Source organism: Rana temporaria, chromosome 1, assembly GCF_905171775.1.
Source record: "Rana temporaria chromosome 1, aRanTem1.1, whole genome shotgun sequence".
Taxonomy (NCBI): Eukaryota; Metazoa; Chordata; class Amphibia; order Anura; family Ranidae; genus Rana; species Rana temporaria.
The window spans coordinates 637,573,678-637,717,856 of NC_053489.1; the positions used below are offsets into that span (position 1 = coordinate 637,573,678).

Sequence of the window (144,179 nt, forward strand, 5' to 3'; positions counted from 1 at the left end):
GTACAGGTAGTCCCCAAGATTTTGTAGGTTTGCTCTTAAAGCAGAACTATAGGCGCAGAACTATTGATACGCCGCGTAACTTCTAGTTTGCTCCGGCGTATCTTTGTTTTGTATCCACAAAACAAGATACACCTGAAGCTGGGCTAGATCCGACTGGCGTACGTCTTAGTACGCCGTTGGATCTAAGGTGCACATTTACGCTGTCCGCTAGGAGGCATTTCCGTCGATTTCCCCGTCAAGTATGCAAATTAGCTGGATACGGCGATCCACGAACGTACATCCGGCCGGCGCATTTTTTTACGTCGTTTCCGTAAGGCTTTTTTTGGCGTATAGTTTCCCCTGCTATATGAGGCGTATCCTATGTTAAGTATGGGCGTCGTTCCCGCGTCGAATTTTTAATTTTTTACGTCGTTTGCATAAGTCGTTCGCGAATAGGGCTTTGCGTAGAATGACGTTCATGTCGTAAGCATTGGCTTGTTGCGGGTTAATTTCGAGCATGCGCACTGGGATACCCCCACGGACGACGCATGCGCCGTTAAAAAAAACGTCATTTACGTCGGGTTAGGACGTATTAACATAAAACACGCCCCCATCACATCCATTTGAATTGCGCGCCCTTACGCCGCCAAAGTTACACTACGCCGCCATAACTTACGGCGCAAATTATTTCAGGATACAGAAAATACACTGTAAGTTACGGCGGCGTAGTGTATCAGAGATACGCTACGCCGGACGGAAATATGCTCCAGGGTACGTGGATCTGGCCCAAAATGTCTTCCTGGTGCCTCCATGGCAGCATATATGTGATAGTTGCCCCACTGATGTCCCTTTTTTCCCCACAAATAGAGCTTTTTCTTTTGGTGGTATTTGATCACCTCTGCGTTTTTTTTTTTTTGTGCTATTAACAAAAAAAAGAGCGATAATTAAAAAAAAAAAAACAACAACATGTTTTGCTTTCTGCTATAAAACATACCCAATAAACTGTAAAAAATATCGAATTTCTTCATCAATTTAGGCCAATATGTATTCGGCTACATATTTTTTGTAAAAAAAATCCCAATAAGCGTGTATTGATTGGTTTGCGCAAAAGTTAGTGGGCCAGATTCTCGTACATCCGCGTAAAATTGTGCGGGCGTAACGTATCTGATTTACGTTACGCCTCCGCAATTTACACGGGCAAGTGCTGTATTCTCAAAGCACTTGCTCCGTAAGTTGCGGCGGTGTAGCGTAAATCGGCCGGCGTAAGCCCGCCTAATTCAAATTTGGATCAGGGGGGCGTGTTTTATGTAAATGTACTGTGACCCGACGTGATTGACGTTTTTCCTGAACGGCGCATGTGCCGTCCGTGGAATTTCCCAGTGTGCATTGCTCCAAAGTACGCCGCAAGGTTACTTTGGTTGGTTTTGACGTGAACGTAAATGACGTCCAGCCCCATTCACGGACGACTTACGCAAACGACGTAACTTTTTCAAATTTCGACGCGCGAACGACGGCCATACAAAGGCACGGCAGGAGAATATGCAAGTATGCAGTAATTGAACGGATCAATAATGAGCCATCAATAACAGTATTACATGTTTCATGGTCAATAGAAACCTTTAGTGGTAGGTAGGTTTTAGTGGTAGGTAGATTATTAAAAGCAACAAAATTGCCAAGTGAATGTCAAGAATATGCAAAGATGTTCCTTTTAGATCTTTTGTAAGCAGTTTGTGTTATACTAGTTTGACATTTTTTTTATTTTACTCATTTCCAGCACCTCTATGAACAAACACCAAAGGAAGTTTTCTATAAGGTAAGTCATGAATGTGTAAATAAATTATAGAAACCTGCTTTTCCTTTAATGCCCTGTACACACGATCGGTTCGTCTGATGAAAACGGTCTAATGGACCGCTATCATCGGACGAACCGATTGTGTGTGGGCCCGTTTTTAAATTATCTGATGGTTAAAAAAACGATAGAAAAAAACGATCGTCTGTGGGGAAATCCATCGGTCAAAAATCCACGCATGCTCAGAATCAAGTGGACGCATGCTCGGAAGCATTGAACTTCATTTTTCTCTGCACGTTGTTGTGTTTTACGTCACCGCGTTCTGACACGATCGGATTTTTAACCGATGGTGTGTAGGCAAGACTGAAGAAAGTCAGCTTCATCGGATATCTGATGAAAAAATTCATCGGTCCGTTTTCATCGGATGAACCGATCGTGTGTACAGGGCATAAGAACACACAAATGTGTCAGAAGATATAGCTTTAGTACTCAGGTTTCCCCTAAAGAACACAAGATTTTAACCCTAGTGATTGCTCTCTTCTGATTGGCTAGTTGTATTCTTTGGCAACTGCTATAGAGGAAAAAAGAATACATTAGGTCAGATGAGATTTGACTGCTCAGTTGTTGGATCACTTCCAACATCAAATAAGCAACCTTCATGGTTGGAAGGACGATATGTTATTGTTAGAGCTGTGAAAATATTTAAAGGGCCAGAAGTGGTTTCAGGAGATGTCGTAGATTGCGTCCAAATAATGTTACTTACAAAATTGCAACATGTGTTGCAAAATTATAATAAACATAACATGCCAAATGACCGTGCCGTGAACATTAAATATTGAAGCCCCTATTACACCAATTGCTGCTTTAACCACTTCAGCCCCGGAAGATTTGGCTGCTCAATGACCGGGCCATTTTTTGCGATAGGGCACTGCATCGCTTTAACTGACAATTGCGCGGTCGTGCGACGCTGTACACAAACAAAATTGACGTCCTTTTTCCCCACAAAGAGAGCTTTCTTTTGGTGGTACTTGATTATCTCTGCGTTTTTTTTTTTTTTGCGCTATAAACAAAAAAAAGAGACAATTTTGAAAAAAACAATATTGTATTCTTTTTGCTATAATATCCCAATTTTTTTTTTAAAAAAGCTAATTTTTTTTCAGTTTAGGCCGATATGTATTCTTTTACATACTGTATTTGCTGGCGTATAAGACTACCTTTTACACAAAAAAAAAAATAGCCAAAAAGCAGGGGTCGTCTTATACGCCGGGTCAGCTGCTCGGATGCCTGCTGGATGTGCGGTAATACTGTATGTAGCTTCGGCTACACACAGTATATACCGCTTAGTCAATCCCGGTGAGCGATGTATTCAAATGAATACAGAGCCTGCTCGGATTGGAGTAACAACCTCTGCCAATCCGAGCAGGCTACATACAGTAGCCTGCTCAGATTGGCTTTGAGAGTCAGAAAGGCACAGGCTGATGATGTTACAGCCTCTGCCAATCCAAGCAGGCTTTGTATTCATTAATAGAATACATTGCTTGCTGTGATTGGCTCCAGCTCCAGCAAGAAGGAAGAAGAATATGGCTCCAGAAGGAAGAAATATGAAGCGTCGGAAGCCTCGGAAGAGGGGATCGTCTTCTACAGTGAGTACAGGCAAAACATCTTAAACTGTAAAATTAGGGGGTCGTCTTATACGCCCGGTCGCCTTATACACCGGCAAATACGGTATTTTTGGTAATAAACATCGCAATAACATATATTAATTGGTTTGCGCAAAAGTTATAGCATCTACAAAATAGGGGATAGATTTATGGCATTTTTATTATTAGTTTTTTTTACTAGTAATGGCGGCGATCTGCAATTTTTATCGGAACTGCGACATTATGGCGGGCACATAGGACACCTTTGACACAGTTTTGGGAACATTGGCATTTATACAGCAATCAGTGCTATAAAAATGCACTGATTACTGTATAAATGTCACTGGCAGGGAAGGGATTAACACTGGGGGGCAATCAAGGCGTTAATTGTGTTCCCTTAGGGTGTGTTCTAACTGTAGGGGGAGGGGACTCACTATAGGAGATGACAGATCGTGGTTCCTAGTTATTAGGAACTCATGATCTGCATCTCCTCTAGTCACAGAACAGGGATGTGTGTGTTTACACACAAACACACACGTCTCTGTTCTGCCTTTCATGCCCACGATCTCGCGTGGCCAGCGGTCATCGCGACTGCCGGCCATGAGCATCGGCACCCCCACAGTGCAGCGGGCGAACCTGCTATCCTACTTAAAGGAGCCGACGTACAGCTACGACGGCTCATGGGCTCGTGACGGCGGCTGATCGGCAAGTGGTTAATCATGAGACATTGTACATCAAAGTCTTCTAAAACCAACATGGAACCACAAACAACACCCAGATAATCACACAAATAACCCTGTACAACATTTTGATAGATCATCACACCAGACACAAACTTGGTATAAGAATTGGCTGCGGCATTATTTATTGGTTTAAATTTTACAAAATGTTATATATTTACAGTATTACATCAAATCGAAAAATTTATTTTATAATAAAACCACCAACCATCCATCACTAATGCTTGGCTAGTCAGCGTGGACTACACAAGCGGGGCTTCCACCAATACTGAGGTCTTTTCTATGCAGTTCTGCATCCCAAGGGTAAAGATATCAAGGTCCACATTGGATAGATGACTTGCATTGTGTCTGTAGAGACTTCGAACTCTGTATTCTAGAAATAGCAACATGTTAATGGAACATCAACACAACTCATTCAAAAGTTTACAACAGCTGATTATACTGATTTTGTCTCATCTCTATGAATAGCACACTATAGGACATGTTCTGGTATAGTTCTATTAATCAAATGTTGAAATAATTGACGTTTTAGGTACCAATTGTAAGAAAATTATATTATTATTATTATTATACAGGATTTATATAGCGCCAACAGTTTGCGCAGCGCTTTACAAAATCAGGGAAGACAGTACAGTTACAATACAATTCAATACAGGAGGGATCAGAGGGCCCTGCTCATTAGAGCTTACAATCTAGAAGGGAGGGTCAAGTGGAACAGAGGGTAGTAGATGTGAGGGATGATCAGATGGAACAAAATTACAATACAGTTGTTAGATGTGGGTAGGATAGGATTATCTGAAGAGGAGGGTTTTCAGGGATCCTCAGTCTAAAAGCTAATAGAGAAGGAGATAGACGGACACATTGGGGTAAGGAGTTCCGTAGGCTTGGAGATTCTCTGGAAAAGTCCTGTAGACGAGCATGGGAGGAGGTGATGAGAGAGCTAGAGAGCAGGAGATCTTGAGAAGAAGGAAGAGAACGATTAGGTTGGTATTTAGAGACTGAGTCAGTGATGTAGCTGGGGGCAGAGTTGTGGATGGCTTTGTAGGTAGTAGTTAGTATTTTGAATTAAATTTGTTGGGCGAGCGGAAGCCAGTGGAGGGATTGACAGAGAGGAGCAGCAGAGAAATAAGCAATAATTGTATTAATAATTTAATACATACAGTAATATATTCTATAGAAAAAAGAAAAACATATAAAAAAAACTGCAGTGTTACTACAGTAGCGACTAAAACTCTCCATAAATGGTCATCCGTGTCAAAACATGTCACATTGAACACATATGACTAGACTATAATATAGCAATAACTTAAGCTCAACATGTTTCGCAAAGCTTCTTCAGGAGCTTGTGTATTTTCTAGGGAGAGAAAGACCATTAATACGCTTTTTTAGAAACAATGTAACTATAAATACTATAATACATATAATACAGCTTATCAGGATGTGCAGATGACACCAAGACTGCATACACCAACGAACAGGGAATACACAGCATGCAACGTGTGCAATGAGCCATATGTGGGGACGTGCCAGGTAGACAGCAGTAAATTGTAACTACTAACTACTTGTAACTATTTCTCTACTGTTGTCTACCTGGCACGTCCCCACATATGGCTCATTGCACACCCTGCATGCTGTGTATTCCCTGTTCGTTGGTGTATGCAGTCTTGGTGTCATCTGCACATCCTGATAAGCTGTATTATATGTATTATAGTATTTATAGTTACTAGACATGTGCACAACAACATTTTTTTAATTTTTTTTGTTTCGTCTCGTTCCGTAGATTCGTAATTTCGTATTAAGCAAGTTTTCCTATTCGGACCCGTTCGTATTTTCGTAACAGTTTTATTTTCGTTGATACTGAATGATTCGTAATTCTGTCCAATTTATTTTCGTGGATTTGAAATTCGTAATTTTGTTAGATAATAATTTTCGTTTAATGGATTCGTAATTTTGTACTTTCGTAAATACATCGCGGAGCGGTCATTCGCAATCTCGTATTTTAGTTTCATTTTCAACACGCGGCTAATCCATATTAAGATAGACTTTCTCTTAAGCCCCGTACACACGGTCAGACTTTTTGCCGACAAACTTCAAAATAAGCAAGTTTTCCAAAAAATCGAGGCTTTACACTGTACAATGTGACTCAGCACAAAAGAGATAAGCTGATTGGCTAAGATATTAAGTAAGATACATCACTAACTAACTACACTGCCCAGTGCCCATTGGAAAGAACGATTCGAGTACACAAATTTACAAACAGACAAGAAAACGGATTTGCAAAAGACACAAATGAAAATATGAACATACGAATGAAAATACAAATATTCAAAATTATGAACAGACAAAGGATTTAAAATACGGAATGCAAATCGTTCGTTATACATTTTTGTTCATTTGCTGTTTCGGTGTTTCATTTTCTAGTAAGTTTGTCCAATCGTACGTTCGTATTTTTGCTTGTTCGTTATTTTGCTTATTCGTAATTCCGTAATTTTCGTATTTTAGTTCTTTCAGCTATTTGGATGTTCGAATTGATCCGAATGTACGATTACTAACAAATTCATACGAAAATCTGTTTGTTACGAACCGAATCGCACATGTCTAATAATTGCATTGTTTCTAAAAAAGCGTACTAATGGTCTTTCTCTCCCTAGAAAATACACAATCTCCTGAAGAAGCAATCTTTGCTAAACATGTAGAGCTTAAAGGGGTTGTAAAGGTTAAAAAAAACATGTTTTAAATAAAAAAACATACCATACTTACCTCCACTGTGCAGTTTGTTTTGCACACAGTGGCCCCCGATTCTTGTCTTCTGGGGTCCATCGGCAGCTGTCTTGGCTCCTCCCCGCATCAGCTAACCCCCTTGGGAAGCGCTTTCCCAAGGGGGTTACCTTTCAGGCGCGCTCCAGAGTCCTGTATTCAATGTCCATAGCCGCCAACTACAGGACTTGGCCCCGCACCCTGGCCCTTTAGTCATTGGAGTTGATTGACAGCAGCGTGAGCCAATGGCTGCGCTTCCATCAATCTATCCAATGAAGAGCCGAAAAGCCCGGGCCGAGAAGCCAGCGTGTTCACGACACAGGACTTTCGAGGGCTCAGGTAAGTAAATGGAGGGGCTGGGGGGCCGGTAAGCATCGGATGTTTTTTCACCTTAATGCATAGGATGCATTAAGGTGAAAAAACGCGAAGCTTTACAACCCCTTTAAGTTATTACTATATTATAGTCTGGTCATACATGTTCAATGTGACATGTTTTGACATGCATGACCATTTTTGGAGAGTTTTAGTCGCTACTGTAGTAACACTGCAGTTTTTTTATATGTTTTTTCTCTTTTTTTTTATAGAATATATTATGTATCAAATTGTTAATAAAATTATTGTTTACAGTAAAACCTTGGTTTACAAGCATAATTCGTTCCAGAAACATGCTTGCAATCCAAAGCACTTGTATATCAAAGCATTTTTTTTACGGGGTATAAAAGAGAAGAGAGGCACCTCTAAGTGTAGCAATATGTTGCTAAATGTTTTACCTTCATTAAATGTAACCATATTGCTACACTTGGAGGCTCCTCTCTTCTTTTTTATACTTGGTTGTGACATGACGCTACTCTTATATCAAGACATCGTTTGTATATCAAGGCAAAATGTATTAAAACATTTAGCTTGTCTTGCAAAACGCTCTCAAATCAAGTTACTCTCAAACCAAGGTTTTACTGTATTTTCTTACAATTGGTGCCTAAAAAGTCAACTTTTTCACTTCCAACATTTGATTAATTGACGCCTAGGACGCGGCACTGCGCTACCATAAGCTTCCACAGTTCCATCTTGTGTTGATGCTTTGACAACCTTTAGACTGGTATGGTTCTAACACTCTCACATCTGTGTTTTGTATTTATAGGTTTAAAGTGAGCGAGGACAAACCGGGCTGAAGTATTCGTCTACAAAGATTTTTAAAGCACTTTGAGGATCTCACTTCTTGATGCATAAAGACAGCAATAATATGGGTGGGAACCTCCTTCACAATGATACCTTCTGAGTGGAGCTGGTATTCAGCAGGACACTTCTGACCACTGTACTAAAAACAAAAATGGCTGCTGGGTTTGAAGTTTCATTCCTCAGGAATCCCCCAGTTTCTAGTGCTTGGTGGTCATTTGGGAACATATTTATGATGTATATATGAAGTCGGAAGGAAAACATGATTGCCTTATAACCCCATATGTGAATATTCTCATCCAGCTTCTTATGGCTACTTGAAGCGGTGTGGGAAAGACCAATAGTAGAAATGTCCTATCAGAAACGGTTACAGAGCCCAATGAGCAAATAAGCTGAACTATGGAGAGCTCTTCATGTCGCCTGAACTCTGTATATATCAGACTGTGACTGAAGCACTGTGGTGTATCCTCCAGTGGTTTCTCCATAGGAATATATGAATGGATGGAGAAGTCGCGTCAAAAGTAGCTCAACTGAAAAAAGTTAAACCAATAAACCACGGAGTGAAGGAGGCCTATCCAAGCATAAATGAAAAGCCAGCAAGACACAAAAACCTGCCACACTCTACCCAATAGTGGAGAAATTATTTTTGGATGTGTTCATGGTGAATTATAACAATTTTACTGCAATTATATTAGGCAGTAAAGAGGACTTAAAGTATACTTACCATCGGATACATATTTGCATATTAAGCGCATGCATACATGTGTACAGGGGCGGACTGACCATTCGGGCACTGCCCAAGGGCCCCATGCCACTAGGGGGCCCCATCAAGGTTGCCAGCCTCAGTATAACCAGGGACAGTATGTAAAAATCTGTGTTTTCTTTTACATCTGTACCTGTAATGTCCCTTACTGACATCCTTTTGGTCTAAAAATCCCAAGATTATAGCTGCCCCGCCTCTCCAGTGCCTTTTCAGTGTGTGTATATATATTCTGTTTGTATGTGTACTGTGTGTGTATACCGTGTGTGCGTGTATGTATACTGTGTGTGTGTGTGTGTGTATGTATACTGTGTGTGTGTGTATGTATACTGTGTGTGTGTGTGTATGTATGTATACTGTGTGTGTGTGTATGTATACTGTGTGTGTGTGTATGTATACTGTGTGTGTGTGTGTGTATGTATGTATACTGTGTGTGTGTGTGTATGTATACTGTGTGTGTGTGTATGTATACTGTGTGTATGTATGTATACTGTGTGTGTGTGTATGTATGTATACTGTGTGTGTGTATGTATACTGTGTGTGTGTGTATGTATACTGTGTGGCCCCATAATCTATCGCCTGGGGGCCCCATAATCTCCTTTTGCCTGGGGGCCCCATAATCTTCTTTTGCCCGGGGGCCCCATAATCTCCTATTGTCCGGGGGGCCCATGAGTTGTCAGTCCGTCCCTGCATGTGTATCACTTCCAGGAATGTATTGATTCTCTGGAAGATCACATTATTCCACCTAACAATACTTTCACCTGCTTTTCTCTCTAAAAGAATTGAGCCATCTGTGCTCAGGCACCATGAAGGGTCAGTTTCTGGTTCAAAGGTGACCCATTTGTGTAAAATCCTGATGCCTGTGCAGTTCTAGGTTATATTCACAAATGTCTAAAGCCTTGTACACACGATCGGACTTCCAAACAACTTTTCTGTGGATTTTGGTCCAAAGGGCGTTGGCCGTGAAATTGTTCTGCATACAGACGGCACAAGATTTTCAGCCAACATTCACCGAACAATGTGTTTTTTCAGCTCTTTACCGCCACCCTATGGGCAACTTCTGCTATTGTTGGCTGATGTTTAACATTTCTGAGCATGCGTGTTTGTACATCGGATTTTAGTTGGACCAACTTGCGTATACACAATCGGATAAACTGGCGTAACAGATTTATTGCCCAACAATTGGTGAGCATGAAGAGCCAACTTTTGTTGTCATTAATTTAGCCCAAAATTGTCTGATGGAGCATACACACGGTCGGATTATCCGACACAACTCATCATTAAGACTAGGGTTGTCCCGATACCACTTTTTTAGGACCGAGTACAAGTACCGATACTTTTTTTCAAGTACTCGCCGATACCGAATACCGATACGTATTTGTGTCCCCAAATGCTGCCATGTCCCCCACAAATGCAGCGATGTCCCCCCACAAATGCAGCCATGTCCCCCCACAAATGCAGTCATGTCCCCCCACAAATGCAGCCATGTCCCCCCACAAATGCAGTCATGTCCCCCCACAAATGCAGCCATGTCCCCCCACAAATGCAGTCATGTCCCCCCACAAATGCAGCCATGTCCCCCCACATATGCAGCCATGTCCCCCCACATATGCAGCCATGTCCCCCACATATGCAGCCATGTCCCCCATATATGCAGCCATGTCCCCCCCCATATGCAGCAATGTCCCCCATAAATCCAGCAATGTCCCCCACATATGCAGCCATGTCCCCCCTATATCCAGCCATGTCCCCTCCATACCTAGATGCCGTCGCCGCCGCATGGTTAATCAGCGTGCGGGGAACATCACAGCTTTCATTTGAATAGCTGTAGTGTTCCCCGCTGCGCCGCGTATAGACACTCCCCCTTGCTCGGGATTGGACAGATCACACGTCCAATCCCGAGCAAGGGGGAGTGTCTATACGTGGTGCGGCGGGAAACACTACAGCTATTCAAATGAAAGCTGTGATGTGTCCCCGCACGCTGTTTAACCATGCGGCGGCGTTGTTGCGGTATGCAACGGCAGCGTTATTCGTTGCGGCGGCGGGGGCAGGGCCGGCGCTACCACTAGGCGGATTAGGCAGCCGCCTAGAGCGCACTGCCACCTAGAGCGCAAATGTGGCTGTTGTGTTTAAACAGCTCTCTGTTGTGGAGATGACACAGCCTCGAGCCGGGTGTCAGCATAACAGGACAGACGAGCGCGAGGAGGGGAGGAGTGCGGTGACGGCGCTGTTCAGTGACTTGGGTAAAGAGAAGAATTTTGGAGCCGCTCTGCAGTACAAGTGTATGGAGCGATCTGCGCTCCCCTCCTAAGGCTGCATTCACACCTAAGCGACAGCCGCGTACGCGTGTAGCGGCAGATTTGCCGCGATTACAAATGTTTCTTTTTTTTTTTCTAAAGTATTCCCATTGCTGTCTATGGGAAAACGCGCCTGTCGCGTGAAAAAAAGGGTCCGGGACTTTTTTTTCAGGCGACAGGCGTTGCGCGTCTATGAGATGTGAACCATCTCCATAGACGGCAATGGGAATTCTCCCCTCTAGCGACAGAAGCGTCCCGCGTCGGGCGTTTTGTCGCTTAGGTGTGAATGCAGCCTAAAGTCCTAGCTGGGGGGGAGCCGCCCACAGATCCAGTGTATAGGTAAACACACAAGTGGAGGAAAATGCAGAGACTGGTGTTTACAAATGCCGTTCTATTACACTCCACCGAGCCCCCCAACCTTCACATTGCAGCACATGCACATCCACCCCTCAGCCCGCCCATTACATGGCACAGTAAATAGTTCCTTCGCTTACTGCAACTTTTCAGGACAGGATGATTTGATTGATCAGCCCAGCGTTCAGTTCAGCTCTTCCTGATAACCCCCGAGCTCCCTGGAATGTCCCCCTCCCTCCCCCCCCTGGTCACAGCGCAGCAGGTTGAAAGCAGAGGATGTGGGTGAGTGTCCAGCTACACAATATTATTACTGTTATCAGTGCTGTGCAGGGTGGTCAGTGTGTCGGCTCTCTTTATGTTTCCTTTTTCTGCTGGTGACCAGGCTGCTGCTCACTACTAGTTCATATGGATTCTTCTGGTTACTGCTGATACTAGTGCAGTATTTGCTACTGTAGAACTGGGCTGTATTTTCCTCCACTTGCAGCATCTGAAAACAGTATTTTTCTCCTCTCCCTTCTACCAGCAGTCCGCAGCTGCAGAAAGAAAATATAACCAATCAGTTCTAGTAAATCCTGCCCCCCTCCAGAGGTCTGTACACCTGCTGTGTCCATTATGAGGGGTTCCCACCATCCCTGTGCTGAGTTCCCGGGTCTGTACACCCGCTGTGCCCATTATGAGAGGTTCCCACCATCCCTGTGCAGAGTTCCCAGGTCTGTACACCCGCTGTGCCCATTATGAGGAGTTTCCACCATCCCTGTGCTGAGTTCCCGGGTCTGTACACCCGCTGTGCCCCATTATGAGGAGTTCCCACCATCCCTGTGCTGAGTTCCTGGGTCTGTACACCTCCTGTTACCATTATGAGGAGTTCCCACTGATAGGCTGCACTGATGAAGGTGGCACTCCATATAGGTGTCACTCAGTGCCCATGGGCACTTATAGGTGGCACCGTTGGGCCTGCACTGATCACTAGTGCCTTAAATTAGCTGTGTGTATATATATCCCCTGTACAGGGGCAGCGGTACCTATAGACAAGGTAGGCGCTGGCCTAGAACACATATCAATCCGGGGGGGGGGGGGGGGGGCGGCAAAATGAGGTTTCGCCTAGGGTGTCAAAAATTCTTGCACCAGCCCTGGGCGGGGGGTGGTTATGTCGGGGGCGAGTATCGGATGAGGCATCGGGGGCATTTGCAGGAGTACGAGTACTCCCGCAAATACTCGGTATCGGTCCCGATACTGATACTGGTATCGGTATCGGGACAACCCTAAATCAGACAATTATGGCCATAAAGTTGGATCGTGTGTACGAGCCTTTAAATTCACTGCAGGTTGTCAAGTTGTGACTTGCTACAAGTTACAATGCTGCATTCTTATCACTAGAGGACAGGAGAATGAGGAAACTATTCCTCTTACATGCAGCAGACTAATGACATCATCTCAGCCTAGGCAAAGTCACTAACTGGAACTCAAGAATGGCTTTTTATGGCCCATTTGCATCTATATAATCTTGTTATTTTTATAGCCTGATGCTGATGGAAAAACATTGAAATGCATGTCCACACATTTTAAGGCACGTCGTCATGCACTGCACATCAATGCGTGTCATAAAGCACATCAGTGCAAGTTGACGAATGTTAACCACTTCCGGACCACCCGCTGTCGCTACTTTGAATAGAAATACTATTGTTATGGTAGTAGCTAGCTACCATAACCCTGGTATCCTCTGCAAGAGCAGGCGGTCCTCTTCAAGATAAAAGTAGTCTCTGCGGCGGATTCACTGCAAGATCACTTTTATCGGTGGCAGGATCGGGTGTGTTTCCTTGTTGGGTATGGAGACGAGTGAGGGGAAGATGGCCCCCACCCTTCTCCATATCACTGCAGGGCGATAGCGACGTCAAAACGTTGCTTGCGTCCAATGTTCTTAAAGGGACATTTTTTTTTTTATGAAATACATTTTTTTTATTGCATTTTAGTGTTAATATAAGATCTGAGGTCTTTTTGACCCCAGATCTCATATTTAAGAGGACCTGTCATGCTTTTTTTTTAGATTACAAGGGATGTTAACATTCTTTGTAATAGGAAAAAAAGTGACCCAATATATATATTTTAAAAGAACAGTGTAAAAAAAAAAAAAAAAAAAAGTAAAATAAATAGTAAAAAAAAATTAACGCCCCCTGTCCTGCCAAGCGCGCGCGCAGAAGCGAACGCATACGTGGGCGGTGCCCGCATATGAAAATGGTGTTTAAACCACACATGTGAGGTATCGCCACGATCGTTGGAGCAAAAGCAATAATTCCATTTCTCTGTAACTCAAAACATGCAACCTGTAGATTATTTTTAAACGTCGCCTATAGAGATTTTTAAGGGTAAAAGTTTGTCACCATTCCACGAGTGGGCACAACTTTGAAACGTGACATATTGGGTATCAATCTACTGGGCATAATATTATCTTTCAAAATTGGGCTAACTTTACTGTTGTCTTATTTTTCAAATAAAAAACGTGATTTTTTTTTTAAAAGTGAGCTTGTAAGACCACTGCGCAAATACGATGTGACAAAAAGTATTGCAACGACCGCCATTTTATTCTCTAGGGTGTTAGAATATATATATATATATATATATATATATATATATATATATATATATATATATATATATATACATAATGTTTGGGGGTTCTACGTAATTTTCTACCAAAAAAAAATTGTAAAAAACAAATTTCAGAAACAGGCTCGGTCCTTAAGTGGTTAAGGTGCCTCATGACACATGCATTCCCATTTATTTCAAGGGAAAACATATCAAACAAAAAGCAAAGTTGAGAATCTAAAATTAGTAATAAAAGCTTTTTCTATGGCCCCTTTCACACAGTCGGACCGTTCAGTCGGCGGACCTGAACGGCCACTCCATACATCTCTATGGAGCGTCGGATGTCAGTGGAGACATGTCCGCTGACATCCGACCCGATCCAATCAAATCAGACATATGGTGATACGTCCCCATTCGTCCATGGCGGATCGGGTGAGATCTGATGAAAACAGACATGCTGTTCGTTTTCACCAGATCTCTCCATAGGAGACAACGGCGTTTGGACAAGCCCCTCCCCGCTCAGTGAGCAGAGAGGGACTTGTCATTCACCGGCTCAGCGGAGATCCACAGAGAGATCTCCCGCTGAGCTGGAGGACTCCGCTGAGACAGATCCGTCCAATGTGAAAGGGACCTATTGCTGCGCTAACAAAATAGTGGTGGATACAATATATAAAAAAAAATCGAAATAAAGTCCTTAAAGAAAAAGTTCCATGAGTGACGACAGTTCAATTATAAAGCTTATAAGTCACTCCAAATTATAAGAGTCATAAAGGCAATATGGAAAGATGTCCGTTCAGGCAGAAGTCTTCAGCACCCTTCCTTCTGTGGCCAGTGTAAATGCGTAAGCTCTTTTTACACTATGGGAATATTTTGATTGTATGACCTGTTGGTGAACCTACTACCATTCCCCATGTGAGTGTTCCCATTGAAAAGGAGGAAGGGAAATCTTTCCAGATTTCCTTTACGACTCTTATAATTTAGAGTCCACTTTATCTGGTAAGCAGCTATTACTTATCATATGGTGTGATTCACATTTTTCGTTTGGTATTCACATCATTGGTGTATATTGAACACTGGATTTCCCTAATCCCTTTAAGGCCCGTACACACGGTCAGACTTTCGGCCAACAAACTTCAAAATCAAGTTTTCACATTTGTCCGATCGTGTGTACGCTCCATCGGACCAACTTTTTCGTGTTTCGTCGGACAAAAAGTTCGGTCTGCAAACGGACAAACTTTTCGACAACGAAGTCCGATGGTGCCTAGTCCGATCGTGTGTACAGCAAGCCATCGGACTTTTGTCCGAAGTACAAACACGCATTCCCAGAACCAATGTTAAAATCAATCAACAATAGCAGAAGTTAACCAAAGGGTGGCGATAAAGAGCAGAAAAGGGCAGAAAAAAATGTGATGTTGGGAAGGTTTTAGAAAAGTTTTCAGAAAAGTCAGAGCGTGTGTATGCTATGGGTGTGACCGGACAAATCACTTCGGACAAAAATCCAAGGGAAAGTTTGTCGGATGTCTGACCGTGTGTACGAGGCTTTAGAGTGATTTATAAGCTTCATCATTGGACTGTCATCACTCATGGGACTTTTTGTTTCTTTAAGGACTTTATTTAGATTTTTTATATATTGTAGCCATCGCTATTTTGTGTTAGCGCTGCAATTTTGTATTTTATTAGTTGATCACAATTGTATCCGGATTGTTGTTGGCAAGTGTTATTGTCCTCATTTACCAGCGCAATAACATATGGAACTTTGTGAGGCCGTGTACACACGGGCAAACATGTACAATGAAAGCGGTCCGCCGGACCATTTTCACCGTACATGTCTGCCTGGGGCTTTCTGTACGATGGCTGTACTAACCATCGTACAGAAATCCGCGCGTAAACAATACGCGGGGCGTGTCCGCGGTGTCGCCGCGTCGATGACGCGGCGACGTGGGCGGGCCTGCCAGTTAAATGCTTCCACGCATGCGTCGAAGTCATTCGACGCATGCGAGGGCTGGCGGGTGCTCGGACATGTACGGTAGGTCTGTACAGACGACCGAACATGTCCGAGCGGGCAGGATTCCAGCGGACTGTTTTAAAACAAGTCCAGGAATATTTGCCCGCTGGGAAAAGGCCCGGCGGGCAAATGTTTGCTGGAATCCTGCACGCTCGGGCCTACACACGACCGAACATGTCTGCTGAAACTGGCCCGCGGACCAGTTTCAGCAGACATGTTTGGTCGTGTGTACAGGGCCTGAGCCTTTACTATTGCTGTATTATGTGACAAATGTGTATCTGTGCAGGACCAATGCAGAGGTAGCTGTAGGGATCATTCTTGAGCTAGGGCAGGAAATTTTATATATTTGAAGGTAAACTTTATTTTAGTTTGGTATAGAGTATGAAAGGTTTACAAGGTGTGTCTAAAAAGTTTGTGAATGGTCCGATATCTCAACTGCAACACGGGCCAGGTGCACGCGCAGCGGGCAGTCGAACATAGTCCGTTTGAGAGGTAGGGTCACAGTGCAATTGGAGGGAGTAACGAATGAACATCAGGTCCTGCTACAAATTGGGGAAACTGGTGATGGAGACGCATGAAACGTTGGTGCAAGTGTACAGGATGGAGCGCACCATCATCCGTAAAGATTTGCGGAAGATCTGTTCCTCGATTGCTGCCACGTCTGCAAAACACGTGCCTTTCATGACACATGGTAATGAAATCTACAGAGTTTTTCATCCATTTTGCTTTCTGTTCGTCTCAGCTTGTGGGGCACAAACAGTGCCCCACAAGCTGAGACGAACAGAAAGCAAAATGGATGAAAAACTGTAGATTTCATTACCATGTGTGACCAGGATCCATCCTTTGTTTCCCCGCCTGAGGAGCGTCATGAAAGGCACGTGTTTTGCAGACGTGGCAGCAATCGAGGAATGTGCGACAGCGGTTCTGCGATCGATTCCTAAAGAGGTCTTTGCCCACAGTTTCCAGAAGCTTTATGAAGGTTGCCAAAAGTGTGTTGTGAAGGATGGTGATTATTTTGAAGGCCAATAAGGGTAACTTGTTTGTATCTTAGGTTTTGTTTGTTTTCCGATACCATTTACCAAACTTTTTAGACACACATTAGAGCAGGAATCCTCAAACCACGGCCCTCCAGCTGTTGTAGAACTACACATCCCATGATGCATTGTAACACACTGACATTCACAGACATGACTAGGCATGATGGGAATTGTAGTTCCTGAACAACTGGAGGGACATAGTTTGAAGACCCATGCCTTATGCCGCGTACACACGATCATTTTTCAGCATGAAAGAAAATGTCGTTTTTCAGCATGTCTAAAAAACAAAGTTTTCCCAACTTCATCATTAAAACGATGTTGCCTACACACCATCGTTTTTAAAAAATGATCTAGCAAAGCGTGGTGACGTACAACACGTACGACGGCACTTTAAAGGGGAAGTTCCATTCGCCTTTGGGCTGCTTTAAAGCGGGGGTTCACCCAAAAATACATTTTTAACATTACATTCAGCCGAGTTGTCCTAATGAGAATCGGCTGTTTTTTTTTTCGTACATACCTTATTTCACCGCCACTTCCAGGTATGTCTTCTGCGGGACTGGGCGTTCCTATCTGATTGACAGGCTTCCGACCATCGCATACAGCGCGTCACGAGTTGCCGAAAGAAGCCGAACGTCATTGCCGCTCTATACGGCGCCTGCACACTGACGTTCGGCTTCTTTCGGCAACTCGTGACGCGTAGTATGCGCCGGTCCGAAGCCTGTCAATCAGATAGGAACGCCCAGTCCTGCAGAAGACATAACCGGAAGCGGCGGTGAAAATATAGTATGTACGGGAAAAAAAACAAAAAAAAAAACAGCCGATTGTCATTAGTACAATGCGGCTGAATGTAATGTTAAAAATAAATTTTTTGGGTGAACCTCCACTTTAACTGATTCCGTGTTAGTAAGACAATTCGCCCTTTTTTTGTCTGTTACAGCGTGATGAATGTGCTTACTCCATTATGAACGGTAGTTTTACCAGAACGAGCGATCCAGACGAATAACTTGCTTCTGAGCATGCGCAGGTTTTTTATGTCGTTTTAGCCCACACGTGATAATTTTTTACAACCCGAAAAACTTTATTTTTTAAAACGACGTTAAAAAATGCAGCATGTTCGAAAAAAAATTGTTGTTTTTCAGAAACTGAAAAACGATGTGCAGCCCACACACGATCATTTTAAAGGAAGTTTTTTTAAAACAACGTTTTTTTCATGCTGAAAAATGATCGTGTGTACGCGGCATCAGTCTTTACTTTACCTTTTTACTGTCCCAAAGACAAAACAAAAATTAAAAGGAAATCCCACCACTGATAAACGTCACCAGAACCAGTGGGCCAAATCCTCAAAAAACGGCCCTAACTTAACTTTTCCGAGTTAAGTTACACTGCCGCAAATCTCCCAAGTTAGGTGCCGATCCTCAAAGCACTTACCTGGAAATTTTCGGCAGTGCAACTTAACTCCGTCTGGCGCAAGGCGTTCCTAATACAAATGGGCGATTCCCATTTAAATTAGGCGCGCTCCCGCGCCGGACGTACTGCGCCTGCCCGTGACGTCATTTTTCCCGACGTGCATCGCGTGTTTTTACGATACACCGAGTTTTGAGCATCGCGCCGGGTTAAAAAATTGCGACGGGTTAAAAAAAAGATACGGCGAAAAAAAAAAATCAAATTTAAAAAAAAATCGCGGCGATCGAAAAAAAGGTCTGTTTTTACAAGGTGTAAACAGTTTACACCTTGTAAAAGCAGCCCTAATTTTACACATGCAAACGTAAACTTACGCAGAAAAAACAAAGCTGAAAAGCTTTGTGGATCTCCGTAAGTCCTCATTTGCATACGCAAAGCGGAATTTCGACGCGAAATGCCCCCAGCGGCGGATGCGGTACTGCATCCTAAGATCCGACAGTGTAAGTCTCTTACAGATGTCGGATCTTCTGCCTATCTTTGGAAAACTGCTTCTGAGGATCAGTTCCAAAGATAGGCACAGGGATACGCAGGCGGAACAGCAGATCCGCCTGCGTATCCCTTTTGAGGATTTGGCCCAGTATGCTTATTCAATAATTCCCCCTATTCCTATTTTGGTGATTACTGTGGAATTTTGGATTTACTCTCCTGTCTTTTCTGGCCCAGGGATAGTGGCCATCATCAGGACACATATTGATGGTTATTCTCTCCTAAAGAGCACAGACAGCATTAAAATCTTTCTCACACTTTCTAAATCTATTGAAAAAAAAAAATGTCTTGTTAGTTTTTGTTTTTGGCTGCATTTCTCATTTAACATGATGTATAGAATATAGATGTAAGAGTTCACGAATGCACTTTAACACTACATTTGTAGTTAAACTTGATCCTATGTTTATTTATCCACGATTTATTCTCTATATTTCCGTTTAGTTCTTTATGTACAAATTTGTGTGGCTTTTTTTCTAAAGGACTTGTTACATCTTTGCACTATGACCATAGAAGCCAAATGTATGTTATGTGAAACTTAATTTGTTACATACATCTCGACTTGCTGGTCCTCTCTTCTCCGTCTTCCTGTCTTCTATCCCTATTGACTTTGTTTTGAAAGAAATGTCCATACATCTACAATCTTAGAGCCAGATTCACATAGAATTTCCCAGGCGCAGCGTATCGGAGATACGCTACGCAGCCGTATCTTACCTGGCTCTAAGTCGAATCCAGGAAGATTTTGCGCCGTAAGTTACGGCGGCGTAGTGTATCTCTCGGCGCCTATTTCAAATTGGGCGGGTAGGGGGCGTGATTCATTTAAACAAAGCGTGTCCCCGCGCCGATTGAACTGCGCATGCTCCGTTTCTAAATTTCCCGCCGTGCTTTGCGCGAAATGACGTTGCAACAACGTCATTTTTAGATCTTCAACGTGACTTACGTCCATCCCTATTCACGGACGACTTACGCAAAAAAAAAAAATTCTAATTTCGACGCGGGAACGACGGCCATACTTTAACATGGCAAGTCTATCTATACGCCACAAAATAGCAGCTTTAACTATACGCCGGGAAAAGCCGACTAGCGACGACGTAAGAGAATGCGACGGCCGCGCGTACCTTCGTGGATCGACGGAAAAAGCTAATTAGCATACCCAACGCGGAAAACGACGCAAACTCCACCCAGCGGGCGCCGAAGTATTGCACCTACGATCCGAAGGCGTACGAAGCCGTACGCCTGTCGGATCGAAGGCAGAGGCCGTCGTATCTTGGTTTGAGGATTCAAACTAAAGATACGACGCGGGAAATTTGAAAGTACGCCGATGCTCTGTGAATCTGGCCTTTAGTTTTGGGAGGTGGGAGGAAAAATGCATAAAGCATAAAGCCCAACTCCAGACTATCAAACAAAAAAAAATGTACCCACCCTCCCACATATCCATGAAGGGGAATGTAATGGCAAGGAATACCTTGATTCAAGGTCTCACAGGCTTTCCCCCCACCAGTTCCCCAGCAATCAATAACCTTCCCTGTTGCTGAAATCTTCATATACAGTACAATGCAGATCCAGAAGGAAGAGAGAGAGGGAAAAAAAAGGGGGGGGGGGGGGGGGGGTTTGTAATGTGGGCACACACGTTTAATATTTATGCCCACATTGGAGCTCAGCTTTGACATATTTATAAGCTACTAGAACAATAAGGGATATGTACAGTATTTCAGAGGCTTTTGGAAAAGGGGTTATAAGGAGTTGTGAATTCAATTTGATTATAATTTTAAAAAGTGGTGTCGATTTAGGTTTGGCTTGCCATCAAGATACATTTTTAAAAATACAGGCCTATGCTGATTGCCACTATATAAAGGGGATTTATTTAATTTTTTTGTATGTTTGCTTGTCCCCAGTCTGTTTATCTGTTCCTTTCTCTTTTTTTTTTTTCTAGTGTAAAAAGTTCATTATCTGCACTGGTTACACTATCAGTTATGGATGCTACTTCACAAATGTATATAATACAATGTACTGTGAATTGAAAGTTTTGACTATATATTTTGACTATATGACTGTATATTTTGGTTTCTTTTTTTGTAGTAGAAATAAAATGTTAATAAAAAATTATACTTAAAAAAAATTAACCGCCCTTTCTGATCATTAGTACTGCATCTGTTTTTTTCCTGTATTGTAGTCATGGGAAGCATATAGGGCCAGATTCTCAAAGGCGTTACGACGGCGCAACACCATTAGCGCCGTCGTAACTCCTCATCTGGCCCTGGGTATCTATGCGACTGATTCTTAGAATCAGTTGCGCATAGATAACCATTAGATCTGACATGCGTAAGGCTGTTACGCTGTCAGATCTTAAAAGTAATTTTTTTTTCCCGCCGCTAGGTGTCGCATCGTCGTTTTCCCCGTCGTCTATGCAAATGAGGTAAGTACGCGAGATTCCCGAACCTACGCGCGTCCGACGCTGATAATTTACGTCGTTTCCGTAGCGTATGCGACGCGTAAGGTTGCCCCTGCTATTAGCAGGGGCAACCAATGTTAACTATGGCCGTCGTTCCCGCGTCGAAGTTTTAAAAAATACGTCGTTTGCGTAAGACGTCCGTGAATGGCGCTGGACGCCATTTACGTAAACGTCTAAGCAAATGATGTTGGGGCGACGTCATTTAGCGCAATGCACGTCGGGTAATTTACCCGATGGAGCATGCGCAGTACGCTCGGCGCGGGAGCGCGCCTAATTTAAATGGTGCCCGCCCCATTTGAATTGGGCGGGCTTGCGCCGAGCGAATTAACGATACACCGCCGCAAGTTTACAGGTAAGTGTTCTGAGAATCAGGATGTAAACCTGCGGCGGTGTAGCATACAGCACATACATTACGCTGCCCAGGAGCAACGTTAATGTATGAGAATCTGGCCCTCGGTGTACGACAGGGGTGTCCAAACTTTTTTCAAAGAGGGCCAGATTTGATGACGTGAACATGCAAGAGGATTGACCGTTTTGCCTGACATTCTTTGAACCATTAAAATTTGGTCTAAGTGTGTTAATCCGAGCACTAATACATTATCCAACAATAATTCTCTTGCCTTTGTAGCTGTGTGTGGTGAAGAGATGAGCTTGGCCTTGTATTTTTTATATCTATCTCTATCCCCCCCCCCCCCTCCCTCCCCAACGAATTCCTGAGCGCCACTCAGGACTAAGGATGAGCTTGAGCGTGTTATTTGGATATATTGGGCCAGATCCACAAAGAAGTTACGTTGGCGTAACTTCTAGGATGCTCCGGCGTATCTTTGTTTTGTATCCTCACAACAAGATACGCCAGAATGGGGGCTAGATCCGACTGACGTATGTCTTAGTATGCCATCGGATCTTAGGTGCATATTTAGGCTGGTCGCTAGGTGGCGCTTCCGTTGATTTCCGCGTAGAGTATGCAAATTAGCTAGATACGCCGATTCTCAGAACGTACGTCCGCCGCATTTTTTTACGTCGTTTACGTAAGGCTTTTCTCGGCGTAACGTTACCCCTGAGTCTATGAGGCGTACGCAATGTTAAGAATGGACGTTGGGCCAACGTCGAATTTTCCGTTGTTTGTGTAAAACTTTCGCGAATAGGGCTTTGTGTAAATTACGTTCACGTCGTCTAGGCATTGAGCGGGCGTAATTTAATTTGAAAATTTTACGTGATACTGAGCTTGCGCGCGTATGTGCCGTACGAAAAAAGCGTCATTTACGTGGGGTCATGCTTAGTTTACATAAAACACGCCCCCCTGTTCCTCATTTGATTTAGGCGCGCTTACGCCAGCAGATTTACGCTACACCGCCGTAAATTTAGAGGCAAGTGCTTTGTGAATACAGCACTTGCCTCTCAAAGTTGCGGCGGCGTAGCGTTACTACGATACGCCCATTTAAAGTTACGCCTATCTACGTGGATCTGGCCCAAAGTATTTATCTGCGTATAGCACGCACCTTCACTTTAAAGGAACACTAAAGGTAAGTTTTTTTATTAGATCAATTGATTGCTGTAAGCAAGAGCATTTAAATATCACTTACCTCGTTTTTCCTTTTGACCTCCAAAATACAGTAATCCAGGTTTGAAAATGCCATTTCCTGTCACTCCTCTTCTTGCTTTCCACCAGCATCTGAGCCGTTTTGCATGGTGGAAAGCAGAATGTGCTCACCCCCTCCCTATGACTACAGCCCTGCGTGAAGATGCTCCCTTATCCCTCACAGGCATGGAGGCTAAGCCTAATGGGTAGTTCCCATTAGGCCATGATGTAGCAAGAATGAATGCGCACCGCAAACCAGAAAGTCAGTGAGAATAATGATTCAGGAGTGACGGAGGTGAATAAAAATGCTTGAATTCAACAGGTATCAAACTAGTTATAATGCAAAACATTACTTTTTACTTTATCAGCTACTGTCAGACTTTAATTTAAGAGAAAAATATTTTTGTCTTTACAACCCCTTTAAGAGGGAAGTTTCAGGAAGAAAATTACATTTTAAATAAAAAAGCTGTGAAGCAAAATAAGGGTTAGCGCCCATCAATGCAGCCTGTTCAATGCTGCAGCCATCAGAGGGGACAGGGAGTGGGGCGGGAAGAGCAGCAATATATTACATACAGGAGAATCTCCTGTTTACTTGGCAGCCTCTTTAATACAAAGTCCTGCCTCTTATGATAGACAGAGCAGTCACCCAATGGCAGCCCAGGAGATGGGACTTCCTATTACAGATACCGGCAAGTAAACAGGAGGTTCTCGTGTATGGACTCTATACACACACACACACCTCTCCAAATCACCGGGGGGGCACATTAAACCGTAACGCGGATTGCCTGCGGGCCAGACTTTGGACATGCATGGTGTACGACAATGCATTTGCTTCTACCACAATGATCTTGCAAAAAATAAAAAAATAAACTTCCTTTAGGAGAAACAAAACAAGGAGAGGGGCGCCTCCGAGTATCTATCAATAAAACATTTAATAAACAACAGTAACCATTCACATGGGAGAATGTAGAGTCGTATTCATGTATCACAGCTGGGCTGAAGAGGTGGAATAGGACTGCAAAGTCTATCTGACGTTCAAAAGCAGTCCACCTGATGGATTGGCAACATGGAAAATAAACACCAACAGACCCATTTAGGGATCATAGGCATAGGGACCTTAGAATGTAAGCTCCTTGAGGGCAGGGATGTGAATGTACCAATGTGAAGGAAAACGCTTCAGAAAAATTACAGCATTTTAAAAATGCTGGTCTTTCTATGTATGGGCAGGCAGTTACCTGAGCAGGAAGAACGAACGGACTACCAGAGCGCTCACCAGCACACTGGAAGCTCATTGAGAACTACAAGCCATCAGCCGAACTAGGTGATGGAACTTGTAGGCATTCATTTACAGGAAAGTGCGCATGAATGACGTGGCTGTGTGGGCAGAACCCCACACTTCAAATTGTGACAGTGGGCGCAGGAAGAAGAACCCCCACCCACTGTCACAGGGAGAGCTACAGGAGAATGTTTTGAAAGTGAACTTGTCCTTCAAATTTGCATTTAGAGAAAGCTTAGTTGGTGCCCAAATGCCCAAGCCTCTAAATAAACATGATGGCTGAAGGCTTATATAACCATTGTCATTCAACTGGGATCTATAGCTATATCTATGTAAACAAGGGGGGGAAAAAAAAGAAGGAAATTACAAAGCAGTGTTTTTCAAATGGTTTTTATCATTTATGTAGAAAAGGTCAGTAAGAAATGAAGGTTTCACAAAATAGCAACTGTGCAAAAAAAAAGAAAATTAAAAAAGGCAACAATCTCAACATATATGTTATAAATAAAAGCAAAAGGCAATGAAAACAAATACTTTCCACAATGAAAATGACATTTGGCAACATGCCTGTATCATTAAGAGAAACAATACTGAATCCAAGCATTAGCTTCTAAAAATAATCTCATTTGCAGGAAACAGGCAAAATGTACATGGAGCGCAATATAAGAACACAGACTATACAAGTGTTGATCGAAGAGTGGAAGAAAAAAACCACTGTAAACATATTTACAAATGAAAGGTAGGCTGTGATCATACAGGCATAACTACTCCTTGGTCACACTAGATGATCATAAAGCAAAATAAAAAATGGATAATGAACTATGGTTCTCCGTGTGAAGCTGGATACACACTATACAACTTTAGATTTTTTTCCTTTAGATTTACCAAAACCATATAATAGGAGGTCAAACCTAAACACTTTCAAGCTAAAGGCATTTAGGTTTGACCTCATATTATATGGTTTTGTTAAATGTAAAGAAAAAAAAGAAAATAATAATTTAAAAAAAGTTGTATAGTATGTATCCAGCTTCTGGATGGGTCTTAAAGAGCACACAGCTGAACTGGATGCAAAATCATTGTAACATGGGGCATAATTTTTCTCCACCTCCCACATACACAACCAGTCTTGGCCGGGAAAGATTGTGTTCAAGTTGAGACAATTTCTTCAATCTCCATATAGGGCTCCTATGTATTCCACTAGAGGCAGCAACATGGATGCAGTGAAAGCATGCATTAGCATTTCTTGCAACCAGTAAAGTATGGGGAATGCACTTTAGAAAACATGGGAGAGCCCCTGCTGTCACCTCGTTCCAAGGACTGGATGACAATAGTATACACATCTAGTGGGACTGAAATGAGCCTCACTACACGGACTGTAAAAAATAAAATTTGGGTGGAATTCTGCTTTTCGTGAAACTTTCCTGCACTTGAAACAAGAAAATCCATGGACACATGAAATGGCTTTTCTATCTTTAATATATTTGTATACTGAACCGAGGCAACTCGCAAACCTCAATGGCTACCTGCATCACAACCCTTTCAAAAACCAGTGGACAAACGGTTGTGCATCATTAATGAAGTGTTGACTATCAGAACCTTTAGCAGTGTAGGTGTGATTACAACTGGCCAGCTACCTGGGACCAGTACACTACACTGGGGTAGAGATCTAGCAAAATCTATGCAGTTATTTTGCAGTGTGTATAAAAGCATTAGGCGTTAAAAGCATTGCTATGCTTTTGGGGCTTCAGGACATGATCTGTTGGTATGCAGCAGATTACCAAGACCATTTCAGGCGTCTAGTTGGGACCAACATCACCTATTTGGGAACTTTGGCAGAGTGCGCGTCTCATGCAGTTATTTGCTGAGTGCAGAAATGTTGCCTTTCTATATTTCTAAGGTAGTCAGAAAAGCAGAATTATCCTTGCAGTCAAAACAAAAGTGGAACTTGCGCTCATTTGTCTCACCCCCCCCCCCCCTCCGGTGCCACAATTTGCACCTTTGACAGGTATTCTATTCCCACCTCCGAGAGTCTATGCCACGGCCCATGTCGTCACTGCAGGGCTCCCTCCTCCCAGTCGCCGGACCAGTAGGAGAGAGGAGCGGGGCCTGACGAATGCACAGTAGGGTTCCCGGCGTGAATCTGTAAGGCTACACTGCTGGGTTCCCTTACCCGCAATGACGGTGGCAGCACCCGACAGCCAATGGAAACATAAGCTGTGGTGCCGACATGGCTTGACTCCAGTACAGGCAAGTGTCCCGTTAAAAGCAAGCAGCTACAGTATGTAGTCCAAGTCATTTATTTTTTGGCGCTCACTGAAGGACAAAGTCTTTCGCCTTCTGCTTATACTGTTTCCTACAAAAGGAATGACACTGGCACAACAAAAACTGCAGCCCAGGATAACTTACCACGCTTCAGTTTGGGTAAAAAAAACAGTACAGAGAGCGTGATCATAAACAAAGATGGGCGGGACCTGTCCCTCAACGGATTTCAAGAAAAGTTTTATGGTGAACACAAAACATTTTCTTCCATCTATAGAGGAAGTCCTTCAGGCTTAGGGCATCCAAAAGCAGTCTAACGGGGGTAATGGGCAACGAGCAAATGCCAAACAAGCCCAAGGAAAAAAAAACAAAACTGAGGACTACCTGCAGTTTTAAAAGACTACTTAAGGAACATGATTAATATGCAACAGCAAAGTGACTCAGTCTTTATGAAAACAAAACAGTGGCCGAGAGAGGCTTACAGATTAAGACACAAGGAAGGGGATTTTACTTTTGGTAAACTGCAGCCAGAGAGGACAGAATGATGTCCTAGTTGAGATGAAAGACATGAACAACCTTAGGTTCTTGCCTATGCAATACCAGGAGAGGTTCCTTGCAGGATAAGGCCACTAGTTCAGACACTTGCAACAACCATACCTTTAAAGCCAGTAAACATGAAACAGGCTTGTAAAATTAGTTTTAGAGGCTGAAGATCTGGGCAATCCTGTAAAAGGCCATAGAGCTTTTTGTTCAGTTTGTGAAATGAATGAAGGAGGAGTAAAACCCCCGAAAACGCTCTGCCACAGGAACTGGGGCAATGACACCTTAATCTAGAAGACCCAATGAAGATCTGCTAAACTGCATAGTGACAAGAAAGTTTGCAGGTGAGAAGCAAGAAGGGGACTGGGAGTGAAATTCCAGCTTGTAGCCCTTGAGACCACCTCCTGTATATTAGGTGTCTGAGCTGCAAACTGTTGAAGCATCTGCAAAGGTTAACAAATGTATCCTACTCTTGAAAGTGGGGGGCATGCCTTCATGCGGAGGAAGGATGGTCTTAAAATGACATTTTAAGGCCCAGAACTTGTAGAGTAGGAACCAAGTTTGCAGAGTCTCAATGTAAATGGTGTGGACATTTAACCAATAGAGAGGGTGAAGACTTTGCAGTCTTTTTCTTGGGTTTCTTCTCTACTGAGAAATATAGGCGGTCTTGCCACCAGTAGGATCCTTGACAACGGTATCCAGAGTAGACCATAATGTGACATCCTTCGAAGGCCTCGGACGCTTCCTAGACGCCCGTTTCAGTCCAGCACTTTTAACAAATGTCCTTTATATTTGTGCGATAGAAGAGGAGATGGGAAACCTCCAGCAGACCATCACAGTGTTAGCTTAAGGTTACAGCCATTTTTCTATGACAAAAGAATCTACTACAGCACTAGATAAAGCTTTTTTATTTGGGATGTTGACCAGTCAGCTATGGTTTGGCAAACATTAAAGCCAAGCTGGGGTGTGGAGCAGGGCAGAGGGCAACAATTTATTGGTTGAGTCCTCAGACTGGTCCACTCTTCACTGGCATGGTGGTCACTTTGCTATGGTGGGGAAGACCACTTTTTCAAATTGATACAAAGCTTATAAGCACTTGGTGAGAGCAAAACATCCTGTCTGGTTGCATCCAATCTCTTTAGAGTTTGGAGGATGCCTTGGAACAGCAGGTTCATTGCAAAAGTCTCTGCAATCTTAGGAACACTAAAATACCTGGTATAGCTGCATGCACTGCATTAGTAGGATCCCAAAACAATCTCCTACAGAGTAATGGCAGAACATAGACTTCTCTTAATGGCCGATAGCTCAGAGGCCGCAATTAGATCAATACACAGAACTTGCAGATGAAGGAGCAGGCGCACACTTGTGTGGTGAGAGTAAGTGTTTTTTTACTGCAGTCATGCAAGATTTTATCATCCAGATCACCAACCAGAAAGGGTAAATAAGACAGCCACACCAAACAGAGCAAGAGAAACTCTGGGATAAACAAGGGAAGCAGAGGTCAACAGCATTCCAAGATACAGAGGCTGGCTTCAACAGTAGATGTGCACCAGAACTGTTAAGTGTACGAGCTGGGGGTACCTGGTACAGCAGGACTGCCCCCCCCCCTTTAGAAACAGAAATGTGACCAGGAGATATTAAGTCAATGTAAAGCTCAGGGTACGAGGCAAGAGACATTCACAAAACCATTTCGAAGCCGGCAAGGTTGGGATGGCTGGAAGTGCCAAGTCACTGCAGGCATGCAGCGGAATAGATTGAAGTTTCTTGTGGCACAAGCACGCAGCACTCCACCCAGCAGATTACATCACTGCTCAGATCCTACAGTAGCAACTCTTTCCAGTTGAAATTGCCATTAAACTGTGCATTTTACAGTGCCCAGCCACCTATGCCATTGACATTTTAAACAGCAGAGCTCTTAGGACACTAGCAAACAACTGAGGCGTGCTGGTAGTAGGAGGGGTTATCCTGGGCTGACCTACATTTATGTTTGCCAGTGTGTAATCCACTTGTAGGCAGCAGTATAACCTGAAGGAACTTCCTGTGTCCCTCAATTAACAAAAAAATAATATTCTTACTGTTCTCTTCGGTGCATTACCCTTGCCTACCCATTTTTAATTTTCTCCTAGTTACATGTGCGCACAAGCCCTACAAACCTACATACAGTTTTTCAGTAGAAACAGGCCACATTTCCTTGGTGGCTTCAGAGAAGGAAAAAAAAAAAAAAAAAAAACTCCTTGAACAATGTATATTTACAGTGTTTTATAGTTAAAGGACGTGAACATTTCAGCAAATTGTGAAAATAAATAAATACCTGCCATCTATATACAGCAGTGGCTTCGATTTTGCTTTATAATTTGCATTATTTATGAGAAAAGAGTCTAATTGATTCTACAAGAGCGATAGAAGTAAAAAGTAAAAGGCGAAAAAAATTCAAAAAAATTACCAAGAAATTAATAAGCCAATTTCTTGTAAAGGCAAGAAGTCAAGGCAAATTTCATAGGACAATGTATAAATGTCTTAAGTCCTTGCAACCAGTCAGGTTATCAACCTGATCACACTGTACTGGAACACCTGGGGCAGGTACTGTATACAAAAACAATTCATGTAGGTAAAATTGTCTGCACACCAGAATTAAGTTTAATGCATATTGGTCTTCATTGTGTTATAATCACTTATTTATGAAAGCAAGTACGATTTAAACTTTACTCTGGTGTACAGAAGACACATCTTCACAGGTTAGCACTTTGTTCTTTCTGTGGCATTTTGAGGAAAAGTGAATATTTGATGGGCTGGTGGTAAACACAGCACATTAGTACTCTTGGCCATGCCCTATTAAATCAAAAACTAGAGCAAACTGCAATTTTCTCAGATAAATCAAACACTAAATGGGAATCTAACACATAGTAAGACAGACCTAAGATGAAAATAGATTTTCTCTGGTGTCCAGGGCTGCATGCTAAATTGTAGGACGGTGATGTTATTCACAATAAATACTTCAGTTCACCTTTACTCTAGGCCTGGAATGTGGCCCAAGAGTCCAAAAAAATGTAGAGGCTTCTCACAGTTATTTTTTATTCCCATTAACAAAAATATAGAAACTTGCGGTGCCCATAATTCTATAAGTGATGGCATGAAAGCTTTCACAAAATATACATTCTTGCCAATGAAACATGTAAATTAGGCAAAAGGGAAATGCACTACATGGGTTTCAGTAGCGGGAGAAAGGGAGTCTGGTTTGCATCCTTCACCTCTGAGCAATACATTTTTGAAAAACACAGCTTGGGCACCTCCAGGACAAAAAAATAAAAATAGACTAGGCACCAATTTTGCTTTAAAAATACAATGCAAAATCTGGTGTAGCTCTGCATAGAAACCAATCAGCTTTCGGGCTTTTTTGTCAAAGCTTTATTTAACAAGCTGAAGTTAGGAGCAGATTGGTTACTATGCACAGCTGCACGAGGTTCCGAGTGCTCCAGTTGAGTAAATCCTAATGTCTTAAGAAAAAAAAGAAAAAAACACCACATTTGAAGTGAACATATAGCAAATCAAGTCTTTAATTTCAGTGAATTTTGAGTCACTGGCATTTCTGACTAACTACACCCAACATGAAGGCACTTTTCTTTAATGCATCCGTTTCTCTAAACTTTCTACAGCTACTTCTAGCTGTATTTAAAGAGTTAGTTCCCATTCAGCATAGAGTGACAGTGCCTCTCTTTCTCCCTTCCAGCAAGGTAATCCCATGAAATGCAAGCTTTCTCGTCACTTCCCCACCTCAGTTCACTCTGGGCAAACCCCGATGTCAGAGCTTACCTAGGGGAATAGCATCATAGCCGCCTCCACATGACAGTGTTCCAGCCTGGTGACTGACCACTTATGAACACCGTCACATGGGGGGAGACCACATGCTCCCCATCTTTAAAAGCCCAACAGAATGCGGTGAGGGGGTATGAATGGGCCAAGTTTACCTTGCTGAGAGATGGAAGAAGCCAGCAGGAAGATCTTTCACTGTACATTGAATGGGCAACTTGGCAGTGTCTCCAAGCAGACCATGGAGGCCTACTAGATCTACAGAAGTCTTCAGAATCTCCAACACTTTGGCAGAAGTGGCTGGAGGAAGATCAGATCTAATGTGCACAGTACAGAGATGAATGACATTTAAACACCACACCTACTTTCTCAACCAACCCCTGAAACCCCTTTAGTGAGCATTACCTTTAAAAGTTTATACATTCCTTAAATACATGTACTATTGAGAATGATGGTCCATGAAAAAAAAAAAAAATGAAAAAAAAGTGAGAATTTATAAACCCAAGAGGTTTAGAAATACTGCCCAATGCCTTCCGTTTATAATTCTTCAAACTATATCTTACATATTTATACATATATATTGCAGCTACACTACAGACCTCAGAAAAACTAGTGGAAAGGATTTAAGTGGTTGTCTATAGCAACCAGGTGCTTCGCTTTCTAACTTGCATGAGAAAAATCACAGATGGGAACTGATTGGCTTCTACAGGCTATGACTTTTCTTTGCTGCTCTTCAGTTTTTATATCTGAGACCTAAGTGAATCTTCTGTACATTTAATAAATCCGGAGTTACGATGAAGTGGGGGGAGGGGCTCCTACATACAGCTAAACAAAATATGAAACATTTCCCCCATAGAATGGCATTAATATTGTATAGTAATTTACATTTCTAAGCACCTTTTTTGACACCAAACTTTTTACAGTGTATTAAATTAGAATACTACAAAAGAGACCTATGAAATTTATACAATCATTGGCGCTTCATTTTTTTCCCTGCCGTTTCTCCTGAACTGTGCCGCCCTCTAGTCCTTGGTGTTGGCGGGCTGGCTTCTCTCCTCCTCTTTGTTCCACTTGCTTGCGGTGTCTGATGTGGGCTTGACCTGAACAGAGAATAAATTATAAGACTATGAAACATAATACTTATATGATCACCGGTATAGAATATGTAAATTCTAAAGTACTTTGTCATGTATTTACATGGAGAGCAAAGCCAAAATACCCAAATATTTAAAGTGTCGTAATTTGTTTTTACTGTATTCTGCAAAAAACCCTGGTTGGTCCATCTGTTCTCCATCACTCCCCTCCTGTCCATGTCCCCACTGCAGTTGAGGATTCTGCCGAGCAGCCATTGTCGGCTCAGTTTTCAGTGAGTTTCTAGGCGGAACATTTCCTCCTTGATCACATCTGAGCAGCCCATGTGACTATACAGTCGCACATGTGGGCGTATACACAGTGGTAAATGACAGCCCACTCCCCCTCCATGCCCAATAACCAGCTACAACACAATAGGAGATGGGATATTACAGGTTCACCTCCCTCTTATTCCAAGCACATACAGACACAGGTTGGAGGGGGTGTGACACAGCCCGTCATTGGCAGAAATACACTTACACCATGTCATTGCCAAAAATAATGAAGATTTGATTTTGAAAATATATTTGTCAATTTTTTTTTTTTATTCTGTAATCAAAAGGCCGTTTTTGTGTCCCTGCGAAGCAGGGAATAAAAGAACCTCACAGTACACAAAAACATTGTCTAGACCGTTAACCCTTTGGTCACCCTAGATCACTCCTACTCGACCGAAGACAGGAAGACACCATCAAGTCCATGTCCTGCCGGCCCACAAGTGCTTTTCCTCCCGCATGGCGAACAGCGCAGAGACGCGTTCAAACTTGGAAGCATAGGCAGGGGCATTCCCAGCACCACAGCATGCCCCATTAATGTGTGGGGTGGGAAATGCCACTGCCTAGCAGCAAGCTCGGGCTCATGTCCCACTGAAAGCAGTGTGCTGATCCACGACGGCTCCTCTCCATTTCATTCAAGTGGGTGAAATCATGTGCCGAGAGAAGACTGGCATGGTCAGCACACCAGAACAGGCATCTGTGCCACAGCAGCTTTGCATCAGGAAAAAATACTTATTGTACCGCCCTAACCCCAGTATGATGGCCTCCATTTGCAAAAATATATTTTATGTGATCTGTACTTTCAATGCATACTTTGTTTTTCTAGAGATACTGCACCTAATGATTTACTCCTGAAGATGCGAGAAGAGGCTTCCTGAAACGCGTCAGCTTATAGATGCCAGTACAACGCTAACATTGTATACATGTGCATGTTTTCAAGCAATTTGTCATCATGCTTGGCTTTTATGTCTAAGCATTTACTCAGGTTTTAATAAACCAAGTTACCATGTTTTACTCTACTTTGTTGGCCCCCATGCTTGCCTCATTCAAAGTCCCATAGGCTATTTCCAATTTGCAGTGTTTAGGGATGGAGGCATGTCATGGGTAGACCTGTCTTTAAACCAAACCGTACAGCAGAAATTTTGTTTCCCCATTTCGAGATGCACTGCTTGGCCACAGGGACGGAGGTGGCATACGTCTGATCTGGGATCTGCTATTTTCATGACAATTTTAGAACCTTGGGGCACATTAGGCTGCATTGTGCACATATCTTTTACTTACCCAATGACCCTCCCCTACCAAAACTACTTGGTCATAAAATTTCACTTGACTAATTTACTGTATTTCTGCAAAAGACAGGGTAATAAGAGTGTCTAGACTTCAGGGCTATATTATTTATATCACTTTACTTTGAAGCACAATTTCATGAAAATTTCTGATAAATTGGGATGAATTACTGCCGATGATGACTTTACATAGAGATAAGAAGCCCAGCGACTTTCATGATAAGGTTGGGAGGATGGATTTGTGTAGTAGTTCCCATCAGCAGCTATACTGTATACAGAAAGCATTTTTAGATTTTATTACTGTGACAGAGTTTATAAGGAAGAGAGCCTAAACAATTTCTCTCCAGAACAATTTTGATTGCATTCAAGGCCAGTGTGTGTTGGTTATTCCAGAACGCATTGACCTTTTATTGAATGCAAACATACAATTGTGCCTCCACTGCCGAGCCAATCAAAGCGCAGCGCGCTTTGCGTATGCGCAGTAGGAAACCTAGGTGTGAAGCTGAAAAGCTTCACTGCAGGGTTCCCTTATCTGGAATGGCGGATTAAAGAACAGGCTTCTTTCATCAGAGACTTGGAAACAAAAAGGCACTTAAAGCGCCACCTGCTGGCTCAAAAGTAGAAAGCAATAAACATGGTATAATTCCCATTTACCTGTAAAAAAAAAAAAATTATATATATATAGAATATCTTTTTTTTTTTTTTTTTTAAAGGCCACATGTAATACACTCACATTTTCAAAAACTAGGCAAGAGATTGTCTTTTTCACCGAAAGTTAAAGTAACTCACCGCTTTGCTGTTTTTCCAGTCTTGGACTCAGGAGACTTAATTTTACGCCGTCTATTAGCAAAGGAAGATGGTTCAGGGTTTAATTTTGCAGCTGCTCGGGTTGTTGGCTTTTTACTAAAAGAAAACACAGATATTACAATCCGTTAGTTACAGATCCTAAACATACAGATGGACGTTTATTAGTTCCAACCATTTAAAATACCCAAATGTAGCATCACATGTTCACAATGATAAATTAAACCATTTTATTTTGGATGGATTCAGAAGGGCCAGAACCACTGCCATTTTTTTTACTGCTCTGTAGGGCATTGCCCACCTGACCTTAAGGCTAAATTAGACCCCTTTCATACTGAGGCACTTTGCAGGCGCTATAGCGCCTGTAAAGCGCCCTGAAAGAGTGGCTCCATTTACTCCAGTGTGAACGCCTGAGTGCTTTCACACTATCGGTGCGCTGGCAGGACGTTAAAAAATGTCCTGCAAGCAGCATCTTTGGAGCGGTGTGTATATTGCTCCTCCACCGCTCTTGCCCATTGAAATGATTTGCAGCGTGGCTGCACCACTGCCCGCGCCCCAGAGTGAAAGGGGCCTTATCGGCTGCCAGCATTATTTCAAGAGATGCCTGGCACCTGAGCTTGGGGAAATTATATGGTTGTTTTGGCTAGAGAGGCTGTAGGAAAAACAATCTTATATAGCCGCTGCAAATACTGTAGCTGCTGACTTATTAGGACACTTACCTGTCCTGGGGTCCCACAATGTCAGGCGATTTTTCAATCAGCTCTCGGGTGCTGCCGCTCACCATTCCTTGCAAGGGAAACCAGCAGTGAAGCCGTGTGGCTTCACAGCCGGTTACCTACCGCGCATGCGCCAAGCCAAATTTCTTGCGGCAAGGTCCCTCGGAAGTGGGGACAGGTGCCTGTCAAAAACAGTTACCTGCATGCCGCTCCACCCAAAAGGTGCCGAATGTAGCACCAGAGAGGGAGGAAGCAAACAAGCCGAGATTGCCCTTTTGGGTCGAGCTCTGCTTTAACAACCATGTTCAAATGGTTTTATGTGAAATTAGATGTTAAATTAACAGCCTAGAAATTGTCAATGAGCGCATTAAATAAAGAAAATGTTGCATTGCTTAATCAGTTATACATGTTAAGCCAGAATGTCAGCTGCTCTGTCAATTATCAATGTACCACATATTAAAAGTTGTTCATATGCTAGTCAATCATTCTGCCAAATCATATTGTACTAGATAGTGTATTGGTTTAGTGGCAGACTAACTACTTGCAGCATCCCATGATGTACAGTGGCTGGCCATTGAACCATGACAGTTACTGCCCAAATCAGTCATTGTAATCACACGCCTGACACTGTGCCAAGGATGTGCTTACCATTTTTATATGCATGTAGCCCCACCATTTGTTCCCCACGGAAACCAACTTTCAAAAGCCACCACATATGCTGTATGTCCCTGAGCTGAACACTTGGCAGGGAGGAAGGATCACCAGTTTCAAACACATTAAACGGACACAGATGTACACGGGAAAGCATATCTAATCTGAAAGAAACGAATTCTGCACCCGCTGACTTATCATTATGACCCTCTTTGACAAGTATGCTGATAAAGACTTGGTTTTGATTTTTATGTACACTTTGTTCCTGGTCAGTGACTAACTGAATTGAAGGGTCAGTATAACCAGGCTACCATTTTCAGAAGGTGGTTCACAATGAATTTATCTGGAGATTTGGTTTATTTTCAAAGATGTGGTAAGAGACGAAAAGACAAAAAACTCCAGCAAAATGCTCTGGTGGCCTGCAAGCTCTATGCCATCATCCACGTGTTGTGTACCTCTGGGCTTCCAGTCGGGATGCAGCTCTTGTAGTTGCCCTTCTAGGCGTTTCTTCATCATCTTCGCTCTCACTATCCTCCTGATCTTCATCCTCTTTATCATCCTCTTCAGCACTTTCTGTTTTCTTACGCTTTTTCTCTGGATCAGAGCCTTCTGTTATGATAAATCAAACAATAGTATATTATATACATATTGCTCTATACAGTGATGCTGAGTGACTCAACTAATAAAATCAGGCCAAATGACATCGAAAATATCAGCCCGATTTGAGGAGAACTTTACAAGTCGTAAAACATAAGGCCTCCTTCACACGGCCATTTAGGAATCCAGTGGCTGCAGCTAAACGGCCGTGTGAAGGAGGCCAAATTGAATGGATTCCAGAGCGGTGAGATTTTCTGCAGATAAGATCAGTATGCAGATATTCCGGTAATGAAAAGTTAACACATTAATGAATCTCCCGATTTGATCATTACTACATGGTTTTAATATGTTCATGCAAATCACTACTAAAAAGAAACAAGAAAAGGTTTCCTGGAATATTTAATGTAATATTAGAAAAAGGGGTAAAAAGCAGGGGGATCTGCAGCAAACATAGGAAAAAAAAAATGCATATAGAAATAAAATATTTTTGTGTGGAAGCGGTTTTATCTGCTTAAAGGATCTTTCATTCTAGCCTATTTTAAGATTTAAGTCCTGCCAGACTGCACCAACAGGCTAGCAACCTTTGTATAATCTACTGTAGTTAGGCAACACAGCTAGGACAGCTCCCTATCTGCCTTTATTCTGAAATTCGCCAGTGATGGAGCCAATCACTGGCTCCATCCCTCCGCTTACTGCCCCTGTGTACATATGCAGCACACCTGGCATACAGCACTGACCCTCCTTCTCCCAGCTGTAGTTTAAACTAAAGAGAATTTCAAGAGGCTGATGCCAAATCAAGTTCAGCATTTAAATTTTGGTAAGAATTTCAACAAGAGAGTCTAAACGTGTTTTTCTGGAGTGCAGATTCCAGAAAGTGGACTTCCTATAGCAGGGATATGCAATTAGTGTTATGCTTGTGGCTGTCAGAGTCTTGCTATGCCTCATGGGATTTGTAGTTCTGCAACATCTGGAGGTCCGCTAATTGCATATCCCCGTCCTATAGGAATGAATAGCGCTACGATGTATGCAAGTATGTGCATCTTAATGTCCCAGAGGATGTCAAAGAAAAATTAATTATCTCTGAAAAAATAAAAAAATGACTGTTAGAATGCACGTTCGGAAGTGCATCAAAAACAAAATTCAGTGCATTATAAAATTCCAAAAACGCTTTATAAAAATACATGTATTTTTAAAGTGGTTGTAAAGCCTTACAGACCACTTTCACCTACAGGTAAGCCTAGATTTAAGGCATACATGTAGGTGCTTGAAATGTCTCAAACCTACAGGGTTTAGGAGATAATTTACAATTCCCTGTACAATCATTTCTATGGACTCTAGAAAGGGCATGCTGTGCCCTTTCTAGCTGGGGTAGTGCAGTAACTGGCGGCTCCCGCTCGCATGCGCGGGAGTGACGTCACGCAACTCCAGCCAGTCACAGAGCCGGAGTTCGCGGCCCCAGAAGGAAGAGGGGTGAAGAATGGACGCTTGCAGCCAGCGAGGAAACCTGGGACATCGCAGGCTTCGGTTTCAGGTAAGTGACACATATTGGGCTACCATGCAATGCATACTAGCCCATTATGCTTTAACTTTGCAGGGAAACAATGAGGAAGTAAAACCCATCAGGTTTTACTTCCCCTTTAAGAGCAGATTTTGGAAATGGCCCTTTTGCAGTAAAGAAGAAAATGCCCCAGATGGAAGCATTTTCTAATTCCCAGGCTATACCATGGTCTCAGAGCACCATTACAAAATACGTTTGGCTTCATTGTCAGATCATTGTCCCAGAACTAGTATCCAAGAGTCAAAAAGACATCTTCTATCTGCGATTTTTCAGGTGTTTTGCTTTAAAATAGGGGCACTTTTAAAAAGGTAAACTCTGCTTACGTGGACTATAAGAAAAGCCTATTTTAGTTCAAAGACTTGGCAGTTTGGGGACCTTCCCATAGTTTTTAGTCACAGCAACATGCCAAAAGTTTTATTAGTTTCCACATTTTGAACGACTAATAATCAAAGCATTGAAGTTTACAGGATATGCATGATTAGAGTTGTTTCGGTCAATTTCTAACATCATTTATTCCTTTAAGACAGGGAAACGAATGAAGTCTTGGGTTTCAGATTTATGTGCCTGAAAGGCGATAGAATAGTTGCAGCGTCTGGCCAGCAGAATAGAACGTAGAGCTAACTGTTGGTAAAGTTGGTGGAGCGCGGTGGAAATTGTGATAAGCATTAATAAAAACACACAGCAGTGGAGAGTGCTTGTGATCAAATATTAGTTAATGAATACCATTATCAGAAGAACTTTGTGAACGTCTCTTTTTTCTTCCTCTTCGCGGTACAGTTCCAGGACTTCTTTCAGAATCTGCAACCTAGAAAATATCAAGATGTTTCATTGTTTGACTGTCCCCAAAACTTGTTTGAGAATGTTTTACAGTTTCTAAAAACTGGACCCCTGAATCAGACCACCCCATTCAACAACAATCTTTAGTGGTTAGATGTTCTACAGCTTAAAGGGGTTGTAAAGGTACAATCTTTTTCCCTAAATAGCTTCCTTTACCTCAGTGCAGTCCTCCTTCACTTACCTCATCCTTCCATTTTGCATTTAAATGTCCTTATTTCTTCTGAGAAATCCTCACTTCCTGTTCTTCTGTCTGAAACTCCACACAGTAATGCAAGGCTTTCTCCCTGGTATGGAGTGTCGTGCTCGCCCCCTCCCTTGAAGGGGGGGGGGGGCGAGCAGGAGATTCAAGATGCCCACAAACACAGCTTTTCTTTATCTGCAACGTAGAGAGCGTCCTGACTCTCCTGCTCACCCCCTCAAGGGAGGGGGCGTGCACGACACTCCACACCAGGGAGAAAGCCTTGCAATTACTGTGTGTAGTTACAGACAGAAGAACAGGAAGTGAGGATTTCTCAGAAGAAATAAGGACATTTAAAAGCAAAATGGAAGGATGAGGTAAGTGAAGGAGGACTGCACTAAGGTAAAGGAAGCTATTTATGGAAACAAAATTGTACCTTTACAACCCCTTTAACTGCTCTGACTGTAAAAAGAGGCCCTTCTTTATAAATGGTAAAAATCGAATATCCTTCTTACAGTATGGCACTGTATATTTCACACCCCAGATAGATCCTTACAAAAATGTATTTATTACATATCCCAAGATTGTATCTGCTTTTGCATCTGCCAGTGGTGCTGCCCAACATATTGTTCTCATTCAATCTTTGGATAACAAAAAAAAAAAAAAAAAAAAAAAAAAGAACACCGCAAATTCTCCAATACAAGGTGTACTGAACAATGTACAAATTCGTTAAGTGGTACAAAGAAGAATCATTAGTACAAAGCGTTCAGAAGGAGTATAAAACATAAATCATTAAACTGGAGACACAAGGCCTCTGGGGTATATAGAAAACACATGGTGGTAAAGTCAACAAAAACAAGTTATGCAGATTGTCACTAGTGAACAGGAGGTAAGACAGGAACAGCTTCCCGAAGTACCACTGTACTGGTGGTGTAAAGTTGGAATAGAAGAGAAAAAGGTGGGAAGGGACAAAAGAGGGAGAGAAGGTAAAGAAGAAAAAAAACGCAAGAGGCCGGTGGCTCAGAGCAAACCTGGAACTCAAGGCATAATAAATACTGGGAATAGGGGCTCCGTATTCCAGAAGAGAGGTGGTAGGACATGATCCACCCAGGGTTGCCAAATTTTAAGATATTTAGGAACTTTATCCTGGATAGTAGCCTCAGTTTTGCTATGAATCATGGTCTGGGTGTGTCTGTTTTCAACAATACAGAGCTTAGGGGGATTTCCAAGCTCCTGCCATGGTTTGTTTGGCTGCCGTCATGACCTGTAATATTAGAAGGAACTTGGCTCTGGTATAATCTTGGGTATTCTGAGTCAGCAGCACGAGGGATGGGTTAAGAGGCCATACGGAATATTTTGGTCTAAATTGCTGCACAACAGGGTACATCCACCAAATGTGTGAGTGCCCTCTTGACTGCAAGCTCAAAAGCACAGAAGGGTAGCCAGGTAGAAATTTTGAGATCCTTACTGGGGCCCAAGTACCTTCTCATAATGACCAACATATTGTTAAAGAGCATTTCTTTCAAACTTCCTTTTATTAATGAAAGACAGACATCTAGGACATTGGCAGTGTAGCCTTGAAAGATAAAATATCACATATACATACATACACATATATATATATATATATATATATATATATATATATATATATATATATATATATATATATATATATATATATATATATATATATATATATATATATATATATATATATATATATATACACATACATATACATATACATATACATACACATACATACATACATATATATATATATATATATATATATATATATATATTTTTTTTTCATTCAGCGGTATCTTGGTCAACAGCCACCAACTAATCCATATATCAAAAGTATTAAAGAGGAGGTCCAGCCTAGGTGAAACAAAATTGAAGAGTCAGCTGCTAGATGTTGATTTAGGGCACATACCTGTCCAGGGAGTCCATGATGTCAGCACCCCAGCCAATTTCGGGCCAACTCCCGGGTGCTGCCCACCGCCATTCCTGGCAAGGAAACCTGGTAGTGAAGCTCTTCGGCTTCACAGTGGGTTCCCTACTGTGCATGCGCGAAGCGAGCTACGCTTTTCATTTGGCCCGTCTCCAAAAGTGGGGAAGGGGACCTATCAAACACAGGTCCCTTCCCCCCCCCCCCCCCCCAACCACCAAATGTGGCGGAGGAGGGAGGAAGCATACGAGTGAGCGTTCCACTTTTGGGTGGAACTCGGCTTTAAGTTATTCTCCATATGCCCCCTCCCGTCTATTTATTGTAAAGGAGAAATTCTATAGATGATTAATCTTGCACACCTATCAGTGTTAAATGTTATCAGTCATTTAAGGTTGAATTCCAAAAATGTGACAGACAACCCTTGTAGTTGGGCCCCTTGCACTGCAAAAGTTAAATGCTCGTATAGTCTAAGAATACACAGATGAAAGAAAATACTTATTTTATTTCTGCCTCTGACAGGCTCCCTCAATGGGGCTGCAGTCACAGGCTTACTTAAACCCAACACAGAGTCACTAGCCCTGCATTGCACATGGATACTGTTTCTCTAAAATCATCTTATTGGGTCTAATGTGATCGTATTCCAACTATCCCTATGGTTTTGATACAAAAGTCGTTTACCTAAATCTCTCAAAATAAGGCAATGGTAAAGTCTTTTCTTTGGTCACTTTTGCAATTATCCACCATGGACATGGTCCTAGAATGCTACCTCTCAATAAAGGCAAAAGGTTTTAGTCTGCCAGCTCTACTCAAACTGGTCTGCCATGGGTGACCCCAACAAGGATTTAAACTCAAGGTAGCATAATTTTTAGTTTCCCTCTGCACCTCAGACATTTTATAAATGAGTACAAGGCTCTCTGATTGAACAAGTGCCAAACACCGCTTTTGAAACAGGTTGGGGGTCCACAATAAAATGTTCATTCTCGTACCGGGTATAACCCCCTGTTACACAATATACAATCTGTATATACCTACCTCAGATTTTTTGGACTCTTTATCTTTCTTCTCTTGATCAGAAGCGCCTATGGATATAAAGTAAAAATGTTAATTCACCACTGTAGAATTTGATACAGGTATTTGTATACTGGTTCTTATTCATACCGAATGCAAAGCAAAAAAAAAAAAAAGATTGATGCAAGTATCAAAAGCAGAACTCTAAATAAACAAGCCATATTTTTGGATTACACAGAAGGAAATTTACCGTTTGTGCAATTGTCATTACCTCCGCTTTTTGCAGCATTTTTAAGTGTATTATTACCAAGCAGAAAATATCAAAGCAGGACAGAGAACACGATCATAAAAACTGAGTCAATGGGCTTAAAGAGGCTGTAAAAACCTCCGAAAAATAACAAACACACCACCTGCAAGACAAAGGCATAATGAGCTAGTATGCATCACATACTAGCTCATTATGAAATACTTACCTTAGAACAATGCCCTGCAGTGCCGCCCGCTCCCAGGGCCAACGTCTGTCACTGAAGTTACTTCTGGGTTCGCTCAAATTTATTTAAATTTGATGGTGACCATTTGTGGACTGCAGCCTTCAAATCATTCCACAGATTTTCAATGGGGTTTATGTCTAAGCTTTGACCAAGTAAGCCATGCAAGGACATTCACTTTTCTCTTTAAAACACTGCATTTTTGCGGTGTGCTTTGGGTCATTGTTATGTTGGAAGGTAAACATCGCCTTCCATTGACATTTTTCTGGCAGTAGATTTTCCTTAAGAATTTGACAGTGTTCTGCACCATCCATTTTTCCTTCCATCTTGACAAATTCTTCAGTCTCTGCTGCAGAATCACCCCATGATAGGATATTACCAGCTACATGCTTTACTGTAGGAATGATGTTATTTGGATGGATTTCCCCCTGACATATTTGATGTCAAGGCCAAATAATTCAATTTTAGTGGCCTCAGAATCTTCAAGATGCGTTTTAGCAAAGCCCCGTCATGACTGCATGTGGCCTTTCTTGGCAGTGGCTTTTTTCTTGCAACCCTCCCATACAAGCCACATTTATGTAGAATTTGTAATATTGTTGTCACATGCACACAATGACGACTGTCAAATTCCTGCAACTGCTTCAGAGTTGCTGTGGGCCTCTTGGTAGCCTCCCTGACCATTTTCCTCCATCCAGTTTGGAGTGATGTCCTGATCCAGGGAGGGTCTGTTGTACCAAATGTGCTTCTAGCCATTGATAAAGCCTTTGCATTTTTTGTATCCATCTCCTGACTTGTGCCTGTCCACAACTTTATCCTGGAGATCTTTTGACACTGCTTTAGTTGTACTACCAAGGACTAAAATGCTCCAGGAAAGCTCTTTTAAATGCTCCGCTAATCAAAATGGTCACAGCTGATCAGTTGAAAGTCAAATGGCATTGTGTGCCATTGAGAAAGTAATTAGCTATACCGAATTGAGTTTACAAGTAATTTTTAGGAAGGGGGGATCCCTTTTCCAACTCCGATTCCATTTTTGATTCTTTTTCTGAAATGTTGGCGTTATATATTTCACTTGTTTGTTATAAGTTGCACCGAGTAAATATAGCTGGATAAAAACAAAAACTGTCTACTTCAGGCTGCAAATCAACAAAATTTGATTTTAGAGGGGGGAGCTTCTTTTCTATACCCACTGTATGCAAGTTCGCATCCATTTATGTTAACAGAAGCCAAAATGTTGAGTTAAACCCCCCAAAACCTTTTTTACAACACATGTTAAAGGGGTTGTAAAGGAATTTATTTTTTCCCCTAAATAGTTTCCTTTACCTTAGTGCAGTCCTCCTTCACTTACCTCATCCTTCCATTTTGCTTTTAAATGTCCTTATTTCTTCTGAGAAATCCTCACTTCCTGTTCTTCTGTCTAACTACACACAGTAATGCAAGGCTTTCTCCCTGGTGTGGAGAAATTCGAGGGGGGAGGGGGCAAGCAGGCAAGTCAGGACACTCTACTTTGCAGATAGAGAAAGGAGCTGTGTGTTAGTGGGCATCCTGACACTCCTGCTCGCCCCCTCCCCCTCAAGAGGCTTTCTCTACACCAGGGTTTCCAGAAAGCCTTGTATTACAGTGGTGAGTTACAGACAGAAGAACAGGAAGTGAGGATTTCTCAGAAGAAATAAGGACATTTAAAAGCAAAATGGAAGGATGAGGTAAGTGAAGGAAGACTGCACTAAGGTAAAGGAAGCCATTTAGGGAAAACATGTTTTTCCTTTACAACCCCTTTAAGCTAGAAGGTATCAGTACCCCAAACCCCCCCCCCCCCCCCGTCAATTTCTGAACATATGTAAAAGGCAGGCAAAAAATTGTCAGAATGCGTTTCATGGCTATTGGATTAGCAGCCGTAATCCCTGCCAATACCATATGTATGCAGCATGGCCTATAACAATGCACTGATATTTTGTTACATACCTTCATTCAAACTGGCTTCATCCTCAGTTTGTCTTTTTTGCTGGATTTAGAAAACAAGAAAAAATAAAAATATTGTCTAAAAACAAAATTATACCACAAAATATATATTTGTTAACCAAGCAAATGTCAAATCAACCTATACAGTTTAAAGTGTATAAATATTTTTTTTAATCTGTTTAAGATTTTTTTTTTAGGGTTGCCCAGAATACTTACACGGACAGCATGTTGTTCTTCAGAACTTACTTTTTTCACTTCTAGAACAAAGAAAATTAATGCATTAATAAATGAATGTAGCCTTTTGGCTACAATAGGTTTGTAATGTAATCAGCTTAAAAAAGGCCCACACACTCTGCTCATGCAGTTTCTGCATGTAGCCCACCCTTCCAAGCATGCAGGGCCAAGGGATGGGCAGAAGGAATAGCTGCCCTAGGCAAAGTGTGTATTGTAGGGATGGGGCACCACAAATTCCTTCTACTATAAAGGCTGACAGGAGTAGGCGACAGAGGCATCACTTCTGCCACTGCAGGAAGCAGCAAGAGAGGGAGGTGGTGCGGGGTGTGTTCTCCCCACTCTACCTCTGGCGCAATTTGGTATCTTTGCCCTGGGCATTGGATGATCTTGCCTGGGCACTGCAAGCATGTATACTTGCTTGCCTTCCCATTGTAGCACCCCCACCTGTCTAAGCGCTAGTAATGATTGGTGCTGAAGCTTAGACAGGAATTAGGTCATGGCATCCCCTTACAATGTTCAGATCTGGTGACTGGCTACCATATTGGGATATCACATGCAACCCCTCATTCAGAACCCATGCTCTACTTACAAAGACATTGGCAATGCAGGAAGGAGAACTGTGTCTGGGGATATACATGTCAGGGGGGAGCCCAGTGCTCATTCAAGGAAAAGTGACAGTTTGCAAACAGTATCTCTAAACAGTATCTCTAAATAATAAGTACTAAAGTTTAAGTTAAATCAACACGCAAAATTCAAGAACCTTACCAGCATCTGTGCTTGTGGATAAAGACAGGGTACGCTTCTTTGGAGGTCGCCCTCGTTTTCTCTTAGGTGGTTCCTAAACAGGAAAAAAGTGTGAGTGACTACAAAAAGGTGAACACAGCGGTTGCGGCCTTTGGATATTGAAAGTGAACTTGACACACAAACTAAACATTATTCAGAATAATGCTGAAGAGTAGTCATTAGGGACACTGACTGGATTCAGCGGTGATTAGGCATAGTGACTGGCAGCACTGGTAAGGTGACATTGTACTGCTGTGGCAGTGATCAGAGACAATGGCTGGTGCCATTGACATACAGTGATTTCAGAGCACCCAGCCCATGTACATTATCACCACCATAGTGGCACCGCACTTGTTCTGGTGACAGTAGGTAATATAAATATATATTTATTATACATTGCCACCAGAGCAGGGTGATTCGCTAGGGATTTACAGGTGACAGGTAAAAGTAAACAAAGATGCAAAAAAAAAAAAAAAAAAAAAAAAAAATAATACTTGCCAGATCCTTATCAGAGAATGCAGCCTCATTCATAAGGCAGCCAACCTGCCTTTAAAGGTAGCCTTCTAGATTCCGATCAGACCCCCCATAACCACCAGGTAAAGACTGTGGGCAAGAGGGCCCTAGTCTTCATTAACAGGGGTCAAGGTGCTTTGCCAGGGGGTGCCTGACAACACCCCAACCCCTCATCCACCATATTTGGTGTAATTTTAGGAGGGGTAGGGCAACAGTCAACTTGTCGAAAGGCATAACATAGAAATGGATATGAAACGCATATTACAAATAGGCTCCATGCACCCCAGAACGCTAAAACTACGTTATAAACACGCCAGAAGCTTTGCATCGAGTCTTTCAATGTCTAACATTTTTGCAATAGCGTCTCTCGATAACGTTTTATATCCATTGAAAAAAAAGCACTAAAAGACGCTGGTGAGACACGTTTGAGTGTTTATCAGCGTTCAGGCATTTTTTTTCCCCTGACAACAAAAAACGCTAAATGAAATGTCCCCCCCACATATATCCAGCCATGTTCCCCCCCACATATATCCAGCCATGTTCCCCCCCACATATATCCAGCCATGTTCCCCCCCACATATATCCAGCCATGTTCCCCCCCACATATATCCAGCCATGTCCCCCCCACATATATCCAGCCATGTCCCCCATACCCAGTAGATGATGATGCCGCCGCTGCATTAATCAACGTGCGGGGAACATTACAGGCAACTTTCGTTGGAATAGCTGTCCATTCCTTGCCGCGCCGTGTATAGACACTTCCTCTTGCTCGGGATCTGTCCAATCCCGAGCAAGGGGGAGTGTCTATGCGCGGCAGGGAATACAGCTATTCAAACGAAAGCTGCCTGTAATGTTCCCCGCACGCTGATTAACGCGGCAGCGGCGGCTTTGCGGTATGCGGCGGGGCAAGTATTCTATTCAGGCATCATGGGCATTTGCGGGAGTACAAGTACTTCCGCAAATACTCGGTATCGGTCCCGATACTGGTATCGGTACAACCCTAGCTGAAACCTTAGTAAAGCAATTTTTTTCATACACACTCTACAGCCATATGCTTACGTTTATATGCATAATTGATACAGCAGAGGTCTCCAAATTTTTGAATCAAAGGATAGTTTACGGCCCTTCAAGCTTTTGGGGGGGCTTGGACTGTGGCCAGTGGGAATAGAAAAAGCCCAGGCATTGGTGGGAGTAAGCAATGCAACAGGCTTGGTGGTCAGTGGTGTTAAGAAAAATGCATCATTGGTGTCAGCGGAAGGAAGAGTGCTCCAAGGGCCGGATAACAGGCAAAAAAAAAAAAAAAAAAAAAAAAAACACATTTCGGTCCACACACTTAATACAAGCAACTTGCCTCTTCAGACTTTGCAGCAGGCTGTGATTCTATTTTTTTCTCCTCCTCCTTTACACTTTTATCTTCTTTCATATGTTTGGACTCTTGACAAAGGAAAAAAAAAAAAAAAAAAAAAAAAAGTTTTAAAATCACAACCCGATGAGTGCAAATCAAACATTACACATTTCAATTGCATGTAGCCCTTGAGCTCTATTTTATTTCTTGGTAGTCATGATTTAACCACTTGGATTTTTAGGGGCCATTTTAAAAAGTGAATTCAAATCCAAAGACCCCTTGTGTTTACATGTTTGGTCTATTGGACTGAGCAATAAGGACGACACAATAAAAAACTTGTTTGGTTAGGAGTAAGGTCAAATCAGATTTGTTATTAGGTCTTCGGACACTTTCAAATCAAATGGGGGAATACAAAATAGCCACCAACAAGTTTTTGACAGCACTTTTCGGCACTGTACAGTGTGCGCTTTGAGAAGTGCGTGTGCCCGCCTCGTGACGTAGGAGCCAATGTGCATATCCGGTTTCATTATGGAGAGTGACATACGCCCTTTCGGCTTTTGCACTTACCTTCGGGTTCATCAAGCTTTTCACTGGTGTCGGGCTTTTCCACCTCAGCGGTGTCGGGCTTTTCCACCTCAGCGGTGTCGGGCTTTTCCACCTCAGCGGTGTCGGGCTTTTCCACCTCAGCGGTGTCGGGCTTTTCCACCTCAGCGGTGTCGGGCTTTTCCACCTCAGCGGTGTCGGGCTTTTCCACCTCAGCGGTGTCGGGCTTTTCCACCTCAGCGGTGTCGGGCTTTTCCACCTCAGCGGTGTCGGGCTTTTCCACCTCAGCGGTGTCGGGCTTTTCCACCTCAGCGGTGTCGGGCTTTTCCACCTCAGCGGTGTCGGGCTTTTCCACCTCAGCGGTGTCGGGCTTTTCCACCTCAGCGGTGTCGGGCTTTTCCACCTCAGCGGTGTCGGGCTTTTCCACCTCAGCGGTGTCGGGCTTTTCCACCTCAGCGGTGTCGGGCTTTTCCACCTCAGCGGTGTCGGGCTTTTCCACCTCAGCGGTGTCGGGCTTTTCCACCTCAGCGGTGTCGGGCTTTTCCACCTCAGCGGTGTCGGGCTTTTCCACCTCAGCGGTGTCGGGCTTTTCCACCTCAGCGGTGTCGGGCTTTTCCACCTCAGCGGTGTCGGGCTTTTCCACCTCAGCGGTGTCGGGCTTTTCCACCTCAGCGGTGTCGGGCTTTTCCACCTCAGCGGTGTCGGGCTTTTCCACCTCAGCGGTGTCGGGCTTTTCCACCTCAGCGGTGTCGGGCTTTTCCACCTCAGCGGTGTCGGGCTTTTCCACCTCAGCGGTGTCGGGCTTTTCCACCTCAGCGGTGTCGGGCTTTTCCAGCTCAGCGGTGTCGGGCTTTTCCACCTCAGCGGTGTCGGGCTTTTCCACCTCAGCGGTGTCGGGCTTTTCCACCTCAGCGGTGTCGGGCTTTTCCACCTCAGCGCTTTCTGGCTTTTCCACCTCAGCGCTTTCTGGCTTTTCCACCTCAGCGCTTTCTGGCTTTTCCACCTCAGCGCTTTCTGGCTTTTCCACCTCAGCGTTGTCTGGCTCTTTTAAAACCTGCACCTAAGCATTCATAATAAAAGAAAAAAATAATAAAAAAATAATGCAAGTGGATTAACTGAAAAATTTAAATCAAGCTAAGCCCCTTTTATTACAATCTTTGGCTTTAATGTAATAAAACACATGCATACAACCTACAATAATGGATGAGAAATCCTATTTCAACTCTGTTTAAAAACCTTAAAATCAAGTTTGCTACAGTACGCCTCATTAACAAACCATACAACTTATAGCAACTTTTATATTACTTCACTACATCAAAATGCTTGACAATAAGCCGACAACTACAGGAGTATTTAAAATAAATACAAAAAGTATTAAAACAGTTGACGGACAGCAAATGTTAATTAAGCCGCGTTGTATCATGCAACAGAAAGATGTGCTCTTGAACTACAACATATTATACTACACTGGATTTATGAAAAGTCTAAATTTTTCATAATGTTCAATATATATATATATATATATATATATTTTTTAAGGTCACTTTGATTTCACCATTTTCACATTTGTAGTGTACAGGCATACCCCACTTTTAAGTACACAATGGGGTTTATTTACTAAAGCTGGAAAGCGCAAAATCAAGCTTACTTCTGCATAGAAGTGAATGAGTTTCTTACCATCAGCGTGTTCAATTAAGCCTAGTAATAAAACCTCATAGCAACTTTTATATCACTTCACTATATCAAAATGCTTGACAAAAAGCGGACAACTACAGTATCTATATTATAGAAAACTCAACGTGTGTGTGTGTGTGTATGTATGTATGTATGTTCCAGCATGACGTCCAAACGGCTAAAGATATTAACATGAAACTTGGCACACATGTTACTTATATGTCAGCAACAAACATAGGATAGGTGGTTTAACCCTTACCCACCCCCATTTGCCATGGTCGGGGTTTTTCTTTAAAGTCCCATTCAACTCTATGGGAAATACATGTTACTTCATAACTTCCAAATGGCTGTAGATATTTCGATAACACTTGGTCACATGTTACTTATATGTCCACTTAAACTATAGGATAGCTAATTTATCCCTTAACTACCCCCATTTGTGAGGGTCGGGGTTTTTGTTTAAAGTCCCATGCAAATCAATGGGAAATGTATGTTCCCACATAACTTCTGTACGCCTGGAGATATTTCAATAATACCTGGTACACATACTATGATTTTCCTCCCCAAAAGGTTAAGATAGGAAGACCGGGCAACGCCGGGTATTCAGCTAGTTTAAAATAAAGACAAAGTATTAAAACGGTTGAGACAGCAAATGTTTCCTATTGGTTTTGTGTGTTAGGTTTCCCATTTTTTCTAATGCAGCCAAGTTTTATCATGCATCAGAAAGATGTGCTCTCTTGAACTACAACATATTATACTATACTGGATTTATGAAAAGTTGACATTTTTCACAATGTTCAGTATATATTTTTTTTAGGTCACTTTGATTTCACCATTTTCACATTTGTAGTATATCATATAGTTGCATATCGATTGGAATAGATACAGTAAAACCTTGGTGTGAGAGCGTTTTGCAAGACAAGAATATTTAACCACTTAACCCCTATTTTGGCACTTCTCTCCTTCATGTAAAAATCAAAAAAATTTTGGCTAGAAAATTAATCAGAACCCCCAAACATTATATATGTTTTTTAGCAGACACCCTAGGGAATAAAATGGCGGTCATTGCAACTTTTTTTTCCTTTTTTGGGGAAAAAAGGTTTCATGAATTAAAAAACAAAACAGTAAACTTAGCCCAATTTTTGTTGAATAATGTGAAAGATGTTACGCCGAGTAAATAGATACCCAACATGTCGTAACAGTAAATGCAGGCGATTTCCATGCGCTAGCTATTACCTGTTTTGCGGCTATCATAAATAAAATAAATAAACTTATGTTGATTCCGAGAAAGGGTTTCTGGTTTGATGTTAAGTAAGGCCGCCATTGGATGTGGTAATAAAATACAGTCAAAGATTTTAGAAGCGATCCGGAAAATCCCTTCCCAGAATTTCCTTACAAGTGGACACTGCCACCAGTCATGCTTTTTTATATTACAAGGGATGTTTACATTCCTTGTAATAGGAATAAAAGTGATCCTTTTTTTTTTCTTTTAAGTGTAAAAATAAAATAAAAATAAATAAGAAAACAAAAAAAAAAAAAAACTTTTTTTTAAAGCTCCCCGTCGAGCTTGCGCGCAGAAGCGAACGCATACGTGAGTAGCGCCCGCATATGAAAACTGTTCAAACCACACAAGTGAGGTATCACCGCGATCGTTGGAGTGAGCAATAATTCTAGCCCTAGACCTCCTCTGTAGCTCAAAAGATGCAACCTATAGAATTTTTTTAAACGTCGCCTATGGAGATTTTAAGGGTAAAAGTTTGACACCATTCCACGAGCGGGCGCAATTTTGAAGCGTGACATGTTGGGCATCATTTTACTCGGAGTAACATTATCTTTCACAATATATAAAAAAAATTGGGCTAACTTTACTGTTGTCTTAATTCAAAAAAAGTGCACTTGTAAGACCGCTGCGCATATACGGTGTGACAAAAAGTATTGCAATGACCACCATTTTATTCTCTAGGGTGTTAGAAAAAATATATATAATGTTTGGGGGTTTCAAGTAATTTTCTAGCAAAAAAAAACTGTTTTAATCTTGTAAACGCCAAATCTGAAAAACAGCCAAGGTCCTTAGGTGGTTGTAAACCTTAGTCATGAAATCTGAGCCAAGCACATAAGGGCTTAGCTCATTCACACTGATGCACATTTGATGCCTTCCCGTTGACTTGCACAACAAAAGGTGCCTTTTTGGTGCAGTTTTTCAAAAGCGCACCAAAGATGTATCCTGCAGGACTTTTCCAGGTGCAGAGCACCTGCAGCGTGAGCAGTTACATAAGATTTAATGGGGAATAGAAATGGAAAATCGTGGCAAAAGCACACCAGTGTGAAAGGAGCCTAAAACATAATACATATGAAAGAAAGTCTTACATGAGCTTCGACTTCTGGTTGAGATTGTTCACCTTGCAGGGCACATTCTGAAATAAAAATGATGCATATTACACATACATTAGGAAGAATAAAAATAAAAAAAACCAACACAACTTTAGGTTCAAACATAATATAAATTGTACAGCAAGTCTCGGTTTACACTGCTGTGGTGCAAATTCCACACGTTTTTGAGTGTGGTTTAGGTGCATATTCACAGCGCGATTTCTGTTTGTCAGGTGCCATTTCAACGTGAACTTTAAAGCCCTGTACACACGATTGGTTTGTCCGATGAAAAACAGACCGATGGACCATTTTCATCGGACAAATTGATCGTGTGTGGGCCCCATCGATTTGTTTTTCCATCAGTGAAAAAAAATAAAACATTTTTTTAATTTTTCCTATGGATAAAAAAAAACGATAGAAAAAAACGATTGTGTGGAAGTCCATCAGTTAAAAATCCACGCATTCTCAAAATCAAGTCGACGCATGCTCGGAAGCATTGAACGAGTGTTTTACGTCACCGTGTTTGGCACGGTCGGATTTTTGACTGATGGTGTGTAGACAAGACTGATGAAAGTCAGCTTCATTGGATATCCGACAAAAAAATCCATCGGATTAGATTCCATCAGACATCCGATTGTGTGTATGAGGCTGTATAGTAGCTGTGCCCAAGCTGATTGCAAAGGGTCTAGTATTGATTTTGGGGTGGGGGGGGGTCATATGCCATTTTTTCCCCCCATGAATTTTTAATTGCCAGCGTTCTTTTGTTTACATTTCAGCTGCCAGCGGGGAATCCCTCTGACAGCTGATGAGTCATTGATTATTAAGGAGTGGGAGCCAATGAATCCTTAGTAAGCTCTAACGAGCAGGGCCCTCTGATCCCTCCTGTATTGATTGTATTGTGACTGTACTGTCTTCCCTGATGTAAAGCGCTGCGCAAACTGTTGGCGCTATATAAATCCTGTATAATAATAATAATAATAATAATCCACTTTTGACAGAAGGAAAGAGGAAGGGAATAGAAAAGAATAGCTGGATTTGCATTGATGAACACAAGACTGCAATTTCAATCTAGTCCCATTGCAGTCTATGGAGCTGAAATTCGCACCACACTAAACTCGCATGGAATCTTTTTTAAACTGGATCAGAATCACACTGCATATACAGGCGATCCCCTACTTACAAACATCCGACTTACAAACGACTCCTACTTACAAACACAGGAAGACAACAGGAAGTGAGAGGAAATCTACCCCTAGGAAGGGAACTTCTCTCCTGTAAGAGTTAATATGGGAAAAAGGTGTCTCCACTGATGCTTTATCACCAATCCTTGTTTCCCTAATAACCCCAAATTTTCTAAATCCAATTGTCATTGGGACAGAAAGTGAGGTGATCTTCTGAACAGGTGCAGAAGGGTTAAGGGTATTAAGGTGGGAGAAGACGAACAAACTCTCAGCCTTTGCAGATGATGTATTGTTTTATATTATCAACCCCAGGACTACATTGCCGAATTTACTTAAAATCCTTAAACAGTATGGCGAGATATCAAACTTTAAAATCAATGTAACCAAGACCGAGATCCTAAATGTCAACATTAGCAAATCAGAAGAACGGCTCTTAAGGGCTGAGTTTAATTTACCCTGGCAGAAGGAACTTAAGTACTTAGGAATAAAACTCGCTAATTCAATAAAGAAAATAAATAAACTACATCCCCCTATTAGATGAAATAAGAGCGAAAAAAAAAAAAAAAAAAAATAGACCAATATCATGGATAGAACAAATTAATATTCTGAAGGCACCATACTTCAGGAGTATTAAAAACCCTGCTAATGAATTTTATATGGAAGAATAAAAAACATAGAATCTCCTTCTTGGTATTAAAACAGGATAAAAAAACATGGAGGGCTGGCTGTCCCCGATATTAAAAAATATTATAATGCGGTGGTGCTGTCACGAGTGGTGGAGCGGGCCAAAGATAAACAGGACAAAAGATGGGTAAAAATTGAAAATGCACTGTCAAAAACACAATTGGGAAGTGCAATATGGAATCCTCCCCAGTATAGAGCACTAGATGACAACGCTCACGTTTTGACACGGAATGCACTTGAAATATGGGATAGGCTGCATAAACAATCGGGATAGGGGTTACAACTCACCCCTTATAGATTTAAAAGAAAAATAATATTTTGCACCAGGAAAAACAAACAATGGGAGGAAATTGGATAAATAAAAAACAATGGGAGGAAATTGGATAAAAAAAAAACAAAAAAACAGTTGAGACATAATAAAAAGGAGGGAAAATTACACAATTTCAGGAGTTAAAACACAACGAGGAATTAATGGTAATAGATGAGTGGCGGTATCGCCAGTTGTGCCATTTTGACCAAAATTTACCCCAGACAATAAGGTCAGGGGAGGAGCTTACGCCGCTGGAGCGGCTATGTACAGTAGACAGCTCCAAAAGGGATAATTTCAAAGCTTTATAAACTGCTGCCGACAGTGGACAAACTGGAGATGGAAGAGACGCATATTATAGAAGCGCTGAAGTATAGTATTGAGGAGAAAAAAAAACAGGATTTAAAGATAAATGGGAATGCTGCAAAGAATTGAAGAAAACATTGAGTTATGCAGAAAAAAAGAGTCTAGAGGCACGATGGGGACAGAATAGGAGGGAAGAAAAACTGTCAACCAAAAGAACAGGAATCAAGAGGTAGGGGGGGGGGGGGGGGGGGGGGGGGGGAGGAGAGACGACATGAGGGTCAAATTGGGATTTTTTTTAAATGTCCTACACATGGATATATACTTGATCTTTCTATACATTTGAGATGTAATATGGTTGGAATTTTGATAAAATAAAAAATAAAAATCACTCCTTAGGACACACATTTAACCCCTTGACCACCCCCTAGTGTTAAATGTCATTGGCATGGAAGGAGTCATTAGTAATCAGTGGCTATTTATAGCACTGTATAATTGTCACTGGTCCCAAAATAGTGTCAAAAGTGCCTGATCTTTCGCTGTCCAAATAAGAAAAAAAAAAAAAAATTCTCAGATCACCATCATTACTAGCAGAAATAAAAATGCCATAAATATACCCCCCATTTTGAAGACGCTATAACTTTTACGCAAACCAATATACGCTTATTGCTTTTTTTACCACAAATATGTAGAATATATATCGGCCTAAACTGATGAAGAATTCTTTATACATTTGTGAATTTTATAGCAAAAAGTAAAAAATATTGTTTTTTTCAAAAATTGTCGCTATTGTTTACAGCACAAAAAATAAAAACCAGAAAGCTCTATGGGTACAGCGTCTTGCCAGTTACGGCGCAGTGCCGTGTCTCAAAAAATGGTCCGGTTAGGAAGGGGGTAAATTCTTCTGGGGCTGAAGTGGTTAATGGAGTGCTTTGATGATCCAAGCCAGCGCCTGAGATGAAAATAGAGTGCAAGTCCATCACCTGGAGCAGCATGTTGAATGTTTGGCAGTGAATGAATGCATATACGGTTTCATTATGGAGAGTGACATACGCCCTTTCGGCTTTTACACTAACCTTCGGGTTCATCAAGCTTTTCACTCTTGTCTGGCCTTTCCACCTCAGTGTTTTCTGGATCTTTTAAGACCTGCACCTAAGCATTCATAATAAAAAAAATAAAAAAATAATGTAAGTGGATCAGCTGCAAAATTAAAATCAAGCCAAGCCCATTTTATTACAATGTAATAAAACACATGCATACAACCCACAATAATGGATGAGAAATCCTATTTCAACTCGGATTAAAAACCTTAAAATCAAGTTTGCTACAGTACGCCTCATTAACAAACCATACAACTTATAGCAACTTTTATATTACTTCACTACATCAAAATGCTTGACAATAAGCTGACAACTACAGAGGATTTAAAATAAATACAAAAAGTATTAAAACAGTTGAGAGACAGCAAATGTTAATTAAGCCAAGTTTTATCATGCAACAAAAAGACGTGCTCTTGAACTACAACATATTATACTACACTGGATTTATGAAAAGTTCGAATTTTTCACAATGTTCAGAGTATAAATATTTTTTAAGGTCACTTTGATTTCACCATTTTCACCTTTGTGGTATACAGTATCATAGTTGCATATCGATTAGAATAGTGCATATACAGTAAAACCTTGGTTTGAGAGCGTTTTGCAAGACAAGCAAAAATTAATAAATTTTGCCTTGATATACAAGCGATGTCTTGATATAAAAGAGTAGTGTCATGTCACAACTGAGCATAAAAGAGAAGATAAGCACCAAGTGTAGCAATATGTGTAGCACATCGAAGTATGCAGGGATCCGGAGTAAAGCTGTCCACATAGACCAGGGATATGCAATTAGCGGATCTCCAGCTGTTGCAAAACTACAAGTTCCATCATGCCTCTGCCTCTGGGTGTCAAGCTTGTGACTGTCAGTCTTGCTATGCCTCATGGGACTTGTAGTTCTGCAACAGCTGGAGGTCCGCTAATTGCATATCCCTGACATAGACCATTCGCCTCACCACCATTGATGTCGTCCCTTCCACAAGCAGTTCAGTCCTGGCTTTCAGATCGATCTACTGAAGGGTAGTCTTCCCGGTCACCATTGCAGACTGATAGCGGTGTGGAGGACAGTCTATGTGGGCAGCTTTACCCCCGGATGCCTGCATACTTCAATGGGCCTTTTTTAATCATCAACCATGTGAGTTGCTAATTGTTGTACCTTCAATAAATGGAACCATATTGCTACACTTAGAGGCGCCTCTCTTCTCTTTTATACTCTGGAGCTCCTGCTGGATTTTGGTTCCAATCCCCTTGTGGAGGCTTCCATTTGTGGATGGACATTTTATGGTTACACAACCCATCACATTGCTATAATATTTTCATATAGACTATAAACTGAAGGGCTTATGAATGAATGGTTGTGGAACGAATCAGTTGAGCTGTCATTATTTCTTATGGGAAAATTTGCTTTAATATTCAAGTGCTTTGGATTACAAGCATTTTTCCGGAACAAATTATGCTCGCAATCCAAGGTTTTACTGTAATGTAGTTTTATTTTTCCATTTCTTATAGAAAGTTTTTATATAGAGGGCTGTACCAAGTATAATTATATTTTTTGTTGCGCTTGGTGATCCCACCATGGTGTTAGCAGCTGATTGTATGTATTTCGTTAGGTATATAGCAGAATCATTTATTTTTTTAGCGCAGAGATTAAAACATTACAATCACTTAGGAAGGCTTCTTTATAGTAAGAGCTGTGAAAATAGACTCCCCCCAGAGGTGGTTCTGGCCAGCTCAGTAAATTTTTTATTTTTATTTTTTTTAAACAAGGGCCAGGATTCTTTCCTAAATGCACATAGCTGAATACTAATATTTATAGGTATCCATGGGAGGGGCAGTTGATCCAGTAAAAATCCAATTGCCTCTGGAAGAAATAAATTGTATCATTCTTTACTGTTTTTTGTCTTCCTCTGGGTCAATTGTGGGTACAGCATTTTGTATACTGAGGTTTTCTATTTGTGGGTGTTTTTTTTTTTTTTTCATTGGTTGAAATAGATGGCCTTGTGTGTTTAACCAGACTAAACTATGTAACCTAAAAAACTTAACTGAATTCTTCAGGTACAGCAGGAAATAAGTTAGTTACTCAACCTCATGTTAAAGTGAATGAATTTCCAAGAGCTCATTACTCTGAGCATTCAATGTACTAAAAGCAGGAAACCCAAAGCGTGGACTGGGTACCCAACCCTTATGTAGTACACATGGGAAGCCCCACTGTACAGACGGGAGCGTGGAGGGGGCTGGAATGGGACCGGACACTGATACCGTATTTATCGGCGTATATCGCGCACTATTTTCCCCTTAAAATAAGGGGGAAATCGTGGGTGCGCGATATACGCCGATAGCCGCTTCCCGCGCTCAGTTTGAAATCCTGCGCGACATATACCGAGTGCAGTACACTCGGGTACATTCGGCTAGTCTCGGCTTAGCTCGTGCTCACGCATAAACGTCACAGAGCGTGAGCGCGAGCGAAGCCGAGCCTTGCCGAATGTACCCGAGTGTACTGCACTCTGTATATGTCGGCGGAGGCGTTCGAACTGAGCGCAGGAAGCGGGTACTCGACTTGAGGCGCGCGCTGGAGAAGCCAGGAGGACACCATCGAGGCCGCAGATGGACGCCGGACCGGACGATGGACGCTGGGAAGACACCAAAACTGTGAGTAATAAAATCATAACTTTTTTTTACAGGAATTTTGGGGGCAACTTTAGGGGTGCGCGGTATACCGCGATAAATACGGTACTTTGCTTCATAGGTCATGATTTATCTGGGCTAAATTTTTTTGCCCTAAGCTTATTATAGTTTTGGAATACGTTTAGGATAATTTTATTTGCTAAAACAAATAAGGGCCCTTTCACACTGATGTGCTCTAGTGCAGCTTAAAGTGGTTGTAAACCTTAGTCATGGAATCTGAGCCAAGCACATAAGGGCTTCACACTGATACACATTTGATGCCTTCCCGTTGACTTGCAACAAAAGGTGCCTTGAAAAAAGTCAGCTGCAGGACTTAAGGTGCAGCGCGCACCTGCAGTGTGAGCAGTTACATAAGATTTAATGGGGAATAGAAATGGAAAAATCGTGGCAAAAGCACACCAGTGTGAAAGGGGCCCCAAGACGTCATAATACATATGAGCCAAGATAAGTAATAACAGGGGGGGGGGGGGGTGTTTTAGGGAAGAAGAAAGTCTTACATGAGCTTCGATTTCTGGTTGAGATTGTTCACTTTGCGGGGCACATTCTGAAATAAAAATTATGCATTTTACACATACATTAGGAAAAAGAAAAAAAAAAAAAAAAACCCCACACATAACCTTAGGTTCAAACATAATATAAATTGTACAGCAAGTCTCAGTTTACACTGCTGCGGTGCAAATTGCACCCGTTTTTGAGTGTGGTTTATGTGCAAATTCACAGCGCGATTTCTGTTTGTCAGGTGCCATTCCAATGTGAACTTTAAGGCTGGATTCACACCTATGCAGTTTTTAGTGCTTTTTGCACTACAGTCCATTTAACATGGTATCCTATGGAACACATTCTGTAGTGCCAATCTGAAGAATGCAAAAAGCACTCAAAATGCATAGTTATGAATCCAGCCTAATATTAGCTGTGCCCAAGCTGATAAGGGTCTGGTATTGACATTGGGGTGGGGGGGTCCTACACCCTTCTCCCAGCCCCCCCCCCCCCCCCCATGAATTTTTAATTTCCAGCATTCTTTTATTTAAATTTCAGCTGCCAGCGGGGAATCCCTCTGACAGCTGACGAGTCATCGATTATTAAGGATTCATTGGCCCTGCTCCTTAACAACCCACTTTTGACAAAAGGAAAGGAGCGCGAGGATGGAAATAGAAAAAAATTGCTGGATTCGCATTGATGTACAAGACTGCAATTTCAATCTGGTCCTTTGCAGTCTATGGAGCTGAAATTCACACCACACTAAACTCACATGGAATCTTTTTTAAACCGGATCAGAATCACACTGCATATACAGGCGGTCCCCTACTTACAAACATCCGACTTACAAACGACTCCTACTTACAAACGGAGGGAGAAAACAGGAAGTGAGGAAATCTACCCCTAGGAAGGTAAATTCTCTCCTGTAAGAGTTAATATGGGAAAAAGGTGTCTCCACTCCCCTGATTCTTTATCACCAATCCTTGTTTCCCCAATAACCCAATATTTTCTAAATCCAATTGTCATTGGGACAGAAAGTTAAGTGAAATCATCTGAACAGGGGCACAGACAGCAAAACGTTACAGGGGTGATAACCCTTCCCTATCCAAAAAGCTTCAATAGATTTTTTGGCTGGAGCTACACTTAAAAAATGTACCTGTTCCGAATAACAAACAGATTCAACTTGAAGGGGTTGTAAAGGTTTGTTTTTTATTTTCTAAATAGGTTCCGTTAAAGTGACGTTATTTAAAAATAACAAACATGTTATACTTGCCCCCACTGTGTGGCTCATTTTGCACACAGTGGCCCGATCCACGTTTTCTGGGGTCCCTCGGCGGCTGTCATGGCTCCCCCTCCGCAGGAGCTTTCCACCTTCATGTGAGCGAGCTCGCATGGTGGAAAGCTCTTGCGTGCACGCTCCTGTGATACAGCGGCGGCCATAGCCGCCGACCATCACTCGGCCCCGCGCGCCGAGTCATTCGATGTGATTTACAGCAGCGCCAGCCAATTGCTGCGCTGCTGTGAATCCATCCAGTGTAGCCAATCAACAGCCAGGCTGGGAACCGAAGAGGATGACGGGGACGAGCGCGGGACTTTCGAGGGGTCAGGTAAGTAAAACGGGGGCTTTGGGGTGGATGGGGGTCGGTACTGTTGGATGTTTTTTCACCTTAATGCATTTGCAAAACATTTACCTTTAAAATTGCCCCCATCACCTGAGCCGTTCTGGCTGGGGCTTAGTCAGCCAGAACCGCTTACTGAGGAGGAACAGGAAGTGAGAAATTCACACAAAGAAAACAAACATTTATAAAGGGAAATCGAAGGAAAAGGTAAGTGAACCAACAATGCACTAGCTTAAAGTGGTAGTAAAGTCTTTACCATCGCTTACCTGTAGGTATAAATAATATCTCCTAAACCTGTACGGTTTAGGAGATATTCCCCTCGCAATGCGCCACTGACCTAGCTGGAATGAAGTCTCCCGCGCGCATGCGTGGGAGTGACGACATTCCCGCTCCAGCCAATCACAACGCTGGAGCGGCGATACCCGGAACACACACCGAGGCAAGATGACATCTCGCTCGGCGTGGACCAGGTAAGTTTTACACACCTTGTTCCAAGGTAAGTATTTCATAATGAGCGACTATGCGTTGCATACTAGCTCATTATGCCTTTTGGGTGTATAAAAAAAAAAAAGTTGCGGGTATACAACCGCTTTAAAGGAACCCATTTAGAAAAAAAAAAAAAAAAAAAAAAACTTTAACACCCCTTTAAGAACAAGCCTATAGTCCCTATCTTGTTTGTAACCCAGGGACCGCCTGTATGTGAAAAGACTTCATTGACAGCAATGCTTTTTTAGGAGACATGCTTTCCGGATCGCATCGGAGCCTTAAAATTTGCATCAGTGTGAACCCGAGACTAAAAGGTTTACAAAGTGCAGAAGAAGAGCAACTAACCTTTATCCGAGTTAGGGACAGCATCTTCAGAGGCATTAGATGAGGTAGCATTTTGTGTTTCTTCTACTTGTGTAAAAATCACATCCGAGTTTGTAGATTGACCTGCAGGATCATCACGATCACCACTTGATGCATTTAAAACATCAGAAGTTCTTTCAGATTCTGAAGGAATGTTTAAACCAACATTATCTTTATCCAATATGCAAGCCGAGTCTTCCTCTGTAAGAGGGGCGTCAGGGTGGTCTTTTGAAGGTGTTTGTGCTTTGCTGTGCTCTAAATGTTCTTCTGATGGAGTGCTGGCCTCATGCAAGACATCACCAACTGACTGAGACAAGCTTTCTACACACAACTCATCTGCCATTTCAGAATGTGGAGTGCCACGATTTAAATCAGAGTCAAGCAAGATTTCATTGCTCTGCACTGGACAACCTGGAGACCCCTCAGAAATATCTAAACTTGAGAATTCTTGAGTTTCCGTTTTTTTTTCCGTCTCCAAATCCGAATTTTGGGTTGTAACAGATAAAACATTTTCGGGCACCAAAATATTTTTGCCTGAAGGAGAGGGTGTGCTTTCTTCTTCTCTGGGGTGAGAAGAATTATTCTCTAGAGGTGTCGTGGTGAAGCTTGTAACACACTCAAGATTTTCAGAGCTTAATTCCTCCATTTCCACCGCCGTTTCTTCATCTGCATTTGCTATGCTTTCTTTAGGTTGTTCAGCAGAAGTAGGGGAGCTGTGTTCCACAGTGTTTGAAAATGAAGATTCCTCACCTGGTGTCCCAGAACTTGTAACAAATCCTTCACCCTCTTCCTCATCCTCTTTAGCACCAGTGCTTGTGATGGCACTTTCATCATCTTCAGTAATGGCTCTAGGGCCAAGGTTTTCAGCCATGTTCATACTGCCACTTTCATTTGATTCAGTCTCTTCAGAACATGCAACTTCATCTTGTCCTTGCAAAACTTTATCACCATAGCTTTCTTCGGTTATACCCGTACTCGTAACAGCCCCTTCACCTTCTTCCGTTATTGACTGACTAGTCTGTGCAACTTCATTTTCAGTACCTACATTTGCAATCATTTCATTTTCGACAGATACGTCTTCAGATTCTTCAGCCATTTTGTTGTCTGCAGATGCTTCAGATACTTGATCATTGAAATCTTGATCACTTGCATGGGAAACAGAAGCTTCCTCAACAGCAACGTTGGCTTCCACATTGCTCACATCAACATTATTGACTTCTTTATCTGCAAAGGTAACATGATCAGATGCTTCAGAATTTTCACTATTCACAGATGACTCTTGTGCATCTGTGCCAGCACTGGTGACAGTACTATCAGTTTCGCCATCCCCAAGCTGCCTTGTGGCCTGTCTAGATGAATTGCCAACAAACCTTTGTTCTTCAGAGCTGGCACTACTGACGGTGTCCTCTTTTTCATCATTATTTTCATAACTTACTGAATTTGTCCCATCAGTGGCATTCATTTCAACATGTCCATCATCCTCATCTGCCCGTAATGGAGCAGCAGCTTCTTGTATTGTGCCAGAAATAGCATTACTACTATGGTTGGCAACAAAACTTGACTCAGCAGCCATCTCTATAGATCTAGAACTGCTTTCATTGCTATGACTTTCATGAATGCCACCAACTAGCTCATTTTTCCTTTCAATGCTGGAAGAGGTTGTGGCATCATCGCCCACTGGTCGGTTAACAGATGCATCAGTGACAATATCTTGGACCCTGACATCGCAAATACTTGAAGAACTGGCAGCTTCAATATTCTTTGACAGGCTTAAAGCCTGTCCCACACCTTCCACACCACTATCCATTGTATAATCTGATGAGGTTGCATTGTCGTGACCATCGTTCAGTGGTGAGCCCACTGTATTGCTTGAACTGGCTGCTGCAGCTTCACTATTAACATCACACCCATCATCCATATCTTTATCCAAATCAATGTTTGTGCCTGTGGATGTTGTGGCATAGGGGTTATTATTGGAAAGAGCATCACATGCTTTATCATCTTCCATACTGCTGTCCATCAAATTGCTGGATGTAGCTGCTTGTTCATTAACTTTATCTGCAAAAATAATACCTTCGACATTCTCTTCAGTTCGGTCTACTCCCATTATACTTGAGGAGGCAGGTCCTCTTTCTTTTGAAACGTGTTCCAGACCAGCACTGTCCATAATGTTAGAGGATGTTGCAGTATTTGTTCTGCTGCACAAATGTGCAACACCCATGTTCAGATCTTCGCCGGTACTGCTGTCCATTGAAACACTTGATGATGCTGTGGGTTGTGTGTTGTTGCGATTTACATCTGTGAAGGTTCCACTGGTAACTGAACTGCTAGATGAAGTTGCTGTAGTATCAGAGCTGTTTCCTGGAGAAGTTCTAAAATACTGCTCGCTACTGCTATTGGTAGCAAAGCTTGATGATGCTGTGGCTTCTGGGTTGTCAGAGTTTATTGTGCTTCTAATATGTCTGTGCTGAGTGTCACTACTTGTAAAAGAGCTTGAAGAGGATGCCGCTTCATCACCTGCAGTCTGTGTTTGAGATAAAGATGCTCCACTACTGGAAGACGCTGCATTGTCTTTCTCCTTCGTCTGTTCCAAATATTTATCATTCCCAGGGCTTTGATCCCCCCTACTGCTGGAACACCCCGTGGCTCTACCAGAATAAAATTCACTGCTGACTGAAATCGATGCTTCAGTGCTGCTATCCATGGCAAGATCAGATGAGTTTCCTGGATATTCTTTTATTGTGCCTGAGGAGATACCCGCTTCATTTACACCATCTTGCTGGGTGCTTGAGGTGGCTCTAGTATTCTTACTATCTTCTACATTACCAAAGTTAGGTTTGTTTCTGCAAGTACTTGGAAGGTTGCTGGAAGAACTTGCTGCATCTTCACCCTCTCTTTCTGAAGCATCTTTAAGCCATTCACTGGAATCATCGCCTATACTGCCATCCATTACATTGCTGGATGATGCTGCTAGGTTTTCATTATCTATTTCAGAGGAAACCAAAGAGCCATCAAAGTTTAGTTCTCTACTACTATTAATCATACTGCTTGATGAGGTGGCTGTATGCCTTTCTGAAAGTCCAAGGCCATAGTGAATACCTGCTGAAGAGCTTGATGAGGTAGCTGACTGAGCTGCAATATTTCCAGAAATATCAACCGTTTCATCGTTTTCAGAAGACGTTGCTACATGGCTAACAATTTCAGCTCTACAAGAGCTAGCACTTTCTGCATTGGCATCAGACGAAGTGGCAGTTTCACTGACATTACTTAAAACTTCTAACTCAATATTACTTCTTTCTGCATTGTCAGAAGAAGATGCAGCATTTTCGTGGGCATTTTGTGAAAGTTCTCTATGGGCGCTTGAAGAAGTAGCAGCTTTAAAGGTAACATTACCAATTTTTTCTGGCACCAAATCGGTTGTACTCTGAGAGCAAGTGGCAGTACTTTCTCTCCCTTTTTCCGACAGCAAGGGCTCCAAGCTATCCTCATTGTAATGTTTCCGATCAGAGCTTGACGAAGTAGCAGTGTCTTCAAAGCTATTCTCTGATAACATTGCAACGTCTCCATCATCTTCAACAATATTACCATCTGCAGAAGCTGAAGAGGTGTATTCCCTGCTGTTATCCAGATTTGCCCCTTCCATTTCCATGCAAGTATCGTCTGTACCGTTATCAACTGGTGTGCTGGAAGACGATGCAGTATCCTCAACACCTTGTCTTAACTCATTTTCTATTACGAAACTGGAAGAGGTAGCAGTTGCATCATGCTCAGCTTCCTTTCTACTCTCATTGCCCTCTCTAGGGGTAACGCCAGTAATCTCGTTATTGGTTTCCAGAATACTGCTACCTACATTTCTTTCTGTGCCAGTCACATTAGCAGAACTACTTTGTTCTTCTACTTCAGCTGAAACATTTTCATTTCTTTCTGACAAAGAATCTTTTTCCTTAACACAAACATCCCCTTCAACCTCGTTTCCTGTAACAATATCATCAACCTCTGAAATATCCAAATGAACTGGAATATTGGCACTTTCCGTATTCTTTTCTTCCAAGCATTTGCCAGTGCTTTCTGCTACGTCACTCGTAGAAATCTCCCCATCGTTTGAGTCTGCTACATCAGGATATACTTCCCTGGGAGACACACTGGAATAGTCATTACTATGTGGGGTGGGAGCCGATACCATTTGCTCCTGAGCAGAACTGTTTGTTGTACTAGATCCAGCAAGATCATCTCTCTCCCCATGTGCATTTCTGGCCGTTTTAGAAGGCATTCCTTGATCAGACGACTCCTCTGCAACATCAGCACCATCTTTTGAACTGAAGACAGCCTTTTCATTTTCATCGATGCTCTCAGAGGTTGAAGTATCCGAGTCTTTGATGGAACCAAGATCATGTACTAATAGAGCTGTAGAAGGGTTTTCATAGGGACCACTAGATTTGTCTTTCAAGTCACAGCTTCCATGCTTTGACTTGAATTTTAGTGGCGTGGACTTTTTGGAAGAAGGAGTTTCAGAAACTGATTGAGATTTGCCGTTAGAATTTATTTTTGTGGCATCTGTAACCTTTGCCTCTGCAGATGCCTTCTCATTTCCAAGACTTCCAAGTTTCTTATTCTCTCTGGGATCTTTATTCTCACCACATCCTGATTCAGCTGAGAGAACACCACTTTCACTTTCGGACTTGGAGCTTTTCTTTAGGCCCGTTTCCTTCGAGATTTCACTTTTGGACTCAGTTTTTTTACCAAGCTTTCCATCTGAGCTACTGCTTCGTTCCTGAATTCTTTTTTCATCTGGATTCTTTACAGATCTTTCATCTGCTCTCCTTACTTCTTCCTTCCGTTTTGAATCTTTGTGAATATGCTTTAAGTTACCACTCTTGAGGCATTCCCCAAATGATTTCTTGTCCAACTTAGAAGATCCATGTTCCTTGCTGTCAAGACGAGGCCTTTCCTTTAATTTATCACTTGTATGCTTAGACTTGTGGCTTGTTTCTTTTGCTGTGCTGCTTGAGGCATGAGAATTATTGTCCTTTCTTTCTCCACCATCTTTATCTTCAGATTTCGATTTTCTGTACTTTTCACTAGAACTGTCAACTGCAACCCTCTCTTTTTCATTTTTACTGTCGGCCTCTTCTTGGTCATTTGGTTTTGACAACTTATTACTACTACTGCTTTTAAATTTGGCTTTGACATGGAGCCTCTCATTTGAAGAACTATGAAGTTTTTTCTTGTCTTTGTTTTCCTCTTGTCTGGAGTGATCAGAACTGGCAGAGTCAGCCTCATTTTTATCATCTAAAGAATTCTTTGACTTCTTCTGAGTTGAACCGTGCGCCCTAGAAATACTTTGAGATTCTCTGTGGTCCTTGGAATCACTTGCTGATCGTTTATAACCGTGTTCGGATCTGGACTTTTCAGACGACTGAGGTCTGTCTTTTTTACTACTATCACGACGAGCGCTATCTTCTTTTTTGGTAGCATGCTCAGATGTTTTTTCTTCTTTACTGGACGAAGATGACTTTACGTCACTTTTTTGCTTCCCTTTCCGATCAGATCTCTCTTCTGAACTGGATTTACTGCGTTTCTGTGAGTGGTTGTCAACTGAGGAGGTCCTCTTGGATTTCTGAGAGTCTGACTCATCACTTCCTTGTTTTTGTCCATTATCTGTCTTGTGCTTATGCTTAAGGGATGAACGCTCATCTTGCTTGCAGGAAGAACGTTCCTCCTGCCTGGAAGATGGCCGTTCTTCCTGCTTAGAGGATGCCCGCTCCTCCTGTTTGGAAGATGAACGCTCTTCAGGCTTTGAGGATGACCGCTCTTCTTGCCTGGAGGAACGATCCTCTGAGAAACTTCGTTCACTCCTATGAGATTTGGACTCTTTTCTTGGTGTAACCTTTGCATTCAGTGCATCCATGTCAATGCTTTCTTTTTTTAAATATTTGTCAGGTTTGTCTGGTTTGCTGGGTGTTCTGGCCTTCTGGTTTTCTTCAGAGTTTGAGTCAAGTCTCTCTAGTTGCTTTCTAGTATCCTGTGTCCCTGCATCTTGTTGTATTTTTTCTAAAAATGAAGAGGATTTCTTTTTACTCTCTTTTTCGGTTTTGGAGTCACTTTTACTCTCTTCTGCTTGCTCAAGTGATTTTTTGGAGGATTTGACATCAGACTTTCCAGATTTATTGTCTTTTGCAGAGGAAGATATTCTATCCTGTGACTGGTAAAAGAAGAAAAAAAAAAAGAAAAAAAAAATATATATATTGATACAGGCAATTCCAAGCAATAGATGTAGCATATGCATACACAAATACAACTGTAAGACCCGGTTCACACTGGGGCGACTCGTCAGGCGACACAGCCGCCTGAAAAGTGAATAGAACCGTTCTAATAGGAGCGACGCAAGTCGCTCCGACTTAGAAAAAGGTTCTTGTACTACTTCGGGGGCGACCTGCATTGACTTCTATACAGAAGTCATTTTGTAAGTCGCCTTAGATGTCGTCTTCATGTCGCCTGGCCGAGTCGCCCCCGAAGTCGTGCCGCCCCTGTGTGAACCGGCTTCTTAGGTGACGTACACGAGTTGCACGAGGAACGATCGTTCGATTTTCATATCGTGTGTATACAACTTTCGACATTCAATGCAGACTTTCAAAACAAAAAGCTTCCAAAGGTACCAACCCCAAAATTGTTCTTGTACATAAACAGAACCAATTTTCATTTAACGTTCAGTTTTCGTATGAGAAAAAACAGATAGGAAAGACTGCGGATCAGAAACAAAACAAAAAAGGCCTTAGTCGGAGAATTTTGGAGTTCCAGCCTTTTACGGTTTATTAAAAGTCAGCAGCTACAAAAAGTGTAGCTGCTGACTTTTAACAGACACTTACCTGCTCCAGCAATGCGGTCGCCTGGAGCTCTGCTCCGCTCCCCCCCTTCGCCGGCGCCTCCATTCACACTGTGGGCACCCGGCCGTGACAGCTTTCGGCTTCACGGCCGGGCACTCACTGCGCATGCGCGAGTCGCGCTATGCTCTAGGAGTGGTCAGGCGATCTCTTGGGACCCGTCACGTGGCCACCTAGGCAGTCCATAGTAGGAAGTGGGACAGGAAGTCCCACTCCTACCGAAGCCCCCCCCCCCCCAAAAAAAATTACATGCCAAATGGGCGTTGGCCAGGAACTTGTCTTGCATACAAAAAGCACACAATTGTCGGCCAACAAACACGAACGTAGTTACGTACTACATGTTTTTCAGCTCTTTAGCGCCACCCTCTGGGCACCATCTACTAATGTCGTGTTTGATGAGCATTGCTTCCGAGCATGCGTTTGTACATTTGTCCGACGGACTTGTTGACACATGCTCGGAAAATCCGACAACAGACCGTTGCCCACGGAAAATTTTAAAGCCGGCCACCCAACATTTGTCCGTGGAAAATCCATCAATTGTCCGATGGAGCGCACAAACGGTCGGATTTTCGACCAACATGCTGTCAATAATTCCCGTTGGAAACTCCGATCGTGCATGCGAGGCTTAAGTAACATCCTCAGTTTCTACTTGGTTTCCATGGAGAGGCAAGTATACAGTCGCTCGGGTTTCTCGGCAGGAAAACACTGCCGAGAATCACGGCGAGGAAATAGAGAACAGGTTCTCTATTTTTCTCGTCTAGATTCTGGGAAGTTTTCTTGACGAGAAACATGAAAGCCTCGTACACACGCACGGTTTACTCGGCAAGAAGGCTCTGCCAGCAGTTTTCTTGCTGGTTCCTGCCGAGAAATCCGAGCGTGTGTACGAGGCTTCAGGGGGAAAAACTGCCCAAGCAGAGGATCATTTTCAGCAAAAATATTTATTTATTTTAAATCAAAATTAAAATTGATCCATGGACATTGAGCGCTAAAGTTATATGCAAATCTCAACATTCCGAATGGTACTTCAATGAGGGGATTTTGAACTACTTGATTATTGTGGATCACTCACCTCATTGGACTTTTGGGTATCTCTAGAGTCTTCATCAAGAACATCAGTTTTTATCTTCAAAGAACTAGACATTAAAGGAAGAAATTACCCGTTTAAATAATGGATACATTAAAAAAGGACAAAGTTCAACTTTTTACATCAAATAAATGCATATTTTTTGTAGTAAAAAAGCATTCACAGAACACTGTGCATGACTGACGTTAACAGGAGGCGGGGCCCCGCTCAGCCATGTGTTTTTTTATAAAAATGTTGACAGCTAGCAGGGGAAGGAGAAGATCCCCACTAGCTGTCAGATTGGGAAGCTTGGGGTGGGGGGTGCTGGTCTGTTCGTAATATGTTGCACCCTGAATATGGGCGCAACATGTAACAAAGCTGAACTTTTCCTTCAACGTCATAGTTAAAGTTGACCTTATTATAAGGAAACCTTTTGAAATATGGTATATAAAAATAAATAGTTCTAAATATTAACAGTTAAAACATAAGAATCAAAATCCAATTAACCCTTTCTCTGCCACATTGCACCCCCCCCCCCCCTTTAAAAAAAATCTTTAAGCCTAGAAATTATGTAAAACCCCCAAACATTATATATCTTCTGAAAGCAAGCACCCTAGAGAATAAAACGGTGGTAGATCAATGTATTTGTCATACAATATTAGCACAATGGTTTACAAACTGTAAAATTCTAGCAAAACAAAAAAAAAAAAGCGCACGCACTGTTTTTAGGCACCCAAGCCCAAGTTTTGGTAAATTATAAAAGATGAGGTTGCGCCAAACAGATACCCAACATGACAAGCAATAAAAATTGCATGGGGCCCATGAAACAGCGACAAACTTCGGTACACTTTATTTTCCATAGACAACGTTTTAAAAGCCTCTACAAGTCATAAGTCCAGTTATCCGTAAATAAGAGCCCTAGAATTATTTCTCTCATGCCAGTGGTCATGGAGATATCCAAGACGTGCAGCACAGCACGTTTGTGTCGGTGCCCCAAATGCTTGCAGATGTTCACCGTTATGCCTCCCCGCTACCCAGCGTTACCCCTAATGCCCACCCCAGGTTTGCTGATGGATGTGCTGAATTTCTTCCATCCGACAGCCAGCAATTGACTTTTCACATTTACACACGCTCCTGACGGCCCTTACGTACCAAGTAAAAGGGTAACGCAACCTTAAATTTTCTCCTCTTTTAAAAGTGACAGGCCTAATGTAAACCTCATCATTGTGTGCCAACATACTATAAACCTTGTATGCATACTACATACATAGTAAAACCCTCTATGTGCATTATATGATCTATGAAAATGTAGGATTTTGCCAACTGCTTGGTAGTATTGCATGCTGCTTTGCTGATCTTACTCTCTTGCTGCAGTGCCTGAAAACATTGGACTATACAGGCTCTAATGACAAATACTTTAAACTTTCAGAAAGTGTATAATACACACACACTTTTTCAAAATAATGATGTTTTTTGGTAACGTTCACAAAGGTCTTTAAAGCAGAGTTCCACCCAAAAATTGAACTTTCGCTTTTCTGGCAATCTACACCATGTCCGGCCCCTCCCCGCTGTCTTCTGGGAGACACAAGTCCCAGAAGACAGCAGGGACGCGCAGCGAGACTCTTGCATGTGCAGTAGGGAACTAGGCTATGAAGATTGCCTACTGAAGATGCCAGCGCCTGCACCAGGAAGCCGAGGAACAGATCAGCTTTGGGTGAGGACATCGTGGGTGCTCTGGACGGGTAAGTGTCCTTATATTAAAAGTCAGCAGCTGCAGTATTTGTAGCTGCCAACTTTGAATTTGTATTTTTCCGGCTGAACTCCGCTTTAAATTTCTCTGTTTTATCTCAACAGAAAAAAAAAATTCAAATGGTCTAACAAAACTGGCGAGACTCCAAGACTTTGTTAAACATGGTTTACTTCCATTATTTGTAAAGTTCGCTGCATTGCATGCTCAATGAAAAATTTAAATGACAGTAAATCCAAAACATACCCATTACTATCCTTCTTCCTCTTCTTACTCATGGCAACTTTCTTTTCTAAAAACATTTGTTCTTTGAGAACCTCTTTCGTACTGGAAGACTTTGCCTTCTGATCCTTTGGAGATTTATGAACAGAGTTTGATGTACCTATATTGTGCAGTAAAAGTTAAAACATGAATAAAAAAAAAAAATTACATTTTAAATCTTGGGGCTTATTAATGAAAACAAAAAAGGCCAAAAGCTACAGGGGTTGGACAAAAATATGAAAACACTACACGATTTGTAATTGTGAAAGTGACACTATGGGGGTCATTTACGAAAGGCAAATCCACTTTGCACTACAAGTGCAATGTGCACATGATATTGCACTGAAAGTACACTAGGAAGTGCAGTCTGTCAATCTGAGGGGAAGCTCTGCTGATTTTATCATCCAATCATGTGCAAGCTAAAATGCTATTTTCCTTGCATGTCCCCCCTCAGATCTACAGTGACTGCACTTCCAAGTGCACTGTGCACTAGTAGTGCAAAGTGTATTTGCCTTTAATAAATAACCCCCCTATGTTTCCGGTTAAAGTAATGCAACATTCTTTCGCTTCTGCTGTGTGATGAGACATCTAGCCAACAGGTGGGAAAGACTTTTGTCATTCATTGCATGCGCAATATCAAAAATGTCAGGAAAGATCTACTAGAACAGATGAAGTTTATTTGGGGTTAATCAGAAGCACTCGATGATTTCAGTTTGCTTTTCAATTGAGTTGTACAGTTTTGTTAAAAGGTGGGAAAAAGTTCTAAAATTATTTCTTTGTCTCATTTTTTTTCACATCACAGAAACCTGACATTTTAATAGGGGGTGTGTAGATTTTTTATTTTCACTACATGTTGGTCAAACCCCAGGAGAATTCAGGCCGTCTTGGATACCAAAGGGTAACCATTTTGCTTTTACCTGGCGTTTCCGTATTTTTGTCCAATCCCTGTATTTTTCTAGACAGAACAATTTATCTTGTTTATCAAACCCTTTTATCCAGATACCCTACCTTGATTCTTCATTTTCAAAGCCTTGGATTTCTCCGCTGCTTTTTGTTTGCGCTTTTCTTCCAATCGCTCTCGTTTCACTTGCCGCCTTAACAGTCTTTCCTCCTTTTCCTTGGCCTGCAAGAAGTGAATTCAAATTAAAGCCAGGCCAACCTGTCAAATATAGTATACAAGTAGCAAACAAAAATAAACTGGTAGCCTTCTGGTACTCTAGGTACGGTTGGGCTGCATGCTATAAAGATGGGATTTACATCAGCCTGAAGGTCATTGCCAAATCCTCGGGTGTTCTTATACACCACAATACTGATACCTCTGTGTGCCCACAGATGTTTCCTGAACTGTGAGATAGGTTTCCTTTTGTTCATTAAAGTGGTAGTAAATATTTTAAATGCAAAGACCCCTGGGCAGTTTAGGTCATAATGGGCTAGTATGCATGGTCATAGGACGTCCACTCAGAACAGTAAAGCCACCACCTGGCCATCATTCTGCCACAGGGCAGGCAGGAAGATGATAAACAGGCTGTCCCAGGAAAAAAAAAAAATGTCTCTAAGAATTGACCAGAACCAAGTTGAGGTAAATTACCACCATAGCATAAATGTACACCAAGTCGTGCCATCACAAGAGCAAATTTGCCCTCCCCAACTAGCTGAAGGCACATCAGCATCAAAAGCAAGTTTTGATGTCATCTGAACACTGAAATAAAAGGGATTCATACAGTATTTTAAAGCGGAGTTCCGGCCACAATTTCCCTTTTTAAATATAAATACCCCTGTAATACACAAGCTTAATGTATTCTAGTAAAGTTAGTCTGTAAACTAAGGTCCGTTTTGTTAGGTTGTTACAGCATTTAGACACTTTATAAAACAGAAATTGACTGGGGCCATCTTAAGTGTGGACATCATGAAGTCAGACTGTATGACTTCCTGGATTTCAGCCTTGCAGATCTCGCACATGCTCAGTGCTGCACAAGCAGTGTCAGATCAGGTTTCAGCACCTGTGCTGTCACATGATTCTTTGAGACTGGGGAGTGCACAGACTCCTGGAAAGTTACACCCACTACATTCCCAGGAGTCTGTGCGGTGTAGGTTAGGAAGCATTAAGCACCTAGGTGCAGGAAGTGGGAAGATGAACTATTCTGCCTAGCAACAACACTTTGAAGGCATCTGAAAAAAAAAAAAAAAAAAAAAATGTTCGTAAAGGACTAATGACTTTTTTAAAAACTACTGATGTAATGTTATATTTATGGGTGGAACTCCACTTTAAGCATTTGTTCACAGCTTTAGGGCCATTCCACACTTTTGCATTGCAGCAACACACAGTAAATAGTGTGTGTTCCAGCAACGCAACTGCGGTTCCATTAAATGGAGTGGCGCACCACTTTTTTAGCAGTGTGCACTCTACTGTACAGAGTGTACAGCAGAGTGCAAAGCACAGCAAACATGGTGCACTTCTAAAAAAGGGTCATGTGTGTTTCTGTTGTGGTGCTTTGGCAGTCCATTCATAATCAATGGGCTGCCTTATTACAATACACATTTACACTTTACAATGCCTCACTAGAGTATGAATCAGTTCTTATCGTTAACTTTCCTAAAAGATTTGCGGGCTGCCTATTCCAAGTCATTGGTAGTTACTAAATGTCTGGCTAGTACACTGGCCCACTGGGTCCAATGTGTTGAATATGTAGATCAGTAAAGCCAGTCATCTTATTTGCATATCTGTTCCAGGTAAGTGACACAAATAACGGACGCAAGAAGGTAAAACGTGACAGTAAGTAAACTAGCATTCGAGACTAAGCAGAAATGGCATTCCTCACGTTTCTCTCAGGAAAGCTTAAGCCTTTCACACGGCTGATTGATCAGGTCCACCTGTCAGTTTTTCCAGGTGGAGCTGATCAGTCCTTGCAGTCTCCTCTATGGAGCGGCAGATGGTCAGTGGACACGACTGGTGACACCCGCCTATACGCTCCTGCCTGTAAAAACCAGACAGAATCCGCTGCACGGAGGCGCCAGTGTGAAAGGTGCCATAGGCTTCATGCACACTGGAGCCTTTTCTCCTGGGAGAATAGCAGCTTCAAAAATGCACCTAAGCCACATTTTTGCAAAACATGTTTAGGCGCATAAAGCCAATATTAAAATTATACTTGCCATTGGAATTAATAAGATGCTCAATCGCTATTCGTTCTTAAACACTTGCCACCCCCCGCCAATTGCAGATTGACGTCGGCAAAGTGGTTTCAATATCCTCAGGATCGGCTACTCCTCTGACAGGGGGGGGGGGGGGGTTTGTGCTAAACGATTATTTCAAAATCTTCGGTAATTTTTCTTTGCAAAAATAAAAATCCCAGAGGTGATCAAATACCACCAAAAGAAAGCTCTATTTGTGAGTACAAAAATTATAAAAAATGTTGTTTGGGTACAGCGTAGCACGACCGCGCAATTGTCATTCAAAGTGCAACAGCACTGAAAGCTAAAAATTGGTCTGGGCGGGAAGGTGTATAAGTGCCCTGTATGGAAGTGGTTAAGCACATTTGGGCATTTTTTACAGTTTTTTTTCCGCTCTATAAACTCCCCTCCTGCTAAACTCTTGTACAGGCCTACATGTGCATGGACAAAAAAGGCTAACATGCAGGGGAGTTTAGATGCAGAAATTCACTTTTACAATCTGCAGACGCAAAACCCTTTTCATATCTTTCCATTACATTTACCAATAACTAAAACCGATGTTCCTTTACGGGTATGGGAAAAATAGATTCATGACAGCCTGTGTGTTAAAAGAAGCATAACCTTACCACAGACTGTCTGCGCTGCTCCACAGTCAACTCATCGTCAGAGTCACTGTAGTACTTAGAATACAGGTACGGTTTGTGCACATAGGACTGTCGAGTGCCCTTTGCCTTTGTTTCGCCCGCTTCACCAGCTTTATTTTGAGTAGCTGCTTTCTCTTCATCTGAAGTAAAATAAAAGGAATACAGCCATCACCAAACATGGTCACAAAATAAGGGGAAACTCTATTTATTAATTCAATAAACAATTTTTTCACAACCCAAAAAGTAAAAACAGATGAAAATAGAAGCATTATTTTTACTAGAGGTAGACCGATATATCGGTCGGCCGATATATCGGCCGATATTTGGCCGTTTTTGTGAAATCGGCATCGGCCGATTTTTGTGAAAGAATCGGCCGATTCGCGGCTTAAGTGTCCGGCCCGCATGGCCGCCTGCCCTGCAGTACTGACCCCGCTCCCATGTATCCGATTCCTCCTATCTGCACGGCCACCACAGAAGGGATATATATTTCACTGGCATCACGCCGTCCGCCGTGCCCCGCCCCCTCGGCGTGCTGTATTAGGGACAGGGAGAAACAATCATTGGCTTACAACTGCCGCCCGACTAATGTAACTCCCCCCAGCAGGAATGTCTTCCTTCCCTGCTGAGGCGGAACCTGCTGGCATTACACCAAGTTCTAAACAATGATTGGCTGATCCGCTCATCAGCATGCACCTAGCCTATTAGGTGCATGCAGATAAAATAGGATTATGATACCCAGCATGTATGGAGGGTAAGTTGCCCAAATTATGTGCTACTGTGCCCCCCTGCAGAATTTATTTAAACTCCTTTTAAAAAGGGAAACCTGGCTGAGGCTGGCATTGAGAAAATGGATGAGGATGACTCTGGGTGGATATGAGATCCTCCTCTTCACAATGTAACTCTCATCCCCACACAGAGTTATCCTCATCCATCTTCACAATGCAACACAATCATCTTCACCCCCACCCAGCACCATCCACCCCACTACAACGCATCCCCTGCACCATCCATCCCATTCCACAACGCATCCCCTGCACCATCCATCCCATTCCACAACGCATCCCCACCCATGCCCAGCACCACCCACCCCTCTCCACAACGCATCCCCACCCACACCCAGCACCATCCATCCCTCTCCACAACGCATCCCCACCCACCCCTCTCCACAATGCACCACCCACCCCTCTCTACAACGCATCCCCACCCACCCCTCTCTACAACGCATCCCCACCCACACCCAGCACCATCCATCCCTTTCCACAACACATCCCCAGCACCATCCATCCCTCTCCACAATGCATCCCCACCCACCCCTCTCCACAATGCATCCCCAACCATGCCCAGTGTATTTTTTTTCTTTTTTGATAATTGAGGTGGCACTGATGGGCTGCACTGGTGGGCACTAATGAGGTGGCACTGATGGACACTAATGGGCTGAACTGGTAGGCACTGATGAGGTTGCACTGACAGGCTGAACTGGTGGACACTAATGAGGTGGCACTGATGGACACTGATAGGCTACACTGGTGAGCTGCATTGGTGGGCACTGATGGACACTGATAGGCTGCACTCCACCTCTCCACCCTAAACAATAACCTCCTCCCCAACCTAGATTTTCTGATATAATGGGGGAAAAAAAAAAAAATTGGCCTAAAATATCGGCCGCAAAAATCGGCCTAAAATATCGGCCATCGGCCGCCCCAATTTTGGAATATCAGCATCGGTATCGGCCAGAGAAAAACCCATATCGGTCGACCTCTAATTTTTACCAAATTAAATTTGCAAAGTAAGCCACAAGGAACTAGATGTACAGTAATGCTCCAATTCCCCCCCTCCATAGTCACTCAAATAGATATAAATCACATGCTGTAGTGAAGAGAAAGCATATAAAGCAAAAAGCTCCACTTTAATTCTGTATTTTTAATTTTTAGTGTAAAGCGTTTGTTATTCGAAAAAAACTGAAAGTAGATTCTGGCCTTAAAGCAGATATCACACACACTTGTGCCGTGTGGCCTGCCTCCCTTCTGAAATGTATAAATAAAAAATAAAATTACACACCCTAAACCTACCACTTCATGTATTCCCTCTCTAAACAGACCACGATAACCACGGCAGCTCCACCCTGATCACTGTGGTCAAAGTGCCTCCCTCTAACAGGCTGCTGTCCCCTCAGCTCTCCTCTCTCCCCCTCCCTGTCAGCGCCCTCTCCGTCCGGCCCCACACCCCTGCCGCTATTATTGTAATATTAAAATACTAAATTTGTCACACCATACTCTATTAGGAGGCTGGCATAGCACAATCTGTAAATTGCATTTATAAAGAGCGCTGAAAATACTGAATATCAACTTCAGGCCGGTCACGTGACTGGTGGGTGCTTTCCAGCTCCAATGGGTGGCTTCTGTGGAGGAGACGTTTTTAAAACACAACTTACACATTTTGCTATGCCAGCCTTTAATAGAAGGCATAGCCTTATATTAATGCCTTAAACACTTTAAGCTGCTGTTCTTATTTTATCAGAAATGAGAATCAGCTGTAAACCTACCATCAGAAGTAATTTCCCCCTCTTCTGTGCTGTCTGACACAGCCTCATCTTCATCGTCACTCTCTTCTTCAAATGAGGACAAGTCACTGGTGTGGACTGAACTAACCGTCACATCTGACATAGCATCCAGGTCTGAATCAATAGATGGACATTCTACAAAAAACAAAACAAAAAAAAAACATTAAAACAGGCCTGACTGGTATTATTCTTTATACAAAATTACACACTCTATACATACTACACTTTTGAAGGCCCATTTACATAATCTGTATTGGGCTACATGGGAAGCTTTGTAGCAATACAATCCCAGTGCACAGATTAGCCAATTTGCCTTGTTTTCCATTAAGTGGGAAAATACCGCTGTGTTGCAGTGGTGTGCAGTGAAAAGTACTGCTTTTTAGTGCAGCGTGTTGAATTCAGAATAGCCAAAGTGCTGGTTTCTGACAAACACCATTAACAAGCAGACATACTCCCATCTCTGTCAATTACCATCAGTTTACACAAAATTCTTTCAGGATTTTTTTTTTTTTTTTAATTACAGATTTCATGGATTTGTAAATCAACCTTGATACTTTAGTTTGTTATTTTTTTTAAAAATGCATTTGTTTAGTCTTTTATTATTCAGCATTGCTGCTGCCCTTTGGTCGGTTTCTTATACTATTCTGTGTCTGATTCCAGAACAGAGCCCTAACCTTACCCACACAATAGGAGAAGATTTACAATTACTCTGTCATTTTAAAAGCATTCAAACTGCACCAGGCTGGGCTTGTCCTCGTTTTGAGTTTAAAACATCCCCTAAACTCAATTTTTTGTGACAAATCGTGACCGAGAAACACTCCTGTCCCTAAAGGCTTACGATTGTCAGCTTTTATTTATGCAATATCTTTTCCCCCCAAAACACAAACATTGCTGTAACTGTTTAAAAAGAGTTAGCTGGAGTTTGGCTTTTAGTGTCTCTCCCCACCCCCCAGATTGACAATGCTACTGTCTGCTGTGCCTCTTGACAGACCACCTGGTGAAAACCAGAAGAGGGAGGGGGGGTTAGAAAACAAATGTAGCCACCACAACTAACGGTTGGTAAGCTGCAATATATTACATTATTGGTTTTGGGTTTATTAGCGCTTTGAGTGAATTTTCTGACTTCCTGATGAACAAAAATAAAAACAAATCAATGGAATCATACAAGGAGAAGTATAGCCAAAGCTTGGTTGGCTTTACATCTTTGTGGATCACATGAGTGCAGTTAGTTTCGCACTCCTGTGACCCGTTTTTAGCAGAGAGCGGGCTGAAGTCTGATCTCTGCTGACGTCACAGAGGTCAATCCAGGGACCGCATAATCCCGACCACGGAGTCGGGATCCACCAGATCCCTCTCTGCTCATGGAGCTGTGAGAACTGAGCGATCGGCAGTGTTTGAGCGCTCAATTCTCAGTGTTAGAGGCACCAGGGGACAGATACAGCATCGGAGCGATGCTGCATCCATCTGGGCAAGTATGATTCTTAAAAAATAAAAAATGCCCACACACACCACCACCTCTTTTAAAGGATAAGTTGACCTTTTGTAACATGTTACCCCCATAGTCAGGGTATAACATGCAATAGATCCACCAGCCTCTGCACCTCTCCGATGTCACAGGTGGTGGGGGGGGGGTGGAATCTTCTCCCCCTGCTCTGTGAGCATCTGCAAAGAACGTGGCCATGCATTCATTCAGAGTTTTGTGAATTGAAAAAAACAAAAAGGTTCAGAAGCATTTGCCGATGTTGGCTTGTAGTGCTCAACAAATTACCACAGCGCTGTTGAGTGCTGTGGTAGTTAATCAATGCTTCCTGTTAATGTGCAACTGTTTGGCTGTATGATGTACAGCCAAACAGCTTACACCCCAAGCCTGCAAGGGCCCTGCTGATCAAGGGCGCAATGCCTTCCAGGCTCCCAATAATAATAATAAAAAATTACATGCAAAAAAATATGCGCATTTATTTTTTAAAGGTGAGCTTATCCTTTAACCACTTTAATACTGGGCATTTTCACCCCCTTCCTGCCAAGGCAAAGTTTACATTTTTCTTGTACAAAGGGTTTTATTGAAAAGTCACATCCAACATTGTGATACAAAACAATTATAGACATAGCCCAGCAGGAAACATAGGTGTAAACTAAAAAAAAAAATATATATATATATATAAAGAAAAAAGGGCAAAATATGTATAAGGATAAAATAAATAAACTAGTAGAAGTAGAACGGCCATTACAATGCTCAATTAAAAAAAAAAAAAAAAAAAAAACCCTTGGAAATCCAAGGGTAGTCAGGTGAGGTCAGCAGGATATTGACATCAGATTACAAGACAGGTAAGTAAAAATCCTGAGAGGTTAGATTAGCATGCCAATGATCTCGCAGGACCATGAGTGAAAAAAATGAGTATCAGACAGTGAAAGTAAAATAAAAATAAAATTATATATATATATATATATATATATATATATATATATATATATATATATATATATATATATATATATATATATATATATATATATACACACATACATATATACACACATACATATATACACACACACACACACACACATACATACATATACATATATACATACACACATACATATATGTGTGCATACAAAATTAAATATCAACTGATAATAGCTGAAGAAAAATAAAGAAAAATGTTTCCCTAGAGAGCAGCAGAACAATTTTCCATTCCCAACAGGACTAAGCCTGTGGGGCAGAGAAAAAAAAATGTAAAGGTATAGAAGATAGACCAAAGAAGAAAGAAGTAAGAGAAACTAGGATGAGAAATAGAAAGGAAGGAAGAAAAAGGGGGGAGAAAGGAAAAAAAAAAAAAGAAAAGAGAACAAAAACAAAAAAGGGGGAGGGAAAAAGAGTCCATGGGGTGGGGGGAGCCGAGACGTACTAAAGGGAAAGAAGTGATGGGTCAAATCGCGAAGAGCGGTCATGATCCACCCAAGGTTGCCAGATTCTGAGAAATTTATCATGAGTATCTGATAAGCTTCTCATTTATCATGATGTCGTTCACACAGTTTTTAACAGCATCGAAACTAAGGGCTGGGGATTTCCAAGCCCTAGCTATGGTCAATTTAGTTGCAGTAAAAATATGCAATGCCAACTGGCGTTCCGGGCGCAGGAGTTCCGTAATTGGTTTCCAAAGAAGTGCCTCAAATGGATCCCTCTTGAGAGTGGTGTTAAAAAGATTGCGAAGGAGCGTATATACTCTGACCCACAGTCTGCACACCCTGGGACAGCAAAGTTTACATTTTTAACGCTGTCACACTTTGAATGATAATTGCGCAGACATGCAACACTGTACCCAAACCTTTTTATAATTTGAGACAGATAGAGCATTCTTTTGGTGGTATTTAATCACCACTGGCTTTTACATTTTTTGCTAAATAAATAAAAAAAAAAAAAAAAAAGGCAAAAACACAAGTTTCTTAGCGTCTGTCATAAAATGTTGTACATAAGTAATTGTTCTCCTTTACCGATGTGCGTGGATGGGCTGCAATGAGGCGGCAGCAGTAATTGGCACATCACCCCTGTGAGGAAAGCCACTTATTGGCTCCCCTCACACATGGTCCATGTGAGGAGGGGAGAGCAGATAACCGGTATTGTCCATTTACACGGATCAGCTGTGAATGAACACAGCTGATCACATGGTAAAGAGCCTACATCATAGGCTTCTTACCAAGATCGATGTGGCGTGTCCGAGGGACCGCCAGGGGCACACAGGAGCGGCCCTTTGAGGATGTCATTCTGCTATAGACCGGGCGGGAAGCTGTTAAAGAGGATGGCCTATAAAGCCAAGGAATTTTCCTTTTTCTTTTTTTAAACATACCAACATCTGCACAAACAGTTTAGTGGAATTAATGTGCATCTATAGTCAGAATATAAAATTGAAATATTCACTGCTCATTGAATTTTATTTGTAGACTACTCATATTTTTCTGAATGTCATGAAGTTTGTAAACTTAGTTTGTGAAGATCCCCCCACATTTACTTTGACATTAATATTGTGACACATATTCACTATTCCCTGTGAATAGGCACTGCTGTGTCACAATTCACAGAGCCTGCCTTCTGTACTACAGGAGGTACTGAGAGGAGTCTCAGGAGAAGCATTCAGTACAGGAATCACCAAAAGTTCATTCACGCCAGATGCGTTGAGGTATGTTTGCGAGTGCATTCCTAATGCATGGCAACTAAAATAAGGACTCATAATGAATGCAGTTCAAACTAGTGCATTGCTTTTGCCCAGTGTTTAAAAAACCCCAAAACACGCACTTTTTTAGCATAGTGCAATGCAACGCGTTCAAATTCACGCGCGGCAAACAATTAAATGCAATTCATGCAAAATGTACACCAATGCTTAAAAACCAAAATGCGCCACAACGTGCAAGCGGTAATGCATGCATTGGGGTGTGAATGAACCCCGGCTGCAGGCACCAAGGTACCTTAATACCTGTAGTAAAAAATTGAAAGTTAACCACAGAGGAGATACTCCAAAGCTTGCAGAGAATCCAGGACATTGTGGAAAGATACCCAGCATTCACTTTTTTACAAGTAAGCTTATATTGGATGGTTTTTTTAACACGCTTTTCTTTTCTTAGCTGAGCCATCTTCACAATAAACTCCTGAAAGGAGTGTGAACTACAGACACATACCTTCTTTCACAGGCTCAATAGGCTTCTGCTTACTGATGCTCTTTTCAATGATGTATTTTACAGATTCTGCATCACCCTCTTTTTCCTTCACAGGTTTTTCCTCCTTCTGCCTTGTGGCCTCATCAGTCTTTCTTACATGTTCATTCTTCTTCTCTGTCTTGGTTTCTTTTTTCTCTTCCTTCTTTTCAACTTTTTCAATGACCTCATTTTTTTTCTCTGCCTTCTCAGCTGCTTTAGGTCGTTGCTCATCAATATCATTAACAATGTCTTTGCTTTGAGAAGAGCCAATGATTTCACCGACTACATTTTTATTTTCTTCCACTGGTGGTAACATGTCAGTTGTATCTTCCGGCTTAACAACCTGCTCAACACTGTCACTGGGAACTTCAGGGACAGGTTTTTCGTTGTCCTGAGTCTCTTCTGGAGGGCGGTCTTTCTCCAGCGACGCATCTACATTCTGCAGTGTAAGTCTTCTGGAGACCTTTTCTGTGTTTTTATGATTTGCATTTTCTGTTAGGGCCCGGGCCGCTGTAGCCTCTTGATTTAGGGAACTTATGGCTTCCAAAATAGACATGGCATCATTTGCTACACTCGTGCTAGGCCCAACTGCAGAGATGGAACCTTTTGGGAAAAAAACAAAGAATCAGATTTGTCACAATACTTCCATGCATATAACAACTGAAACTCAAAACTGGATATGCATTTAAAACTATTCTTATAGCCTTTGGACCTTCCAAGTTGGCAACACTTTTACAAACAATGACCTCCGGTCATGAAAGGGTTAAATAAGCACCCCCCTTTCAAAGAGGTAAAACCCCTTAAACTTGCAGCCTATTACAGATGGGCCATGGTGTCCTACTCAAGCCTAAAAGAGGATACATGAGACAAGAGATCTTTCATTATATTAATCTACCCGACACAAATTTATGGCTGTGACAATATGCCATTACTCCAGGTCATGTGCCCAGTGTGCATCACTCCTAATTTGCACTCTTATGAAATTAAAGTGTTACCAAACCCACAACTGTAAAATCAGTCTGTATATGCAGTAAAGCATGCTGGTTATACTCACTGAGGAACCTAAGGGGTTAATCCTCTGCATTGTGTAAAGAGGCAGTTTGATCCTTTCTTCCACTGTCCCCAAAAAGACAAAGGATTTAGAGTAACTCTGCACATGCTCAGTTTGGCGTGTACTGCTAGAGTTTTTTTTCCCCTTGGAAGGGTGATGCGATTAGCACAGGGCCAGTCAACACTGTCCAGAGGGTTAGGGGTCCTACAGCCCCATAGGACAGTCAGGGGAGAATGAAAACTCCTACAAGCTTTAACCAGACCACTGATAGAGGTCACAAGACTGCTATATACTGCTGATGAGAAAAGGTATTTAGCAGTTCAGATTTACATTTCTTTGTCCTGTGTAAACTAGGTTTAGTAACACTATAAAATCGATCATTAAATTTATAATGGAACGCGACACCGATTGTATACCTTTTCTCTTTCTGTACTATGTTTATAAATCTTGAAAATGAAAAAACAAAGATTATACATAAAATACCTCATGTAAGTCTAGGCCACCCAGATTACCATTATAATTGCTAGGGTTGTACCGATACTAGTACCGGTGCTGCAAATGCTCTGATGCTTAATCCGATAAGCTGGACAGTCAGGAACAATTGGCGCTGGGGGTGGGGGAAGAGAGAGATGCAATCACCGATCTCCCTGTAAACATTTCAATAAAGTAGCCGACAGCTGCATCTCCTCTCCCCCGCAGAGGTCAGCTGCTTTATTGAAACGTATACAGGGTGATCGCTGATTCTATATACAGGATCGCTGATTCTAACTCCCCCCAGTGCCAACTGTCCCCCATATTTTTCCTCGGTCCCACTATGTGCTCGATCTGTCAGGATGGACGAAGTACGAGTCTGAAAATCTGGCATTTACCAGCTTCTTCGGCTGACTGTTCATTCATAACTGTCACTGAGCATCGTAAACTGTATTTACGATGCTTCGGTTTATGAATGGAGAGCAGCCGCTATCTCTCCATACATCTTCAGTGCAGCTGAAGTTGCAGAGAAAGGGACTGGGGAATCTGTCCTCAGTCCCTTTCCCTGTCACAAAAGGGAGGAGATATCAGGGGTCTGTTGAGACCCCTGATATCTCACCAAAGCCAGCCTCCAACAGGGCAAAACAAATAAAGGAATTGTAACAAACATTGAAAAGTTTAAATTGTAAAAAACGATAAAATGTAAAAAATAAAAACTTGCATTAAAAAGGTAAAAACCTTCTGTGTTTATGTAAAGGTGAACTTTGCCTGTAAAAAAATGAAAGATAAAAGTACCAGTGTTGGAAACCGATGATTCAAACTTCTCTTCGGTCTGCTCATGATTTGCACTGGCATCCTCCTTGTTATGTAGTGTAGCCAGAAAATCTTGTACAACTTTTTCCACTTGAGGTCTAAATGTGTGGTTTATCTTTGGATCCACCACTTGGGATATAATGCGGTCAATACCGGCTTCAAGCATTCCAGACCTGGAGAAGAAAAATGATGGTAAAAATCTTGCAAAAGTTTTAAGATTATGACCAACATAACAATGGATGGAGCGCTGAGACCCGTCAGTTGCACACATTTTATCACATTACAAGGTCCATCTTGGAAGGTGCGCATGTACCGGCTAAAGTGGGGGTGGGGATGACTACATTTTAGGGTGGCGCACCTAAAGGATTGGGACATTTGTTAAAGTGCTTATTTGGATTAAAGGACACTTTAGCACTGGTTCCTGTGTAGCACAAGCTTTCATATTTTTCAGGTTTATCCATTACAGTGCAGTGCGTTTGTATATGCACATTGGCCAGAATTTTTACTAACACTGCTTTCATATTGCTATTCACTGGGGTGAAGGCAAGATTTGTTTTTCACCGACAATAAAAAGGAGTAAATATTTAAACTGACTTACGCCAACATTTGTCAGTAGGAATGTCATTACATTTACTGCCCCTACGCGCATGTTCAAAAAATGGCGGCAGGTGGCTACAAAATCTACATCCCCATGGTAAAAACAGGTTGAAGACGTCATGGTCACAACAGATTATAATTTTTCCATACACTGTTCGTAATTTGTCTACTTGAGCAAGGACCAGCCATATTTCAGTCAGTGATGGCCATCCCTGCTTTTGACAAAAGCCGATTGCTTTAAAAAAGGGACATGTGGGTCATACGGAATGTCCCAGCCAAGGATTTCTCCTTTTAATTCGTTTGTGTTGATGAAGGAATTTGTTACAATACATTTACTTGACCCCATTTTAGACCAAGTGATGTTACCAGTATGTCTGCCCTTCTCTATGCAATGAAGACAGATCATAGCTGGTGGGATGGGCCAACAGAGCACTGAAAAATAAAATAAATCACTGCACTTCGTTTTAGTACTTCTCTCAAGATCCCTAATCCTTGATGCAGAGAGAATAAAGGCAAATATCCAAATGCATTGCCGAAATCGCGCTACTTCAAGTGAAGCGATTTCAAAGTAGCATCAATGTGAACCAGGGCTTAATGGACTTTTTTTATCTTGATTAAAATACTTTCAAGCCTTTTGTGAGATAGCCATTTCATTAGAGATTCTGCATATTGTCAAGGTGGTCTATACTCATGTCCCCCTATTTACTATGCTGAACGGTTTGTATCTGCCTGAACTATTTTTCAACAAGAAATATTCCTGATAAATGAGAACACACCAGCACAAGAGACATCCCACAGTGTCCCTTTTATTGCTTTAAAAAGGAGATGTACAGGCAAAGCTTTAGAAGAAGGAAAATCACCGCTCAAGGTGGGTCTGCTATAGGGTCATACACAGGTGTAGGATTCCAAGGGTGCTGGCAGTGCACTAGGCAAGCATGGGCGTAAAATGAAGGATGGATGGCCGCACTCCAAACCAAACAGGTTGTCTTTATTTAAACGAACAGCAAAACATACCAGATCACAGCAACAGAAACAGGAGGATAACCGACGTTTCGCACTGACTTAGTGCTTATTCATGGCTGTGATCTGGTATGAATAAGCACTAAGTCAGTGCGAAACGTCGGTTATCCTCCTGTTTCTGTTGCTGTGATCTGGTATGTTTTGCTGTTCGTTTAAATAAAGACAACCTGTTTGGTTTGGAGTGCGGCCATCCATCCTTCATTTTACGCCCATACAGGCAAAGCTTGTTTGGCTATACTTCTATGGATCACAGCAGTGCAGTTCGTTCTGCACTCCTGTGACAGTTTTCAGCAGACAGCGGGCTGAAGCCACAGAGCTGGTCCGGGCTCGGGTAAGAGCGCTCACATGCCTGGCTGGCAGCCGGATCAGCCTCTCAGCGAGCAGCTGAAAACATGAACCATGGACTATGGAATGCTTTACCAACCAGCATTCGGTTGGAGGAGAATCACTTGACCTTTAGAAAGATCAAAACTCATCTCTTTTGATATCAAAAGAGACAGGAACAACGAGCGCCCAGAGGCGATTTAATTCGCATGTGCTGCGCTATATAAGTTCTTCACTCACTCCTAGCTCCATCACATCATTATAGATAAGCTTTGTTTTTGTTCTAAAACAACCAAATAATGTGGTTTGTATTTTTGAACTGGTAAAGATCCTGTTCCTGATGTTTATGCCTGCTGCTACTATCCAGCCACTTGATTGTTTTCATTGTGTTTGTCTTTTGCTTAAACTGTGCAATACAGTAGACTGTTGGCTTCCCAGCCAGTAGTCCTGTGGTAGGTTGCGTTTCTTTCCCTCAAGGAATGCATAAAATACATTTGCATATTAATACAGAGGAGTCGGAGAGTCGGAAGTACATAAAACTGAGGAGTCGGAGCATTTATCTACCGACTCCACAGCCCTGATTGCTTGTCAACATTGAGGGGAGTCTCTCTACTTCTGGTAAAGGTTCAATAACTGTAAGCTCTTTAATTGCTTGGACAGCAAGAACTCTTATTAAAAAAGGAGAGACATTGTTTTTTTCTGGAAAAATCTTATTTTCCTATTTAAATGGGGAAGGGTCTGTTCTCTCAGGCTTACTGCACGCAAGAAAAGATCATTCAGCAGTCAGATCATCAGCGAACATGAATGATAACCTATAATGTACACTGAAAATACAAAATACTGGAAGTAAATGAACTCCAAGATGAAACAAACATGCAGAATAGATCATTTTCTGTACAAGACGCCACTCACTTGAGCACCTGTTGCCTGATATTATTCCTCAGCTGATTCTTGTTCAGATGGGGGCTCCAGGTGTGATTTGCCAAGTGGTTAGATACAAAATTGTCAACTCGTTGTCTCAAATTTTGGTATGCAGGCTACAGGACATAAAAAGCAAGAAGAGAGGAGGATATTAAACCATTGTAAATTATACAAGAGCCAATAAAACGACTACATCTACTACATTTATGGATAGTGGGGGAAACTAATGCGCAAAACACACTAGCCAGAGAATGGCATGACACTGGGGGGGGGGGGGGGGATAAAAAAAGATAAAATGACTTAAGCAGCAGCCCTAATATATAAGGAATCTGATGCGTGGGATAACTAATCACTAGCAGCTGCCACAACTAAAATAGTGCTCACACACTAAAAGCAATTTAATACCCTATGATTAAGTGGCGTGACCAGCCACATAACGCGTAAGGGAAGGAGGAGAGCCGTTGGTGACGTCATCCCGGCTCATGGACGAGAGCGGAGGAGTTTGTTTATCTTTATGCTGTTCATTTTCTACCTGAGTGCATACGATGTTTGAATAAATTATCTTTGTTTAATTATACTGCACTATGGAGCCTATTGTGGTCTTTATGTTCTCCACTGGGGGCTATGCATCCTCACTGTGAGCTTTTTGGAGTCAAAGTGATCGATCAGTGGTTTATCTGGTGACCGTGACTGTGAGCTGCTGCCATCTATTATTGGGAGGCTTGTATTTAAGCCAGCTGAGGTGAGAGGCTTGTGAGAACGGGGTCACTTGGAGTGGATCACCTGTCAGTTTGCGGTGGATTGCTTGTGTCACTATACACCTCAGAAATGTGTCATCCATTTTTTTTTTTGCATGATATTGGACTTTATTTTTCGAGGAGCATTTTTTGAGAATATTTCACCTACACACTATTGTATGAAGATTTGGTCAATGTTATTGATAGTAGATTTGTTAATTACATTGCACATTCGCACTTTATGATGTTATTGGATGCACAATATTGCTTTTTCACATTTATTTATTTTATTTAGATTATATATCCTTATATTTTTTCTGTTCGTTACACTGGATCGTATTTATTTATTATTGGTTTTAAATTAGTAAGCGCCTCAACACCTCCCATTATTTACATCTACTACATATAGGGCCAGATTCACAAAGAGATACGACGGTGTATCTCCTGATACACCGTCGTATCTCTGACTTAAACTGGTCCTATCTATGCGCCTGATTCATAGAATCAGTTACGCATAGATATGGCTACGATCCGACAGTGTTACACTGTCGGATCTTATTTTCAATTTGAAAATGGCGCCGGGGGCGTTCCCGCTGATTTACGTTGAATAATATGTAAATCAGCGAGATACGCGAATTCACGAACGTACGCGGACCCGACGCAGTGTTCTTACGACGCTTTCGTAGAGGCTTTCCCGGCGTATACTTACCCCTGCTTCTATGAGGCGCAGCCAATGTTAAGTATAGCCGTCGTTCCCGCGTCGATTTTAAATTTTTTAACGTTGTTTGCGTAAGTCGTTCTCGAATACGAATGGACGTCGTTTACGTAAGCGTCGAAACCACCGACGTCCTAGCGACGTCAGTGGGAGCAATGCACGCCGGGAAATTCCGCTGACGGCGCATGCTCATTTAAATCGGCGCGGGAACGCGCCTGATTTAAATAGTACACTCCCCCTAGCCGCGGAATTTGAATTCCGCTGGGGGATTTACGATCCGTCGCCGCAAGTTTGGAGGTAAGTGGTTTGTGAATTACCCACTTGCCTCTCAAACTTGTGGGAGCGGATCTTAAATCAGGTAGATCGAGCGGATCTAAAGATCCGCTGATCTACGTGAATCTGGCCCTTAGTTTCCAGCTGCAGGGCAAACCAACTGGAGCCCTTTTAAAAATGTGATGGCTTAAAAGGGTTAAGTTGGATAAGTTCAAACGCCCTACTGACTTTTTAATGAATCTGGAAGAGACTGGTTGTGGCTGCCCACTTACTGCACCACCGGTTTAAGACCACTAGTGTGCAACACCGGTGCCAATGCGCGTAGCCGTGATGTCTGCCGGCCACCCGCGATCCCTCCTGAGAGAGACAGAACAGGGATCTGTCAATGTAAACAGACATATGCCCGTTTTGTCAGGGGAGGAGAGAGAGATCTGTTCCCAGTGATTAGGAACAGCAATCTGCCTCCTCCTTCAGTCACTACACTGCCCCCCCACCAGTTAGAAACACCTCCCTAGGAAACACCTAACCCCTTGATCTCCCCCTAGTGTTAACCCCTTCCCCTGACAGTGTCATTTATACAGTAATCAGTGGCTATTTTTAGCTCTGTTCACTCTATTTTAGCTCTGATCGCAGTATAAATGTCAATGGTCCCAAAAAAGTGTCAAGTGTTTCATCTGTCCGCCGCAATCCCACGCAAAAAAAACCCCCTGCTGATCACTGCCATTACTGGTGTAAAAAAAAAAAATCCATAAATCTATCCCCCATTTTGTAGACGCTGAAACTTTTGCACAAGCCAATCAATATACGCTTAGTGCGATTATTTTTTATACAAAAATATGTAGAATACATATCGGTCTAAACTGATGAAGTAAATAGTTTATTACATTAATATTTTTTTAGGGGTATTATATTATAGCAAAAAAAAATTCTCAAATTTGTCAGTCTTTTTGTTTATTAGGGCAAAAAAAAAAAATCAAATACCACCAAAACAAAACTATTTGTGGGGGAAAAACTAAAATTTTTCGACGCAGTGCCATATCGCAAAAATGGCCCGGTCATTAAGGCCTCGTACACATGATGTGAAAATCAGAAGGAAAAATTCGTAAAACGAGCTGTCTGCAGATTTTCGGATTATTAGTACGGTGTTTTCCAACAGCCAATATTACTTTCAGACAAAAGCTGGATGTGGAGGCTATAAAATTTGTCGGATGTGAACTCAACATCTGATTTTTCGGGAGGTCAGTACAGAAATCGTCACACAAAAGTCAAAAGTACAAACACGCATACTCAGAAGCAACAAACGACTGGGAAGAGTTTGGCCTTGTAAACTACCGTTCGTAATCTCGAATTAACATTTGTGACGTGGCAATTGATGAGAAGTGCAGCGCACATTCTCGTCTTCTTTAATGGGATAATAATGAAGCTGCTTTGCTGGTGATTAGGGGTGTAACGGATCGTCACCGATCCGTGATCCGAACGGGCCACCCCGTTCGGATCGGCACACCCCGCGATCCGCGGAGCGCTCCGGAGCCTAGGCCTAGGAAAGTCCCCGGCTTCGGCCTAGCTCCGGAGCGATCTTGCTCCACCCAGTCTGCTTGCCAGAGCCCAGCGTGACACGCCTCCCCGCGGAGGCGTGTCACGCTGTGCACTGGGCTCTGGCAAGCCGACATGGAGAGGGAATAGTAGCAGAGAAGCACTAGTGTGAGAGGAGGAGGGGGGGGGGAGAGCACATTTCACGGGTGGATTAAAGAGGAAGCAGGTGAGGCTGTTTGGGACTTGTTAAAAGTACAATCTTGATGTTTTTACAGCTATATATAATTATATATATATATATATATATATATATATATATATATAATTATATATATATATATATATAGCTGTAAAAACATCAAGATTGTACTTTTAACAAGTCCCAAACAGCCTCACCTGCTTCCTCTTTAATCCACCCGTGAAATGTGTGTGTGTGTGTGTGTGTGTGTGTGTGTGTGTGTGTGTGTGTGTGTGTGTGTGTGTGTGTGTGTGTGTGTGTGTGTGTGTGTGTGTGTGTGTGTGTGTGTGTGTGTGTGTGTGTGAGTGATAGATTATATATATATATATATATATATATATATATATATATATTACACACACACATTTTTTTTTTTGCGCTGATCTGAAAATGATCCGATCCGTGACTCCTGATCCGAGGATCGATCCGATCCGTGAGTTTTTTGATCCGTTACACCCCTACTGGTGATACTGATATAGTTATGCCAAACGTATTTTAAAAGTCATTTGTTATGTATGATCTGAAAAATCGCGAACAAACCTTTACCAAACTTCTACCAACACAAAATTAGCAGAAGGGGCCCAAAGGATGGCACTTGAGAAATTAACTTCCTCTTTATACCCTCATTAGTACCTCACTACGTTTGTGTTTGTCGAATGACAATTTGCGGATAGTTAGTATGCGAGACAAAATCCTGCACACGTACTTTTGACAAAAATCAGACACTCGGTCGTACAACAATCAGACCGTGTGTATGAGGCCCAAGGGGGCAAATCCTTCCGGTCCTTAAATGCATAACTCGTCGCTACTTTGAAGAGGAATAACATTGTTACGGTAGCAGCATGGCTACTTTCATACTGGGGAATTAGCGGTAAAGGGCTCTTTCACACGGGTGGGCCGTTCAGGTCCGCCTGCCAGTTTTTTTGGCGGACCTGAACGGGCGCTCCATGCTCCTCTATGGAGCCGCGGGTGTCAACGGTGACACCCGACCCGCTCCGCCAAAGTGTGACGGAGGAAAAACCTACTTTTCCATCCGTCTGGCGGATCGGGTGAACACCCCTCCTCTCCTCGGTGCCGGCATCGCGACTGTGGCTTCACAGCCGGGCACGTACTACACATGCGCGAGCTGCACCGGGAGGTAGTGGGATCTGGATAGCCCTAAAAAGAGGGTATCCGCCCTCCCCCCACCCCAAAAACATGACATGCCAAATGTGGGATGTCAGGGGTCACCGTCACTTAAAGTGGAAGTTCCATTTTTGGGTGCAACTCTACTTTAAATGAATAAGTCAAGTGGCTATTGACGATACGCGTGGGGGAGAAGCCGAGTGACGCGATCGACGGTCAAATCCGTCCTTCTGAGGAGATCGTAGCACTGAGCGGCGTTCAATGACTGATTGCAGTTGAGCCTTTTTACCATCGAGGTTCCGTGAGTGCAATCATTGTATTGCAGGGTTCATTTCCCATTTTATTACGTTATTTGCACCATATATCTTTCTTTTCTCCTTATGAGCGGCTGATATCCTGTGTTTAATCGAGGAGTCCAGAAGGAAAAGGTTTTATATATATTTTTTTTTAGTTTTTTTGCTATAATGACAGCTGCACACCAGAGGACTGTGGATCTCACACCTGTCTCCTATTAGCCTATGTACTGAACTGTGTTTTTTCCATGAACTATTTTTGCTGGTTCTATTAGAACTTTTTCACATTATAGTTTTTTAGTGTTTTTTGTTTATCTTTTACACATATACCTCCCTGATTTGAGGTGTAGGGGGTTCTTATTTATGTATATGGTATGCAATTTTTTACTTGATTATCAGCGCAACACAATATTTTCTTATTTATTCACTTTGGTTTTGTGCACCTCACGTGTCTGCAGCTTATCTTTAGTATTTTATATGGTTTTAGTAATAGCGCTGTAGTACCTTTTTACATATTTATACTTTAAATTATACACCACACGCTTTTTAAAGTTATTACCCGAACAAAAAAATAAGCCAACTAATTGATTATAAAAATAGATTGAGTGACCCCCCAGGATATGAAAAAACTGGAGAACTCCGACATATGACCCGCTCCTGTGATGGTTGGCACGACAATGCAATAGTTTGATGCGGGAGACACAGGAGTTGGTCACCAATAGGAAAAGGTATGGGATATACACGCTCCAGGATGTGTCCGCTGTACCACACAAGTTGCAGTTTAATGACACATTTCCAACAAAAGATTTACTTTATTACTACTAGTTGTGCTCAAACCTGGACTGGCCACATGCTCACTAGGCTGCAATCCTCAGGATTTCACAGAGCCAGCCACATAACACAAAATAGGCCGCAAAAAGGTGGAGGAGGACAGGGCTTACTGACCAGAGGATAAGGCCCCTACAACGATCGGGGGGCGCGATTTTGGAAAGAAAAAGAAGAACCATCTGATCCAGGCAGAAGGCCAAGGCAACACGAAGTAGATGGATCTGCCTCAAGACCAAGTCCACTGAACGACCATCCGGTCAGGATAAACAACAAATGATGTGCTGCTCCTGGATGTTGGGAAACACAACTTAAACTGAGGGATGGAAGGAGGCGGGGGAAGGGATGTTGGAAGAGACTTTTCACTGTATTGGCTTGCGTTTTCTATAGAGGGAGGAGCCAATCATCTCTCAGGCTGCTGTCCCAGAAGAGGATTTAGGGAAATCTACACTCATCTGGTTTAATACTGAAACACATCTTGGATTAGATCAGACAATTAGTCAAGCATGCATGTCCTACAAACACCACCTTTCACTTATACAATATTTCCAGAACAGCTAGCAAGTCACATGATCACATACACCACGTGGGCCTATTTATAAAACATTCATTGGATGAAAGGCTCATGTAGCCTAGAAGAACTATCCCCATATTTTCTGTAACATTAGTTACAACCATCGTCAGCTCCATCTAATGGCCAAAATACAGTATAGTTCTCCATTACCTCAATGAGAAAATATACAGAATTCAGGTCACTAGAAGAAGCCGACGATCAGAGGACTTAAAGCGGAGGTCCGGTGAAAAAAAAAAAAAAAAGTCAGCAGCTACTAACACTGTAGCTGCTGACTTTTACTAAGGAGACTTACCTGCCCAGGGTGCCCGAGATGACGGTAGCCGAAGCCGAGCAAACGCGCGGGTCTAGGCTGCCCCGCCGCCATCCTCGGTCAGGGAATCAGGAAGTGAAGCCTTGCAGCTTCACCGCCCGATTCCCTAGTGCGCATGCGCGAGCCGCGTCGTGAATGGGTGATGTCTTCTGGGACATCCACAATGTCCCAGAAGACACCGCTCCCCCATTCCACAGGAGGCAGCCGAGGAACAGAAGAATGAAGATGGACCACGGATCAGGAAGTGGCAGATTAGGACAATCTGCCTAGCAACAGGCACTGGTATGTATAATAAAAAAAAAAATTATTTTAATTTTTTTTCTGCATTTTTAAAAAAGTTTTCCTTGGTGGAGCTCCGCTTTAAAGTGGAGCTATACTTACCTTCAGAATGTCAGTGGCTGTTATCTTCAGGCAGCTGGCTTCTGGGTACAGATTGCCAGACACTTCTCATTGGCCGATATGGTGTCACTCCCACACATGATTAGGAGTTCATTCATCTTGACATTGCCAAAATTGTACAATGAGCTGAGCGGGTGCAGTTCAGGGGCGCACAGAAAAGAAAGCAACTTAATGCAGAAGAGACATATTAGCTGCATTAATCCTGCTTGTTTACCAACTTTATATTTTTTCCTAAAGTTGCACTTTAAAAGTAGAATTCTGTTTAATACTAACTAGTCTTATAATGCCCCACCCAGTGTCAACCTACATCTCATACAGAGATCCATTCCATCTCACACACAGGGGCTGCTCTGAACTATGCCACATGCAGGGGCCATTCCGCGACAGCCTACATGCACAGGTCACCCAACACGCAGGGGACACTACATGCACAGGTCTGCTCACATGCAAAGGCACCCAACACGCAGGGACCCCCCTACATGCAAGGGCCATGGTCTACAGAAAGGGGGCACCGCACACTCAGGCATGGTCTACAGAAAGGGGGCACCGCACACTCAGGCATACCCTACATGCAAGGGCTACCCCACACTCAGGCATACCCTACATGCAAGGGCTACCCCACACTCAGGCATACCCTACATGCAAGGGCTACCCCACACTCAGGCATACCCTACATGCAAGGGCTACCCCACACTCAGGCATACCCTACATGCAAGGGCTACCCCACACTCAGGCATACCCTACATGCAAGGGCTACCCCACACTCAGGCATACCCTACATGCAAGGGCTACCCCACACTCAGGCATACCCTACATGCAAGGGCTACCCCACACTCAGGGATACCCTACATGCAAGGGCTACCCCACACTCAGGGATACCCTACATGCAAGGGCTACCCCACACTCAGGGGCCACCCAACACACAGGAACACCCCATCAGGGATAGGCAACCTCGGCCCTCCAGCAGTGGTGAAACTACAATTCCCATTAGACAATGCAAGACCCTGACAATCACAGGAATAACTCAGAGGCAGAGGCATGATGGGATTTGTAGTTTTACCACAGCTGGAGGACCGAGGTTGCATACCCCTGGTCTACATGCAAGGGCCACCCCACACTCTGGGGCCGCCCTACATGCAAGGGCCACCCCACACTCTGGGGCCGCCTCACATAGAGGGGTCACCCCACACTCTGGGGCCGCCTCACATAGAGGGGTCACCCCACACTCTGGGGCCGCCTCACATAGAGGGGTCACCCCACACTCTGGGGCCGCCTCACATAGAGGGGTCAACCACCACACAGGAACACCCCATCGGGGGCAAACAACCTCGGCCCTCCAGCTGTGCTGAAACTACAAGTCCCAGGAGACATTGCAAGACCCTGACAATCACAGGCATGACTCCTAGAGGCAGAGGCATGATGGGATTTGTAGTTTCACCACAGCTGGAGGGCCGAGGTTGTCTACCTCTGGTCTACAGCCACAGGGGCCCCCACCACATACAGGCACACAGGGCCCCCCCACCACATACAGGGCCCCCCCACCACATACAGGGCCCCCCCACCACCACATACAGGGCCCCCACCACATACAGGCACACAGGGCCCCCCCACCACATACATGGTTGATGTGCTGCCTGATAACAGTAGATAATGAGGTTGCTGTGAGGGGTTCAATGATACGTCATGAAGTATGTACACACAACACAGACATTATGTGTGCCCCTCCCCCATTTCTCGGTGAGAACTATTCCCCACAATATAAGCTCCACGTGGAGGATATGCGGAGCCCCCCAGCCCGGCTCATGAAGCGCTCCTCCCGGTGTCTCACACACAGGCCCCCCTCCTCACCTTGGTGTCCACATCAGCCAGACAGTCTCGGCGGAACTGGTCGAACAGTCCTTGGCTCTTGAGGTGATTGACGATCAGAGACACGAGTTTAGGATCCCCGGGCGGTAGATTGGCCATACTCTGCAGCGAGGTGCCCCGGGCTCATCACCCAAAACAAACGCAGCCGCGACACCTGACCCGGAAACACCGGGGGATTGTGGGAGCGAGCGGGTCCCAGGCAAGAGCGGCCAGGAGACGTGAAAGGAGGGAGAGTGTTCTGCGAGGAGCTCCCTCTACAGGCACAGCTTGTAATAACATGCTTCTTACCATTAGTGTCATTCGTTTTACTTTCTTTTATGCAACGATGAAAATTCTGGGGGTTGAAAACCACGAGACCACCAGAAGATTTACCCCCCCCCCCTTCATGTACAGGTATTTTTTGGCAATACGGCATTGCGTTATTTTAACTGACAATTGCACGGTCGTGCGATGCCATTACCAAATAAAACCTATATAAATGTCTTTCCCACAAATAGAGCTTTCTTTTGATCACATCAATTTTTTGCGATATAAAAAAAAAAAAAAAACAGCGCATATTATATATATACACACACACACACACACACACATATATATATATATATATATATATATATACACACACACACATACACACACACACACACACACACATTTTACTATAATACATATCCAATAAAAAAAATAAAAAATAAAGTTTCTTCATAAATTTAGGCCAACGTGTATTCTGCTACATGTTTTTGGTAAACTTAAAATCCCAATAAGTGTATATCGATTGGTTTACGCAAATGTTATAGTGTCTACATACTATGGAGTATTTTTATTTGCTTTTATTTTTTTTTACTAGTAATGGAGGCGGCGATCAGGGACTTCTAGCAGGATTGCGATACTGTGGCGAACATTCTGACACTTTTTGTGATCAGTGCTAAAAATATGCACTGTCACTGTACTAATGACACTGGCTGGGAAGGGGTTAAACATCAGGGGGCTCAAAGGGTTAACTGCATGCCTATACTGTGTGAGGTGCCTTTACTAGGGGAAGAGATAGATTTTGTGTCCCTGCAAAGCTGGGAATAAATTATATTATTTTTCTCTTGTCAGAACGGAGATCTGCCTTGTTTGCATAGACAGATCACAGTTCTGTGTCTCTGCCTGATGATCGGTGGGTGCCGACGGACATCCTGTACCTGCCGATCAGCTTCTGCTGTGTGTAATCATAGTGGAAGAGGGCCAATGGCATAGCTCCCAACTGTCCCTGATTTTGCGGGACTGTCCCTGATTTGGAGCAATGTCCCTCGGTCCCTCATTTGTCCCTCATTTTGTGTCTGATCTCTATAGATGTATAGAAAATGCACTTTTTATCTATCAAAAAGTGTTTCCCAGCACTAAATTTTCATCCGATTTCTAAATTGCTTCTTTTGTAAAGCCAATATAAAGGAATAGTAGTGGTAAAAAAAGCACTTGTGGGTTTAACCAATCTTATTTTTTTGTACAATTCTCCTTTAAGGGGGCGTGGCAAGGGGTGTGTTCTATGCCTGCATACTTTTGCTGATAGGTGTCCCTCATTTCCATCTCAAAAAATTGGGAGGTATGTGAATCCTATGTACAGTGCAGAAAATACAGTGCAAAATAAAGAATACATATCGGCCTAAACTGAGGAAAATAAATATATTTTTTTTTTTATATTTTTGGGGATTTTTATTATAGCAAAAAGTAAATTATGCTTTTTTTTTCTAAATTCTCGCTCTTTTTTGTTTATAGTGCAAAAAATGAAAACCGCAGAGGTGCTCAATGACCGCCTAAAGAAAGCTCTATTTATAGGGAAAAAAGGATGTCAATTTTGTTTGGGTACCATGTCGCACGAACGCGCAATTGTCAATTAAAGCAACGCAGTGCCATATCGCAAAAAGTTCTCTGGTCAGGAAGGGGGTAAAATCTTTCGGGGCTGAAGTGGTTAAAATGCCAACATCTATTTACAAAAAATGAATATCATTTGCCTGATTTTCCTCATTGACAGGGGTTCCCCCGAGACCTGAAAAATATTTCAAGGCTTTCCCTGGGGTAAAACAGTTGAGAAAGACTGTTCTATCCGGTATAAATAGAGGTAAGGATAGGCTGAAAAATGTGAACAGGATCCATGAGCGCCACCACCTGGCTGCTTATGAAACATTCGAGTGCAATATTTATATTTTCCCAAATGCAAAAAAAAAAAAAAAAATATATAATATATATATATATATATATATTTACCTCTTTACATTCCCCTCAATAATACTGTCTCTTTTTAGACATGTATGCACCTACATAGGGCCAGATCCACATAGAATTGGATAGGTGCAGCGTATCAGAGATACGCTACGCCGCCGTATCTTACCTGGCTTTAAGTCGAATCCAGGAAGATTTTGCGCCGTAAGTTACAGCGGCGTAGTGTATTTCTGGCGGCGGAAATTCAAATCTCCGATTAGGGGGGCGCGATTCATTTAAATGAAGCGCGTCCCCGCGCCGATTGAACTGCGCATGCTCCGTTTCGAAATTTCCCGCCGTGCTTTGCGCAAAATGACGTCGCAACAACGTCATTTTTTGAACTTGGACGTGACTTATGTCCATCCCTATTCACAGACGACTTGCGCAAAAAAATAATAATTCAAATTTCAACGCGGGAACGACGGCCACACTTTAACTAGGCAAGTCCATCTATACAAAAAATTAAAAAAAGTGTAAAAAAGAAGAAAAGTGGGAATTGTTTTATGAATACATTCACAGTGCTGGCTTGCATATATATTTTTTATTATTGATTGTTATTTCCCAGCGCTGAATTTTTCTAATTTCACAAGTCCATCTATACGCCGCAAAATAGAAGCTTTAACTATACGCCGGAAAAAGCCTCTAGAGACGACGTAAGAGAATGCGACGGCCACGCGTACGTTCGTGGATCGTCGGAAAAAGCTCATTTGCATACCCGACGCGGAAAACGACGCAAACTCCACCCAGCGGACGCCAAAGTATTGCATCTGCGATCCGAAGGCGTACAAAGCCGTACGCCTGTCGGATCGAACCCAGATGCCGTCGTATCTTGGTTTGAGGATTCAAACTAAAGATACGACGCGGGTAATTTGAAAGTACGCCGGCGTATCAGTAGATACGCCGGCGTACTCTCTCTCTGGATCTGGCCCTTAGTTTTATTAGCCAGTCAATTAACTACCAGCCTTTTATTCTCAGAGAGAAGAGAAGTAATTTTATACAAGTCAGCGAGAAGCAGCAGTTCTTAGGGAAAGCCTTTGACAGGCTGAATAGTTGGCATAGATGAGAATGGTGACTAGACAACAGGTCTGTTACTCAGAAAAAGGAGCCTTTTATTCTCGCTGGTTTGTAATGGCCTCAATGCCGACACCTTTAATACTTCTCAATAAAAGTTTCTAAGCGATTTCTGGAACAAAACTGAAATTACAGAAAGGTCTCGCTTCCTGGTTCTCACACTGGAATTAAACAGAGCCATTCTTGTCACTAGTAATCTGTGTCAGGCAATGGCCAAAACTTTCCCGCTCTTTTAAGTGACTGCAGAAAAGAAGGGAATTAAAGGGCAGTTTAGAATGAGCCGTTCCCGGAATGATGATTAAAATCTCTAGTAAGTAATACTTCAAACTGTCATTAACATTTTGAGAGATAACGCTGCCATCTCTCCATGGATGGCTGCATAAGCTATCTGGCTGATCATTGCTTATGAACGGCTGTTTGTTTGAGCGGAGATCTAGGGGCCTAGTTATGGGCTGAAATTTAATATCTTTTCATTTTTTTTTTTTCATTGGCAATTTGGATTCAGCCACTTTTAGCCAGATTCAGGTACGTTTACGCCGGCGTATCAGTAGATACGCCGTCGTAACGCTGAATCTACGCTGGCGTTAATTTAAGCGTATTCTGGAAACCAGATACGCTTAAATTAGGCTAAGATACGAGGGGCGTAAGTCTCCTACGCCGTCGTATCTTAGTGTGCAATTTTCCCACTGGCCGCTAGGTGGCGCTTCCGTTGAGTTCGGCGTAGAATATGTAAATGACTAGATATGCCGATTCACGAACGTACGTGCGCCCGGCGCATTTTGTTTACGTATGGCTTTTTTCGGCGTAAAGTTATTCCAACAAATAGCTGGCCTAGCCAATGTTAAGTATGGCCGTCGTTCCCGTGTCAAAATTTGAAATTTTTTCGTCGTTTGCGCAAGTCGACAGTGAATGGGGCTGGACGTAATTTACGTTCAAGTCGAAACCAATACGTCCTTGCGGCGTACTCGCATGCGCTGTCCGTAAAAAACGTCAATCAAGTCGGGTCACCAAACATTAACATAAAACACGCCCCCCATCCTCATTTGAATTAGGCGCGCTTACGCCGGCCCCATTTACGATACGCCGCCGTAAGTTAGGAGGCAAGTGCTTTGTGAATACAGTACTTGCCTCTCTGACTTAAGGCGGCGTAGCGTAAATACGATACGCTACGCCGCCTTAAAGATGCGCGCCCCTACCTGAATCTAGCTATTTGTCAATTTATAGGGCTGCTGGTTTTGAACAAAGTAAAAGCAGGCCAAGGATATCCATTTTGTAAATAGACAAAGTAAATAGACTGGAACAAATCATTTGGTGGAAGGGGGATTATGGTGTGGGGTTGTTTTTTCAGGGGTTGGGCTTGGCCCCTTAGTGAAGGGAACTCTTAAGGTGTCAGCATACCAAGACATTTTGGACATTTCATGCTCCAAACTTTGTGGGAACAGTTTAGGGATGGCCCCTTCCTGTTCCAACATGACTGCGCACCAGTGCACAAACAAGGTCCATAAAGACTTGAATGAGCGAGTTTGGGTTGGAGGAACTTGACTGGCAGCACAGTGTCCTGACCTAAAACCAATTGAACATCTTTGGGATGAATTAGAGCAGAGACATCCCCAAACTGTTCCCACAAAGTTGGGAGCATGAAATGTCCAAAATGTCTTGGTATACCGACGCCTTAAGAGTTCCCTTCACTGGAACTAAGCCCAACCGCTGAAAAACAACTCCACACCATAATCCCCCCTCCACAGAGGCGTTCCTAGGGGGGTGCGGGGGGTGCGGTCCACCCCGGGTGACACCCGCTAGAGGGGTGACACCATCCCGATTTAAAAAAAACAAAAAAACTTTTTTTTTTTTAGCTGACATGTGGGGGGGGGGGCGGCTCCCCCCCGCGACTGCAGCGATGAGCGCCGCGGTACAAGAGGAGGGGGGTGACACCGCAGCACCATCCATCCCCTCTTCTCACAGCCACGGGCTGTTAGCGGTGGTCGGCAGTTGGCACACAGGCACAGCCCCCTCTTTTGTGTGTACAGAGGGGGAGAGGCCGAGGGGACCTTCTGTCCATGTGCCGTGGCGCTGCCTGCGATGATCTGAGGTACTGAATGGGGAGGGTGGGTGTTTGCACCTAGGGCGATTTCACTGAAGGGGTGGGGGGGGATGTACTAAGGGGGTGTTTGCACTGAGGGGGTTTTCACTAAGGGGGGTTTGCACTGAGGGGGGTGTTTGTACTAAGGGGGGTGGTGTTTGCACTGGGGGTTGCACCGAGGGGGTTTGCACTGGGGGGGGTCTGCACTGAGGGGGGGGGGGGTGTCTGCACTGAGGGGGGGGGTCTGTGTAACATGCAGGGGTCCAGAGGTGCAGGTGGCTGTGTAATGTAAAAGGGGTGCAGTGATGCAGGGTGCTGTGTAATGTAAAGGGGTGCAGAGGGCTGTGTAGTGTAAAAGGGTCCAGAGGTGCAGGGGGCTATGTGATGTAAAGGGGTGCAGAGGTTCAGGCGGCTGTGTAATGTAAAAGGGGTGCAGTGATGCAGGGTGCTGTGTAATGTAAAGGGGTCCAGTGATGCAGGGGGCTGTGTAATGTAAAGGGGTCCAGAGGTGCAGTTGTGGAGAGGGGTACACAGTAGTAACAAAAAGATATTGAAGGATGCAGAGGTATGCAAGGGGCACAGTGGGGTGTTTTTACATTTTAACGTGGGGGGGTGCCAGATATTGGATCCGCCCCGGGTGCCAAATGCTCTAGGTACGCCCCTGCCCCTCCACCAAATGATTTGGAACAGTACACAAAGCAAGGTCCATAAAGACATGGATGAGCGAGTTTGGGGTGGAGGACAGCAGCAGCACAGAGTCCTCCTGACCTCAAACCAATTGAACATCTTTGGGATGAATTAGAGCGGAGACTCCAAGCCAGGCCTCCTCGTCCACATCGGTGCTTAACCTCACAAATGCGCTTCTGGAAGAATGGTCAAACATTCCTAAACCTTGTGGACAGACGAGTGGAAGCTGTTATAGCTGCAAAGGGGGCCAACTCAATATTGAACTCTACGGACTAAGACTGGGATGCCATTAAAGCTCATGAGCGTGTAAAGGAAGGGCATCCCAATACTTTTGGTGTATATGCAGGAATCTTTAATACTTTGTTTTTTACAAGAAAAGCCTAAGTGCAGCCAAATTACAAGCAAAGAAATCAGCACAAGGGACATAACTTGCAAAGTGCTGTCTATGTGCTTTTTGGGGAGGTTACCCTTCACTTTCCGACCCTTTGATAACAGAAAAAGTGGGGGCATTTCTCCAAGTATAGTAACAGATACTAGCCCTACCCTTCTGTGTCTCTAAATTGCATAACATAATGCAATTTCAAATCAGATATTTTGGGGAATTTTATAGTTCTGTAGAATAACAGATGGCACCTTAAAGTATAACTAAATACAAAGTAGGGAATAGAACTTTGTCAGTATTTATTGCTGTCTGTGCCCCCGTTACGGAGATTAACCCTCTCTATTTGTTCTGTTTACTATTATCATTGCTCTATCCAAAATGAAAAAAAAAAAAAAAACTAGAAAAAAATTGTACCGTACTTATGCTGGCCATACACTCTACGAAAAATCGTCCGAACAAACTTTCGAAAAACAAACGTTCGGCTGTGAGCACAAACGATAGTGCCATCATGTAATAACCGATAAATCGTTCAGTGGACATAAATAAAAAAAAAATTGGCTTTTTTTTTACATATACCAAGTGCAGAAAGTTTGGACGGGAAACACATTAAGTTTCCGATTTATCGTTCGTTAAAAAATTTCCAAACTAGTCCTTTCGTTTTTTCGGCTCAAAAACATCCCAACGATTATCGATTTTGTGCCCATTAACTGTTCGAAAAAGAACGAACTGTCTGAACGACCGAATTTCGGACGATTTTTCATACAGTGTATGGCCAGCATTACCGTCCTTTTCTTTTCCTGTTGCCTATCCATGGCAGCATACATGTGATAGTAGCCACACCCACCTGCCCACAGGTGAGGCGCTTAACCACTTAACGACCGCCGCATGTAAATATACATCGGCAGAATGGCAAGTACAGGCAGATGGACGTGCCTATACGTCCCTGCCTAGACGTGGGTCGGGGGTCCGAACATGCGGCGGTCGGTAATCGTCTGGGAGCGATCCGGGATGAGGGGGCGGCTATTCGTTTAGCCACCCCCTCGCGATCGCTCCCCGGAGCTTAAGAACGGGGAGAGCCGTATGTAAACACGGCTTCCCCGTGCTTCACTGTGGCGGCTGCATCGAATGTGTCATCCCTTTTATAGGGAGACACGATCGATGACGTCAGACCTACAGCCACACCCCCTTACAGTTGTAAACACACACTAGGTAAAACATAACTCCTACAGCTCCCCCTGTGGTTAACTCCCAAACTGCAACTGTAATTTCCACAATAAACAATGCAATTTAAATGCATTTTTTGCTGTGAAAATGACAATGGTCCCAAAAATGTGTCAAAATTGTCCGAAGTGTCCGCCATAATGTCGCAGTCACGAAAAAAACAAAAATAGGTAGAGAATACGTATCGGCCTAAACTGAGGAAAAAAAATGTTTTTTATATATTTTTGGGGGATATTTATTATAGAAAAAAGTTTAAAATATTGCATTTTTTTCAAAATTGACGCTCTATTTTTGTTTACAGCGCAAAAAATAAAAACCGCAGCGGTGATCAAATACCACCAAAATAAAGCTCTATTTGTGGGGGAAAAAAAAGGACGTCAATTTTGTTTGGGAGCCACGTCGCACGACCGCGCAATTGTCTGTTAAAGCGACGCAGTGCCGAATCGCAAAACCCGGCCTGGTCCTTTAGCTGCATTTTGGTCCGGGGCTTAAGTGGTTAAAACACGAGAACAGTTGAATTATCCCTTAAGAGCCGGTTCACACAGGGGCGACTCGTCAGACGACTTAGCCACCTGACAAGTCACGCTCTCTGTTCTGTACTATGGAACCGTTCCAATAGGAGCGACTCAAGTCGCTCCGACTTAAAAAAGGGACGACTTCAGGGCAACTTGCATTGACTTCAATACAGAAGTCATTTCGCAAGTCGCCTCTGAAGTCGTGTGCAGATCGCCTTGCCGAGTCACTCGGCAAGTCGTGTTGCCCCAGTGTGAACCCCTCTTTGGAAACTAGACAGTCAGAGGTATTTAGTATGTTTTGTGAAGTTGTCATTTTTTTGTCACAATTTTTTGGAAATTAAATACATTTTATTTTTTGTTATTTTTTTACATACTGTCACAAGTGCAGTACAGTGTCATCATATGACTGGTATGGCGGTGAACAGGGATACTGACTGGTGACAGTATGCTAAAAATAAATAATATTTTATTATTGTTTTTTTTTATTCTTTTCTTTTAACTTTTTTTTTACTATTTTTTTTTACTACCAGATGTCATCATAGTGACATACTATAATATTCTGGTGGGGGGGGGGGGGGGGGGTTGATCAGGGATTTTTTTTTCTCTTTACACTTTGATGTTATAGTGATTATCATCGGAACAGTAGGGTGACCACGTGTCCCGGATTGCCCGGGACAGTCCCGCATTTTGCAGGTCTGTCCCGGGCACATTCATTCCAGGACAATACAGTGTCCCGGAATGAAACTGGCACAGCCACCCCCAGGGCCAATCTGATGCCCCCAAAAAAGGTCGCCACATCACCGCTTTACTCACTGACAGTACTTGTCCCTGCCCGGGAATGCCTGGAGGAGTACAGTCCCCGCCCCCTGCTTGTGATTGGGGAAATCATAAATCCCGCCTCTTGTGTCCAATCACTGTGCTGTGATTCGTTACAGCAGAAGCTGATTTTTGTGAAGGGAGGGTGTCCCTGAATGGTAGTTTGGAAATGTGGTCACCCTAGTCCGCAATGTTTTGAACTATCGTGAATGGGTTTCATTCATAACAGCTGTGATTAGTAGTGATCTGTGACTGGCTACAGATGTTCACCATCACTGTGTTAGTGTATTTAAATCTGCTAGTACATTTAACACCCCCTCCCGACTGACAATGCTGCTGTCCAAAGGTGCTCCGTTATCCAGAGTGGGGGCACTCCAATACAGGAGGTGTGGTAACCTCCACTTCCTAGGTTCTGATCTTCTAACTACAATTGCGTCTCCATTGTGGCCAATAATGACTGAAGGATTGAGGTCCTGCCTTGGGGAAAGTATCTTCTCCCAGGGATTGGGCAGGTGGGCTGGAAATGAGGGTAGCAAAAGCAACATCAAGATGTTTTGTATATTCAATGCAGTGTCGATCAAGTTTTATTTGGTTTTAACTGGAAGCAATTCGATCGTAGAATATTGTTATCCCAATTAAAGGCAGAATAGGAAAGACAGCAAGCCTAGGTTCACATTGGAGCGATTTGTCATGCGATTTGAGAGATCAAATCGCATGACAAGTCGCAGCCTATTGGCGGCAATGGCACTGTTCCAATCGGTGCGACACCGATTTTGCGGCGCCACACCGATTTGCAAAAGAAGTTCCTGCACTACTTTTGCCGATTTCAGGTGCGATTTCTATAGACATCTGTGTATGAAGCCACACAGATGTCTATCAAGTAGCACCTGAAATCGTGCTGACCTTGCTACTTTGAAATCGCGCTACTTCAAGTAAAGTAGCGCGATTTCAAAGTAGCATCAGTGTGAACCAGGGCAAAGGTTCGGTTTCCACTTGTGCAACTTGTCATGCGACTTGGGACTGCAAAGTAGCACGACAAGTCGTACCCCATGATTTCCAATGAGTAACATTCATATCTGTGCAACTTCAAGTCACAGCGACTTCAAAGTAGTCCCTGCACTAGTTTGGTCCCGCATCAAAATCACGCGACTTTGGGGTTGCAATAGTGGAAACAGAGCCTAAAGTTTAAAAAGTATACACATCGTTTTATGTAAATTCATAAAAAGTGTTGACCACATAGTCTAAATCGCATCCTAAAATCTATTACATGATGACATAACAGATATTTTTACATAGAGCACCCTGAGGCTCGGATATATTAGAACACCATATTGTCTATCACAGATCAGCTGCGGAGCTGATCTGTGTCTTACTGGCTGCATACGTGTTTTACCTTTTACTGCTGCAGGTTGGCTGGCACCTGTGGTTCCACAAGCTTGTGTGCAGCTCTTACTGTGCTTAGCTCTGGGTGTGGTTGGCTTCACCTGATGCTTAATATACCTTCCTTCATGTCCAGCCTCCCATGTGCCTCTCTATTTAAGTTCCACTCAGACCAGCTTCTAGTAGCTTGTGCAATACTTGTTTCTGAGTGCCGTTTGTGCAAACGTTCCTAACCAAGGGTGACCAGACATCCCCGGCTTCCAGGGACAGTCGCCGGATTGAGGACACTGTCCCCAGACCAAGTTTGTCCCTGGGTTGGATTGAACAGGAGCTGGGCAATTTCAAAGACAATTGGTGCAGAAAAAAAAATCTGAATTACACCACCGCTCTGCTGTTCCTGCTAGTTTAGGGGGGTTGTATTGTTTTCCATTATCTGTGCCCCTTTCTGATGATCATGTGCTGGTCGGAGTGAGGGAATGTTTCTTCAGTTTAAGGTGTGTGCCCATTCTGCTCCACTCGCATGTTCTGTTGCTTTGGCTCAAGTCCCAGCCAGACGCCTGCCTGCTTATCTCCTTGCCCTCCCTGGCAGAGTGATCTTCCTCTGCTCCCCACCCAGTAGTAGCCGGGGCCCGGAAAGTAAGACTTGGCAGGCTGTGAGGCAGGCAGTGGCGATGGGCAGAGAGTCGCTGATTGCCACCAAAAAAAATATGTCCCCAGATTTCATTTTAAAATCTGGTCACCTTATCCTAACCCGATGTCTCGTGAACTGATCTCTTGTGTACCAACTTGGCTAGTTCTCCTGATTATGTTGTCTGCTGCCTGCCCTGACCTTGGCTCGCTTTCTGGCTCTCCTTTGCTCTATCCTTCCATCCATCCATGTCTGACAGTGTCTTCAGATACTCTCCTCGCTAGCAGGGTGAACCTGGGAGTTGTGACCTGGGGTCAGCATGCAGCTAAGTCCAAACTCTTGTGGGGGGGTCCCTGGCAGAATACTGTCTGGCAGGGGCGTTGCTAGGTGGCAAAAAGACCAGGGGCTTCAGCCCGAAGTCCAAGGCCGGAACTGGGGGGGCGGGATTAGTGGTGTTGCATGTGGCGTAGTGTTTTTTTGGGGCTGGGCGGTGGGGTTGTGTGACTTACCAGTGCCCATCAATGCTGACCACTGACCTACCTGCACTGACATACCTGCACTGACCTACCTGACCTAAATACACTGACCACTGACCTGCATGACTTTAACACACACTGACCCACTGACAATGTCATAGATACACACACTGACTTACCTGAGCTCAGTCGTGGTGTGCGGTCACAGCAGGGAGCAGGCATTTAGTCACTGTCAGAGAGGAGAGGAGCTGCCGAGGAGGAGAGAAGCTGCCATGCCGTGGAGGAGGAGAGGAGCTGCCATGCCGTGGAGGAGGCGAGAAGCTGCCATGCCGAGGAGGAGGCGAGGAGCTGCCATGCCGAGGAGGAGGCGAGGAGCTGCCATGCCGAGGAGGAGGCGAAGAGCTGCCATGCCGAGGAGGAGGCGAGGAGCTGCCATGCCGAGGAGGAGAGGGAGGAGAGTCGCCCGCCCGAGCAGGGATATTGTTCGGCGGCTGCATTTGAAATTCCCGCCTTCTGGAGACTCTGCAGGCTATGATGGACGCACGTCCCATGGTCCTCCTGGCATTGGCGCTGCAGGCTCCAGAAGGCGGGACCTATGGCACTCGGCCCCAGCCGCATTCGACCGAACACGGCCACACTCGGCCCCAGCCGCACTCGGCCGAACTCGGCCGCACTCGGCCCCAGCAGCACTCGGCCACACTCGGCCCCAGCTACATTTGGCCGCACTCGGCCGAACTCGGCCACAGCCGCGATCAGATCGGTCCCGGGCCCCGGCGCTCGGGGCCAACAATACAAAGCATTGTTCAATAGACTCGGGGCTTTTCGGTGTCCCATTCGGGGCTCCAGCCCCCCAAGCCCAGGCCTAACGACGCCCCTGCCGTCTGGCCCTTAGATTGCATGCCCTGGGGTATGCTGTGACGCCTATGGGCTCACACCAGTAGCACCGTGACATTGGCCCTGATAAGGTGAGAGACCAAAAAATCCTTGTGGATATTCATTGAGCAACCCTGGTGAACATTCACAATAATTTTTGTCATTCATCTTTACAGTTGTTCCTATTCTGCCTTTAACCTCTTTCCGACCACCCGCCATCATTATACTGCGGCAGGTCGTCATGTTTCTGCAAACCGTTGTAGCTTTAAGTCGGCACCATTAAGCGGTATAGCAGGTGCGCATGCGCCCGATGCACTGTTGGGGTTCTGATTTGTCCGCTGTCCACGGGTGATCGTGGGCACGACGTGTGTGTAAACAAAAAATCCCTTTTCTGTGAGGAGAGGCAGATTGTGAGTTCCTACTAGCTAGGACCTGTGATCTGTCATCTCCCCTAGTCACTCCCATCCCCCTACATTTAGTTCACACTGAGGCCCCTTTCAGACGTCCGCTCCGCCTGTCCGTTTTTACAAGTCCGTTAACGTCAAATTTTCCGTTGTGTACGTCGTTTGCGTAAAACGTTTGTGAATAGGGCTTTGCGTAGAATGACGTTCACGTCGAAAGCATTGGCTTGTTGCTGGTTAATTTGGAGCATGCGCACTGGGATACCCCCACGGACGGTGCATGCGACAGAAAAAACGTCATTTACGTCGGGTCAAGACGTATTAACATAAAACACGCCCACAACTAGCCATTTGAATTGCGCGCCCTTACGCCGACACAGTTACACTACGCCGCCGTAACTTACGGCGCAAATTCTTTCAGGATACGGAAAATACGCTGAAAGTTACGGCGGCGTAGTGTATCTGAGATACGCCGGACGGAAAAATGCGCGGAGGTACGTGGATCTGGCCCTATATCTTTAAGAAGAATGACACAGAACTCTCTGGGCCAGATCCACAAAGATCTGCCTATCTTTAGGCAGACGTAGCGTATCTCAGATACACTACGCCGCCGTAACTTAGGGCCAGATCCACAAAAGGGAATACGCAGGCGTATCTGCTGATACGCTGTCGTATCCCTGTTTCTATCTATGCGGCTGATTCATAGAATCTGTTACGCATAGATATCCCTAAGATCCGACATGTGTAATGGACTTACACTGTCGGATCTTAGGATGCAGTACCGCGGCCGCCGCTGGGGGCATTTCTCGTCGTAAATTAGCACTTCGTTAAGTCTCCGTGTTAGTTTGCCGTCGCAAAGATAGGGCTGCTTTTACAAAGTGTAAAGTTAGTACACCATGTAAAAGTATACCTGTCTTTCCCGCATCGCTGTCAAATTTATTTTTAAATTTTTTTTTTTTCCCGCCGCATCTCTTTTTTTACCCATCGCGATTCACAAAGCTCGGCGCAACGTAACGCAAAGCACATCGGGAAAATAGCGTCGGGAGCATGCGCAGTACGTCCGGCGCGGGAGCGCGCCTAATTTAAATGGGACTCGCCCCATTTGAATTGGCCCGCCTTGCACCAGACGGATTTAAGTTACACCGCTGCAAATTTCCAGGTAAGTGCTTTGTGGATCGGGCACTAACTTGGGCAATTTGCGGCGGTGTAACTTAAATCCCAAAAGTTACATTGCGCCCGCTCGTTGTGGATCTGGCCCTTAGAGCGTAATTTCCGTATCCAGAAAGAATTTGCGCCGTAAGTTACGGCAACGTAGTGTAAATGTGTCGGCGTAAGGGCGCGCAATTCAAATGACTAAGATGTGGGCGTGTTTTATGTTAATTCATCTTGACCCCACATAAATGAAGTTTTTTTTGAACGGCGCATGCGCCGTCCGTGGGGGTATCCCAGTGCGCATGCTCGAAATCACGTCACAAATAGTCAATGCTTTCGACGTGAACGTAATTTACGCAAAGCCCTATTCGCAAACGTTTTACGTAAACGACGGAAAATTCGACGCTGTCCCGACGTCCATACTTAACATTGCGTACGCCTCATAGACGTTACGCCGAAAAAAGCCTGACGTAAAAAAATGCGCCGGGCAGACGTACGTTTGAGGATCGGCGTATCTAGCTAATTTGCATACTCTACGCGGAAATCAACGAAAGCGCCACCTAGCGGCCAGTGTAAATATGCACCCAAGATCCGACTAAGACGTACGTCAGTTGGATCGAGCCCACATTCAGTCGTATCTTGTTTTGTGGATACAAAACAAGATACGACGGGGCATCGTAGAACTTACGCGGCGTATCAATAGATACGCCGGCGTAAGTTCTTTGTGGATCCGGCCCTCTATGTGGTTTAGATCCAGTTTAAGATTCAGGATTGGAAAATGGGGCCATAAGTATGTTTTATGTATTTCCTTCTAAACCTCGTCCCTATTCCAAGGATTCCAGAAGGTGGCACTATTTCTCTTTTTAGATCCTATATAAACTTGAAATCTGCATAATATTAGATTAAATTCCCAATTAAAATGTTATTGTGCTTGCAGCAACCTGAAAAATGCTGAATGCATGGCGATTAATTTCACCGTTCTGTGCCAAGTTCACTTAAGCCGCAGAGCAAACTTGGCTTTTGTTATTTTGGCTGTGTGCCCACTCTAAAAGATGACCTTTGCGAGAGATGGAGGGGAAAGTTTTTTAACGACTCATTTCTCCAATGATCTGATTAAGGCCAAAATGTTTCAACATTTACATTTATTTTTTGTTTGTTTCTCTGCACTTTATGACTCAGAGGGAAGCTACTGATAGCTGACTGCTTTGCTTCTGAAAGTCCTAATTAGCTCTGTGTGGTCCACAGGCTGCCGTGAGTCATAGAGATTGATAGACGCTTCACTCTTTACCTTGAAGCTAATAATATTTGCCTTTGTTTAAATTAGCTGCAAAGTCATTGGTTTGAAAAATTCTGGTTCTTACACAAGTGATTGCTAACTATATAGGGGCAGATCCAGAAAGAAATACATTGGCGCAGCGTATCAGAGATACACTATGCCGCCGTACCTTACCTGGCGCATTTTCGAATCCTCAGTTACAGCAGCGTAGTGTATTTCTGGCGGCGTATTTCAAATTGGGCGGGATGGGGGCGGTTTCATTTAAATGAAGCGCGTCCCCGCGCCGAATGAAATGCCTATGCGTCGTTCCTAAATTTCCCGCCGTGTATTGCGCTAAATGACTTTGCAACAACGTTTTTTTTACTTAGACGTGAGTTACGTCCATCCCGATTCACGGACGACTTGCGCAAATACAGGCCAGTGACGTATGGACATATAGGCCCAGATTCTCGTAGACTCGCCTATTTATAGGCGGGCGTAGCGTATCTCAGATACACTACGCCGCCGTAACTTAGTGAGGCAGGTCCCGTATTCACAAAGAACTTGCGCCCAAAGTTGCGGCGTAGTGTAACTGTGCCGGCGTAAGCCCGCGTAATTCAAAGTAGGCTGGTGTGGGTGTGTTTTATGGTAATGAATAGTGACCCGACGTGATTGACGCTTTTAACGAACGGCGCATGCACCGTCCGTGAACGTATCCCAGTGCGCATGCTCAAAATTACGCCGCAAAAATCAATGCTTTCAACGTGAACGTAACTTACGTCCAGCCACATTCACGGACGACTTACGCAAACAACGTAAAATACGACGCTGTTCGTACGTTTCCGACGTCCAGACCTAACATGACTTACCCCTGCTTTATGAGGGGTAACTTTACGCCGGCGTATGTCTTACGTAAACGACGTATCTTGATACGCCGGGCGCACGTACATTCGTAAATCGGCGTATCTAGCTAATTTTCAACGCGGAAATCTACGGAAGCGCCACCTAGCGGCCAGCGGAAATATGCAACTAAGATACGACGGCGTAAGAGACTTACGAAGCTCGTATGTAAGCCGAATTTATGCGTAACTGATTCTAAGAATCAGGCGCATAGATACGAGGGCTCTCAATCCGGACTTACGACGGCGTACGTGGCGATACGCCGTCGTAAGTCCTTTGAGAATCTGGGCCATAGATAGCTCCAAATCCCAGCACAGATCAAGTGGCAGCAGTAGATTAAGGACTTGTTCCCATGGGCGATTGTGGGGTGGTAAAAGCAGGCAAATGCAACATGATTTTACCATTCCCTGAACACTCACCTAAGCTAGGGCATGCAGCCATTCAGTGCCGGACACACACCTGTTGGCAGGTGCAGTTATCTTGCCTGCTACTAGATGGCTCTGTTGCCAATATGGTATGGTAAAGGACAAGTTAAAAGTAAGTGTTAGCTCCCTTTTGGAGAAATCCCTCCTCTAGTGATGTAATGGGTGGAGTTAGTGCCCATATAAATGCCACGTGTGGGTGGGGCCCCAGAGTCCAAGGTATGGGAACAAGACACCCAAGAGCTGCTAAAATGTAGTCCTAGACAGATACAAAGGGCTGAATTCCCTGACGAGGTGGTTAAGATCATAGAAGGAAAAGCTGTAGTCGTCCGGTCTCTGCTGATCTTCTTCTGCAGGTCTAGTTATAAAAGCAAAGCTTTAGAAGGGACATTGGGAAGAGCATGGTATACTAATGGAAGCACCTTCTGTGCTGCAGCTGCACCCCAGAGCCCCCCTTTTTCTTACCTGAACCTGATCGTTCCAGCGATGAGCACAAGCCCAGCCGCTCCAGCCGCTGTCTCCATCCTCATTGGATAGAGTAATAGCAGCAGGAGTCATTGGCTCCCGCTGCTGTCAATCAAATCCAGTGACACAGGGGCGGAGCAGAGTCCTGCTGTGTCAATGGAGGGGTCAGGAGCACCGCCGGGGGACCCCAGAAAAGGAGGATTGGGGCAGCTGTGTGCAAAACCCTTGCATAGAGCAGGTAAGTATAACATGTTTGTTATTTTAAAAAGAAAACAACAAAAAAAAAACCTTTACAATCACTAGCTGCTTCAGCCCCTGAAGATTTTACCCCCTTCCTGACCAGGAAGCTGCTGGGCTCGTGCTCATTGCTGGAACGATCAGGTTCAGGTAAGAAAAAGGGGGGCTTTGGGGGGCAGCTGCAGCACAGAAGGTTTTTCACCCTAATGCATTAAAGTGGGGTTCCACCCATTTAAAAATAAGCAGCTACAAAAAGTGTTGCTGCTGACTTTTAATAAACAGACACTCAACTGTCCCACGGTCCAGCAAAACGGCTGCCCGAAGCCTCGCTCCTCTTCCCCTCCTCTACACGGCACCAGCATTGTAAGTGTGGGCATCCAGCTGTGACAGTGTGCACTGCGCATGCGCACGTCGCACTGCGCTGTCTTGAATGGCTGAACAATCTTCTGGCGCGGGGGTGGGGTGGACTTCCTGTCTAAGGCCCCATACACACGAGAGGATTTATCCGCGAATACGGTCCAGTGGACCGTTTGCACGGATAAATCCTCTCGAGGATTTCAGCGGATTTCTCTGCGATGGAGTGTACTCACCATCGCATTGAAATCCGAGCCGAAATCCTCTGGCGATGACGTGTCGCGCCGTCGCCGCGATTATGACGCGGCGACATGCGCGACGCTGTCATATAAGGAATTCCACGCATGCGTCGAATCATTACGACGCATGCGGGGGATCCCTTTCGGACGGATGGATCCGGTGAGTCTATACAGACCAGCGGATCCATCTGTTGGGATGGATTCCAGCAGATAGATTTGTTTAGCATGTCAGCGAATATTCGATCTGCTGGAATCCATCCCAGGGGATAAATATCCGCGGAAACAGATCCGCTGGAGTGTACACACCATAGGATCTATCCGCTGAAACCCGTTTGCTGGGATTTTTCAGCGGATGGATTCTATCGTGTGTACGGGGCCTAAGACTTTGGTCTACCATTGTCCTTTCACCTAGAGATGGCATATAACCCAGTAAGTAAGAAATAATAGCCTAACTCCGTGTTCCGCGATGTACTCAAAGGAAGGAATTTTACAGGTAAGTATGACGAAAAAAATGTTTTTGTCCAGGCGTCACAGCTGTTATTACCCTGCATATAAAATTTGCCTTGTAACTTGCAACGTGGTATTCTAGGAACACCACCTTGTGTTGCATTTCAAAGAGCTCCAGGTATTCCTGACTCCTCCCACTACATATTATTTGAGGATGGCAGTCCATATCATTGTCTCATGCCTCTAGCTTATTTGATGTGATGTTTGTCCTTTTCATTGACAGTTGGTAAATTAAAGTACAACTAAATGCAAAACTTTTTATTTTAGTTTTGGACAGAGTGGAGAGGGACTAGAACACCTGTCAGTTTTTATTGCTGTCTGTGCCCCCGTTAGGATTTTTCCCCTCTCTATTCGTTCTGTTTTTCATTATCGTTGAAAGTAAAAGGAAAATCCACATTTTGGGTTGTGTCCCCAGAAAAGTAATAGAGGGGAAATCTTCCAATGGGGACACTAGTTCTGGTGACCTGGGGGTCCCCAAGGGATCCCCTTAACCACTTAACCCCCGGACCATATTGCTGGTCAAAGACCAGAGCACTTTTTGCGATTCGGCACTGCTTTGCTTTAACTGACAATTGCGCAAAATTGGTGTCCTTTTTTCCCCACAAATAGAGCTTTATTTTGGTGGTATTTGATCACCTCTGCGGTTTTTATTTTTTGCGCTATAAACAAAAATAGAGCGACTTTTTTGGGAAAAAATAATATTTTTTACTTTTTGCTATAATAAAAATCCCCCAAAAATATATAAAACATTTTTTTTTTCCTTAGTTTAGGCCGATACGTATTCTTCTACATATTTTTCATAAAAAAATCGCAATAAGCGTTTATTGATTGGTTTGCGCAAAAGTTATAGCGTTTACAAAATAGGGGGTATTTTTTATGGCATTTTTATTAAAAAAAATTTTTTACTAGTAATGGCGGCGATCAGCGTTTTTTTTTTTTTTTCGGTACTGCGACATTATGGCGGACACTTCGGACACTTTTTACACATTTTTGGGACCATTGGCATTTTTATAGCGATCAGTGCTATAAAAATGCATTGATTACTATAAAAATGCCACTGGCAGTGAAGGGGTTAACACTAGGGGCGGGGAAGGGGTTAAGTATGTTCCCTGGGTGTGTTCTAACTGTAGGGGGGGTGGACTCACTAGGGGAAATTACTGATCTTCTGTTCATACATTGTATGAACAGAAGATCAGCATTTCTCTCCCTGACAGGACCGGGAGCTGTGTACACAGCTCCCGGTCCCCGCTCTGTAACGAGCGATCGCGTGCGCCTAGCAGCGATCGCGCACACCGTGCACAAGCACGGGAGTCACGGGAGTCAGGGCGCGCCCCTAGTGACCTGCGAGAGAGCTGACGTAGAGCTACGGGCTCTCGCGCAGGGAAGCCGACCTGCCGCCGTAAAATCGTTTTACGGCGGCTGGTCGGCAAGTAGTTAATTTGCAGAGATTTCCTCTCACTTCCTGTTTTAGCTATGGGACAGGAAGTGGAGGGAAATCTTCCCAATGGGACAGAGATGGCAAAAAATATACAGAGGTTATGACCCTTCCTTACTCCGAAAAATATTTGTTTTGCCTATAGTTCCACTTTAATCATCTTCTTCCCCCGGTTGGCAGCATGCTTTGTCTTGTGCATGTAGCATGGTGGAGTCTGCCTTGAATAGATAATGAGGTAGCACAACTACAATGTCTTGCAGATTATATTAGCTGACCACTGACTGACTTTACCTCACATTTGAGAGTGCTCTACAATCACACTAATGCGACTCTGTTGACCTCAGAACCCCCTATACACACTTTTTTTTAAACTAGTGTAAAGTAATATCCATGATAATATTTGTGATAAGCACAGGCATAAGCATAGGGTTGCTTGACCAAAATACTAAGGCCCAGATTCACAGCCAAGATACGCCGTTGTATCTCTCAGAGTATCTATGCGACTGATTCATAGAATCAGTTACGCATAGATAGCCCCTAGATCCGACAGGTGTAATTGTTTTACACTGTCGGATCTTAGGATGCAGTACGGCGGCCGCCGCTGGGGGGAGTTTGCATCGTAAACCAGCGTCGGGTATGCAAATTAGTAGTTACGGCGATCCACGACGGTTTTTTGCGTTCGCTACGTTGCTGCTAGTCTAGTTTCCCGTCGCAAAGTTAGTCGTCATTTTTGGTGCCCTAACTTTACACAGCACACGTATGTGCTGTATAAAGTATGGCCGTCGTTCCCGCGTCGAAATTTGAAAAATTTTCCTTCTTGCGTAAGACGTCCGGGAATACGGAAGTATGCTACGCACGTCGCCGTTCGAAAAAATTACGTCACTTCGCGCAAAGCACGGCGGGAAATTCAAAAGGGAGCATGCTTAGTAGGTCCGGCGTGGGAGCGCGCCTAATTTAAATGGCACAAGCCCCTTTGAATTACGCGGGCTTATGCCGGAGGCCGCCGGCGGAAGTTTTCTCGCAAGTGCTTTGTGAATCAGGCACTTGCGATGAAAACTTGCGGCGGTGTAACGTATCTATGATACGTTACGCCGCCGCACTTCTACGTGAATCTGGGCCAAAGTACTTGTAGAGCCCCCAATAACCATACTTACAAGAAGAAGGACAGTTCTCAGACGATGAATGACATGCAGCTAGGAGTTTGTTTGGCTGTACTTCTCCTGTGGATCACAGGAGTGCAGTTCATTTTGCACTCCTGTGACCTGTTTTCAATAGAGAGCGGGCTGAAGAATGCTGACGACGCAAAGCTGTTTCAGACTCTGGAAATATCACGACCATATGGTTGGGATCCGCCCACATGCCTGGACCAGCACCAGGCTCAGCCTCTCAGCGAGCCGCTGAGAGGCTGAGCCAGCCGCTCCCACCCCCTCCACAGCCCAGCGCTCCAGTGAGTCTACGCTCTACACTGGGATGTGGAAGGGGTGGGAACGGCTGGCTCAGGTTCTCAGCGTCTCGCTGAGAGGCTAAAGATTACCAGCTCTCTGCCCATGGAGCTCTGAGAACAGAGCGATCGGCAGTGTTTGATCGCTCAGTTCTCAGTCTTGCAGGGGCCACCTAGGTAAGTATGATTAAAAAAAAACATTCCCATACTTCTCTTTTAAGCTTTTGTTGCTAACATCTTCACCACCCCTAGCAATATTATAGCTTTTTCTATATCTCTGTCATGGTCAGTATTGCTGGACAGCTAAGGCTCCATGCACATTGGGTGCTTAGCTCCTGTACATGGGATTCCAGCATGTTTGCGCAGATGCACCATCCAGCCCTACTTCCAGCAGCCTGTAAACTGTATGAGAGTCTGAAGCATGCTGCGACTGAATGGTACACTGAGTGGTACTAATACAGGTGATACTCGAAAAATGTGAATATTGTGCAAAAGTTAATTTATTTCACTAATGCAACTTAAGAGGTGAAACTAATATATGAGATAGACTCATTGCATGCAAAGCAAGATATTTCAAGCCGTGATTTGTCATAATTGTGATGGTTATGGCTTATAGCTCATGAAAACCCCAAATCCACAATCTCAGAGAATTAGAATATTGTGAAAAGGTGCAATATTCTAGGCTCAAAGTGTCCCACTCTAATCAGCTAATTAAGCCATAACACCTGCTTCTGAGCTTTTAAATGGTCTCTCAGTCTGGTTCAGTAGGAATCACAATCATGGGAAAGACTGCTGACCTGACAGTTGTGCAGAAAACCATCATTGACACCCTCCATAAGGAGGGAAAGCCTCAAAAGGTAAATGCAAAAGAAGTTGGATGTTCCAGTGCTGTATCAAAGCACATTAATAGAAAGTTATGTGGAAGGGAAAAGTGTGGAAGAAAAAGGTGCAAAAGCAGCAGGGATGACCGCAGCCTGGAGAGGATTGTCAGAAAGAGGCCATTCAAAAGTGATGGGGACTTTCACAAGGAGTGGACTGAGGCTGGAGTCGGTGCATCAAGAGCCACCACACAGACGGATCCTGGACATGGGCTTCAAATGTCGTATACCTCTTGTCAAGCCACTCCTCAACAACAAACAACGTCAGAAGCGTCTTACCTGGGCTAAAGAAAAACACACCTGGTCTGTTGCTCAGTGGTCTAAAGTTCTCTTTTCTGATAAGAGAAAATTTTGCATCTCATTTGGAAACCAAGGCCCCAGAGTATGGAGGAAGAATGGAGAGGCACACACTGCAAGATGCTTGAAGTCCAGCATGAAGTTTCCACAGTCTGTGTTGATTTGGGGAGCCATGTCATCTGCTGGTGTTAGCCCACTGTGCTTCATTAAAGCGGAGGTTCCGCAGTTCCTCGTTTTTTTTGTATTTGGGTGCATTTAATGTGCTTACAGATACAAACTTGGCACTCACTTCGTAGCCGCTTAGCACCTTCTCCCATCTTTTTTCGTTCAAAAGAAGAACTTATAAAAACCGATCCTGGACTTTTCCATCTTGCTTGTGGGCATTGCGAAGCCCACAAGCACAGACTTCCAGGTAGCAGTTATGTATTCACTCCAGTATCTCGCGCCCTCGTCACGTGACCCGCTTGTTGAGTCACGAGATGAGTGAGATAGTGCGAGATTTGGAACATTATGGTACAGATCGTCTCCTGGGGAAAATGACAGTGAACTCCCAGCACACACTGCGACGTCGGGGAAATTTTTCGAGTATCACCTGTATTTAGGGCAGTATGAGCCGTGGGAGGAATGCCCAGAATGCAAGAAGTCTGCGTTCTATAGGCATTTATCCCCCCAGTGTTTACTGTCCTAAATGCTAGTACCACGGCACTCAGTGTTGTAGGAGTACCTGTGCCTTCTGCTTGCACAAAGACACTGGAATCTTATGCACAGGGGCTAAATTGCCCAATCTGCATGATGCCCAAGTGTGCAGGTAAATGTTAAAAAACAAGGATTCAATGAAAAAAAAAATCATACCGAATAACATCATTTTTTCCAATCATATTACTTTAAACCTGATTTCTCATTTGCCAATTTTTTTTTATATAAAAAAAAAGTATTTTGTAGTTATGCCTAATAGGTTAATGCAATTACAACGATATTTGTTTTTTCACTGAATGTGCTGTATTGCTCATTTGTAGTTGTCATATGGTAAGCTCTGATTCAAGACCTGAGGGTGTTTATTGCCTCTACTTATGTTATGCTAAAACTGTTCCACCCACCAGCCCCCCTCCCCACTGCCCACAGAGACTTGTGCATTGAAATTCGTTTTATAAGTGTCTTACAAGGAAATCCATAAAACAAAAATAGTTTTTGGAAATAAATGTTATACTAGCAAATTAGATCCTCATGTAATGCTCTGTTTAAAATTAAAAGCACATTTTCAGGGACCTGAGTATAGAAATCAGTCTGCAGTCACCTTTAAAGCCCAACTCAGTGCTTTGGTACTACCCTGGAGTTAGGCTTTAATTATATTTTTGATTGGTCTAAATTGATGAAAGGGAAGCCATGGTTGAATGCCCCTATATGGGTCACTTTCTTTTTTATGGTTATTTGATTGCCTTGTAAAATACCAGTATGGAAATACAAGCTTTATATATATTATTAATAGTACTTACATTGAATGTACGACCAGGTAGTATCAGCAAATGGCTCAACAAGAGTCCTGGTGGAATTGTGCACATACACCTGGGTATATATAATTAATAAAAAGATACTCCCAGATGAATGCAGCAAAGTCCAATTGCAGGGGTCCCCTGAGGATGATCGTGCCATCCATCTTTGTGTTGGAGACCTGAAGACAAAATCACAAGTGATGGGGAGATCCTCCAGCCATTGTCCAACCAGCCTGGAATGCACATTCTCACCAGAAGAAACTGTAGTGTGGCACTGGAACTCAGAATCGCCTATCTACTCTCCTTAGTGCCTTCTAATCTGTTATGCAACCAGGCCTCTAACTACCAAGTGGCCATCGGATGCCTAACCTGGCTCTAGCCCTTGCTGGCTATTGAGCCCTAAGCTAAAACTAGCTATAGAATCCCAGACCAGAGGGGTCTTAGAGGAGAGATTAACAGGATTAACTAACATAACAGGAGCTGCCTATAAACTCTAGTTCAATAAACAACTTCACCTACTAATGTACTGAAAGGTGACTAGTACACACGTTAGCACAGACCTATAGCTATCAGGCACTGTGCATGTAAGATAACAATACAAGAGATATGCCTTTCACAAGGATTCTGATACAAGCTCACAAAACTATTGGTAGCTGCAGCTAAGCTATTAGTAATATTAATAACATATTCCATATAACATATAGCATTAGGAATAATAATAACATATGAATACTTGACTAATAGTCTCTGCTTCTGGTCTGGGTCAAATACAGCAGCAGTTCCTATGTCTATAAGGTCATGTGGATCAGTTCTGTCTCTGCTTCCTGGAAACTCCCATTTATAAAACATCACAGTCCTTCCATCTGGGTTTCTGACCAAGCTAGCAGGAACAGGAACTAGCTGTCTATACCCCAACTAACTCTGTGGAAATTAACAAGCACAGCCACTTACAAATACAGACAGCAGCAGATCCCTATACAAAATTGAGAAATCTCCACCCAGATTAGCTTAAACTATGTTTTATGTAATACTAGCAAGGTACTCTCGTCAGACTTGTATCGCAACATTCTGTGCCATATACATTTGCTCTCATGTTCTTGTGGAAGAGGTTACATCGGGTTAAGGGAGAGGGCAGTGCTTGACCCATGGAAAAAAAATTCACAGGTTCAAATTTAGGGCAATTCAGAAAATAAGGAAACTGATAACTAAAGTGAATTAACTAGCAATTGTCTAGTGCAGAATATTAAAGCCGTTTAGTAGATGGTCTGTGTTCTGTAGTCAATTTAAATGCAAATTTTTAGGTTTGACTTTCTAGTCGTATAGTGCAAAGTGCAACAGGTTTCCCTTTAAAGGACCGTAGATGGGGGTGAGGTGAGATAATTACACTTACCTGTTCTGCCCCCATAATTGCTGTTGATTCTCTGTCTGCCTGCACTGACATGCCCTGCAGGAGTCTTTAGAGACGCCGCAGAAAACTGATGCCTCCTGAAGGTTAGATCAGAAGATCTCTGAATCAAAGTAATAGAAGTGTAATTCAGATAATTACATCTAGCTTATCTCCTTCTGGAAAGTTATAAAAGTTTTATCATTACTTTTAAAAAATTCATATTTCAAAAAATTGGGTCAGGATGCCTTTAAATGTCCTTTTTATAGGAAGGCTATGTTTTTCCTCTAAATCTGTAGAAAAACATGTATGATTCTTTACATTTAATGCATTAAATTTAAAAAAAAATCTGTGCAAATTAAAATTATTAATCAGCTTGCTGATTAGTATATTATGAGCAATTCAAAAAGTATTGAATCCTTAGAACATGACCTTCACTGAATATATAATAATGTCATCCTTGGAGCTCTTGCTATGCATGATTACTTTAATTTTAATATTAAATAATCCCCTATGCTGCCGCACACATTTTCTTTTTTTCTTATTAACTCAATTTAATTATGTTTTTGCTTAAAAAGTAAGTGCTTTGACATATCATCAGTTATTACTGACATACTGTGAAGGTCATGGCTATTATAAATCAATTTGCTGACACGTTATTTGATTAGAATCTTTAATAAACAATTATGTAAACAGACTAGCCTTCGTTTCTTTCCCATAAATGCTATAGAGGAATGAGTATATACAGCATCTCACAAAAATGAGGACACCCCTCACATTTTTGTAAATATTTTATTTATATCTTTTCATGTGACAACACTGAAGAAATGACACTTTGCTACAATGTAAAGTAGTGAGTGTACAGCTTGTATAACAGTGAAAATTTGCTGTCCCCTCAAAATAACTCAACACACAGCCAGTATTGTCTAAACCACTGGCATAAAAAAAGTGAGTACACCCCTAAGTGAAAATGTCCAAATTGGGCCCAAAGTGTCAATATTTTGTGTGGCCTCCATTATTTTCCACCACTGCCTTAACCCACTTGGGCATGGAGTTCACCAGAGCTTCACAGGTTGCCACTGGAGTCCTCTTCCACTCCTCCATGAGCTGATGGATGTTAGAGAGCTTGTGCTCCATTCCATTTGAGGATGCCCCACAGATACTCAATAGGGTTTAGGACTTGAGACATGCTTGGCGAATCCATCCCCTTTACCCTCAGCTTCTTTAGCAAGGCAGTGGTTGTTTTGGAGGTGTGTTTGGGGTCGTTATCATGTTGGAATACTGCCCTGCGGCCCAGTCACCGAAGGGAGGGGATCATGCTCTGCTTCAGTATGTCACAGTACATGTTGGCATTAATGGTTCCCTCAATGAGCTATAGCTCCACAGTGCCGGCAGCACTCATGCAGCCCCAGACCATGGCACTCCCACCACCATGCTTGACTGTAGGCAAGACACACTTGTCTTTGTACTCCTCACCTGGTTGCTGCCACACACACTTCACACCATCTGAACCAAATAAGTTTATCTTGGTCTCATCAGACCACAGGACATGGTTCCAGTAATCCATGTCCTTAGTCTGCTTGTCTTCAGCAAACTGTTTGCAGGCTTTCTTGTGCATCATCTTTAGAAGAAAATTCCTTCTGGGATGACAGCCACGCATACCAAATTGATGCAGTGTGTGGCGTATGAAAAAGAGGAATCACCGCTCTAAGATACTAATCAGAAAGTCTCCTCACCTGATCCAAAGCCAAGGGTGCTGGCAATGCATGGAATGATGCAAAATGAAGGAAAAACGTTCTGGACAGCCGCACTCCAAAAATAAATTGCTTTTATTGTAAAATCAAAAAAACACACAAAAAGCATGCCACAGAAGACGGGGTAAAAAGCTGACACATTTCACACCAAACTTTAGTGTTTATTCATAGCTTGCAAGTGTGTGGCGTATGGACTGACAGGCTGACTACCCACCCCTTCAACCGCTGCAGCAGTACTGGCAGCACTCATACGTCTATTTCCCAAAGACAACCTTTGGATATGACGCTGAGCATGTGCACTCAACTTCTTTGGCCGACCATGGTGAGTTCTGTTCTGAGTGGAACCTGTCCTGTTAAACAGCTGTATGTTCTTGGCCACCATGCTGCAGCTCAGTTTCCGGGTCTTGGCAATCTTCTTATAGCCTAGGCCATCTTTATGTAGAGCAAAAATATTTTTTTTCAGATCCTCAGAGAGTTCTTTGCCATGAGGTGCCATGTTGAACTTCCAGTAAGTGAGAGCAATAACACCAAATTTAACATACCTGCTCCTCATTAACACCTGAGACCTTGTAACACTAACGAGTCACATGACACTGGAGAGGGAAAATGGCTAATTGGGTTCAATTTGGACATTTTCACTTATGGGTGTACTCACGTTTGATGCCAGTGGTTTAGACATTAATGGCTGTGTGTTGAGTTATTTTGAGAGGAGAATTTACACTGTTATAAAAGATGTACACTCACTACTTTACATTGTAACAAAGTGTAATTTCTTCAGTGTCGTCACATGAAAATATATAATAAAATATTTACAAAAATGTGAGGGGTGTACTCACTTTTGTGAGATACTGTATAAGCAAAATTGATGACAAGTAAAGTCAAATATGTTACCGTATTTGCCGGCGTATAAAACGACCCCCTATTTTTCCAGCTAAAATTTTGGTTTTGGGATATACTCGCTGTATAAGACGACCCCCTTCCTACTAGTCTGTCTGGAAGCTGAGGGGTAGCCGGAAAAAACCCGCTGACAGGAACAACCGCTGACAGGAACAGGCTTTATTCAGCTTTTTTCAAATCTCACTGTGCCCATTACATGCCTCACTGTGCCATTACATGCCTCACTGTGCCATTACATGCCTCACTGTGCCATTGCATACCGCGATGATCCCATACCTTATCCCTGTAATGCAGAGTCAGTCAGACTGCGGGCATCCATTATTCAAAAGCCGCGCCTCCTCCTCGTGCTGTTCCCGTGATAGGCGTAACACTCAGTTTGCAAAAACGTGTAGAGGGCGCTCAACCACTCAGTGATAATAAATGGTTAATTATAGAAAGATAAATTAAATAAATTAATTTAAACTATATCTGAGTATATATATACTTGAATAATACTACATTCCAAAAGTGTCTCTGTGTCCAAAGGAATCTGTAAACATAGTCCCAATAAGTGTTCAAACAATGTATCACATGTGAATGAAAAGAAAAGAAAAAACAAATCTTCTTTCTTGAATGTTCTTTATGTGTAAAAAGGAAAGCCGTCACCAACAAATCCAATCTTCTTAATCACCCTCTAATTGGTGTTAAAGCAAACGAATGTGCTTACCAGAATAAATGGACTATTATAGTTAAACAATAGTCAGCTAGACATATGCAGGATTGTGCCTGCATGCACATCGGACATGAGATCACTAGTAAGCCTCAATGCCAGGGATTCCAGATGGGATATATAATGAAAAAAAGGCAAATGGAGATGCCAATAGTGTGATACCACTTTAAAATTTATTGTACATAAAATTAAAAAAATCAAAAAGACAAATGGCCCAGATGGCCTCTTACTTCTAAAAGTGCCTACCCGGCACTGGGGCTGCTGGCGTGTCACCACTACCTTGCGGTGCGGTAATGAATAGGGTCGTCTGATCCGGTGCTGTCTCCGCAGCACGGCTCGGCGTCCCAGCTGGCAGCTCGTATGGGCAGGGAGGCACGTCTCGTGATCGGGTCCGCCTCCGACGTACGTTTCGTCAGGTACAACGTCTTCAGAACATCTAACAAATGAACATCTAACTAACATTGCAAAAGAATTCCCTAATCATAGCGTTTCTAGACATTTCACTAAATATCATAACAGTGACCCTAGCCTATGCACCTTTTATGGTATAGATAAAATCAACAAGCATTGGAGGGGTACACACATGACCAGGAGTGTCTCACAGAATGAAATGAAGTGGGTGCATAGACTTCGGACTATGCAGCCCAATGGTCTTAATATCGAGCTAGACCTAAATTGCTTTCTAGCTAATGATTAATACAATGATCAACCTAGGGATTGTGTTGTTTTGGGTATTAATATTATATTTTATTTTATTTAATAACCCCCTTCTTTTGTTTTCTACTGCTAATCATGGTCTGATATTAACATATGCAATTAAACCCTTTGTCCGTATTGGACTGGGCCCTGACATTTAGAGTCCCTCTAACTAATAGTTTATTCTATCAATCCAATTATTGGTTGTGAGGTAGAGACTTTTTGTACCATTCCTTCTCCACTTGTATGGATTTATAGATTAATTTCTATTTTTCATATATAATATTTTTTTATATTGTATATTCTTAGTTTTATACACAATTATTTTTCTCTCAGAATTTCAAACGTGCACATGTGTACTAATTTTTCTATATTTTTTTATTATTTTGATATCTGGGCTAAATGGGTGGCTTGCACTACTGGAGGGATGCAAAGCTATTTCATTTACCCACATTCATGTTATTAATGTTGTGGATTTTCTATTGAATGTCTACAAGATACACATAATATATATTTTTAAATTTTTTTTATAACTTATATCTATTGTCTAGTTAATATTTATTTTCTAGCCATTTCTATGTATTGGTTTGGCTTGCGAGATGGCCTTTATTATACATTGCTCCATTTTGGAGCTTAAACGTGCACATCCGGAGGGATGCGAGTGTAGTATTTTTTAACATCCCCCGGCTCTCTGGTACTTGCTAGTTTTTTTTTTTTTGGTTAAATCTATTTGCTGTTTGCCTTTTGTGTTTTTTGAGTTGATCTAGCAAATACTTAAACTTCCGCTGTTGTATAGCTACTATTTAAAAATTATTATAGAACATGACTGCTACGTTTTGTTTATGGCTTAAACGACACCGCGGCTGCTTCTCATTTACCCTCTGAATTTGGACCAATCAGTAGCCTCCATGAGACTACATTTACCATCATGCACCAGTGATCGGGCACGCCCCCCTGAAGACGTTGTACCTGACGAAACGTACGTCGGAGGCGGACCCGATCACGAGACGTGCCTCCCTGCCCATACGAGCTGCCAGCTGGGACGCCGAGCCGTGCTGCGGAGACAGCACCGGATCAGACGACCCTATTCATTACCGCACCGCAAGGTAGTGGTGACACGCCAGCAGCCCCAGTGCCGGGTAGGCACTTTTAGAAGTAAGAGGCCATCTGGGCCATTTGTCTTTTTGATTTTTTTAATTTTATGTACAATAAATTTTAAAGTGGTATCACACTATTGGCATCTCCATTTGCCTTTTTTTCATTATATATCCCATCTGGAATCCCTGGCATTGAGGCTTACTAGTGATCTCCTGTCCGATGTGCATGCAGGCACAATCCTGCATATGTCTAGCTGACTATTGTTTAACTATAATAGTCCATTTATTCTGGTAAGCACATTCGTTTGCTTTAACACCAATTAGAGGGTGATTAAGAAGATTGGATTTGTTGGTGACGGCTTTCCTTTTTACACATAAAGAACATTCAAGAAAGAAGATTTGTTTTTTCTTTTCTTTTCATTCACATGTGATACATTGTTTGAACACTTATTGGGACTATGTTTACAGATTCCTTTGGACACAGAGACACTTTTGGAATGTAGTATTATTCAAGTATATATATACTCAGATATAGTTTAAATTAATTTATTTAATTTATCTTTCTATAATTAACCATTTATTATCACTGAGTGGTTGAGCGCCCTCTACACGTTTTTGCATTTATCACAATTAAGATTGTTTTTTGAGGAGCAGCTTTCATGTATTTTATTATTTAAAATTTCTTTTCATTTTAATTTTAAATTTTGTTGTTTTGGCGCTGATTATTACTTTTTTATTGTAACACTCAGTTTCCCAGCAGCGCCTGTGTTCGGTATTCCACCTATAACGGATGTCCTCTCGTCCGAGGATGAGAAGATATCGGTGATAGGCAGAACACCGAACAGAGGCTCAACACAGCACAAGGAGGAGGCGCAGCTTTTGAATAATGGATCATCATAACGAATGTTCGTAATTTTACAAAAATTTTAAGAATCTAACAAAAATCTGTATTTCGTACGAATCCAAATTGAATTTCGGACACAAATTTGCGAAATACGAATTTTCGGCCAATACAAAACGGAACGAAACAAATTTATTGACGGCTCCCATGTCTAGTCCCTACTATTAGTGGCTTTGTATGCTAAATTGTGTTATGACCATTGTTAATCCATTTCATTCCTACTTAGTTACCGACAATATTAGGTGGCAGTATATTACGTTTTCCTTTACTACCTGGTTTGGTGCCTGTTTTCTATGATATAGTCCTACTATTGGGTACTAAGTATTACTTTCAGTACATTTCTGTGATATTGTATGTTTGTACACTCAACCTGGTGTGTCAGGGGCCTGAGATTTTTGAAAAGGTTGAGGCAAATCTAAATCCATCCTATCCAGCTGCTCCTATCGGGGTAGCACTACAGTAGCATTTAATTAAAAACTTTCTATAACTTTCAATTTTTTTTCTTACTTCCTGTGCTTCATGTATTGCATATATCATATTTGCATATACACATTTTCATATACAAATTGGAAGGCAAAAAAATAGAAAGCTATACTTTTGTTGTTTTTTTAAGATAGTGCAGTCTCTAGCATTTTAATTCTCCGCCTCCTCCCCAACAGATAAGGTAATTGGCAGAGTGATCAGGCCAAGAGTAATTGTAACTTGCAGTTACTAAACAGGAGCAAAGTTAGCAGAAATAAGGCAAAACAGGTTCAGGATGGCAAAAAAACATGCATACAGAATAAAGAAAGCTGAACAGACAGCAATTCTGTGACTCAGGCAAACATAGGGGGTTATTTACGAAAGGTAAATCCACTTTTCACTACAAGTGCATTGCAAGTGCACTTGAAAGTGCGCTTGGAAGTGCAGTCGCTGTATGTCTGAGGGGGACATGCAAGGAAAATAAAAAACAACTGTAGTACAAAGTGGATTTCCCTTTAGTAAATCAACCCCATAGTCTCTATGACAACAGAGGCCCGGATTCACAAAGCACTTACGCCGACGTATCTCGAGATATGCCTCGTAAGTGCAAATATGTGCCGTCGTATCTATGCGCCGTGCTCACAAACCGAGATACGCCTAAAAATAGCCTTCATCCGACCGACGTAACTTGCCTACGCCGGCGTATCGTGGGCGCATATTTACGATGGACGCAAGTGGTGCTCCCATTGATTTCCTATTCAAATATGGAAATGAGGGAGATACGTCGATTCACGAACGTACTTGCGCCCGGCGCATTAAATATACGCGGTTTGCCTAAGTCGTAAGTCCGGCGTAAAATTATTCCCCATATAGGAGGCGCAACCCATGCAAAGGTATGGACCAGGGAACACAAGCCGTCGTATCTTATGTCGTTTACGTTGTACGTGAATATGACTAGGCGTAGGTTACGTTCACGTCGTAGGCAGTGATCCGTCGTATCTTAGGGAGTAGTTCCGACGTGATTCTGAGCATGCGCACTGGGATGGGTCCATGGGACGGCGCATGCGCCATTCGTTATTCGTATCTTTATGGCGCTCGGCCCATCATTTGCATGGGGTTACGCCTCATTTGCATGGCTCACGCCCACTTCCACTTACGACGACTTACGCATGGGAAACCCAGCGCAGATTTGGCAGTACTGGCTTTGTGAATCCAGTGCTTGCCTCTCTGCGCTATGTCGGCGTAGCATATATGATATACGCTACGGCGGCATAAATATGCGCCAATGTATGTGAATCCGGGCCAGAGAGTCTATCTCAGAATCACTACTTCATTAAAACAGTCCAGAACACAAACAGCTACCTCAGATTATCCTGATATAGAGAATCCATCTAAATAAAGTTCATGGTAGCTCTGGTAAAACAGGCAACCAGCTTGAGGGATCCAAAGTTCCACCCCACTCGAACTGGAGTACTGGTAGAAATTGGGGATGAGTACCTGGGAAAAGTACCTGGCTCTCCTGGAGAAGCTGTATGCTGTTAGGCTGCTGCCCAACTGTCCCTGCACTGGTTCTGACAGTGGAGGGCTGCTCAGGTGGCTGCAGAACACTTGCCATGCTACTTCTGTGTCATCAGGTGTGATCTTTCTACAGGAGTTCTCCAGAAGTCTCAGGGAGTGCCTGAGGGGTTGAGTCACAGTTTCATCGTCCAGGAGAAGAGGCTACATGTCTGTTTTCAGTAGTGTCAGCAAATGGTGCTTCAGAGTGCCCCACACTGGGTACATGAACCTAAATTGGGTGACTATTGGGCTGTTTAATTTTGTCAAGGTGTCATAGAATAATTAATAACGCACGTACATAATTAATAATCAGCGATTCATAAAAATATTAATATCGCACGTAACTAATTAAAGTAAGCTATGAAAACCTTTTTGTCTATATAAACATTAAAAACAAAGAATAGGGCTGCGAAAAAAGAGAAAAATATTACATTTATTGATACAGAGAAGAAACTGGTATTACTACAATATTTATAAACATAACATAACCTATAACATACACCAAGATGATATCCCAGGCACACAATTATACAAACAGTAAGATGGCTAAAATGGATACATCAGTATCTCAAGACAATTCATAGGAAAGGAAAAGTTACAGAGATTAAGCTTAGGAAGGGAGAGATAGAGAGAGAGAGAGAGAGGGAAGGAGAGAGAGAGAGAGAGAGAGAGAGAGGGAAGGAGAGAGAGAGGGAAGGAGAGAGAGAGAGAGAGGGAAGGAGAGAGAGAGAGAGAGGGAAGGAGAGAGAGAATATTTACAGAGTACTTCACCAAGTTTTCCCAATCAGCTCATGATCCAGTCTGCCTCTACTCAAACTAGGACTGTCTCTATATACCCTTCCGACGTAACTTTTCCCGCTCTAAGAATGCCCCTCAAATGTAACTTTTCCCGCTCTAAGAATGCCCCTCAAATGTAACTTTTCCCGCTCTAAGAATGCCCCTCAAATGTAACTTTTCCCGCTCTAAGAATGCCCCTCAAATGTAACTTTTCCCGCTCTAAGAATGCCCCTCAAATGTAACTTTTCCTGCTCTAAGCTTATCAGATCCCCATCCCTTTGAGATAACCTCCCTATGTTATTATAGGTTTATAGTCCTTTTGTTAGTTGAACTCTAACAACGAGTCACTCTGTTGACTAAGAAAAACAGGACAGTCGACCAATGACATCTCAGTCTCATTAATAAGAAAAGCCTTATAAAAGAATGACATATACATCTTCATATAAATCTTATAAATATGGTTTTGAAAAGTCTCTACCACAGTTCCCCCTGAAGTTCATTCTTGAACTTATGTCCTCCTTCAATGATCCGGTACCCAACCACAACGGCCCAGACGCCCCGACCCTTCCCCCACCACCACTGCGGCATTTTCCTTTCTTGAACTCGCCGTAACTCATCAAGGTAGACTTGAGACAGTCCTGGTGCCTTTGAGACTTCCGATCCGAACCCTGAGTGTCTGTACTGCAATGTTTCATCGCCCCTCTGCATTGGAGGAGTGGAATTCCAACATTGATGGCGGGATCCTTATATTTAGTCCTGTATCTTGGAAAGATGGTGTTCTGATTGTCCCCATTGGATCGGACCGCGAGACAGCACTTTTTCAGCATGATGAAGAAGGGTTTCGGAGTGTCTTATTCATGGCACGTTTGTCTTCAAAAAAGATGACTTGGTTGTCGTTGTTTCTTCAGGTGGTGGTTGGGTGGGCCTCCAGACAGTCATGTATGAATACAAAAGGAGAAAGTAGAACGTCAGTGTACAGTTATTGGAGGAATGTCGGACAGGAGCCGTGGGGTGGCCTTTATGACTATAAAGCCATAGGTAGACTAGGGGAGGTAGAATTACTTTAAGACATGAAAACCTGGATGTCCAGGGATACTTCAAATGGGTGTACAATATTGCACTGGCGGGCAGGCATGCTCACGCGCCTTAAAAACAAAATATGACTGAAGTTCTAGTTACATTATCCTGAGAAGATGTATGATAGAAGCCAAAAAATAAAAACTTAGAGAGCATAATATTAAAGGAGGAAAGGAAGAGAGGTGAGTAATGAAAAAGAATATGGAGAATAGAAAAAAACACAAAAAAAATAAAAACTACAGATTTAATGCTGCTCCAACCAAGCTCTCCAGTTTAGATTCCACTTTCGATTGTTAAAAGAGCATTGAATCGGTATTTCAAAAAAAAAATTAATACCTAGTTGCCCTGTCAATTTTAGCTGACAGCGAAAAAAATAAAAATAAAAATAATAATAAAAAAATAAAAATAGAACATTGTTCCGTTAAAAAACGACTCCTCTCTCCTACTAGTAATTGGTGGTATTGTTGCTGGTCAGGTACACAGATAATAACGAGAGAGAGATGATTTAAATTTGTAGAATTTGGGTAAACCTGAACGTACGTTATTATTACAAATTGAAGAGGCTTATTCCTAGATCAACAGGTTCTAGGGTCCTCTCTTAAAAAAAAACAAGAACAAAACAAAAAACAAAAAAAATAGACTCTTCTGCCCTATTGGTGATCAACAGGTGAACATGATCATGGTCACTTAACAACGTACAAGTCGAATGCATTATTTATTTTTTCCTTCCAGGTCTATGCACTACTCCCCCCTTCAGGTGGACAAAGTTCAAAGCTTTTGGAACTTTTCTCACCTGAATGGAATGAGAGAGAAAAAAAATAATAATAATGAAAAAAACTATAACCATAAAATTTCAGGGAGAAAAATGAGAGAAAAAAATAAAAAAGAATAAAAAATAAAACTGACAAAAATAAAAAAAATGAGAAAAATTGATTAAAAATTCCTAAAAATCTTTAATAAAACCGAGAGAGAATAACTTTTACAAAAATTAAAAAATGTATAAAAATGAAAAGTAAAAAAATTGTAATGGATAAAAAAAAAAATGAGAAGAAAGAAAAAAAAAAATTACATGAACATGATAAAAATTTAAACTAGGAGTATTAAAAAAACGGTACGTTTGTACTGGTCTGGATTTGGACAGGCTTCTTCGGAAATTTGTTTCTGAGTTAGTGGCTTTTCTGTTCCTTGAGAGAAGATACCTCGTTGAGGTGCACATTCTCATAGTTTTGGCGTTCATTCTCCTGATAGTAATTACTTGCATCAGGGAAAGCAATAAAGCTACACAGATTAGGACAACAACAGGGTGGAGCAAAATGTTTAGGAAAGCTGACGCGTTAGGACTATACCCAAATATACTTTCCCACCAGGAAATCTTAGCGTCTTCCTCTAAAGCGTGGGATACTTGGATCATCTTATTTTGATCATGGGTGAGTCGTATAGTGGCTTGTTTCTCAGCATCTCTCAGTACATTTAATATTTCATTTTGTTGTCCAAAATCTACCAGCCAAGCCTTTAACTCAGCCCCAAATCCCAGAGGAAGTTTCTGTAGATGTATGGGGGTGTCAGGTTTGATATCAAGCTTTTTCTCTGGGGTAACAGGGGTACGTCCTTGTGTCCCGGCTATATCTATTCCCAGGACCGGGGAAGATGTACAGTAGACTCCCTGAGGTAATGTACCCCGTTGAGTATAGTTCAACCCATAGGCAGAATATAGAGCATCATTGGACATTTGATACCAGCACCAATACCCTTGCCCCAAGTATTTTACATAAGGTTGGGACAATTTCTCGGGATCCAGGAGACACGACCCTTCCTTGTGCCAGCATTGTTGTCTCATGATCCTATCCTGTTTCCCTTGACATAACACCACCCCTTCCTTCCTCCAGCACCCATCAGTATCAATCATTTGAGGTTGTTCAGACTCATAAACCATCAGATCATGATGGACTCGGGGGTGTAACACAGTAGTGCCCGATAGGATAGTACCCAAATTAACTGTGGTATAAGCACGATGTTCGGTCCCGGCGACCGGAATTAGGGATGAGACTGTGCAAGTCAGGTTTTGACAGCCATGGAATTGAGTCATCCACCAATCCATATGACTCATAGCAAATTTGGATACTACCCTACCTGCTTGTTTTCTCAAATTTAGTGGAAATTGTCCTGCTGAAAAAGAAGCAATCATTACTCTGAGGTCCTGGGACAGTTCTGATTGTACCTGGGTGCAAGATAAAGCAAGTTGGATGTCTTCCTGTACCTTGGATAATCCTGCTATCAGTCCGGTGAACTTCTGTTTCATTATCTCAGACAATGAGGCAGAAGCATCAATATGAGCATGTTGTAGATTTTCAAGAATATGATTCACATCTAGCTGCACCTCAACCCCTTCCCCCACATGCTGTGCCAACCTACCTAGCTTGTTTATGAGTACCTCTAAATCCCTTGTGTTTAGGCTACTCAGGACAACACCTCCTGCTACTAAGGCAGTATCTATTAGGTCTCTCTTTGCTCTAATGCGGGAATATTCTCCCCCCCCCCCATATGTCCAGCCAGGCGCTACCCTTTCCACACCTAGGTGTCCAAAAAAAAAAAAAAAATGTTTTTATCCAGGAAGCCTACCCCACCTCCACCTAAAATATTCCCTCAGCCAGCTCCATATCCGATAATTCCCAGCAGTTATTATATTTGTTCCACCCCCTCCCCTTAGCTTATAGACCCCTTGAGAGGGGCCTTTTTATTCACGCCTTACACAAACTGTTGGCACCATTTAAATCCTGTTGCCCGAAGTTTAACTACCTAACTTTTAATTCCTCCCCGAATCCCAACGGAAGTTTCAGTAAGTGTAAAGGGGATGTCAGGTTTGCTATAAAACCTTTCTTCAGGACAACTCGGGGTGTAACCCGGGGTTCCGTCTATATCCATCCCGAGGACAAGAGAATAGGTACAATAGACTCCCCAAGGTAGTGTACCCTGTTGAGTACAATTCAACCTAATGCTGACAACAGTGCATCACTAGACCAGCACCCATACCCCAGCATTCGGTATTGAGTACAACAGCACATATACCATTGAAACAATGACAAACCCCACAAAAACTCCATCCCCGTGACTTGATTTCAGTGACCATGCCCCACTACCACCTGGTAGGTCCAAGAAACACCCTAGTTCCATGACTAACACCCCATCGGTATCCTCTAGGACAAAGAAACAAAACTCGCCTATGTCCTAAATTATACCTAGGTGTTTCCTCCCCCGTAATGATCTCCCCATCCAGAACCCACAGTGAAATACCTTCCCAACATTCCTCCTTCACCACCGTGTATTGACCTGGAATGCAAAAGACATCGTGGTCACACTTCTGACAGGGGGAAATATCAACCTGCTCTCAGCTTCCGTACCCTCTGATCACATGTGGGTCACTTAGCCCCAAATGCACCAAGATAGAATCCCCAGTCAGTAAGCTCATTGATGCCAACATATCTACAGACCGAGTCTGCACTTCCGTATATGGGATCATACAGCACCTCATCTCTCACAATCCAAACCAGTACAGCCCATCCCGGCATTTGACTACCATTTTGGATTAGTGTAAGCGTCGAGTTTTGTCAAAGTCTTACTGAGTGGTGATGCTAACTCCTCAGGCTACCGCCCATCATACAGAGATTTGTACACTAAGCCTGATACTGGTCAATAACTCCGCCTGCCCCTGCATGTACGCCAGAGCCAATGACATATTTTTGTCCTATACCCCATCACACTCTCTTCCAACCTCTTAACATGGTTCATTAAAATCGTGAGCCATATTAAACTGGGGTAATTATGTAACTTTGTTGCATGTTGTCACAACTGTCACCAATCTCTCTGAGCAACAAAGCCATGCTTATTGTCTGAAGCCATGGCTGCGGGTCTGTTCCTCAGGAGACCGCTGTCCACTTTATTACCAACACCCATCCCAGCTCCTATTCCCCCTATATAGTGCTGAATACACCCCTCCTCTGTTGGGTTACTCCTCAGAAATAAGCGTCCTGCGTGAACCTTATGCTGTGTCTGTACATCTCTGGGAGAACGCCACTGGTCACTTGACAATCACTTGATTCAGTGTATACTCAGCACATACAGGGTAATAGTCTTATCAACCACTCTGTACCCTGTTATCCCACGTGTATTCCCTTTATTTAACGGGGCATGTTCTTGTATGTAGTTACTGGCATTACTTGTGCAGGGATTCAACCTCTCAGGTGAGACATCAACTAGGTGTACCTCTCCCATGTCCGGTAACCGAAAGCTTCTTTATAGGACTGCTAAGCTTGAGAGCCAGCCTCTACGAGGAAGTTTTCACCCCATTGATGTATCACCTGGCACCCTCTAGTTTGGCCAACAGACACCCTATTATGCATAGGTGCCAGTCTCCTGGGTACCTGCACCACATACATTTATGTCATACTAGTCACCCATTCCAACATTTCTTTCAATTCCTGTCTGGCCTCACCACCCTCAGAACAGGATGGACTCCAGGGTGTAACCCAGTAGAGTCCGATAAAATAGTACATAAATTTACCGTGATATATGCACAAAGTTCCGTCCATGCCCAAAGTTCCTTCCTTGCCCTTATGGATGAGAATAGAACGAGTTGGATTTTCCTAACCCTTCCCTGATATGTAGCCCAGGGCCTCCCAATGTGTTCCTGATTATCTCCAGCTCTATGGTAATTACGGTACCCAATGACCCATCTCTCACTCCCAAGACAGTCGCCATTGAGCCTCTCTTTACTATGGGAAATAGTCTGGATACCCGGATTGAAAACCACCTGCCACCAGGTACACCCGATCCCTCATAGAGGCTGCACACCTTCTCCCTCCTCTATCAATTCAGTAATTAGACTATGTTATCCTTCACCCCTACAAAACAAGCTGCCTCCACCATTCAGACAGGACTCCCATGAAAGACAGGCGTCTACTGCCACCCTGGGGCACTGATCTTCTTGGCATGCAAGTCACAGACCACCAGTTAAGGTACACAAGTAATCTAGGATAGAAAGGACACCTATGGATATTAACCGAGGAGAATACTGCATGTCCACATATATATCGGAAGTGAGGGCCCCTGAAACAGCCAAGAGCTGGTATCACCCCATACAATCTTCCTGCACGCCTTTTCTTCAGACTCAACCCTAAAACTATACAATACGAGGCCATACCTATGCACTTTCAACTCGTATGCCACCAGGCAGGCCCTCGTACTATATGTCTGCTGGTAAATCTAAAAGAAATTGGAAAACAAGAATTGCATATAGTGTATCCAGCTCAAGGGAACGGGTGCTACCAGACACAACTGACCAATAGACTAAGAAAAAAAATTCCTTGTAGCACTGAGGCAATGCAACCTTGTACAGCCAGGCTTAACAGCGGGGGGGAGTTTAAGAAGTCCTAAAAACTCAAGTCTGGCCAAAGTAACATCAGGATTTTACCTATTAGATCTATGGAACTACACGTGTCAGCATGGCTGATCTTCGGTAAATAAGAAAACAGATATGCCACGGATCTATGGCCGATCCATTTCAACCGCTGGAGAATACCCCAAAACCCTTGTAACACTAAGTGTGGTACCCCTGAATGCTACTTAGCCTAATATATGTGTTAGAGTGCCAATTATCCCTTGCAGTCTTACTCAATTTTTCATAAAAAACGAATACACGGACCTCAGTTAGTTGGTTCTGCTATTCAGTGGATCAGCACATGTAACCCCCACTAGGTGGTCCAAAAACATAGCCAAATGGACTGACCACTAGACGTTCCAACTAGATAATGGTCATGAAAACCTAAACCTTGTGAAACCCGACCGACTAACCAACCTAAAGATTTCCTCTTATTCTGAAATCCTGAAAAACACAGTTATCGATTCTGAGGGATAAAACACAAAATAAAAGTTTAGTAATAAACATTCAATTTTTTCTTCACCTGAAAACAAAAAACAATGGTTATATATCTGTAACAAGACATTAGCATATAAAACACAAATATACATTACATTATATTACATAAACCGTGCACTTTCTTTTAAAATACTAAAAATTGTTGAGCTCAACGTTTCATTAATATGTATTACTATAATACATATTAATGCCATATGGATTTTTGTTCTATGGTATACCAATAATTCCCCCCTAAAAAAATGTATTCACCATGGTTAAAAATTAGCAGTTTTAAAACAAACACATTTTTAGAAGTTTCCCCTTTGTCTTGCAAGACAGTCATACTTCACCTATTCTGAGTACATTGGAAAACCTCAAAAAGTTTTTTTCTATGGAAACAAAGATTACCGTTAATACAAAAAAAATACACATATATATACTGTATATATATATATATATATATATATATATATATATATATATATATGAGGCATCTTACTTTTCTTTTACCATTTAATCGGCTCACTCAATTTGCATGACAATACCGAATAGAAGGGGGGGGTCATTCGGGCTGTCAGCACTGAGTCAGCAGCTGAGAGCACACGTCACACACTCTCACAGAATAGAAGGATCTCACACATTTCCGCACAACACGTTTAGCTAGGTCAAATATGACCTCAAGACCTTACACAGATCCACATGTTCTATATCCTACTTAAACCCATAACCTCTGTTTATCACTTCTCTGGGGATGTGGATTCCCTATTAAAAATACTCACCTCATCAGTTCTGTTATCCTACCATCCCTGCCCTCCAAGCATCTCGCATTTCTCTTAAAAATACCGTTTCCAGTCTAGCGATTCCCATCATTTATATATTTCACAACCCAAGGTCCATATTTATCTATCATTTCTTCCCTCGGAGTCAAGTGGTAAGGTTCCCCACAGTTCGACTTCCTTTTCAAAGCGATTTGATTTCCCATCCTTTACGGACGAAGGACTTTGAGCTGATCCAGCAACCCTTATAGGGCGCTTATTCCAAAGCTAGCTACACTTTGACATGATTGGGTTGACAGGGCTTGCACCTGCCACCTTTACCGATTTTTTTTCACTACTTGCCAGAACAATCCATGTACTGATTATAGTCCTTCAAAAAATTAGCCCGGAGATTTTCCAAACCAAACGGTTCAACCTCCCCGCAGACGTTCCAAAGTATTCTAAAAGAAATGCTTACTGTACCACAGGGCTTCCCAAGCGTTTGGCTTGAAAGTACCCTTTTTCGAATATTGCTTTCCTGTCCACTGATCCCAATCTTTTATATATTTCCCAACCCAAGGTCCATATTTATCTATCATTTCTTCCTTCGGAGTCAAGTGGTAAGGTTCCCCACGGTTCGACATCCGTTTTGAAGCGATTTGATTTCCCATCCTTTTACAGACGAAAGGACTTTGAGCTGATCCCGCAAACCCTTATAGGTCGCTTTTTCCCAAAGCTAGCTACGCTTTGACCACTGATTGAGTTGACCGGTACTGCCCCTTTACTGATCTTTTTTCACTACTTGTCAGAACAATGACTGACTATAGTCCTTCAAAAAATTAGCCCGGGGATTTTCCCAACTAAATTAGTTTTAATCCCCCAGTGAACTTTCCTGCAATATTCTAAAAGAAATGCTTACTTATTAGATTGTTATGATTGCTTGCAGTGCAAGCGGCACCTAATTGCACTAATTTAACTGACGCTTACCTAATAATGATTTTTAGCAGTTACAATATAGTCAGTGTTTACAGATTCAATTACACCGCCTACCATCCTCAGTTATTTGTTTAAACAGAGGAATAGATTCAGTGTGATTTTAGTCTCCATTTCCACTGATGCGATTTGCCATGCGACTTTAGACCCAAAGTCGCATTACAACTCGCAGCCCATTGATTTCAATAGCACCCACTCCAATCTATGTGGCTCAATGCTGCAGCGACCGATAAAGGTACCTGCACCATTTTGATGCGACCTCTGGATCAAAAAAACGCATTCAAAGCCACACCACAGTCGCATTAAAGCTGCATTTCCAAATCGCACCCTGAATCAGGCGACATTGGAGTTGCACCAGTGGAGACGCAGCCCAAAAGCATAGGTGCTGACGAAACTGAAAATTAACTTTTGTGAGATGGATAGGGAAGCTTTGCTCAACAAGAAAAAGCTTCATTAAGCACCTACCATGGATCTGGACTTTATCACAGTATACAGCAACCAATACCAACAATTGGAAAAGATCTTCAAATAGTATTGGCCCATTTTGAAAGAGCACAGAACTTTAGCAGCGGTATTGCCATCACGACCCAGACTCACCCACCGCAGAGCACAAACACCACGAACACACCCCGTCCACAATGCACTCGATCCCCCCAGGGAAGCGAACACCCGTCCAGAACCTGAAGGACTCCACAGACGCCAGAGATGCCCACCGTGCCAAACAAATAAACCCCAGCCCCGGAGACAAACCACCCCCAAGTCCCATGTCCACAACAGAGAACCCCAGACAAAACAACTCACCACCTGCAATAGCACCCATGTGACCTACGTCATAGAGTGCCCCTGCCGACTCCAGTACGTGGGCCGTACCACCAGACCCTTACGTGTAAGAACACATGAGCACATCAAAAACATATATAATGGATTCCCAAAACATAGTCTCTCTAGACCAGGGGTGGGCAATTATTTTTTCGATGGGGCCACATGAGAAACTAAAAATATTTTGGAGGGCCGGGCCAAAAGGCTAAACTCAATACTGCATAAAATCAATTGTATTTCTTTATAAAAAGCAGTAAATATCATTGCTGGACAACTGGTACGAGTACTTGTTATAGTTAAACAATGGAAAAGTGTGGTTGCCTTACAAGAAAATGTTTTTAATTTATTAAACAAAATTTCCCAAAACAATGAACATTTTTCACTATTTGTGACTCATATTAGTGAAAATTTCCAGAGAGGATCAGAGACTGCGGACATGATACCAGAGAGGATCAGAGACTGCGCACATGATACCAGAGAGGATCAGAGACTGGACACATGATACTAGAGAGGATCAGAGACTGCAGACATGATACTAGAGAGGATCAGAGACTGCAGACATTGTCCCCATAAAGTCCTGCCAAACGACAATGTATGCCGTGTCATAAATTATGGTTTATGTATGTCTTATTGTCTTAGTGATTGATTCACATCACAACTTCATTGATAGCTTTTTTTTTTATATGATTTTTAGTTTTGCTCATTACTGCCACACACGTGCAATGCATGGCTGCATGTGTGTGGCAGTGATGAGCAAAAGCAAAAATCATACAAAAAATAAGGGTATCAATTTCAAATCAATGAAGTTGTGATGTTAATCAATCACTAAGACATACATAAACCAGTGTGCCATCAATTGCTGCCAATGTGCCATCAATTGCTGTCAGTGTGCCACCAGTGTGCAATCAATTGCTGCCAGTGTGCCATCAATTGCTGCCAGTGTGCCATCAATTGCTGCCAGTGTGCCATCAATTGCTGCCAGTGTGCCATCAATTGCTGCCAGTGTGCCACCAGTGTGCCATCAATTGCTGCCAGTGTGCCATCAATTGCTGCCATTGTGCCATCAATTGCTGCCAGTGTGCCATCAATTGCTGCCAGTGTGCCACCAGTGTGCCATCAATTGCTGCCAGTGTGCCATCAATTGCTGCCAGTGTGCCATCAATTGCTGCCAGTGTGCCACCAGTGTGCCATCAATTGCTGCCAGTGTGCCATCAATTGCTGCCAGTGTGCCACCAGTGTGCCATCAATTGCTGCCAGTGTGCCATCAATTGCTGCCAGTGTGCCACCAGTGTGCCGTCAATTGCTGCCAGTGTGCCATCAATTGCTGCCAGCATCCCCACAAGCAAGTACCTGATGATGATGAAATCTCTGTCCTGTCAGTGTTTTGCTGCCTGCAGTCCTCGGCCGTCTCGGGTCTCCTACAGCAGCCTGTGCAGTGTGCACAGTGTGAGGTGAGGAGTCGGGACCGGGTCATTACTTGGCGGGAATTGGGGGACTTTTTTGAATTCGGGGACACTCACTCCACGTGGTGACGGGCGGCTGGGAATGCCGTCAGCGGGGGGCGGGAAAGGAAGCGTGGCCAGCTCCAATGGCTTCTTCGGCTGAATCAGCGGGGGGCGGGAAAGGAGGCGCGGCTAACACCCACGGGTTTCTTCGGCTGCACCAGCAGGGGGGCGGGAAAGAGGTGCGGCTAACACCCGCAATTCTTTCGGCTGCAAATTCAGACTTCAAATTCAGATTTCCAGCGATCCGCCCGGGGGCCGGATTAAAAGGTCCGCCGGGCCGTATACGGCCCGCGGGCCGTATTTTGCCCACCTCTGCTCTAGACATTTTGAGGAAAAACATCATAAGGATCCATCCTGCCTCACGTTCTATGGGGTTGACCTTATTAAAGACCACTGGCGGGGGGGCAACAAAAAGATCCAGGTCTCACAAAATGAGACCCGTTGGATACACAGGTTGGGGTCTCTAGCCCCTAGAGGCCTCAACCTGGATATTGATTTGAACTGCTTTATTTCTAAAAAAAAATTGATCACAAGTCACTTCTCTTTGCTGGCCTGCACAGGGTCCTGACTTTATTCATTCATCTATTTCTCCTACTAACGTGGAGGTTTCTTGGACACCAACTATTGGTGGAGGTTCACCAACTGAGTCACATAGGTTTAATAACCACTACACCCACACCTTATTGAATATTAATCATTATAGTGGCGCCATCGCCCCACTGTTTATTTACAAAAGCATAGGTGTGTTTCACTCACAAAGATTGGCCTAATTTCATTCAAAGGGTCAACTGCATAGAGGCACACTGGGCCAGATTCACAGTCAGCGGTGTTAATTTGTGCGGGTGTAACGTATCCGCTCTACGCTACGCCTCTGCAACCCAGACGGGCAAGCGCTGTATTCTCAAAGCACTAGCTCCGTACGTTGCGGCGGTGTAGCGCAAATCAGCCGGCGCAAGCCCGCCTAATTCAAATTTGGATCAGGGGGCGTGTTTTTTGTAAATCTACTGTGACTCGACGTGATAGACGTTTTTGCCGAACGGCGCATGCGCCGTCCGTGGAACCCTCCAGTGTGCATTGCTCCAAAGCATGCCGCCAGGACGTCATTGATTTCGACGTGAACGTGAATGACGTCCAGCCCCACCCACGAACGACCTACGCAAACTACGTAACCCTTTCAAATTTCGACGCGGGAACAACAGCCATACCCAACCTTGGTACGCCGCACTAATGCCTCATATAGCAGGGGCAACTATACGCCAGGAAAAGCCCAACGTCACTTTACTGCGTTGGCCGTGCGTACGCTCGGGAATTCGCGTATCCAGCCAATCTGCACACTCAACGCGGAATTCGACGGAAGCGCCACCTAGTGGTCAGAAAAAAAAAAAAAAAACAAAAAAAAAAATATGCAGTTACGATCCGACGGTGTAAGAGACCTACGCCTGTCGGATCTAATGGATATCTATGCGTGAACGATTCTAAGAATCAGGCGCATAGATACGACGGCTTGGATTAGGACCCACGGCTGCAATTTCATTCTATATATATATCTAGATTATTCAAAATCAGTCTCATAATCTGAAGGTCGTGAGTTCGGTCCTCACACGGGGCACCATTTTGTCATAGAATAATTAATAACGCACGTACATAATTAATAATCAGCGATTCATAAAAATATTAATATCGCACGTAACTAATTAAAGTAAGCTATGAAAACCTTTTTGTCTATATAAACATTAAAAACAAAGAATAGGGCTGCGAAAAAAGAGAAAAATATTACATTTATTGATACAGAGAAGAAACTGGTATTACTACAATATTTATAAACATAACATAACCTATAACATACACCAAGATGATATCCCAGGCACACAATTATACAAACAGTAAGATGGCTAAAATGGATACATCAGTATCTCAAGACAATTCATAGGAAAGGAAAAGTTACAGAGATTAAGCTTAGGAAGGGAGAGATAGAGAGAGAGAGAGAGCGAGAGAGGGAAGGAGAGAGAGAGAGAGGGAAGGAGAGAGAGAGAGAGAGAGAGGGAAGGAGAGAGAGAATATTTACAGAGTACTTCACCAAGTTTTCCCAATCAGCTCATGATCCAGTCTGCCTCTACTCAAACTAGGACTGTCTCTATATACCCTTCCGACGTAACTTTTCCCGCTCTAAGAATGCCCCTCAAATGTAACTTTTCCCGCTCTAAGAATGCCCCTCAAATGTAACTTTTCCCGCTCTAAGAATGCCCCTCAAATGTAACTTTTCCCGCTCTAAGAATGCCCCTCAAATGTAACTTTTCCCGCTCTAAGAATGCCCCTCAAATGTAACTTTTCCCGCTCTAAGAATGCCCCTCAAATGTAACTTTTCCTGCTCTAAGCTTATCAGATCCCCATCCCTTTGAGATAACCTCCCTATGTTATTATAGGTTTATAGTCCTTTTGTTAGTTGAACTCTAACAACGAGTCACTCTGTTGATTAAGAAAAACAGGACAGTCGACCAACGACATCTCAGTCTCATTAATAAGAAAAGCCTTATAAAAGAATGACATATACATCTTCATATAAATCTTATAAATATGGTTTTGAAAAGTCTCTACCACAAAGGTTTATGGTTTCTTCTAGGAGGATTAGCAGGAGGCAGCCACCATTTAACCCTTGGAGGCAGTGATGTTCGTGCCTCACAAACTTGGCCAGGTTCCTTGAAAAGCCCCTAATGGGCCCTGCTGTGAATCCCAATGGAGTTGGAGGATTTACGGTGTAGCCGTTTTTTTCTTGAGTACTTTCTCTGTGGCTATCGTAGACTGGCATTCCTAGAATGGGCTGTTGTGGGAAAACCCCAGGGATTTTTCATATTGTTTGAAATTTTCCTTGT

The 144,179-nt window shown here is 43.0% G+C and overlaps 1 protein-coding gene across 4 annotated transcripts; it reads right to left on the bottom strand.

Moving 5' to 3' along the window:
- Positions 1–30,690: 30,690 nt before the first annotated feature.
- BOD1L1 (biorientation of chromosomes in cell division 1 like 1) lies at positions 30,691–96,340 on the bottom strand. Of its 4 annotated transcripts, none has more exons than XM_040335436.1 (23): positions 96,152–96,340; positions 87,273–87,397; positions 84,402–84,592; positions 82,067–82,687; positions 77,375–77,527; positions 74,815–74,972; positions 72,029–72,143; positions 71,006–71,141; positions 69,019–69,082; positions 61,051–67,270; positions 58,621–58,667; positions 55,421–55,496; positions 51,867–51,913; positions 47,850–48,885; positions 47,289–47,371; positions 45,407–45,479; positions 44,654–44,664; positions 44,411–44,450; positions 41,988–42,034; positions 38,707–38,788; positions 36,284–36,437; positions 34,447–34,560; positions 30,691–32,068 (listed from the first exon to the last, which is right to left on the bottom strand). In XM_040335436.1, exons 1-23 carry the CDS (start codon positions 96,266–96,268, stop codon positions 31,939–31,941), a joined length of 9,840 nt encoding a protein of 3,279 aa, XP_040191370.1. In that variant the 5' UTR covers positions 96,269–96,340; the 3' UTR covers positions 30,691–31,938. The 4 variants fall into 4 exon arrangements, with proteins under 4 accessions (XP_040191370.1, XP_040191369.1, XP_040191372.1 ...); XM_040335435.1 differs by having other exon boundaries at positions 44,624–44,664; XM_040335438.1 differs by lacking the exon at positions 87,273–87,397 and having other exon boundaries at positions 44,624–44,664; positions 96,152–96,262.
- Between the last annotated feature and the right edge of the window lie 47,839 nt (positions 96,341–144,179).

Coding starts and splice junctions, on each gene's coding strand:
- BOD1L1 (XM_040335435.1), bottom strand. CDS start 96,268: ATGGCCAATCTACCGCCCGGGGATCCTAAACTCGTGTCTCTGATCGTC. Junction 55,497..58,620: donor AACCAGAAATCGAAGCTCAT/GTAAGACTTTCT, acceptor ATGAATGCTTAG/GTGCAGGTCTTAAAAGATCC. Junction 36,438..38,706: donor ACAAAGTTCTTCTGATAATG/GTATTCATTAAC, acceptor TTATCATAACAG/AAGGCTCTGATCCAGAGAAA.